The sequence below is a fragment of the Castanea sativa genome, chromosome 4 (assembly GCF_040712315.1).
Source record: "Castanea sativa cultivar Marrone di Chiusa Pesio chromosome 4, ASM4071231v1".
Classification (NCBI taxonomy): Eukaryota; Viridiplantae; Streptophyta; class Magnoliopsida; order Fagales; family Fagaceae; genus Castanea; species Castanea sativa.
The window spans coordinates 32,610,469-32,740,846 of NC_134016.1; the positions used below are offsets into that span (position 1 = coordinate 32,610,469).

General features: G+C 37.2%; 3 protein-coding genes and 3 pseudogenes across 3 annotated transcripts; 4 read left to right on the forward strand and 2 right to left on the reverse strand.

Moving 5' to 3' along the window:
- The first annotated feature begins 25,568 nt into the window (after positions 1-25,568).
- On the forward strand, positions 25,569-36,354 carry LOC142630955 (agmatine deiminase). Its single transcript, XM_075805013.1, has 10 exons — positions 25,569-25,856; positions 27,447-27,560; positions 27,657-27,746; positions 27,852-27,936; positions 28,447-28,502; positions 28,627-28,705; positions 30,783-30,917; positions 32,407-32,639; positions 34,172-34,330; positions 35,970-36,354. Exons 1-10 carry the CDS (start codon positions 25,770-25,772, stop codon positions 36,057-36,059), a joined length of 1,128 nt encoding a protein of 375 aa, XP_075661128.1. The 5' UTR covers positions 25,569-25,769; the 3' UTR covers positions 36,060-36,354.
- Positions 36,355-39,820: 3,466 nt separating this feature from the next.
- Positions 39,821-96,538, forward strand: LOC142630916 (TMV resistance protein N-like; annotated as a pseudogene).
- LOC142632735 (uncharacterized) lies at positions 50,796-51,170 on the reverse strand. The gene has a single exon (XM_075807084.1). It carries the CDS (start codon positions 51,168-51,170, stop codon positions 50,796-50,798), a length of 375 nt encoding a protein of 124 aa, XP_075663199.1.
- Positions 54,267-55,654, reverse strand: LOC142630805 (trans-resveratrol di-O-methyltransferase-like; annotated as a pseudogene).
- On the forward strand, positions 83,898-88,005 carry LOC142633100 (TMV resistance protein N-like; annotated as a pseudogene).
- A 6,832-nt stretch (positions 96,539-103,370) lies between the features above and the next one.
- LOC142631639 (uncharacterized) lies at positions 103,371-109,723 on the forward strand. The gene is made up of 6 exons (XM_075805855.1): positions 103,371-103,820; positions 104,999-105,141; positions 106,416-106,559; positions 106,991-107,176; positions 107,504-107,628; positions 109,068-109,723. Exons 1-6 carry the CDS (start codon positions 103,601-103,603, stop codon positions 109,291-109,293), a joined length of 1,044 nt encoding a protein of 347 aa, XP_075661970.1. The 5' UTR covers positions 103,371-103,600; the 3' UTR covers positions 109,294-109,723.
- Positions 109,724-130,378: the final 20,655 nt, after the last annotated feature.

Consider the following 130,378-nt stretch of genomic DNA (forward strand, 5'->3'; position numbering starts at 1 on the left):
TGCTCGGCGCACTTCGGCCATGTCCCTAATTTCCCCACTTTCAACTGAACGAGCACGTCCCTTGCCTTTGTCCAGCTTCTGCTGCTGAGCTTGCTGAGGCTGCTGTCTTGGCTTCTTCTGTTTTTCGCCACCAGCCTCCTCGGCCTCCCCCTTTCTTTTCTTCTTGGGCTCCTCAACCGGAGGTTTAGGATCGGCTGGAGGTGGAGGTGGTGGCAAGGACAGAGGAACTTGGGTCCCTCCTGCTCTTTTTTGGGCGACTTTCTCGCCTCTCTTGGTCAAAAGGCCTTGGAGCACATCCATATCCTCCTCCTCGGAATCGTCGTCGGGATGGGCAACTATTAAGCCTGCAACTCCAGAGGCCTCGGCGGGCTCTTCTTCCTCGTCAGAGAGCACGACAAACTGGTTTCCTCGGGGTCTTTCGACGTCCTCGAGCTGAAACCGGTCTATCTCGTCGTCCAACGTGTGCGAAGAGGATACTTGCTCCTCCGGAACAGCAGTTGCTTGAGAGTGCGTCGAGAGAGGGATCGCTGCGATGGGTCACGTGTATAGGATGTTGTTGAGGTCATCGGGGATGTCGTGGTCGGCAAGAAAGTGCGGCCTTGCTACGTTTATTCTCTTGCGCCTCCTATTCCCCGCGATAATTGCGTTCTCTATCTCCTGGAAATCCGAGGATATTGGGTCGTACCCTAGTATTAGGTGAGCCGCTCTAAGTTGCAGGTCTTCACTCACGAACACTTCTGAGCGCAGTACGCGGTTTAGGTCAGCAACGTTGCAGTGGCTCAGATGGGGGCACACGAGTTGTTTTTCTGCAAGAAAGAATACCAAAGAAGCCAAGTATGGTCAGATCTGCAATGCATATGAGAAATCGAAATGCACAATGTGTAAAAGGAAATAAATATTAGAAGATTTTGAGATTAAAGTTCGGGGTAGAGAAATTAACTCCTAAAAGAGCCACACCTGGGTCTCCCCATACGACTGGGCAGTGAGGGCCGTCGTGCTAGTTGCCTGAGGCGATGAGGTAGTCGTCATTCATGCCTTTATTGGACTTGGGCAGACAAGAAATTAACCTAACTACACTAGACCGTGATTTAGTGTAATAACCTACTTTTGTAAGTTTGTGGCACTCATACATGAAGACAACATCATGCCAAGTGAGGTTCAAGCCCATCTGCTCATTTAGAGCGTTGACACTTCCTAAGACCCTAAATACATTGGGTGCGCACTGGTCTGGGCACAACCTGTGGTTGCGAAGGTATTCCCTAGTTACGCTTCTCATAGGGAGGGTCATCCCACCTTCTATAAAGGCAATCATGGAGATAATGACCTCTCCCGTCTTCCTAGAATGACCTACGGCTTCTGCCGGACAGTATTTCAAACCCACGTCACTGGGAATATGGTATTTAGCCCTAAAGCCTTGCATCCCAGCGGCGGTATCAACTAAACACTTAAATCTACCCATCTAAGAGAAAGGAAAGGGCAAGCTTTAAGGAGGAATGTGGTTAAGAAGGAAGCCGAGGACAGAATCCGAGAAAAAAAAAAGTAGAGAAAGTAAGGACTTACGAGTTTGTAGTTATACGAGTTTCCACGGGTTTCTGGAGAGAAAATATGATGACTGATGCTCTGATGTGATAGAATTCTGAAGAAATGAATGAAGGCACAGATTTTCAGGCGTTATGACGTGCGGGAGGCGGCCTCGAAATTGGATGCGTCCCGCCCAAATTTTCAGGAGGTGACAAGGACCGTTGGATATTCATCTCACCGTTGAACGTGGAGACAGGGTGTAACTTGCGGTCATAAATGCGCGCGTTCTGAAAATCGAAGCGCCAAACGGTATTTTCTAGGAATGAAACGACACCCACACGTATGGTGATGTACGAAACGTGTGAAGGGAGCTCTGGTCGGATCAAAACCCTAATTTTCTCCTCGGATGAGGAAAAATAAAGTTTTGAGGGGCTATTGTGGGGACTAAAAGGACCTAAGTAAGTATTTGGGCCTTGGGGTTTATTAATGAGCACTAGTTTGTTTTGGACTAAAAGCCCTCTAGAATTGCAGGTCGGCCCATGAGTCGAGAGTCCGAGAATTCGTCCGAGGACGAATCTCTCCTCGGACAGACCCACGATGACCCTGGGATTTGCCAAAAATATCAAGGCAGAATTCTGGAAAAACCGTTGGTTAAGAGGGGGATTTAAGCACCCTCCGAACGCAACGGTGTGAGAGAAATATCTCAGAAAAAGGCTGCCCCTCCACATTAAAGACCCTGCACCTACCTCTCTGGCCGCATTAATGGGAAAATGACCCCTGAATAGTAGAAGTCAGCCTTCTTGCTATCATTTGAAGACTTCCAGAAGGTGGTGGATGGGACATGTGTCTAATAGGGTGAGTGGCTTTACACGTGGATGAAGAGGGCAGAAGAAGAAGTATTTAAGGAGGAAAGAGAGTAAAGAAAAGGGGTGGTGAGACAAATATTAAGAACTGTAACCTTTGAGAGAAGAAAGAGAAATAATATATAAGTTGTCCTCGGCTTACGTCCGAGTAGGTTCATTTTGCCCCGTTTGTCTATTATTTGCAAATACTGTAATATTTTAGCCTGTTCATCAAGTTTCGAATATCACTAAATTAGATTGCGAGCCCACACTCTACAAATTTTATTGTTTAAGGTTCATTGGGCCTGAGCCCACGTGTGTTTTTGGGTCCAGGCGTAATTGTGCACTTACAGTTTCATTATTTGCACCACGTATTTTACAATTATTTGCTATATTCTTTCTTTCTTCTCTCTGCCATACCTACAACCTTGCAGATAATTTTTTTTTCTTTTATCAAATTGAATAGATTATGTGTATTTGTTGCCTTTTTATTATATATAACATGATTTTGTGAATCCCAGCCACACTGTCTACGGTAAAGTTTCTAATATGACCTTTTTTTTTTTTTATTGATTTATTAGAAAACTACGACTGTCGTTTTGATGTAGTGAGATTCAATTTGTAGAGGGTTGTCACGTCAAGGAAACTGTGATTTTAGAATGGTTATGTAGGTTTTATTCTCTTGGTGTTTTTTTTCTTCCCCTTTTTGCTTTTTGCTTTCTTATTAGATGAAAAAGAGAGCTATTTCCATGAGTCTGTAGAAGTTACGTAACAAAAGTTCTTTCATTTTTGGGTTTATTATTATTATATTATTTTTTAGAATTAGATGCGACAATTTTATATTAATTAGAGAAAAAAATTGCTAGATTTATGTTGTTTTGTAATCTAATAATCTATATCATATTATATTATATATAATAAAAGTTTAAATTTTTAGATTTAAAAAATAAATATATACATATTTTTTGGATAAATATGACAAATCAAGTAATGAAATAAAGTAGTATATAGCAATATAGCAAGCAATATATTTGTATTTTTTAATTTTTTATTACATGATTATTTGTTGTTGACATCAATATTTTTGTAAGTGCACAATTTGTACCCGGACTCAAACGAGTGATAGGCTCAGGCCCAAAGAGCCTTATACAATGAAATTTGTAGAGTATGGGTTTGAAACCTAGGTTAGGGATATTGGAAAGTTGATAAACATGCTAGAATGTCGCAATCCACACAAATAATAGATGAATATGATAAAAAACTCTCCTCGGACGTAAGCCGAGGACCACTTGTATAACTTTTTAGTTTCCAAAAGAGATCCCCCTCTTCTTTCCTCTCTCGTCTTCTTATATCCTTCTTTTATTTCCCTATTTCATCCACGTGTAACACAAATTTTCCTCCTAGATACTTGTGCCATCCACCACCTTCTTAAAATTTTCAAATAATAGCTGGAATGCTGAATACTACTGTTTAGAGGTCATTTCTCCATTAATGTGGCCAGGGAGGTAGATGCAGGGCCTTTAATATGGTGGTAGCAGCTTTTTCCTCAGATATTTCTCACACGTTCATGCTTCTAACAGGTGCTTGGATCACACCTTTACCCAAAAGATCTTCCAGAATTCTGTCTTTAAACCCTTTAGCAAGTCCCTTGGCCTTTACTGGGCCTATCCGAGGAAATACTCCTCCTCGGACAACTCCTTGGCCCCTTGTAGCGCGGACTGACCTGTGGGCCTCGAAGACTCTGACTGAACGGACTTATACCAACAAACCAGGCCCAAGGCCCAAACGTGCATTTAAGCATTTTTACACCCACAATAGCCCCTCAAAACTTCATTTTTCCCCCCATTCGAGGAGAGAAATGGAGTTTTGAACCAACAGCACACCCTCCACACACTTTGCAAATTGCCACACGTGTAGGGGTCCTTTCGTTCCTTTAAAACCGCCTCTGACGCTTCGAAACTTGGAACACTCGCATTAATGACTGCAAGTTACGTCTTGTTCCCCATGTTCAACGGTGAGATACGCATCTAACGGTCCCGGTTCGTTCTAAAAAATTGGGCGGGATAATTCTGATTTGAGGCCGCCTCCCACACGCCAAAACGCCTAGGAAACCGTATCTCCATCCATCCTTTCAGAAATCAATCAAATCTAAGAGTTAATCACAATCTTTTCTCTCAAGAAGCTCGTGAAGAATCGCCTAATTATTTCCCGTAAGTTTTCAACTTCCTTTACTCATTTCTTCTCGGCTTCTGTCCTCGGCCACCATCTAGACCCGTCCCCTTTTCTAAACTTTCATTCTCACTTCCACCAAATGGGTAGATTTAAGTGTTTTCTAGATACTGACGCCGGTATGGAGGGTTTTCGGGCTAAATATCAAATTCCCCAAGACGTATACTGAAGATATTGCCTAGTAAAAGCCATAGGTAATGCTAGGAGAGAGGGAGAAGTTATCATCCCCATCATCGCCTTCCTAAAAGGTGGGATGACCCTCCCCATGAAAAACGTAACCAGCGAATACCAACGTAACCAGCGAATACCTACGCAACCATAGGTTATGCACAGATCAGTGCACGCCAAATGTATTTAGAGTCTTAGGTTGTGTCGATGCTTTAAACGAGCAAATGGGTCTAAACCTCACATGGCACGACGTTGTTTACATGTACGAGTGCCATAAGCTTAAAAGCATATGATACTACCTCAAATCCAGATCTAACATTGTTAGGCTCATATTCTGCCTTCCCAAATCCAACAAATGCATGAAAGACGACTACTTTATTACCTCGGGAAACTGGTCTGACGGCCCTCACTGCCCTGTTGAATGGGGAGACCCAAGTGTGACTCCATAGGAGTTAGATTCCCTAACCCATGACTTAGTCCCATTATCTTTTCCCCCCTTTTTTTTTTGTTACATTGCATATTATTTCACCTTTCTTTGATATTTATTGCTGATTTAATCATGTTCGTCTCCTCGGATATTTTTCATAGATAAACAACACGTATGGCCGCACCTAAGTCTTTGCAGTGTTGCAGACCTCAATTGGGTTCTCCGATCTGAAGTCTTTGTTAACGAAGACCTACAAGTGAGAGCAGCCCACCTGATATTAGGATATGATCCTTTTGTTAGGATTAATGCCCTTAAATCCTATTGTATGATGTTATGTATGACATTATGTATGACATGATCTGAAGTCTTTGTTAACGAAGACCTACAAGTGAGAGCAGCCCACCTGATATTAGGATATGATCCTTTTGTTAAGATTAGTGCCCTTAAATCCTATTGTATGATGTTATGTATGACATTATGTATGACATTATGTATGACTTAATATTGTGTTTGATAAAGTTATTTTATTATTATCTAAAATAATGGTAACATGAATATGGGACATTATCATATAGTCCATGAGATGCATTGTATGTGATTTATGTGAAAAGTTACAGAAGATGTAAATCGCAAGTTTTTTGTAAACTCAGAATTTATAGTTCGTAGTCGGTGATGAAATTGGGCATTTCATCTGCGAAGACTATAACATGTCAACTAAGATGATTTGTCTTGATTATGGAAGTGGAAACTTCTAGTTGATATGTTGATATGTTTTAAGAGTTAAAACATATTGAACAGGACGGCTGTGAGATTTATTATTCTTCTAACGACTGTCAAATGAATAATAAATCTCACGACTTCTATTTGCATGAACTCTTAATCCTGAGAGAATAATGGACTTGATCATGAAATGTAGGTTGCTTTGATATATCAGGAGTGAGATCTGAAGTGACGGTCAAAACCTCAGTATGTTGGGCAGCCACATTTAGTGTTGATGGAACATATATTCTCAAGATGGAATTCATAGTCTCTTGATAGAGATATAAAATATTCCCTTGAGATAAGTTTAATGGTTTCAGTTATTCAGAGAGTTAGGCCTAACCACTTTAGTAAGAAATTACTAAAGTATATATTTATGAAATTGGATTTCATAAATATATAATGAATAATTTTAAAGAATTAAACCGGGTACTCAAGGATAAGATGTAGTAATTTACAAAGTGGCAGTCTACATTTATGACTTTGTGTTACTACGAATATTTTATGAAGGGGTTACGTGTATAATAAAGTATTGGGATATAATTTATTAATAAGGCCTAGAGTGCAATTATATTTATATAGTGGTATTAAATATAATTAATGGTAACTTTGGACTTGTCAAGAGTTGACGGAAAAGCCCAAGGCCCATTGGAGCTAGTGTCTTATTGGTCCCTTTTGGTCCCACTCCAAGCCACACACTAAAGCCCAATTGGAAAGGCCCAATAGGCCAGCCCAATTAGATAATCAGTTAGTTAATAAGGGAGAAACATACAGAATTTTTATAAAAGAGAAAGAAAAGAAATAAGAAACGGTGTGTGAGAGAGTGTGAGACACTTTCATTCTCCCTTGAAAACTGATTGAGAGACTACACATCTTGGGCGTAAAGTGGAATTGGAGTGAAGATTAAAAGTGTTTCCAAGTGCTTCTAATCTTTGTTTTGAATTTCTCCACACTAAGGTACGCTATCGTGTTCTTAAATTCTGAAATTTACATAGTGCACGTTATCAATCATGAATGAAATAGATCCTTGTTTGTTGCTTCCGCTATGTGTTTTGTATGAGATACAAAACCAGAATTTTTCCTTCACCTTTATCAGGCGACTTTCAAGAGATTGACATCGTGATCACCGCAAGAGACAAACGACGCAGAAGGATAGACGTTTCACGACGAGGCTTCCTTTCTGACCACGAACTCCTAGACGACCCCTCCATCATTCTATACTCTCGCCCCATCGGAGAAATTCCTCTCTCGGCACATTCCCAAACAACAGCCGTCCGAGAAGAACCTGCGTCCTCGCAACAATCACTGGACGAGGAGATTGACCAGTTTCGCCTTGAAGAAGCTGAAAGACCTCGAGAGGATCAATTCGTCATCCTCTCGAACGAAGAGCACGTGCCCGCAGAAGCTTCGGGCATAAAAGGTTTAATAATTGCACAGCCCGACTCTAACTCCGAAGAAGACGACATGTCCACTCTAAGGAAGCTGATGTCAAAGAGGGGCTCGAAAGCCTTTAAAAAGGACGCGGGTGAGTCACAGATCCCTCCCCTTCTGCCACCACCCCTTCCTCCCTCCGATCCTAAGATTCCCATTCTGGAGCCTAAGAAGAAGAGGAAAAATGAGGCCGAGGAGGCAGATATGGAGAGACAGAAGAAGCTAAAACAGCAACGACAACAACAACAACAACAACAACAACAACAACAACAACAACAACAGAAAGCTGGCAAAGGTAAGGGACGTGCCTCTTCAGTGGAAAGTGGGGACAACTAGGACCTGACCGAGGTACGCCGTGCACCGGCCAACTGGTCTCCCGAATTGAAGCTAGATGGGGCCCCCATCTCTTGCCAATCCAGCATTAGGGCGTTCCAGCAAGGACACGCTCATCACTTGGCTGAGGCTTTGGAACGACCTCTTCTTTTGCCAAAGGACATGGACGCCCTGGACAAGATGAATCAACCACATCTTTTTCTCTCACTCAAAAGGGACTTGGCTTTGGTGAGTGTCTCGTGTTTACCCCCACCTTACTGCTTTCATTACACTTTAACGAAAAAATCGTTCTCATGTACTTTGAATTTGCTTTAACAATAATGCATTTATTTTAATATTTTAACGCATGCCATTCAAGAAGTCTTTGTTGCCGAAAAGTGGGTGGAAGACTCTCGGAAGAAAGCTGCAGCTGAACTTGAGGTCAGGCAGGAGATCGAGAAGTCCCTAGGCCAAGCTCTTGCGAAGAACGAGAACCTAACCAAGCAGCTAGCAGAGCAGAAGAGGGAGAGGGACGGTGCTAAGGCTAGCCTAAAAACGGTGAAAACCCAGGTGGAGGGGCAACGCAAGCTTCTGCGTCAGAAGGACGAGGACTTGTCCAAAGCCCAGTAAGAAAACTCTGACCTGAAGAAGGAGCTTGCTAGGATGAGGGAAGAGGCTTGTACCTTCAAGGAAATCATGGAGGCCGCGAAGAAGGCTGCTTACAAAGAATCAACTGACAGAGGAGTTCGTTGAGCTATACCGGGAGTACTGCCAACAAGTGTGGTCGGAAGCTCTAAATGTGGCAGGGATTCCCATAACTTCTGAGTTGAGGAAGCCTGAGAACATTTGGCTTCCTCAGGACATCCAAGTGCTCAAAGAGCTACCTCCTATCGCACCTACCCCCGAGACAGTGCCTTCAATGCATCCATCCATGATTCCAGAGTCCATTCCAACTCCTAAAGAACCTGCGGGTTCTGACAAAGAGAAGGAACAAGGCGACGGAGCCAAGAAACCTACGAGCCAGGATGCCGAGCCCAATGTTCCTCCACCAGTGGCAAGAGACAAAGGGAAACAAGTCTAGATCTCGTTCGAAGCAGAGCTGAAACAAACAGAGGAGGAAAGCAAAGCAAAAGGGGCTGCTAGCACTTCCAAGCAGGACCCCCTACCAAGGCTTAAGGCTCAGGCCATGGCCACTTAGGACCCCTTTTTCCTTTTTGTGATGCGTTTTTTTTTTCTTTTATTTTTTTTATTAGGACTTTCATTTTAACTTTTTTATTTCAAAATTTTATCTCCAATGTAGAGGGTCCGAGAACCCGACATAACTAAGGTTCTGTTTAACAATCAATAGGATATCAATTTTCACAAGGTATGTGATCCGAGGACCATGCATAACCAAGTTTCTGTTTGATATTTAGAAATAGTGAATTGAAGTGTTAATTTCTCCAAAGTAGAAGGTCTGAGGACTCGACATAACTAAGGTTCTGTTTAACAATCAATAAGATATCAATTTCCACAAGGTATGTGGTCCGAGGACCATGCATGACCAAGTTTCTGTTTGATATTTAGAAATAGTGAATTGAATTGTTAATTTTTCCAAAGTAGAAGGTCTGAGGACCCGACATAACTAAGGTTCAGTTTAACAATCAATAGGATATCAATTTCCACAAGGTATGTGGTCCGAGGATCATGCATGAACAAGTTTCTGTTTGATATTTAGAAATAGTGAATTGAAGTGTTAATTTTCCCAAAGTGGAAGGTCTGAGGACTCGATATAACTAAGGTTCTGTTTAACAATCAATAGGATATCAATTTACACAAGGTATGTGATCCAAAGATCATGCATAACCAAGTTTCTGTTTGATATTTAGAAATAGTGAATTGAAGTGTTAATTTCCCCAAAGTAGAAGGGTCGAGGACCCGACATAATTAAGATTCTGTTTAACAATCAATAAGATATCAATTTCTACAAGGTATGTGATCCGAGGACCATGCATAACCAAGTTTCTGTTTGATATTTAGAAATAGTGAATTGAAGTGTTAATTTCTCCAAAGTAGAAGGTCTGAGGACCCGACATAACTAAGGTTCTGTTTAACAATCAATAAGATATCAATTTCCACAAGGTATGTGGTCCGAGGACCATGCATGACCAAGTTTCTGTTTGACATTTAGCAATAGCGAATTGAAATGTTAATTTTCTCAAAATAGAAGGTCCGAGGACCCGACATAACTAAGGTTCTGTTTAACAATCAATAGGATATCAATTTCTACAAGGTATGTGATCCAAGGACCATGCATAACCAAGTTTCAGTTTGATATATAGCGATAAGTAAATCGAACTGTATAATGATAATTTGAACAACGAACGACAAAAATGCTTTTTATTAATAATAATACCTTCGTAGGTTGTTTACATTCCAAGAGCGTTGTACAATTTTTTCATCTAGATCAGCTAAGCGATATAACCCTATGCCCGCTACAGAAATGATCCGATATGGTCCTTCCCAATTTGGTGCTAGCTTTCCCCATGCTGGATTTTCAAAAGTACCCATGACTTTCCTAAACACCAAATCCCTAGGCGCTAGTGGCCTTAGCTTCACATGAGCATCATATCCTCGTTTGAGCTTCTGCTGATAATAAGCCATTTGGACCATGGCGGCCTCTCGCCGTTCCTCAACCAGATCCAGGCTTCTTTCCAGGAGGCCATCGTTATTTCCCGGGTTGAAAGAACTCATCCTTAATGTGGGAAACCCAGATTCCAAATGTATTACCGCCTCGATCCCGTAGGTCATGGAGAATGGTGTTTCTCTCGTGGATCTTCGCGGCGTAGTCCGATATGTCCACAAAACGTGTGACAATTCCTCTACCCATCTACCCTTTGCGTCATCCAGCCTCTTCTTAAGTCCACTGACTATAACTTTGTTAACGGCCTCGGCCTGCCCATTTCCCTGAGGATAAGCGGGAGTGGAGTATCTATTTATGATGCCCAAGTCATTACAATATTTCCTGGAAGCTTTACTATCAAATTGCACGCCATTATCTGAAATAAGTGTGTGAGGTACCCCAAATCTAGTGATAATGTTCTTCCAGATAAATTTCTTGGAGTGCACATCTCTAATATTTGATAAAGGCTCAACTTCGACCCACTTGGTGAAGTAATCAGTTCCCACGAGTAGCCACCTTTTGTTTTCCACAGCCCTCGAAAAAGGTTCAACTATATCCAGTCCCCATTGAGCGAATGGCCAAGGATTAGACAAAGGATTAAGGACACCACCAGGCTGATGAATATTGGGGGCAAACCTCTAGCATTGGTCACATTTTCTTGTGTAGTACTGAGCCTCTCTTTGTATATTAGGCCACCAATATTCCTGAGTCAGAGCTCTATGGGCTAAGGATCTCCCCCAATATGGCTTCCACAAATTTCCTCATGCAGTTCTTCCAAAAGTGCCTCCGTCGCTTCAGGATGTACACACAACAGGTATGGTCCGGAAAAGGAGTGTTTATACAACTTCTGATCCTCAAACAACCAGAATCGAGGCGCCTTTCGACGAATTTTATCTGCTTCAGACTTCTCCTCGGGCAGAACATCGCTTTTTAGAAAAGAGACCACGGGGTCCATCCAGCTAGGTTCGGGCCTTATCAGATGGACATGGACGACACTTGTGGTGGTTAAAGTTGGTTTTAACAAGTCTTCGACGAGGATAATCCTGGGCAAACACTAAGCCGAGGATGTCGCCAAAGTGGCCAACGAGTCCGCATGCGTGTTTCCACTTCTAGAAACATGCGAAAGGATGAAAGAATCAAACTCGGATTGTAAACATTTGACCTGGGTCAGGTACTCTTGCATTCTTGGATCCCTAGCCTCCATGGTCCCCGTCACTTGGCCCACAACTAATTGAGAATGCAAGAACATATGAACTGCCTTTCCCCCCATTCTCCGTACCATATCCATACCGACTAAGACAGCTTTGTACTCAGCCTCGTTATTAGTGGCCGAGAATGCTAATCTCAATGATTTCTCAAAGGTAATTCTCTCAGGGAATACCAAAACAAGTCCAACTCCAGATCCCCTCTGGTTTGCTGCCCTATCAACATACGCTTTCCAAATTGGAGGCCCTTTACCTGTGATCATGCCAACTGATTTTTCATCCATGTGCGATTCCTTCGCAGTTTCTTCTAACGATGGTTCGGCGAATTCTGCCACCAAATCAGCGAGAACCTGGCCCTTCACCGAGGTGCGCGGCATATATTTGATATCGAAAGCTCCCAGAATAGTTCCCCACTTGGCTACCCTCCCCGAGTAATCAGCACTTCGCAATACTGACTTGAGAGGCAGTTGAGTCAAAACCACGACGGTGTGGGATTGAAAGTAGTGAGGAAGCTTTCGTGTAGCATGGACTACGGCAAGAATTGCCTTCTCCAAAGGTAAATAACACACCTCAGCTTCATTCAAAGATTTGCTGACATAATAAACCGGTCTTTGTACCCCACCGTCGTCCCTTATCAGAACCAGGCTAACGGCATGGATATCTATAGCTAGGTATGCAAACAGGATTTTATCGACCTCCGGCCGAGACATGATGGGTGGCCGGGAAAGATATTCCTTAAGTTATTGAAAAGCTAAAGCGCACTCCTCGGACCATTGGAATCCTTTCCATTTATTTAACAGTTGGAAAAAGGGTCTACACCTATCAGCGAACCGAGAGATAAATCTGCTAAGAGCAGCAGTCATCCCGGTCAATTTTTGAACTTCCTTCAGATTCCGAGGTGGTTGCAAGCCCTAAATAGCTCTGACCTGTGCCGGATTTATCTCTATTCCTCTATGAGTCACCATGTAGCCTAGGAACTTTCCAGAGCCCACCCCAAAAGAACACTTTGAGGTGTTAAGGCACAGCTTGTACTTCCTAAGTGTTTGAAAGGTGTCGTCCAAATCTTTTACATGTATAGGTACTGCCTTACTCTTCACTACCATATCATCCACATATACCTCAACGGTCTTCCCAAGCTGCGATTCGAACATTCTGGTTATCATCCTTTGGTAAGTAGCTCCTGCATTTTTCAAACCGAATGGCATCACTTTATAGTGATAATTCCCCGTAAGAGTAATTAAGGCAGTTTTCTCCTGATCACCCAATGCCAATGGTATTTGGTGATAACCCTGGAAGGCATCTAAAAAACTCATCCGAGGATGCCCAACCGTAGCATCCACTAGCTGATCGATGCGAGGCATCGGGAACGAGTCTTTTGGGCAAGCTTTGTTCAGGTCTGTGAAGTCCACACATACTCTCCACTTTCCGCTCTTCTTTTTTACTACGACAGTGTGCACCAACCTTTCTGGGTAGAAAATTTCTTTAATAGCCCTAGCCCTTTTGAGCTTGAGCACTTCTTCCTTGACAACCTTGGCATGTTCTTTCGAAGAACGCCGAGGTGGTTGCCTCCTGGAAATAACGGCAGGGTTGACGTTCAAATGATGGCAAATGAAACTTGGGTCAACCCCTGGAGCCTCATAGGGATCCCAGGCAAAAACATCGATATTGTTTTTCAAAAACATCACCAATTCCATCTTCTCTTGGTGTGGTAATCGTATCCCAACTTGAAAGAACCTTTTGGAGTCATCATTTATGAGAAACATTTCCAAATCTTCACACGTGGCCTCCTCTACTGTCACCGCACCGGGCGCATCTAGAGTTGTTAATTGCTATAAGTCTGCCACAGCTGAGGCCAAGGATTCTGATTCGGCTTGATACAGTACTGTGGCTGATATGCATTGCCTTGCTACTGATTGGCTACCAAGAATTTCTTCAATCAATCCACCCGAGGAAAATTTCACTTTAACATGTAAAGTCGAGGAGACAGCACCTAAAGCATGCAGCCAAGGCCTGGCAACGATGGCCGTGTATGGAGAATATAAGTCAACCACAATGAAATCTACATTGACCTTCTCCGAGCCCGACTGTACGGGCAATCAAATTTGTCCCTTTGGCATGATAGTCTTCCCTTCAAAGCTTATCAACGGCGAATCATAGGGAGTGAGATCCTCCAGCCCTAACTTAAGCCCATTGAATAAGTCAGGGTACATAATATCCGCACCGCTACCCTGATCGACCATCACCCTCTTGACGTCATAATTCCCTATCCTCAATGTGACCACTAGGGCATCGTTGTGTGGTTGAATAGTCCCAACCTTATCTTCATCAGAGAATCCCAAAATAGGCGTACTCCCTTTGATCCTCTTCGGCCTCGAGCCAGACTCCTCGGCCTGGGAATGTGACACCGCTATCACCCTTGTGGGACAGGAATCGGTCCTGCCAGGTGCAGCGAAGATGACATTAATCGTTCCCAAGGGCGGCCGAGATGAGTTGTTCTTCTGATTATTTGAACCTGAATGATTTCCTTGTCCGTTGGGTTGATACAGGTGCTGCTTCAATTTTTCCTCGCTAACAAGCTGCTCTAAATGGTTCCAAAGGGTCCGATAATCCTTGGTAGTATGACCCACATCCTGATGATACTAGCAAAAGAGGTTCTAATTCCGTTTCGCAAGGTCCCCTGCCATCTTACTGGGCCATTTGAAGTAGGGTTCCTTACGAACTTTCTCCAGCAATTGGTGCACTGGTTCTCGGAATACGGTATTAACTACTTGAGGAGTGGCTAAACCAGATTGCCCAGAGAAATCTCTCCTCGGCTTATTGTTATGGTACCTGTCGGACTTGAAATCCCTTCTCTCGTGCGGGATAACCTTCGCCTTACCCTTACCTTGTTGTTGATCTTCCTCAACCCTTTTGTACTCGTTGATGCGATCCATGAGGCGACATACACTTCGCATGGGCTTTTTGGTCAGAGATTTCCTTAAATCGTGATCAGTTGGGAGGCCCACTTTGAAAGTGTTAATCGCCACTTCGTCAAAATCTCCGTCGATTTCATTAAACATTTCCAAGTATCTGTCAGAATACGCTTTCAAAGTCTCACCCTCCTTCATGGCCATGGATAACAATGAGTCCAAAGGCCGAGGGACTCTGCTGCATGTAATGAATCGAGACGCGAATGGCCTAGTGAGTTCCATGAAAGAATCGACAGACCCCGACTTTAGTCTGTTAAACCATCTCATAGCAACAGGTCCTAGGCTAGAAGGAAAGACTTTGCACATCAAGGTTTCGTTCTGAGAATGTATCGCCATCCTATGATTAAAATGGCTCATGTGTTTGACTGGGTCTGTCCTGCCATTGAAGGTGGGCTGAGTGAACCGTCTTGGGAGCCTTCCCTTCTCGATCCTATGTGAGAAGGGTGACTTGGAGAGTTGGTGCAACGCTCGGCTCATAGCATCGTTCCCCAAGGCCCTGGAGGGAAACCTCTTATGCTTACGACTTGGAGGCTCATCCTTCTCGTAAGAGAAGGTTTCGCTAGGGGGAGTCCTGGACTTTGGACTGTAACTGCTTCCCTGGGACCCCCCACAGAGGAAGGATTGGATGGAGGTGAAGCCCGCCTTCGTCTGACACGACGTAGCTTTTTCTTGAGGTGGTCAATCTCCCTTTACATGGCCTTGGCATCATCCTCATGGGTGGCCCTGCTTCCACCACGCGAATGGCTTGCATCAGGGTATACTGTATGCACGCTTCCTTCTCGATCCCTCCGACGCTCAAGACGCTCAAAATGATCTTCGCGCTGGGACCCCTGAGACTCTGCATGATGCGAATCTCAGCCTGCCATGATGTTCCAATTCCTTCAACACTAGATTTCCAACAGACGGCGCCGATTGTAAGTGCACAATTTGTACCCGGACCCAAACAAGTGATGGGCTCAGGCCCAAAGAGCCTTATACAATGAAATTTGTAGAGTATGAATTTGAAACCTAGGTTAAGGATATTGGAAAGTTGATAAACAGGCTAGAAGGCCGCAATCCACGCAAATAATAGATGAATATGATAAAAAACTCTCCTCGGATGTAAGCCGAGGACCACTTATATAATCTTTCTTTTTCTAAGTAAAAGATTACAATTTTTTAGTTTCCAAAAGAGATCCCCCTCTTCTTTCCTCTCTCGTCTTCTTATATCCTTCTTCTGTTTCCCTATTTCATCCACGTGTAACACAGATTTTCCTCTTAGATACTTGTCCCATCCACCACCTTCTTAAAATTTTCAAATAATAGCTGGAAGGCTGAATACTATTGTTTAGAGGTCATTTCTCCATTAATGCGGCCAGGGAGGTAGATGCAGGGTCTTTAATGCGGTGGAAGTAGCTTTTTCCTCAGATATTTCTCACACTTTCACACTTCTAACGGGTGCTTGGATCACGCCTTTACCCAAAAGATCTTCCAGAATTCTGTCTCTAAACCCTTTAGCAAGTCCCCTGACCTTTATAGGGCCTGTCCGAGGAGATACTCCTCCTCGAACAACTCCTCGGCCCCTTGTAGCGCGGACTGACCTGTGGGCCTCGAAGACTCTGACTGAACGGACTTATACCAACAAACCAGGACCAAGGCCCAAACGTGCATTTAAGCATTTTTACCCCCCACAATTTTATAATTGATTTAATTTGTAATGGCTTTTGTTTGGTGCTTTGTTCCATGTAATCTATATTCATTGAAATTGGATACGAGAGAATCCATCTGTCCAAATTTCTATGTAAGTTTATCTTTACTTAACTCCGTTTTTTATTTTTTTTTATTTTTTATGTTCAAAAATTTGGATATTTTTGCATTAATGAATTGAGGTTTTGGCTTAATTTTGTTTTCAACCGTTTAAATTATTGAACTCATTATTTTTTCATGTGTAATATTAATATCTGTGTTTTTTTTTATGAAAAAAAAAAGTGTTCTTAAAGGCTAAAACACAATACAATTACAAACATTACTTTAAGTTAGAGTGTTCTATTTATTTATTAGTAAGTTAGAATGTTACATTAAGTTAAGAGTATTATATTTTTATTTATTAATTTAGAATGTTACATATGGATACATATGTTGGTTTAGCGTTGATATAATTTATAACCATTTGAATGAAATCAACACTAAAACAAATAATTTAAATATCAAAATAAGAAATAAAAACTAAATTTCTTTTAAGTGTAGAAGTAAAATTTATTTTTTAATCTTAAATTTTGAATTAATTATTTTTTCATTTTATTTGTTATTAAAGTTAATTATATTATAAAATAAAAAAGAGTGCAGGAACCTAGTAAACTATTTTTTTATTTGAAAAATATAATAGTAAGTCTTTAACTCTTTATTCGTCCGGGAATCTAGTCAATTTGTGAAGAACTCGTAGAGTACATCACACACACACACACACACACACATATATATATATATATATATATAACAGAGGTAGAATGTCATAAACAAACAAATAGAACCAAAACATGATTAAAAAACAAGGTAGTATGTCCTTTTTTTTTCTTTTTGGTTGAGAAACACAAGGTAGAATGTCAGAAACAAAAGAATAGAAACAAAACATGATACAGAAACTAGCACATGCACCAATATAATATATATATAAACTAGCACAGGAAGAAACATGTATACGTTCCAAAATAGAGACACAGAGTCACATATTGGACCCCACCACTCCATTTCAGTGTGTTTAGTCTATTTTCTCTGGAATCCTATAAAATTATATTGACGGGGTTTGGATAGCGCGTCTACGTTTTGTGTTGCGTTTGTAGTCTTTTTTTATTTATTTATTCCCCAGCCCCAGAAGTTGACCAAGTCTTCCGTGAACAGTGCACTAGTGCACTGTTCACGGACCCACAAATTTCACTTTTTAGCAACTTTTTTATTAAAAATGAGTTCCGCAGTACTATTCACATATTTTAAAATTATTTTGCTACAGTGTTTTCAGTTTTCAGTTTTCAGCAATAAGTTCTATCCAAACACACCCTAATTGTTTACGGTTCAAAGTAAATTTATCACCAGGAGTGTAATTTGAAATGAATTATTACTTTGAATGGCGTAATTTCTGAGTAATTATTAGATATTTTTAAAATACAGTGATATAGTACTTATTTTTCTCATATTCATTTTAAATTCTACTAATTAAATTTATGTTGAGATTTACTGTGAATGTGAGAAGAGAAAGTAGAGTGGCTTGAGGCCGAGGCTTAGGCCTAAGGCTTTCACTACAAAAGAATTCTACTCCTTAAGAAAAAATACATTGTCTTCCATCGTAAAAGGTCCAAAATTTTATAAAATTATAATTTTCTTTAAATAGTTGTGTTCCTTTTATTTATGAGTGATGTTAGGAATGCCACAAATTTTACTATAGGTTTACTCTAGAATATGTTACCAATCATAAAATATAATTCAAATATTCATTAATAATTATTTAAATTGCAAGTTTTTATAGTTTAAAATTATGCAAAAAATATAAGTTTATATATCATATAGTAAATAATATCTGATTGACAGACAAGTGTATTAAGAACATAAATAATATGCAATTTAACTATTAGATTTTCAAAATATGTAATTGTAAGAGGCAAAATTTTAAGCCAATTATAAAATGCCACATCGGAATTTAGTGGCAAATTTTGAATTAATGTCATTAAATTAATTAAATTAGATGATGACATGTGTTATCTAAATTGACATCACATTGGCATATCAAAATTTGCCAACTGTCATTTGGCCCACAAGATAAAGATAAATTTTCTACCAGCACTTTTAGAGACAAATGGCGTCTTTCATTTTTATGAACAATGTTCTAGCAATCCATTATAATGAGGAGTTTATTCAGAGCATATGGAATATGTTTTGCTCAAAATCTTCTAAGTTCACATAGTGTACGAATCATCCTACAAGGATGAAAAATAGTCCACATAGTGGATGGATAATCCAATAAGGATAAAAATATACAAAGTTCACATAGTGGACGGATCATCCTACAAGGATGAAAAATATAGTCCACATAATGGACGGATAATCCAATAAAGATAAAAATATAAAAAGTCCACATAGTGGACGGATCCAAAAGGATGAAAAATATAGTCCACATAGTGGACGGATAATCCAATAAGGATAAAAATATACAAAGTCCACATAGTGGACGGATCCAAAAGGATGAAAAATATAGTCCACATAGTGGACAGATAATCCAATAAGGATAAAAATATACAAAGTCCACATAGTGGACGGATCATCCTACAAGGATGAAAAATATAGTCCACATAGTGGACGGATAATCCAATAAGGATAAAAATATACAAAGTCCATATAGTGGACGGATCATCCTACAAGGATGAAAAATATAGTCCACATAGTGGACGGATAATCCACTAAGGATAAAAATATACTGTCCACATATTGGACGGATCCAAAAGGTTGAAAAATGTGGTCCACATAGTGGACGGATAATCCAAGGAGGATAGAAATATATAGTCCACATAGTGGACGAATCATCCAAAAGGATAAAAATATACTAAGTCCAAATAGCGAACAGATCATCCTCTCAAGGATGAAATATATAAGTCAAATTGTGAGATGGACGGACCTCACAGGTAAAAGATGACTTAATCGCATATAATTCACAATTGGACGGACCCCTGCGACATGATTAGATTATCTATTGTACGAGCAATAAATTAAAAAATGCACGACGGATAAAAACAAGTGAATAAGCTAGTTAAATCCTACAAGAGGAATTATGTCCACAAACAAATTACGACGGTTACATTTTGTCCTTGACATTCAAAAAAAAAAAAACACTACTACTAATGATGCTCGGGGGGAGTGCTTTCAAGTTTCTGGTTATCATCTGGTTGATCTTGAGCAGGAGTCTGGCCTTCGTCCACAAGAGGAGCAGTGACAGCAAACACATCTTCTGTACTCTTTGAATGGACGGAATGAGCTAGTGTCTGCCCTTGGGCGTCTATGGAGACATGGGACACGTCCAGATCAGGATATGAGGCCTTGACTTGACGGAGGGCATCATCAAATCCGTCAGCAAAGGAGCTCCCAAGCTCTGCTAAAAGAAGGTCGGAGTCATGATACTCCCGTATCGCCTCTTCTTTGGCATCGCGAAGCTGATTCCTGGCGTCCGTCACCTCCTTTTCTTTATCCTTCAGAATTTGTGTCAACTGCTTCATCTACCTCTCTAGCTCTCTTCTGACCTGCTCCGAACAGTTGAGTTTTCCCTCCATATTGATCTTCCAAGCCTTCAGATCATGAAGCTCGTCCTCCAACAGCTTATTCTTCTTCTTGAGATAGTCCAAAGTTGTCTCATGATTCAGACAACGACCCATTAGCCCCTTCATCATCAACATGGCCTGAAAACAAAGTCAAAATGAATATGATATAAATGACGGATAAGGAAGGACATGTTCAAGGCTGAGGACGGGTTTAAAATACTTGAGCAATGGTAAAAAGGCCCGTCTCTCCCATCGCCTCTGTAGCGTGGTTGCCGAGGTCCTCATAATCGTCAACAGTAATGATAGACGAGAGTTTTTCTAAGGCATATTCAGAATCTTCTTGCAAGAGGACGGGTGGTTTCTCACCAGTAGGAGCTGGACCTTTCATCAAACCTTTACCCTTTCCATGCCCCATGGGAGTGACCGTTCTTTTGGTCTCGGCTTCCAGCGCTACGACGGGCTCAGGAGTTGTCTTCTGCTTCTTTTGTTGACGGTCCATCTTCTCCGGTTGCTTCCGTTTGGACGGAACGGATGAACCCGTCCCCTTAACTTGTTGACCGGCCTCCTGTTTCTTCTTTGCTGCTTACTGCTTGATGAAGGCTCTTCTTTTGGCAGCGTCCATTTCTGCAAAGAAAAGACGGATGTGCAGCATTAGAAAAGAATGAGTAAAAGAAACTGAAAGCGTTTAATGACGGGCTTACGTTTGCGAACTCTATTATCGTAACGATGGGCGGCTGAAGTTGGTTCGGGGCCTTCACAATACTAGTGGAGTGTGTCGAGGGTGACTAATTTTGCCCACGTCCTTTCTTCGAGCTTCGTCTTATTAAAAATCCTCTCCAAGAAGCTCCACTGCTCCAAAGTAACTTGCAGACGGTCTCGAGCTGCAAAAGAAGATGTTTTGAGTAACTTACAAAAAATAAAAGTAAGATTTGAACACACGGGAACTAAAAACAAGTGCATACCCGACGGAGGCATTATGCCCCATGTTGTGTCGACGGGCATATATGTGTTATCCCCTGGACGACTCATCCATTCGTCCCCTTCCATGAAAAAATATCTACTCTTCCAGTCCCTATTAGAGTTAGGTGTATCATGAACGAGCCTCAACAACGGGCTCCTAGCTACGAAACTATACATACCCTTTGACTTTATGATCTCAGTGGGACGGTAATAGTGAAAAAATTCTTCCACTGTCAGCCTTCGTGCACCGTCTGACATGGCCTCATACAAGACCTCCACGCCTACGAAAACCCTCCAGGCGTTTGGGGAGATTTGTGTGACGGATAAACCAAGATACTGAAGTAGTCGACGGTGGAGAGAGCTTAGAGGAAATCTGAGCCCTGCCTTTAGCGTTTGCTCATAAATCCCAACACCGTTAACACCCTTATAGTAACATTTCTCGGATTTATGGGGGAGACGGAGACGGACGTTGTCAGGAATTTGGTACTTGGCCCTAATTGTTTTGAAATGAGATTCTTTGACTGTAGACCTAAAATCGTTGACCGTCCACAGGGGTAGCATTACGAACTCCCTAAGGCCATCAAGACCAATTACAGATTGAACAGGGGGATCGACGCCGTCTAGGCCATCACTTGAAGCCTCCTCTAAACTATTCGACTCTAAACCTTCGTCATCTAAGGAAGGAGAAGTAGCGGACAGATTCCTTTCTTCACTTGAAGTGTCAGGGTCTTTTTGACTTGACGGGAATCCTTCATCGTAGCTCGTCCCGTCGTGGACAAACGAATGATTACTCGACGCATTAGACATTACCTACATATAACGGTAAAACCTAAAACACTGACGAATCTACAGAAAGTGCGTGGTTAAAAGAAAGAAAGAAAGAGAAAGTTCAGAAGTACATACCGGATTGAAATCAAGCAATATAAGCTGACAGAGAGATTAGCAGGACAGTACAAGTGCGCAAAGTAAACGACGGTGACGCTCCGATTGCAAAATTTCTATAAGAAGGTGAGAATGAAGAAAGAGAAGGCAAGCTTTTATAGAGCAAATGGCACAGAATACGAAGGGATGCCTCGCTTAGGGTGAACAGCTAATAAATGAAGGCCGCGTGTCCTTTGTCACAAATAATCCTAGCCCGTCTGTCTCGATAGGTTGCCATGAGAAAGGAAGACTGTCATTCCATGAGTCCGTCTAATTTGTAGCGATGGACTCAAGGAGTGAGGGGGCAACTGAAGAGGATAAAGTAGGAGACGGATCTCTCTTCGTGAAGCATGATGGTATGGTATTATCATGTGGATGGGCGACGGGTCAATGTTACAAGGATACGTAGTGGACGGTTGTAACATTGGGCCTCCGTTGGTATAGATTAGGCTTCAAGGATTCCTAACCGGAATCAACTTGCATCTCGCGATAAGTCTGATATGGTTTTGCTTGATCTCCACACAAACGTGAATATAGGGAGTTCTTGCGTTATACGTTTGACCATAATCAAAAGACTCCTATTAGAAAAAAAAACTCTATAAGGTATGTAAGATCAAGGAAGTGTTATCCTAAAAGGAAAGGGTTTCCTGGCCAAGGCATGGATGATAACCCTACACCAATATAAATACCCCAAAACCCTCGTAAATTAAGGTACGCATAATTAACTCAACTCTGGCACTTTAGGGTTGTGAAAAACTCTAACTTGACCTTCGGAGGGTTTTTGGCTGGCACCACACCGGTGCTCTCTGTTAGGTCTTCTCTTTTCGTTTTGCAAGTGTTGTTTCGATTCGGGAGTCCGTGCAGCTTACTGGTGATTTTTTTGGCATCATCAAAAGGTAAGTGCAAAATATATGCAAAAGCAAGCCATTTTCTCTTGATTCAGTTTGGAATTTATAACAGGCTTCTTTACTTTTTCTAACTTGATAATCGAAGAATCTTTGACCAACACCACGCTAGTATTCATCTCTTCATTTTTTTTCTTAGCTCTCAGACCTTTCATACATTAAACGACATTTACAAGACTTTCCCAAAACTATTCCACATGTGACAAGCCTCAAAAAAAATTAACCATGTCGGCATAATGTATGGCCTTTGAAACATTAAACACTATTTGCAAAAGTTTCCCGAAAACTGTTCCACATGTGACCAGCTAGCCTCAATTTAACTAACTAACAAAAGTTGTGCTCAAATCAATCTAATAATTTCCATGAAAAGCTTTAATTCACAGGTGAAAGAGAAACCAAAACAATTTTTTGAATCCAAAAAACAAAATTATTAAATAGTATATATGGTTCAATTTGTTTCATAATCATTCTTATACTTTAAAAATATACTCATTTTAATCGTTATATTTTTATTTTTTAGAATTTATTTAAAATGTCCTTATCATATTATAAAAAGAAAAAGTTTTTTTCTCATGAGTTCTAGTTAATTCAATCGATAAAATATATTTTCATCAAATAAGAGATTGCGCTCATTAGGAGTGGACGTTATAGATTGAAACTCTCTAAAAAAAAATCAGTTTATTAAAGTACATTTGATACATTAACATCTTCCATTCATTAGATAATGGTAAGACATATTTTGAAATATTTTAAAATACAAGATCAATTTTGAAATGAAGCTCAATAGTTGAGGATCATATATACAATTTCTCTCTTAAAAAAAACTCCCAAAAAGACGGTACATGACTTTTAGACAATTTTTTATGGAAATAAAAGATGTGTTGGTGATGATCTTTGTAAAAATAATGTTAATCCCTAGGAAGCACAGGTGCATATTTTGTAGGATCGAGTTTGGGTGCAGGTGCGGTGCGGTGACTCGACAATTTTGAAAAAGTAAAGTGCGGGCGTAGCGAGATACGTTTATTAATAACTAAATTATTAAATATATAATAACTAAATAAGAAATCAACTTAAGTCTCAACATTACAACTTATATAAAAAATTAAAAAATAATTTTACAAAATAGGATAATAGAGACATTCAGACAAATTGAGGGATAGATATGGAATGAGCATGTAAGAAAGAGATGGAGAGCGAGAAGCAAAAGCAAAATACCTTTGCCGGTGAGCTTAGTTTAGTGAGCTTGAGGAGAGATGGAGGGAGTTTGATTGGATGAGCCGTGGGTTAGAGAGAGAGAAGGGAGACGAAGACAGAGAATAGAGAGAACTAGAGTCAAACGGTGCGTTTTGTTGTGTTTTTTTAATAAATTTTTTAAAAACACTTATTTCAACCCGAATCGGACCGATTCGGGGCTATTTTGGACTGAATCAGAAATGGGGGAAAAAAAGAGAGGAAAGAATCACAATGGGTGCGCATGCAGCAGCATCGACGACCGCACAACACGTTCGTACGTGTCGGGTGCGGGTGCGTCGCCCCTAGAGGTGCACCCGTGCTTCCCAGGTTAATCCAGTCAAGCTCAGTCATCCCAATAAACTGTAAAGAATAAAAGAAAAAAACAGTGAGTAAAAAACAAGGCTGATATAAAGGGTTCGTTTGGATACAGTTGAAAACTGAAAACTGAAAACACTATAGAAAAATAATTTTTAAATGTGTAAATAGTACCGTGGGACCCATTTTTAATTAAAAAATTGCTAAAAGTACGTGAACAATGCGTGCACTGTGCGTGAACAGTGTGCACACTGTGCATGCACAGTGACTTGTCCCCTAAGAGCAGAAACGGACAGCAAAAAAAAAAAAAAAAAAAAACGCTGAACGCTAGAAGCGTCCAGCGCTATCCAAACCAACCTATAGTACAAAACTTATAGAAAGAATTTTAGTTAGTGTTGCTTAGGTTTTTTTCTTAAAATTCTGTCATGTAATTATTTTAATTTAAAAAGTATACTTTTATCTATGAAAAAAAGTCACATGACAGAATCTCAAGAGAAGAATTTAGAGAACAACACCTAAGTACTGTACTTTAAGTCTTCCTCAATTATACATACTAGCCTCATCACATGCGCGTGCGATGAGGCTTTTTTTTAGGGGAGATACTACGTTCACAATATTTTTACAACATTTTCACAACAAATCATAGGTGGTTAGTTGTTATTGGTTCAAATTTAAATCTAACACGAAGATTACTTTTTTGTCCCAATAATAACAACCAGTAGCAACCTGCCACTTAGAATTTGTTGTAAAAATACTGTGAAAATATTGTGGACATATCATTCCTCTTTTTTTAGTGGTTCTTTTTGTAGAAAAAAAAACTGTATTTAATTATTTTATACATATAATTTTTATTTTAAAAATCTAATTTATAAGTGAATAAATCAATTTAAAAATTAATAGTAGAGTGGTCATATTTTTTAGGTAATGTTTTAGTGGGAGTAAGAGTTGAAATTTTACTGGATTGTCCTTTAATTTTGTCTCTACTTAAACATAAGACTGTATGAGCATTTGAACTAAAAAATAAAGAATCTAAATAGAGAAAGCCCCTTAAATAATAGTATAGATATATTTGATAGAGGTAGAATGGCATAAACAAACAAATAGAACCAAAACATGATTAAAAAACAAGGTAGTATGTCTTTTTTTTTTTTTTTTTTTTGTGGAGAAACACAAGGTAGAATGTCAGAAACAAAAGAATAGAATCAAAACATGATACAAAAACTAGCATATTGCAACATATATATATATATATATATATATATATATATATATATATATATATATATATAAACTAGCACAGGAAGACACATGTATGCATTCCAAAATAGAGACACAGAGTCACATACTGGACCCCATTACTTCATTCATTGTGCTTAGTCTATTGTCTCTGGAATCCAATAAATATATAGGATAAGATTTAGGTGTAGTTTGTAGGTGCGGTTCCTAAGGTTTATCTCTTAAAATTCAGACTTCAAAGTTCCCAACTTTCACTCCGTCCAACCATTTCATTTCTTGCCTACTTTTTTTCAATTTAAAGCCAATTCTCACACTGTCAGTCACACACACACACACATTTCACTCTCTATCCAATCCTGTTTATCTTTTCAGTTTAGCCAATCACACACAATTAGATGGATTTAGAAGGACCTCCTGCTAGCCATGGATTCCACATGCCTGCTGAGTGGGAACCCCATTCACAGTGTTGGATGGGTTGGCCTGTAAGTACATCTATATTCATTTTTCCAAGTTTACATGACATTATTTTGTTATTCAGGTTGATGGGTCATGAAATTTTACCGACTTTTTCTTAATAATAATATAAAAAAAACTGTTCTTTGCCAGATACATAATCTATCTTAATGGTAAAGCAGATGTATTAGTGGTGCCTCAACAACGTTTGTGACAATTTTGGATGTGTAGTGATACTGTGTTTTGGAATTGAGATTTTATTGGAATGCCATTCTTGTGTTCGATCATTTTTCTTTTGTATAATGTTAATTATCGAATTGGTTTTCTACTTGGATTGTGTGGAGGTATGTGTTTTATAAATATTTATGAATTGAAGATTAAAAATCATTTTGTTACATTATGTGCTTGCAATGTGCCAATGAATTGTGGCTCAAATGGTACTTCCTTGTCCTTTAAGGAGTGGAGGGTAAGGTTGTGGGTTCAATATCCACAGGGTGTCTGTAACTTAGCAATAACAAATCTTATGTGCCTGGAATGTGGTATCGTTTTTATTTGTAAGTTACACATGCACCCTATGAGTCATATTATGTGCTTGCAATGTGGTATTTTGAACAATTGACGTTTCTGGGAAACTGTAGGCTTTGTGTACATTTGGTGACATTAAGAGACTACATCTACAGTTGATGAGACTAAGTGACCATATGCTTTTGTACCATCACAAAAAATCAAAAAGCCCCTATTTTTTTTTTGTTTCTTAAAGAAACTAAAATTTGGAGCTTGTTGGCTTTGCCAAGCGGATTAGAATACTTTTCAAATTAATTTAAATGAATTTGATACCTTCCATAAACAAAGATATCACAACTTTGTTCCAGTTCCTTTTACATGATGAATAGATTAAGCCACCACCAAATCTGCCCATGTTTTTCCAACAGATTGAACAGCGCTTCCAGTTGTAATTATTGAACTCTGCACTACAGAAGTACAATTCTCTTTTTGATATGTAAATACAAGATGACAACTCATATACTATGGGATTGAACCAGTGACCTCACCCTTCACCCCTTATTTTTTAGAATACAAGATGCTATATGGTCCAAATACCATTAGCTGAAAGATTTGCTGACCTCCAAAATCCACTTTTGAAGTGGTATACTTGTAATAGCACTATGCTAAAACCCACAAATCTGGGAAATGGGACCTTAAATCTTTTCTTTGTGACTTCTCATTGATAAGTTTTACTTTCTCAAAATTGCAGAGTGATATATAAATCTCAAAGTGCTGAATTACTCCCCCCCAACCCCTCTTTCCTCTTCTCATTTGGAATTTTTATTTCAAAAAGCTATCCTACTCTCAATACTCATATATCCCTAATAATTTTCATTTTAGTAATCATTGTTGGATATTACAGCTGTGTTACATGTGTTGTTTGGTTGCACTGCACGTATTCCTGGCTAGTCTCACTGTTAATCCTCCTACCTCTCTGAGCACTAAACTATATATATCTATCTAAACTTTATATCTCCTGATTCTATGTGCAAAATCATAGATTGTACCATGGCATTCTATCTATCATTCGTGCATAATCTGTTATGATGGTCAAGCTTTATTTTGAGTGACAGGAGCGCCCAGATAACTGGAGAGACAATGCGGTTCATGCCCAACGTGTATATGCCAAGGTAGCATCTGCAATCTCAAGGTTTGAGCCAGTAACTGTCTGCGCAAGTGCTGCTCAGGTTGGTCAAATTTATAAGAGATGAAGATTTAGTCTCATAATTTGTTTTGATAATGTTCTAAACCAAGTTTGGAATGTGGCATTATTACATGCTTAGTGGACCAATGCACGAAGTCAGCTACCGAAAAATGTAAGGGTAATTGAGATGAGTATAAATGACGCATGGTTTCGTGATACTGGACCTACTGTGAGCTTTCCTCTTCTACTCATTTTGACATGTGGAGTAGTATTATCATCAGTTTGATATTTAATTTGACCCTGGAAATGGTGTTTTGTGTTTTTATTATAATAGTTTGTTGTAAGGAAGAGTGCATCATGTTCTGGTGCCTCAGAGCATAAGGTTGCTGGCATTGATTGGAATTTTAACAGTTGGGGAGGTAAGTTTTAGAATGGTAAAATCTCATATCTATCATAGATATAGTGTTTGCTTTCATATCTTAATTTAAAAAAGAAAAAGAAAAAGAAAAAGGGTTCAACATTTTGCCAGACATATCATGCTTTATGGGTACGATAATCTCTGAAATTTAATTTTCTGTTAAGTTCATAGAATGGGTAATGGTTTGTTAACATACTGTATGCAACACCAGAGTAATTTGATGCTCCTCTACTGTAAAAAGGTAAAAAAGGAAAATGGCTGATCTACATCAGTAATTTGAGGAACTTAATCAGGGATCAAATTTGAGCGAATGATAAGCTTGTTCATGAGTGGTTCTTTGGTAATCTTAAAAGGAAATTATCTCCTGCACTTCGTTTTTTGTCTTTTTTATAAAAATGGACATCAAACCCCCAAGTTAGTGACTCTAGCTGTAGTAGTTAATTTTTTATGATGTCTATGATCTTGTGTGCTGGGTGCCTTCTCTAACTAAAGTTACTCTTAAAATTTCTAGGTGTTGATGATGGTTGCTACCAAGATTGGAGTCTTGACCTCCTTGTTGCTAGGAAGGTTACTGTAGCTCAATAGATCATAGCCTTCTTAAAAAAAAAAAAAAATTATGTGATGTCTTCCCGTAGTTTTCCCAGGACAATTTCTATATATAGTTACTAATATTCTTATCATTTTCTGTTAGATTTTGGTGACTGAGAGGCTTCCTAGGTTTCCACAGTCTCTTATTCTTGAAGGCGGAAGCATCCATGTTGATGGAGAAGGTAACAATTTATGTACTGATTGCTTTGTATTTTCAGAGTACTTCTTGTGCTTCTTTTGAGATATTATAAAACAAATGGCTTTGAAATGCTAATAAATTGACGCCTTATTGTCCATGTTGACCAAGTAGTTGGCAAGTTGCCTCATTGTACTGTTTTACTTAAGAGGACATTGCCAGATGGATTATATATACATGCATATTTTATTTTATATTAGGATGACTGTATTAAACTCTTAGAAATATTTTGGAAATGTCGCCTAATGTAAATGTACCAGTGCACTGAAATGTACCAGTGCACTGAAATGGTGTGGCTCTTTTTTTGACAAGTAAGAAAGATGTATATTCTAAAAGTTGCTTTATGCAAAAAGACACAAAGCAAGCTGAGGTTACAGAAACAAAAAGAAAAACAAAACAAAGAATGAAATTAATTACAAAGAAGAAGAGAACTAAAGAACAAAGGGAGAGAATCACTAGATGTGAGTCCCCAAGCCCTAGACCAGTAAAAAAGAGAATTGCTAAACGAAGCAAGCAACTGGTCATCAGATCTGTCCAAGTCCTCAAAAGTCCGATGATTACACTCCGTCCAAATATACCTTATCAAATGCAACGGAGCTAAATTCCAACTATGTGATGAATGCTTCTCCAACCAATTCCACCAACCAAATAGAAAATCTATAACTGAGGGACTTGGTTTCTTTTATGCTATATGGATTTCATTAGAGCTTTATCAATTAAAAGTGATATAATTCTCACTTGATTAATAGAGTTACTGATTATGCTGATGGCTATTGCAACTTCAAGATGACCTACTTAGGTTTAGAAGGTTAGATACTGGACTCATTTTTGGTATATAGCTAGTTACATGTAACTTATTTACAAAAAAGAAGCAAAATTAATGTCTAAAGCTTCTGACATGATTTTTTTACCCCATTTAGGAACTTACGGCACTGCTGCCTATTCATTTAAAGAAATCTGTAACTGCAGACATTACTTTCTTTTACTTGATAATTGTTTTCAAGAAATTAGTTTGCTTTAGAAGCATTCTCACCTGAATCTGTCTTTAATTTTTGAGATGGTGCCTACTTATCCATTTGTAATTATTGTAAGAATCTGAATCGTAGTTCAGGTTCAAGTTGGTTCAGGGAGGGCGACCAGACTTCCAAACTAGTCAGTCTTTCAGAACTTTTTTCTTCCATTTTTTAACCCATATTAGTTTTGGCCTGTTTACTTTACCTATATAAAAAATATAAAGTAATTTACCAAACTAGAGAATTTTTTTGTCTTCCAACTTTTTGATTTTACCATTCAATGCTTGGCACCCCTTCTTCCTCTAATTCTTTCAACATATTCAATTTTGAAAGAACCCATTGTTAAGTGCGAAACTCCTAAAATATATATATATATATTTTTTTTCTGATTCTAGAATGAGCATGCAATATAAAAGGAGTTACACATTCTTTGGAAATTAAGGGATCGCATTTGAAGCATGGGTGAAAGATGCACTTGATTTCAGTTTGTTACATGCATTTATGGTCCCACATATGTATAATTTGCTGGGTTAAATCAGACAACTCTTGCTAATTTTAAGCCAGAGATTATTCTAAAATTAGTCAATCACCTCTAGCTAAAATTGTATCTCCTCCCTTTGTAATAGTAAGTTGAAGGGTGATGTCATGATTTTAAACCCATTGGGTGATAAGTAATTACCAATGAAAAATGACTCAAAAAGGAGAATGTACTTACTTACAACCCAAGTTGTAGAATAGAAGATTTAAATTTTGAATTTATTGGGATAATTTTTCATTATATTAATATTGTTCAAGGGCTTGCATGTTGATTTTATTTTCGACACTCGTTCTTTCTCAAACTCTTTTCTCCAGAAGGTTAGCAAAGAATGTATCATTGATTTAGGTATCAAGGAATGACTCACTGTGCACTTCATGCAGTAAAATTTCCGATCCAGTTCTATTTCCCCCTCCTCTCTTACAAAAATTTTCATCGACATACTGAATACTTCTTCTCTCTGCCAATTAAATGGTCTCATTTTGTATTAATTCTGCATTTTTTCCGTCTTTCAGGGACTTGCCTTACTACAGAGGAGTGCCTTTTGAATAAAAACCGCAACCCGCATTTGAATAAGGAGCAAATAGAGAATAAACTTAAGGCATATCTTGGAGTCAGGAAGGTTATCTGGTTGCCTCTTGGATTATATGGTATGCAATATTATGTGACTTAATTATATAGCTTAAAGTTCTTTTTGTATTGACGAACTTCTTTGCTCTTGATGCATGTTCTCTCTTTTTTTTTGATGAGTAGAAAAATTAATTAAAAAAGGGCTACTTCATGCAACATGGCATAAAGTAGCCCAAAGAATTACAAATAAATACAAAAAAATTATATAAAATGAGATAGAGACTCAATAAACGTAGGAACAGAATCTCTGTTCGTTAGTCCCCAAGCTCTAGACCAATCAAACAAAGTCCCAACAAAATGAGCTAGAAACTGGTCCCTTGTACTCTCCATATCCTCAAGCGTTCTCCTGTACTGTTCTCACCAAAGAATCCACATCAAACAAAGTGGAACCAAATTGTTTCTTCCTCACTGTCATCCGTTTCTTTCAGTTTCTTAGTAACAATGGGTGACGGTACTCTGCCTAAATAGTACACATAGGTAATAAATAAGAGAATACTAAAGATTCGAGCCATAGAATTTCTCCTGAATGTTCAACAAACTTTTTCCCAACCAATTCCTCCAATCAAACAAAAGATCTTTCACAAAAAAATGCTCTTAATGCTTGTTCTCTTTTTGAAGGTTTTAACCTATTAGGGGTGTGAGGGCTTGATTGAGAATATTTTGGTAGGAGATTACTTGCCAAGGCTTTGTAGGAAAGGAGCCTTGGACAAGGATTTTTAGGATGGGCGAGTGTCATGAAAGAGTTTTTATTTTATAATCCGCCTCTAGAAGCAATCAGTAAGGTAATAAGATGAACAGCCAAAGGGGCACCTATTTGCATCTGAAATGCAGTACTATCTGACCCTCCCTTGCTGCTCGTCATAGTAAGTTAGTGAGCAATCCCAAGAAAGCTAGCTACCAAGTATTTCATATTCCCATCATCACTAACTTAAACTGACGAATGAGAATGGAAAAAATGTCCAAGCCCCTCTACATGGCCTTTTATCTTATTATCATGTTTACAAGATTGTGCGTCTTCTGCAATATTGGGTGCATGCTTTACGCGGCATCCATTGTCATTCAGTTTTTGGATTTTATTGCTCTCTTAAGCTTTATATTTAACCTCTTGGGAGGATATGGTGTACCCTCCTATGTATTTGTTTCAATAGTTATGGTGAGATGGTAGTGGTGATAGTGATGAGGTTAGTAAGGTTTGCCTAGCTACTTACTTACATGGAGGGGTACCATTTAAAACACGTATGCTGGTGGAATCAGAAAGAGGATTTTGGTCCCCCATATCTCTCCATCGATTTATAACTCCACCCTCTTATCCAAAAAAACATAGTTTTCTAGTTTGAGAATATTGAAAAGGTTTTTTCTATCCAGCAAATTCCTGTGTTAATTTTCTCATTCAAGCCCACCTTTCTAGAAATATGTTTGCACCTGCAGCAAATATTCAAACACAGATAGGATTTGGTTTGGTTACCTTTTCTATGTTTCTTGAAATTGAATTTACATAATGTTAAACAGGTGATGACGATACTAATGGTCATATCGACAACATGTGCTGTTTTGTAAAGCCTGGTGTGGTTCTGTTGTCCTGGACCGATGATGAGAAGGATCCTCAGTATGAAAGATCTGTAAAAGCTTTGTCTGTTCTTTCCAATGCTACTGATGCCATTGGTAGGAAATTACAAGTAATTAAACTACATGTACCAGGGCCACTTTATATGACGGACGAAGAGGCTGCTGGAGTAGTTCAGGTAAAATTTAACAGGCCCAGAATCTTCCCTCTTTTTTTTTGGGGGGCCTGCAGGGGGGGGGGGATGGGTAACTTAAAATCTGAAAATGGCATTCCCATGGTTCTTTTATTTGAAACTTAAATGGTTGAGGTTCATTCTTATATTTGCATGAATTGAACTCACTTTTGCTCACTTTTGCTCATCTTTCTTGAGATTAAATCTCTCCTCCTCCACTCTTTGTTTGATTGGTGTTCTGTTTTTTGTTCTTTTTCATGTTCTAATCTTTTTGTTATGCTTGATCATTGTGATTTACGATCTTGATGTTCTCCTATCCATGTACACTCCCGGTGTACTTGGGTCTTTTTGATTAACGATATTTCGTTACTTATTAAAAAACAAAGAATTCTTTACTAGTTAAGGAGATCCACCATTGTTAATATATAAGATTACCTTTATAAAAAATACATGCTAAAATGTTTAAAAGAAGTTGTCTCTTTCTTTGTTGTGGAAGCTTTTAGGTAAAAATTGAAAAGACGAAAAAATTGAAGTAAATTTTTTTCTTCTTCTTAATTGTTGAGTTACATATGCACCTAGTGAACCCACAACCTCACCCTTCATAATACTTTTCTAGGGAAGGAGGTGTCATTTGAATTAGATCTCATTAAATGAACTGAATGCAGTGTTCTTAAGAAGAAGGCAAAAAGGCTGATGATTTGAATCAGCTTCTTAGCTATCTCAGAATAGATATTGTATTTAAAGCAATGTGCCTATTACTTTCCTTCCAATTGTTTTAAAAGGAAGCAAAGTGATATACATATTGGATAAGGAAAGTGGTACATATATGAGAAGATTCTTCCCTTTTTCTTTGCAATGGTCTTTGACCAAATGGCATCTCCTGCCCCCTCGACTAATGATTGAAGCTGGGTCACAGGTTCAATTCCTTATGGGCAAGTGATTTGTATTACCTATAAAAAAAAGTTCCTTTTCTAGCCTAGATTTTCGAGGATCTTCTTTGTTTGTCACCTTGTTGTGATCGAAAACAAAATTCAAAGAAAGAAATTAGTCCACGCTGCTTGGGTGCTGTTGTGTGGCATTGTTTATCTGTAACAACGGCCAGTTATCTTTTAAAAGTTTGGCATTGTTATCAACATTGTACACACAATTTTTAGTTGTCAATGCTCCAGTAACAGGAAATTTCAAACTGCATTCCAACGACCACTTTTCACTAGCACAAAACTGTAGTAAAATATGTCACCAGCTTTTCCTTTTAGCCTCACTGCCCTGAATTTAGCTAAATACCAATCCCAGATTTAAGTGACAACTGGACGATGAATAAATGTTGTTTTACTCCATTCTCACATATGCATTATTCAAGAGAAGTAAGTTACTGGAAGATGGTCCACTGTGGCTTCTGGTCTGGAGATTTGATGCATATATCTCTTTTTGTCCTACTGTCAATGTAGTTCTTTTAATTAAGCCCCCTTAAAGAATGCCTGAGAGTTCAATATCTTGTAGTTCCCTGTTCTCTCTGATCATGAATGTTCCCGCAACAGGATGGTGAGGCTAAACCAAGACTTCCGGGTACAAGACTTGCTGCTTCATACGTGAACTTCTACACTGCCAATGGAGCAATCATCTTACCACAATTTGGGGACCAAAAGTGGGATGATGAAGCTTTTCGTGTTGTATCTCTAGCCTTTCCAGATCATGAAGTAAGCAGTTCAATTTACATATACAATCCCTATTCATAAATTCATAGAGGGGTGTGATAGCAGGTTGTGCAGATAAATTGTTAAATATATTCTAATTGGCTCATTTACGTGTTAACTAAAACTCTTATCTTGTAGATGATGTTTTTCAAAAATTGATTTAGATTCTAACTCTTTTTATATTGCTTTTATGAGATTTTTGAATAATAATAGTGAAAATAATTATAGGGATAAACTATAATAAGGCATGCCCCATCATGTTTGATTAGGTAACACCCATTTTTATACATATTTGTGAATTTCTGTAACGATTTAGGCTATTTAATAGATTAAGGACATGAGGGAAAATGAGGGAGACCTATCAATCTTAATGGGGATGCAGCCTCTCATAGTTTATCCTGTAGCAACAGCTTCACAAGTTACATAACGTGAAAATTTATGGAAACAAGAAGATTTTATAAGGAACTGGAGATGTCTTTCAACTTTTAAGATTAACAGGATATAATACCTTCAGGATGAAATTCTTTATAATTAAGTACGTTAGTCTGAAATTTAAAGTTGTTTAAACTTTTTACCACTTAAGAGTTTGGTGTAATGACTTAGGGTATGTTTGGATGCTGCTTATTTTGCTGAAAATTGAAAATACTGTAGTAAATTAATTTTTAGATGTGAGTAGTGTCGTGGGACCCATTTTTAATGAAAGTTTTGTTGAAAAAAGAGGTTTGTGGGTCTCATGAACAGTGCATGAGACCCAATGGAAAAGCCACCACAGCCACAGAAACGTGCTTCTAAAAAAAAAAAAAAAAAAAAGGAAACGCAGACGCAGGCCTTTTCATCAGTACCCAAACGGGTACTTATTCTGTGATGTTTATAACCTATAATCATGTGAGGACATTAATCTGATTCAAAGATGAATCCCTATATTGTAAGCCTTAAATATATAAACTATACACCAATGCTTTCTGTAGCCTAAATGGTTAGTGGTCATGTACCCACTCTCAAGGACAAAAGTGTGAGGCTTGGTACTGATCATGATGGTGTTGATATTTAGGAATATATAAGATATGAAAAACCTGACAAGCATGTGACCATCTCCTGTAGAATGACTATGAATATGATATTACTATGTGCAGTATTGTTTCTCATGCTAGTAGAGATTACTTGCAATGATCAATTTAAAAAATGGGTCCTTGCACTGGCAGTTCGGGAAGGGAGGTGTCGTTTTTGGTTTGGGGGCATATTCAAGCACAATATGTCTCTCACAATGTAGTCGTACTACAAAATCATAGTGGAGCATTCGTGGATTAGCAATCACTGTTCAAAAGGAAATATTAATAATAGTAAAATGCTTGAGGTTTTCCTTTCCTTAACTGAGATCCTATAAGTGGTACAACTCAGCTAGGCCTTAATCCCAGCTAAATTGTGGTCGGTGTCATGGATCTCCTTTTAAATGTTTGAGACAGCTCACAGTTTATCCCTTTCTGCCATTTTGTTGAATATTACATTGGTACTCTTCATAATCTGCATGTCTAATATCCTAGTAGTGATATAATAATATATGCATGGCCTTTTAAATTGAATTGATGTTTATTTTTGTTGAATGTTGGTACTGAACAAACCTTTATCATATTTGGTGTCTCAGGTGGTACGAATTGAAGGTGCGAGAGAGATTGTTTTGGGGGGTGGAAACATACATTGCATTACTCAACAACAACCAGCCATTCCAGTCTGAATTGTGAATCAGCACTGATTACTAATGAGTTATGAGCATTGGCATGGATTTATTAGTGTTTGTATTACACTAGCTAAATGATAAACACATTTATTTGTATAACTTTCATTTGCTTTGTGGTGTTTGGGGATTATTCTGCATTGAGATACCAATCTGCAATTTGCTTGTTCATGATCCAAAAAGACATTGAGCTGCATCAGGTTCTGTAATGTTATCCATTTTGTCTTTGGAAACAGAGGGGGCAATAATGACAAGGTTTGCAGGAACTCCTTCCCTCGCATGGGTTAATAGAAAATCTGTCTTTTGCATAGTGTGAAATGTAATAAAGGCTAATCATAAGTTGTATCCATAAAGGGTTGTTTGGCAAACCCGAAAGTTTGAGTCTTTTGATATACTTCGCAATTGTTAATGATTGCTTGATGAGGCACTTCCAAAAGTTGAACATCTCATAGTATAAAGTTGCACTACTAAAACGTGGAAATCTGTATAGAGCACACATTATTCCCAAATCATCCTTTGACAAAAACATTAACAATCTATGATATAAATTCAATCTATTTTAAAAAAAATTAAGAATTCTCTCAACTAACAAGCAAAATGCAGATTGGTATCTCAATGCATACTAGAAGTTATTACAACTAGAGTCTAGGCTGGGTAATCTAAAAAACAGATTATTGCATACCAGTTGGTTCTAGCAAAAGTGGCCAAAACTTAGGTGGTTGGATTTGTTTTTGTTTTTGTTTATTTTTACTTTGTATTTGTCTTTGTTTTTGTTTTTGTTTTTATTTTTGTTTTTTTTTTTAAAGGCCAAAAATGCACCAAATCCACTATTAAGGATCCGTAGCCAACCTTAAAAATTTGGAACTAAAGCTTTGTTGTTATTAATTTGTTTTTCCTTGGAGATACAAAGATGTGGTAGACAGCAAGCAACATGCACGCCTACACTTACGGTTGGGCTATAGGTGATGCCATTGATGGCTTATCGGTCATATGATTATCGAGTCAAATTGAATGATTGATAATGTAGGTAGTTTAGGTTTAGTATACTGTTTACTATAGGTAGTGTAATTGTTTTTATTTGGCAGAGGTTTAATTTACCCGAGCTAAATTTAACCGGGTTGGGTTAAGAATCACGATTACCTAGTTTTATTTTACATGGTTGGTTAAGAATTTGCCACATCAATAGTTTATAAAAATGCTGTAAAATAACTTGTGTTTGTAGCATTACTCAGTTTTTTTTTCACACAAAGGTGATGGCATTGCCTAAGCACAATAACAAATACTACAAAAATTAAGAAATTCTTCTGTTAGAACAGTATCCAGGAGCTTTGTTTCAACTTTCAAGAGATTTTTGAGCTTTACAACAACCAATTGCTGCAATTCTCCATATCCGTAAGTTCTTACTCTTCTTGCATGCATTTATGTCTTTTGTTCTCTCATTTCACTCCCTCCTTGAAAAAGGGAAAAAAAAAAATGCATATCAAATTGTTTTTTCTTCTTCCTTACTCCTATTTTCCTTTTAATTTTTTTCTTCAGTTTTAATTGATACCTAATCTATTGGAGATGCTTTTATATGGTTAATTCCTTACAATTTTGGTGAGAAAAATTACAATTTATATTCCAAATTACACTTTAAACCCTAAACTTTCAGAATGCACGGTTAATACCCTAAACTATATGTTACAATTATAACCAATAACAACTTAACACCTAGGATTTGTTGTGTAAAATATTGTGAAAGTAGCGCTGTGGGGGCTAAAAGGACCTAAGTAAGTATTTGGGCCTCGGGCTTTGTTGATGGACGCTAGTTTGTTTTAGACTAAAAGCCTCTTAGAACTGTAACTCGGCCCATGAGTCGAGAGTCCGAGGATTCGTCCGAGGTCGAATATCTCCTCGGACAGACCCACGATGACCCTGAGATTCGCCAAAAAGATCAAGGCAGAGTTACGGAAAAACCGTTGGTTAAGAGGGGGATTTAAGCACCCTCCAGACGCAACGGTATGAGGAAAATATCTTATAAAAAGGCTGCTACCTCTACATTAAAGACTCTGCACCTACCTCCTTGGCCGCATTAATGGGGGAGTGACCCCTGAATAGTAGAAGTCAGCCTTCTTGCTATAATTTAAAGACTTCCAGAGGGTGGTGGATGGGACAGGTGGCTAATAGGGTGATTTGTGTGACATGTGGACAAAGAGGGAAGAAGAAGAAGTATTTAAGGAGGAAAGAGGGCAAAGAAAGAGGGGGAGAAATATTAAGAACTGTGGTCTTTGAGAAAAGAAAAAGACAAATAATATATAATTTGTCCTCAGCTCACGTCCGAGGAAGTTTGTTTTTCCCCGTTTGTCTTTTATTTGCAAACACTGTAATATTTTAGTCTGTTAATCAAGTTTCGAATATCACTAAACTAGATTGCGAGCCCACACTCTACAAATTTCATTGTTTAAGGCTCATTGGGCCTGAGTCCATGTGTGTTTTTGGGTCCAGGCGCAATTGTGCACTTACAAGCGCTTTTAAAAAAAAAAAGCAATACACAAAAAAATTCACAATATTTTTCACAATAGTTGAGTTGGCAAACTTACCACCATCAATCTAGCTACCACAAAAAGTTTTGTCAAAGTTTTTTTTTTTTTTTTTTTTTGTCTATAGACTTTCTAAAAAGAAATCTATTTGATTCATGTTAATTAGTAAAAATTTTGATTCAAAACAAGATAATAGAGTTTAAGTATTATTTAATTTTTTAAGTCATATTTAAATAGATAAAGAGTCTTAATTTTAGTTTTCTCGTTTTGTCCCTAAATATATTAAGCCGCCCCTCCCTACGCATGTACAGGTGATGATAACCAATGCCAAATCCTAAATATAACAAGCAATTAGTAGAATTAGTAGAAACGATAGTTGTTTATGATTCTGCTTTCTTGAAAACATGAAAAGCCCACCAACACCAACATCAAGCAATTTTCTGTTCCTTTCTCTCTTCTGTTTTTTCCCTTTTTCGTTTAATTTTGTTTACCGTAAAATTCAATAAGTAAGAACTAAGAAGGTGAAAAAAAGAAGAAAACTGAACGGTGAGTTTCAATTCAAGGTTCTGAGCAACGTAACCAGTGGTAGAGGATTCACATAGGAGCAAGTGCTAAGCAAGCTCACCAGTGAACTTACTAAAACCCTATAGGCATATCTCATGGTACAGCAAATCCTTTTGCAAAGTCATTAATTTTTTATTACATGTACGAAAGAAATCTACTGAATTTTAAGATTAAATTTTCAATATTTAGATATGTTAAACCGTGTAGAAATAGTTACTGAAAACGTCAAAAAACAAATTTCCAATAAGTTCTTCAGCCAGAAGTTATGTACAAAGAAAAATAGTTGGTATGTTCAATGTTCTAATTAAAGAATAATATGGTTGTCAGGTTCATTGTAGTTTCTCTCATTAATATATTCTTTTTATTTTTTATATATAGTTGAATTGTGTCATCGTTTTCCCACTTGCACCCTTATTTGTTTAAATTTTTAACAATCGAGTTGTTGACCTCACTGCAAAACGAGGATGTGAATTCTTGCATGTAACTTTCTCAGTTTCTCTCTTTGATTCCAATGCCCTTTTTATTTTAACGAGCATTACCTAATATGCACTGAATCTGGCTTTGAAATGAATTAAAGAATTGGAAACAGACGCTGGTTTTAGCAATGAGGAAACTTCCTAGAACTTACCTAAACTGTCTAACATGAACAGAAACTGGTCCACACTTGATTTAAAGTTAGTAACCATTACTTTCCACAGCTTCTCTATATCATACACTCTGTGTCACAATTGACCGTCTCTGATCTCTATTATTTTCCCTTTTCTCAAACTGAGCACACACAAAGTTATTTTTTGCGACGAATCGTTTAAGCCTTTTCATTTCGTCGACCTTGACAACGTGATTCACACCCTCAAGGTTCTCTCTCTTCTCTTATGCAAATGCTTTCTTTGTCTGAATTCAGAATTCTATGTTTTTCTTTATATATTAAATTTATATTTGATTTGAATGATGAGAAAGTAGAGGGAAAGGGGTGGAACATAAAATTTGTTTATCAGGTTTTTCTGTGTGTTTTCTTATTGTTTTATATCTGAATTTCTCCTCTTGTAGTGATCGTCAAATAAATAAATTATATTTTTTTTAATACTACGGATGAAACCAGAAATCTAGTTTATGGGGGCCAAGGCATAAGCCCAAAAAAAAAAAAAAAAAAACTAAAATGAAGACTAAATAAACTATGAAAAATAGAATTAATATACAATCAATATTAACGAGACTTTAATTAAAAAAAAAATACAACTTATTTGCTTTCTAAATTAAATTTGATGTTCTTATTTTAAATAATGAAATATTCTATGATTTGATTTTGCAATAATTTTCCTTTCAATGTAGAAAGTCAATAGCCTTTTAGAAAGAAATATCTTCATTTTTATTTCAAAGCCTAATATTGACAATATTTATCATTGAAAATGTTCGTGTAGTAGTTGTAGTAAAAGTAAAAAGAGTAAATATAGCACATAGCACTAATTAGTTACCAGGAACTTACTCTTGCTTCTCTTATCTTTTCTTAATGGAGGAGTAAATCGCATACATATAGGCTATAGCACTAATTAGGTTCATCCATGTACCACGCCTAAAGAAACCAAAAAAGCAAAGTCAAGAGTAAATGTAATTAAGAAGTCAGTCGTAGTAAGGGTAAAAGTATCCTGGAGCGTTGTTTCATAGTAGGAAACAATACTTTTTTTTGTTTGGTATAAATTAAATGAGGAAGTTACTTATAGAGAAAGGGTTGATTTTTTAATTGAAGACTTGATTTTTTATTTTTGCTTTTTATAATCTTTATTGTAGTTCAAGATTTGGCAATATATTTCAATGGCTTCCTCATCATTTTCTTCCTCAACATCAAGTTGGAAATATGATGTCTTTCTTAGTTTTAGAGGTGAGGATACTCGCAATACTTTTACGGATCATCTATATGATGCTTTGAAAAAGAAGGGCATTATTACCTTTAAAGATGTGGAAAAACTTGAGACAGGAAAGTCTATTTCATCAGAGCTCTTTAAAGCAATAGAAGATTCGAGGATTGCATTGGTCATTCTCTCAAAAAACTATGCATCTTCTACATGGTGTTTGGATGAACTTGGAAAGATTGTTGACTGCATGAAAGAGAAGGGAATGACAGTTCTGCCAGTTTTTTATGATGTGGATCCATCTGATGTTCGAAAACAATTAAAAACTTTTGAAAAAGCTTTTGTTGCACATGAAGAAAGAATTAAGGAAAATGTGGAGAAGGTTGAAATGTGGAAAAATGCTTTGACAAAAGTGGCCAATCTTAAAGGGTGGCATTTATTGAATAGGTAATCCAATTTCACATATTTCTTTCTTTTAAATATTCAACTCTTCTTATCTTTAATCTTGTTTTGAGGCTTAAGAAAACCTACATACATCTTCATGATTCTTTCAATTTTTCCTTTAGCCAATTATTTTTTTTTTCCAATTGAAAGAATAGAACATTGGAGTTCTACTTATTTTCTTTTGTGTGGCTTATTTATTGTTGGTTTAAACTCACCACGTAACGTTCTCTCTCCATTGCAGGCCTGAGTCAAAAATCATCCAAAACATTGTGGAAGACATATGGCATAAATTGAGTTATGCATTCTCTGAATGTAATGAAGGCAAAGTTGGAATAATTTCTCGAGGTGAGAAATTGGTGTCACTTTTGTCTATAGGGTCAATGATGTTCGCATTATAGGGCTTTGGGGGATGGGTGGACTTGGTAAAACAACTCTTGCTAGAGTTGTTTTTCGCATGGTTTCTAAGAAGTTTGAAAGTTGTTGTTTTCTCTCCAATGTTAGGGAAGAATATGAAAAAAGTGGTTTAGTTCCACTCCAACAACTACTTATTCTTAAACTTTTGGATGAAAGCATGAATATACACGATGTTGATGAAGGAGTTTTCACAATCAAGAATAGGTTACGTCATAAAAGAATTCTTCTCGTTCTTGATGATGTAAATCAATTAGAGCAATTAGACAACTTAGTTGGGAATCACATTTGGTTTGGGTTAGGTAGTAGAATAATCATAACAACAAGGGATAGGCATTTACTACAATTAGCAGATGACATATATGATGTTGAGGGATTGGATGATAATGAAGCTCTTTATCTTTTGAGTTTGAAAGCTTTTAAAACAAATCATCCTCCCAAAGATTTTTTAGAGTTGTCCAAAGAATTTGTGCATTATGCCAAAGGACTTCCTTTAGCTATTGAAACTTTGGGTTTCTTTTTGTTTAATAGAGGTGTCGATATATGGAAAGGTACATTGAAAAGGCTTAAAGAATTTCCTGAAAGTGCAATTCTTCAAAAGCTTAAAATAGGTTATGATGGACTGCAAGAAATAGAGCAAAAAATATTTCTATATGTTGCATGTTTTTTTAATCATGAGGAAAAAAATAGTGTAGTACAAACACTACATTATCTTGGCCTTTACCTTGATGTTGGCTTAAGGGTTCTTGTTGATAAATCTCTCATAAAAATGAATGACTCTGAAGTGTGTGTGCATGATTTACTACAAGAAATGTTGCCAAGAAATAGTTCGTGAAGAGTGCCGTGAAGATCCTGGAAAGCGTAGCATTCTATGGTCATTTGAGGACATTAATAATGTACTAAAAAACAATACGGTAAGTGGTTATTTAGAAAGCTTGTGCATATAGCCTATCATATTATTCAAACTAGTTCAACTTATAGTAGCATTGACAATCATACATTTTGCAATTTAGTAATCCCTTTTGTTCATGTTTATTAGGGAATAGAAGCAATTCAAGGCATGGCCTTAAAGTTGCCTAGATTGAAAGAGGCAAATTGGAATCCTGAATCATTTTCAAAGATGCGTCATCTTAAATTGCTTAGAATTGATAATGTTCACCTTTTACATGATCCCAAACATCTGCCGGATAGCTTAAGAGTTCTTATTTGGAGTGGGTACTCTTCAAAATCTTTGCCATCAAGTCTCCATCTAACGGTAATATAGCCACCCTTAAACAATTTTATTTTTATTTTGCATTCAACTTTAAGGTTTATAAATGCTAATTGTTTTATGTTTCTTTTTTGGGGGGTTTTAACAGAATTTTGATAGCTTGAAATTTATCCAATTGATCAGGTCTCCAAACCTTATTAAAACCCCTAATTTTAACAAAATTCCAGTTCTTGAGAAATTGGTTCTTCAAGATTGTATAAATCTACGTGGGGTGCACCCATCAATTGGAGTTCATAAAAAGTTAATTCATCTTTGTATAAAAGGTTGTAGAAACCTCAAAAGTCTTCCAACCAAGCTTGAAATGGAGTCTCTTGAGACTCTTATTCTTTCTGGATGTTCAAAAATTAAAAAAATTCCAGAATTTGGGGAAAACATGCAGCATGTGTTGAAGCTTTACTTGGATGAAATTGCTATTACTAAACTACCCACATCAATTAGGTATTTGACTGGCCTTGCTGTATTGAATATAAGAGATTGCAAAAGTCTCACATGTCTACCAAGCACCATTTTTAATTTGAAGTTACTTAAAGAAATGAATATTTCTGGATACTCAAAACTTGAGGGACTGCCTGAGATATTGGGGAACGCTGAAAGTGTAGAGAAGTTAGATGTGAGTGGAACTGCTATAAAAGAGGCGCCTTCTTCCAATGGTCTCTTAAAAAATCTTATGCTATCTTTCCATGAATGTAAATCTAGATCTTGGTATGATCTCCTCCCTTTTTATTCAAGGCCAAAAATTCCAAATCTTGTGGGATTTTCCTCTCTATCGAGTTTGTGTTCTTTGGCCAAATTGAAGCTAAGTGACTGCAATCTCAGGGCAATTCCAAATGATATTGGTTGCTTATTCTCTTTAGAAGCAATAGATCTGAACGGAAATAGTTTTGTTTGCCTTCCTGACAGCATTAGTAAACTATCTAATTTGCGAAGATTGGATTTGATTAATTGCATGAGTCTTCGATCATTGCCAAAGCTTCCATTAAGTATTGTAATAATTTGGGGATATGGTTGTACCTCACTGGAAACAGTACCAGATCTACTAAAACCTAATTCTTTATGTGAGGTAGAGCTTTTTCTTGCAAATTGCAGTAAACTGGTTGACAATCAAGGTTTCATTGACATGTTTTTTGCAGTAATAAGAAAGCAACTTCAGGTATCTCTCTCTCTCTCTCTCTCTCTCTCTCTCTCTTTGTGTTATAAACAACATGCTTTGTATATTTTAGGGACTCTCTCTTGACGGTAGATTTGACTATCCTAGTTACAATTGGAGATATGACATGGTTATTCCTGGAAGTGTAATTCCAAAGTGGTTTAGGTATCAAATTATGGGGGTTGAAGTGAATATAAAAGAACCTTCTTCTCATTTGTTTACTAATGAGTGGATGGGGATTGCTGTTTGCGTTGTATATTGTTCTTTTCCACCTCACCAAATCCAGGGCTACAGTTCACTGTCCTGTCAGTTGATAGTGAATGGAAATAAATTGAATGCTACTCCAACCATTGGACAAGAAGTTAATTCATCAGATCATATGTGGCTACTTTATTTGCATAATCAATACTGCAAGGAATCGGAGAAGGACATAAAACTACTGAAGAAATGTGAAGCAAATGAATTCAGCCAGGTTGGCATTAAAATTAAAAACTATCCACGCACGATAGTCAAGAAATACGGGTTCCGTATGGTATACAAGAAAGACATAGAAGATCTAAACCAAACTATGGCTCAGAGTAGCAACACCAGCATCATTCCTTATGAGGACTTGGGTGTTCTCCACCATAATTCTGACAATTCGATGGTGGTAGGAGATGGTAACATAGCAAAACGAACCCGTGACGATTATGATGGGGCTGGACCTAGTGGAGAAGGAAGCTTTAATGATATACCAAACCCAAAAAGGATTGAAAGGCTCCCAGAATTTAAACCCATGGTAACTCTTGATTATCCAGAATCAAGTGAGTAGGAATGTCTTGAGGAGTTTAGTGATTGAAGGGTTCAAATACCTTGTAAGTCAATGAATCGAAATTACTTACTATATTTTCTCTTGATTACCGGTATGTCATTGTCTTTTTTTAATCTTTAGTTTTTTTAATTGCTGCACTATATTTTTTCCTAAAGTTACTCGTTTAATGCAAAAACAAAGATTTTAAAACATAGTGTTATAAAGTAAACAATGATTATGGTATTTTTGGTTCAGTTTTTTTGTGTTGGTTGCCCTCTTGATGTTGGATTATTGGACTTGTTCATGAGGAGAAACTCTCATCACCAAAAGACAGGAAGACAAGTGCAGTCCATTGTATGCTTCTGATTTTCGCTTGCTCTAATAGATTACACGGTAAAATCTGAACTTTTGTTGCCTATAAATAGTTCATTATTTAAAAAAATTTCAAAATGCAAAAACAATATATGCATGCCACTGAAAACATTATAATCGGAATTAATTGTTATGTCATTACAGATTATATATGTGAAGTCATGTATAAATCACAATCAAAATGATTAGTCTAGCTAGATGTAGCATCCATCAAGCTTCCTCGTTGAAGGTTTTCTACAGTTGTGTACTTATTAACCTTTAACGAAAGAAAATGCTCTTTTTCTGATAAAGAGACTGGCTGATTTTTCCATTCTTGTATATACCCTCTTTTATATTTTTTTGGTTGCCCTGAAATTTTCATTGTTACAATGAAAAAACAATCATAGAAGTTATTAAAATGATTTATATTAGCATGTTTGAGGACATTATATTGTAATTCGCACAATGCAACAAACTCTACAATCAAGTCACAGTTAGTGAATGTTCAAAATTTCAAACATCAAGAGTTTAATTATAACTTACTTTTTATGAGGAATTAATGTGGATATGTAAAATTTACTTAATGACCAAATCATTCAACTGAGTTCTTCATATGTTCAAATAACGTCAACATTTTTCATAATTGATTGATCCATAGGTCAACTGAAAAAGGGATTTGCATTAGCATAAGTTATGTTTTTGGTAATTTGCTTAAGCTTTCATATTAGGAACCTAAGGTTGTACCTTTAGGTAAATATATTGCTAGATTTTAGACATGCCGTAATGGTTCCGTGATTTATCATAATTGAATGTGGAATAGTAAGTAGAACTAAATGGCCATAGCCATGTGCTACTTTTATTCTGCAATGTAAGAAAATTATCATTCACATCACTATCCTCTGTAATGCTTGTGTTGAAGCAATGGTGAGACCTTATTTCAATCCCACTTAAAAGTAACATCTTTTTATCTGACTTTTGTTTCTAGGTTATGTATATATAAGACTAATGATTTAAAACTCTTTCATTATGAAGCGGCTGTTTAATTATGTAAGTGTTTACCATAAGACTTTTGTGCTTTTTCCCCTTAATGTAGTTGACAGTTTTTCAACCTTTTAAAACTTTTACTCTGAATCAAATTATTGACTAAAAGTTGTCCATACCCATTTCATATTGTTACCAGGCAAAAGCTGAAACAAACCAAATGACCTATCTCTAACTTAATTAAGTTAGACCTTGTTAGAGAGACTCAACTAGAATTAGAATTAAAGGAAAAAAGTAGACAGTAGAAACCTAGCCATACATCAAACTTATTATATAACATCGGAGGAAAATTTTCCTTAACAATGCTCAGACTGGGGAAGGCAAGCAATTGTGTAGACGAGGTTGAAAAATGAGGATGGTAGCTTGCTTAGATTTGTAAGCCCTCCTGTTCTACTCGCCCTTATTGTTGTATTACATCTTTAATTTAAGTTTTCTCAAATTCTTCCCATTGGGTTTTGTTGTTTACTGTGAAAGTGTTTTAGGGTTTGATAAGTTAACCCTAACATATAGAATATTATTTATATATAAAGTAAATGATATTACTGTTTTGCCCCTATTACTCATAACACTCCCCCTCAAGCTGGAGAGTATATATATCATACAATCCTAGCTTGTTACATAATAAACCCAAACGAGTCTTACATAAGGCTTTAGTAAACATATCAGCAATTTGGACTCTTGTAAAAACATGTGGAGTAGCAATTACACCATCTTCTACTTTCTCCCGAGTAATATGACAATCTACTTCAATATGCTTGGTTCGCTCTTGGAACATGGGATTGGAGGCAATGTGAATTGTTGCTTGATTATCACAATGCATAGTCATAAGTAGCTTCACAACGAATCTTAATTCCTCAAGTAAATGCTTAATCCACATAAGCTCACATGATGTGTGTGCCATGGCTTTATACTCAGCCTCTGCACTAGACCTAGCAACAACAGTTTATTTCTTACTTCTCCAAGTAATCAGATTTCCTCCCAGAAAAGTGCGATACCCAATAGTGGATTTTCTATCTGATGGTGATCCAGCCCAATTAGCATCAGTGTAGGCTTCTACCCGTAGGTGACCATTAGCTTTATACAAAAGACCACGGCCTAGATGTGCTTTAAGATACCTCACAATTCAAATAACTGCCTCCCAATGTGGAAGGCGAGGATCTTTCATAAACTGGCTCAAAACACTAACTGCAAATGATATATCTAGGTGAGTAATTGTGAGATAATTTAGTTTACGAACCAAACAACGATATCTCCCAGGATTAGATAACAGCTCCCCCTGATTTTCATACAATTTGACATTAGGATCCATAGGAGTCTCCACTGATTTAGATACTAACAAGCCAGTTTCTTCCAAAATATCCAACACATACTTCCTCTGTGATAAACTGATGCTTTCTTTAGATCGTGCTACCTTAATACCCAAGAAATAACGAAGTTTACCCAGATCCTTAGTTCGAAAGGAGTTTTGGAGGTATCTTTTCAAATCATCAATACCCTGCTTGTCATCTCCAGTTATTATAATATCATCAACATATACTATAAACAAATTCTTTCCTCTATCAGAGGTATGAGAAAACACAGAGTGATTAGAGTGGCAACGACGCAATCTAAACTTTAACACTACCTCATTGAATTTACCAAACCAAGCTCTAGGAGATTGTTTAAGACCATAGATAGCCTTATACAACCTACACACTTTTCCAGACACCCCCTAAGCAACAAACCCAGGCGGTTGCTCCATATACACCTCTTCCTTCAAAATTGCCATTCAAGAAGGCATTTTTAACATTTAATTGAAATAATGGCCAACACAAATTAGCAACCAAGGAGTTCAAAATCCGAACAGAAGAAATTTTAGCAACAGGTGAGAATGTCTCGGCATAGTCAATACCGTATGTTTGGGTATAGCCTTTGGCAACCAAGCGAGCCTTCAAATGCTTAATAGAACCATTAGGAAAATACTTCATAGTATACACTTAACGACAACCAACAATAGTTTTCGTTGGAGGGCGAGTAACTAAAGACCATGTAGCATATTCAGACAGGGCAGGCATTTCTGCCTCCATAGCAGATTCCCAACCAGAGATGGACAAAGCCTCCTGGACAAACTTAGGAACAACAGTAGAATTCAAGGATGTGGTAAAGGCATGAAGAGATGGAGACAAGTGGCCATACAAGAAAAACTGAGAGATAGGGTGAGAGGTACAAGAATGCTTACCTTTGCACAAAGCAATTGGAAGAGAGGCAGGATCAGGAGTCGGATCACTAGGCGGGGTAGAAGTCTCTGTTGGAGGTTTCTGCCGACGACAATATACCTGGAGTGGTTTCTAAGGAGATTCAATAAGAGACGCAGGTGGTAGGAGAGGAAGACAAGGAGGAGAACTGTCACTATAAACCAAAGGAGAGAAATAGGTCTGAGATTCATCAAATGTGACATCAGCACTAATGAAATGACGCCCAAGAGTAGGTGAGTAACATCGGTATCCTTTCTGAGTACGAGAATACCCAAGAAAAACACATTTAATGGATCTAGGATCAAGTTTGCCACTCTTTGGACCTAAGATATGAACATAGCACACACAACCAAAGATCTTTTGAGGCACAGGAAACAAAGGTGCATCAGGAGAGAGCACAGTATAGGGGATCTGACCACTTAGAACAGTGGAAGGCATATGATTAATTAGGTGATAGGCGTGAGAACAGTATCACTCCAATATTATTTGGGAACACGTATATGAAACTTTAAGGCATGAGTGACCTCTAACAAATGACGCATTTTGTGTTTAGCAACACCATTTTGTTGTGGAGTATGGAGGCATGAAGATTGGTGAATGATACCATGATCATCAAAAAATTGAGACAAAGATGAATGAAAATATTCATGAGCATTATCTGACCAAAAAATACGAAGTGAAGCATTAAACTGAGTCTTTATTTCCATATAAAATAATTTGAAAATTGAGTACAATTCAGACCGTTCTTTCATAAGATAAAGATAGGTGACTCTAGAATAATCATCAACAAAAATGACAAAATATCTAAATCCCAACAATGAGGGAGTGTTTATTGGACCCCAAATATTAGAATGAACTAAATAAAAATGACTACTAACACGACTCTCACGCCTAGAGGCAAAAGGCACCCTATGGTGTTTACCCAACTGACATGCTTCACATTGTAAAGACTCAATTTGGCGACATGACGGAACTAATGACTTCAAATTCTTGAGAGATGGATGACCAAGGCGACAATGACGCTGAAGAGGCGAGATAGACAAATGAGAAGCCACTAAATGGGAAGAACCACATCGATCCAAGTAATAAAGTCCATTGGCTTCACGCCCTCCACCAATAATCTTCCCCGTCTTGAGATCCTGAAAGATACAATGAGTGGATAAAAAATGGCAGCACAATTCAAAATTTTAGTAAGCTTACTAATTGACAAAAGGTTAAAAGGAAAATCAGGAATATATAAGATAGAAGAGAGAGAAAGATTAGGACTGAGATTGGCAGTGCCCAAACCAGAAACTGTAGTGGCTGAGCCATTTGCCAATGTAACATTGGGAAGACTACTAGATTGCTCAAGGTCAAAGAGTGAACCTGAGGTACCTGTCATATGATCAGTAGCACCTGAGTCAATGACCCAAGGGTCCTGAGTGGCAAGACAATTAGCGGAAGTACCTTGTTGAGCCAAAGTAGCAGTAGAATCAGACCCAACAAAGTTGGAATGCAGAGACAAGAGGCGATTGTACTCTTCCTCAGGAATAGAGACTACTCTGGATGTTGGTGGAAGTGACTGTGAAGGCGGTTCTTGAACTTGAAAACTAGCTTGGTGAGCCGAGGGTTTACCATACAACTCCCAACAAAAGTCTACTGTATGATTTTCACCATGACAATAAGTGCACTTACAAAGATCACATCCTTTACCACGACCCCCTTGTTCACTACCACAGCCCTCTTGGTCACGACCTCCATGGCCTTGACCCCCACGACCTCGACCTCCACGACCACCTCTGTTACTCCCCATATAAGTAGTAAAGGCGGATTTATCACCAGAAGGTAATGCATCAGTATTGGAGGAAGAGAAAGGGTCAGTACTCGAATAAGATAATATGGCCTGTCGAAGTCTACCAAAAACTTCACTCAAAGAAGGGAGATTTGGACTAGCTAAAATTTGTGATTTTACTGGATTCAAACTTTTAGGCAATCCAGAGAGGAAGTGAGCAACATGCATAGAATCTCGTTGTTTCTTCATAATTTTAACATCAGAGGAGATAGGTTGATAAATATTGAGTTCTTCACATACACCCTTAAAGTTGTTATAATAGTCTTCCAAAGACATATCACTCAAACTCAAGGAGAAATAATTTTGATGAAGATCATAATCCGCTTCAAATTGTTAACACTAGAGTAAAGTTCTTTGGCTTGTTCCCAAACAAGTTTAGCAGTTGGTAAGAAAACCAAACTACAATTGATCTTAGACTCCATGCTATTCCACAAACAACTCCTAATTTGTGCATCTTCGGCTCTCCAATCAGCAAATTTAGGGTCTGTAGGTGCAGGAGGTTCCTTAATCACGTAATCAAACTTCTTTCTACCAAGAAGAAAGACTTCAACTTCCTGTGCCCATTGAGCATAATTACTACCATTTAGACGAATGGAGGTAATTGACAACGTATCAGGAAATAAGAAATAATTAGGAGGCTGAGCATTGTCTTTGGACTCCATAATAGCAATTTGAAGAACAAACTAACGCTAAAGAAATATGTAAACTGAATTAAAACAAACTCCAACCAACAACCAATATACTTCAACCAATCAGCCACGCCAACAGCAGCTCATCTATCAAAGAATCAACACCAAACTATTCCAAAAAAAAAAACAAGGCAGCAACAGATCCATACCAACACCAAAAAAAAAATGCCCAATCCACCACTAAACATCAACCTAAGGCTGCTTGAACAAATAATCAGAGAACGTATTGAAGAAGAGAAGAAAAAATCAGACCATGGTTGAAACCCTTAATTGAAAACTCTGGCAGCGGCGCTAGGGTGTAGGAGCGGCGGCACGAGGACCGGCGAGTAAGCTAGGATGGGTCGCCGAAGGAGGGCGAGTAAAACCCTGCCTCTCTTGTGGTTAGGTGATGTCGATTTGGTGTCGCGAGACCGGAGAGAGGGTCACCGGCACTGGACAACTCCTTCAGCCACTAAATCGAGATCGTTGGAGGTCTCTATTAAGGTCGTTGGAGCTAGCGAGTAAGGTTATGGTTGCCGGCGACAACAATATTGGTGGGTGGTGGTCGGAGGGTTAATGGCAGCGGCGGGTTGGTGGCTCTGATACCATGTTGTTTACTGTGAAAGTGTTTTAGGGTTTGATAAGTCAACCCTAACACATAAAATATTATTTATATATAAAGTACATGATATTACTGTTTTGCTCCTATTACTCATAACAGGTTTGTTATTTTAGCTGAACGTATTAAATTTCACAATGGAATGGTGCGAAATTTTGATAATCATTGTCATTCATTTTTGAAAATTTTAAATTTTTTATATAATATTTTGGGACTCCCCTAGGGAAGTCAAATCCGCATCTTTTAATAGGTAAAGTTACACTTTGTCTTGGAAACAGGACTAGATTAGGAAGTGATACTCCCCTGAGGTGGATGCTTAATTTTTTATCAGCCCCTATCTCAAGGTGAGGAGCTACTGATAATCTGAGATGGCCTCAATGGCTCAATGTACCACATGGTCGATTTAAAGCCAAAATGAAGCTATTATAAAAAGTAGGGGGAACTCAGGTAAGGGATTCTTAATGGAGGGTCATAGCTCTTAGAGACAGCTGTGGGGGATTAAAGCTTCCTTTGAGGTTAATAATTTTTGTGTGGAAGTTTTGGCATGAGGACTTGTTAAAACAGAATAGTGAAATGAAACATAGTGAGTGATAGTAAGTGCGTCTTAAGCAATAAAGAATGGGAAAACTAGGATCATTTATTCCTAGAGTGCACTCTTCTTCAGGCTGTATTGCTTGGATTAGATTTGAGCCTTAGAACTAAATTCATTTCTCCTTGCTCTTTGAAGCAGTGGTTGGCTCAATGGATGGATGATCCAAAATTTTAAAAACAGGAATATTTGATGTTCTCTAGATGGATGTTTAAGGGTACAAAACGGTCTGCTTAAGAAGTGCTAATGCTTTGCTTTGCATGTATGCAGAAATCTCTAATGCACAACAAGCAGATCAGAGAAACTACAGGAAAGTACCTAGGCAAGAGAGTCCAGTTGTGGAGGGCTGTAGGTGTGGCTGACTATTGAGGGACACTAACAGGGATGGAGGGTGGTTTTGGTTATGTAACTACGTCATGCACTTGCAGGCTGTTGCTCTTCCATATGCAACCAAATGGCATGCAGCTAGATCAGATGCCCAGCTATATAACTTGGCTTTTGCAGCTTGTTTCGATAATTTCTAGAGTGGAGAACCTCTTTTGAGAAAGAAGGTTCCCTGGAACCTTTCTATGCTGATTGAAGACCTCAAGTACATAAAATTTGGAGAATGCTGGTAGTTATATATGCTGTTCATAAGAGAGTCACTGCAGATGTTGGGGCCTTGGCTACTCTTGTTTCAAAGTCTTACAAACATTTTTTGACTCTACTACTAGCCAAATATTATGACATTATTGTATCTGAAAATGAAGAAGTTATCTGCTTATCTTTACACCTTTATGGACTAATTTATGCCTTTGTCACATGTCTCCATGCAATCATTAAAAAGTGACAAATCCTTTTCCACTAAAATTTATTAGCTAGGTTTTTCTTTTCTTTTATTTGGTTTTCCTCTCTTGCTGTCTTCTTTTCAGACATTTAGGAGTCTAGTAGAATATATATAATGTCAAGTTTGAATTGAATTGGGTGCTATCACTTGAATTTTCTCATCAGCCTGTAATATTAATAGCATTGCTCTTTAATTATGCATGTCTTTACTAAATGACTTATGTGCTTTTGACATGCTTATAAGGCCTGTTTCTAACTCTCTGGCTTATTTGGTAGAAACCAAGTGGGCAGGTCTGTTATTGATCTACCGACACAACTTTAAGTGAGAACACTGAGCTTTGGAACCAGTTGTGTAGGTTATAATTACCTTCTAAGATGATCGTCTTTGTTTGATGCGTGAGCTTTTTGTTAGTGTTTGGCTATATTTTTAACATTAGATTAGCTAAGACTAGTTTAGCCAGTCTGATGCAAATGCAAACTCCAGTGCTATTGTAGTACCTCATACTCAAATATAATTGCTTTAAGCGCTTTTCTGCCACAGAAAGTAACTCTTGCTATCTATATTACTTTTCTCTATTATCCAATTTCAACTACTCATTATATTATTTTGCTAAGAGAAAATACAACAGCAGCAGCCAACAGATGACTCATTGGCAAGAGTACTAGACTCGTCTACACCAAGAACCAAGTTCAAGCACCGACCTATTAAGACACTAGCACTACAAATATTCCAAGTTTCCAACCACAAAAAATCCCAACACCTGGATTTAAATCCCCCTTCCCCCATTTGTAATTTTTACAAACAAACTTATTACATTAACCAAGAAACACCCACGATCTTAAGACAATGGATTCTTTTACATTTATGTTAAAGCTGAAAATGAAATTTTCCATTGAGTAATACAAAAGGACAGAGTTGCTAATTTTCTTGCAAGTGCCGCCCTTTATTCTCACATCTTCCCTGATCATTTTGATAATCTACCCTAAATTTTTATTTGACCTTCATGGATTCTTGCATTCTTTTAAAGCCATAAGATAATTAATACTTGTTTATCAGTTAAGGATAAACCTCAATAAGGGACTTTATGCCAAATGATGATGAGATTTTGTAGTGGCTAAAGCCAGCCTCAAAGAATAGATTTTCCCATTCCTTTTTGTTTCTCTCTTTCCCATTGGCATGAGCCATAATCAGTATATCAAAGAGGAGCTTTGCTCTGGTACTATCGTGTTCATCCTCCTCATTTATCACCGCATCTATAATAATTATCTTCCCTTTCTTACTTGTGCTTGTAATAGCCTCTTTGCACCTCTTCAGTATGTTGAACACATTCATCATCATTCCAATCATGCAAAATCCACTGCCAAATTATTAACCAACTCAATTAGGATTGAGAATATGATATCTTTAGCTTCTTATAATGCAACTAACTCCAAAATAATGTCAATTTACTTTTGAATTGGGGCAAGGGTGACACTGTAATATTTTTTTCTTTCACTTATGGGAGTTGGCAAAATTCTTAAGATTTGTGTTAACCTTTATCAATCTATCTATCTATTTCCTACCTATAGACATGTTTAAAGTGTTTTTTTAAAGGATATTATTATTATATACGTGTTAAATTACCAATTCTCTCAAAAGATTAAATTGTTAAGAAGTTATGATTTTAATCACTTAATCATAATTCTAATACCCCCATCACAAGTGAGTATAAACTCCCCTTAATAAATGTGGCCCGACATGCTAGATTTTTAATATTTTTAAATGAGAGGTAGAGTAAAGTTAGGGATCGAACTTAAGATCTTTTCCTCTAAACTTAATTTTTTAACCATAATTCTAATAGCAACATCTAAGCAAACATAGAAGAGACAATTGTTTCTACCAATATTAATGATCAAAACAAATAGAAGTATGCAACTTAAAAAACACAACCTAATTCCAAACTAAAATCGTTGATCTTTAAAGCAAAAATATTATGTTACACACATTCATCAAAATGGCATTTGCAGAAGTGATAGATTGAAACATATCCCCACTAACATACTTCAAATTTTCACCATCTGGCAAGTTGGCAACGACATGTGGGAGGTCAAGCACTGTACATTTTGGGTCTGTTTGGAATTCGCTTATTTTGCTGAAATTGAAAACTTTTTGCTGAAAGTACTGTAGATAAAGGTAAAAATTAGCTGAAATAATATAATTAGACCCATGAATAGTACCAAAAAATGTAGTGAGACCCATAAATAGTAGCAAAAATAAGTTGAATACTAAAATAAATTGGCAACTTTCATCAATGCCAAACGCACACTTCATGTGAGGCAATGCTTTAGAAATTATCCTTGCCACTATCCTAGTACCACCTCCAACATCAACCAATGAATCCAAACTCTCAAAAATGGGCTTGTAGTCCTTAATGATCAAGTTCGTAAATTGGAATCACTGGCCATTATCTTTTTGAGAGAGTTTCAACCTATGACGTCCACTCTTAATAATAGCTCTTTATGAACAGATCAAGACACCAATCAGTTTTTAGTATAGGCAGGGATTGAATCCCAAATCTCTTATTCAACCATTAGAGACTTTACCACTTGAGCTAATTGGAACCCACGCTGGCCATTATCCATATCTATATCTATATATACATATATTTAAAAATTAAGACGTAGAATTTAATGTTACTATAATCCTGTTGAGTCACCTCATCAACCAATTCATACTTTTAAAAGAGAAAAAATTCCTTTATGATTTTTCTATTTTATTTTATATAAAATAATTAAATATAGTTCATGGAGAAACCTGTTAATGCACTCCATTACTATTCAACATGTTACAATTCATTCATTTTAAATGCAAATATTTGACTATTCAGCTACCCAAATTGATTTCAACTTTTCATTTTTTTTTTATTTTTAATTTCAAGTAATTGTTAAAATTGAATAATTCGTTATCATTTTAGTGGATATATGTACATGTTTGACTATTCATTAGATGCAAATGTTTAACTATATTCAGCTATCCATATTGATTTCAACTTTTCGTTTTCTTCTTTCTAATTTCAAGTAATAGTTAAAATTGAACATTTAAACTTTTCATCCCCCTATTCTAAAAAAAAAACTCTCCTATTCCTCCAACCTTTCCCCTCTCTCTTTGCCACTTTATCTCCCTACTACTCTTTACTTTACCGTTAAACTTTCTTCATCATTTCATCTTTCTTATTTATTAACTCTTCTTCTCCCCCATCTTATTTTGTATGAATTTGATATCATTTATTCCATTCAATCCATATTTTTTCCACACAAAAACTGTGAGTACTCTCTCTCTCTCTCTCTCTCTCTCTCTTGTTTGATTTTTGTTCTTTCTTATAACTGTAATTTAGGTTGATGGTTTTTTTATTTAATTTTTTTGTGTTGTCTTTTTTACATTTCCCATCACAAATCACTCTTATAGCTTTGGTTGAATTTTGGTTTGGGTTAATATGTAGTTTTTTTTTTAAATAGAAATTTGAATTTATATCAAAACAAAATATACATGGCTACGAATTTGAATGTGCCTACCAATGGACTTCCACTTAACAGAGATGTATTCACATTGTTTTTAGCTTCATATACTTCTTTGGTAATGTGAATTTGAGAAAGACAAAAGGGTGAGCAAAGGATGTATGATATTTCATAATTCCCTATGTCTTGAAGAAAGTGGAGGGCCTATTAGTTTTCCTTCTACTGGAATTTTGTATAGAAAGCCTTTTGCTATAAGTTCCTTGACTTTTTGTTATTTTATAATGAAATGAGACTGAAAGTTTTCCTCTGCTTGACTAAACAACTAGAGATAGATATACTAATACTTTCAGAGAAGGCTGATATGGCTCTTAAAAAGTACAAGATGCATATGGTTGTGGCAAATGAGCTTTTAACTCACAAAGATGAGGTTGTAGTTGTTACAAGCAATGAAAAGATATCAGTTCGCCGTTACAAGACTCAGGTTGGTGATGTTGTGGAGAATCCCCTTATTAGACTTATTGTGGAGAGACATTCAGCTTATGTTAAGAAGCCAGATCTATGATATCTAAGCCTAAAATATCATCAAATGTTTGATATAACAGACATTTACCAAATTGCTCTATGGTAGCGGGTCCTTATGATAATCATTTGGATTATCTGGTAGGTTGACTTTCCTTTGGGCAAAAAATAAAAAAGAAATAAAAAGCATAATTTGATTTCAATCAAAATGCTTATAAAATAACCTCTAGGGGGGGGGGGGGGAGATTATAGTGAAATTGTAATTGCTCTATAGTCTATAATATGACAAAAAGTGAATAAAGTTGTTTTATTTGTAGAGTATCTAAAAAGTCAAAAAATTTTAAGTGTAGTAATTTTGTATTGTTGCATCCCATGTGTTTGGTAAAATTTCTTTTAGAAATCTTATGTGTTTTTCTCAAATCTATTTGTTATTTGTTATTTTGGTTATTTTATTACAAATAATTTGCATCTCCACCATCAAATTTTTAGTTAATTTGAACTTTCTTAGTAAGCTTTTACTTTGCTTAGTTGATCATCTTTACTGAAAATGCCAAAAAGAGAATAAGATAAAATATAATTTACTTTAGAGCATCATTATGCTATAAATGTTTTTATGTATAGATACTTAAGGAACTTTTTCTTTTTGCATTTTATTTTATTTTTATATTTCCACTTTGTGATATATGATTCATTGATAATGATCTATTGCATAGTTATCTTTATATACTTTTTCACTTGGTTTCAATTATTAGGAAGAAAGAGATGTGGATCTATGTTTTGGAGAAAAATATATCTATAAGAGTTGAATTGCATACATCTGTATAGTAATAAACAAAGTATACATAGTTACAACTTGGTCTAATAGTTCTCATCACACTATCAATTAAAAAAAAAAAATTATTGCATTGTGTTTTCATACATATAATACCTGATTACAAAATACTTCTAATTTAAAACATAGTTTCAAATAACACATATTGAATTTTTAAAAATATACAATATAATATATTAATTCAATAATTATTCAATAAAAAATAGTCATGTCATATTTTCCCGCGCATCACGCGGGTCTACGACTAGTCTCTCTATATATATAAAACCAAAACCTTTGAAGCTCTCATAATTTTCCACGTTAGCACAGTATTTAAATAAAATTATCATTTTATTTAAATAAAAATATTATTTTCTATTTAAATTTAACTAGGAGTGAAACTCTATCTCTCTAATAAATCCAACTTAAACTCAAACTCATCATTATCATTTTTTTAAAATAAAATTATTTTTGTTTAATCAAAACTTAACAAGGAGTGAAACTCTATCTCTCTAACAAGTCCAACTTAAACTCAAATTCAAACGTTGATAATCTATATAAAAACAAAAATTATGATAGGATTCAAAAAAAAAAAAAAGACTAACGTTGAAAAAAAAGAGACTCACGTTGATAATCGTGGGTTTGGTTTTTGAGTTGAAATTTCAACTAATTATTTTTTTTATATTGTACATGGCAGATAAAACATCTCTATTTTTTTTTAGAAAAATAAAAAATGTAACCCATGTCTTCCAGCCTAGGGAACAATAAATTTTTATTTGGTATGTTTTATAAAAATTTGTTGAATTTGGTTTGGTTCTGAAGTAGAATTTGGGGATTCTATAAATTTTGAAGTTTTAAGTCTTGGGGTTTTTGATATTTGCATATCAGTAGGTCAATCTTAATTCATCACCTTAAATATTTTTTATTTAGGTTTATGTGATTTTTTGTTTCTTATTAAAAGCTATATATTTGGTTGATTAATTATTTATTTAGATTAATTTCAATTATTTTTTTTTTCAGAATCAATAGTTATATTTAGTCACAGGTCTGCGACTAGTTATATCTAAAAACTGAAGTGTAGTATTTATTGTTACTGTACTCTAGTTGAACCACATCAGCACCCAAGTTCTTACTTCGATTAGGGGAAAAATTCTCATTTCTAGGTCAAAAAGTATAAGGAATATACTTAGTCAACGTTTTATGTATTTTAGTTTAATAGTTACATTAACATTATAAATTGTTTATTATACAAAATTGCATAATTATAATAGACAACACAATTGTCAACAACATAACAGTTTTGGGTATTAAGGTTTGTTGGACTTATGTTGTGTTTGCTACGATAGAAAATGTATCTTGCGTTTTCCTATGTTTGGTATTACAAAAAATGCAAGTTGACCGAAAATGTCACATACTCAACAAATTACCTCAAATAAAATTCACACCGCAAATGTTTTTTAGCTCATTTTCAAGGTTACAACAAAACACATGAAAATGGATGATTTTTTTGAAAAATATTTCCATAAAATGAGTAATTTTCCAGATTACATGTTCCGGTGAGCCAAATAGAGTGTTAGTGCTATTTTTTTCTCCCTTAATCTAATTTCTTTCTGTGATACTGTTCACGATACTACTCATGTGCACTGATCACAAACTTTTATGTATATTCCATTTTTTTTCCCTTCTCTTTCAACGGCAAAATAAAATATTTTCTGTTTTGACCATAATCCTTCAACTAAAAAGTTTTAAACCCAAAATTCACAAATCTTCCTAATGTTACCTCGCCGCAAGCATATGTATATATATAGACAAGTGCTATAATTTGTCAAATGCTAGATGGAGTCTCCACATTGTATTACAAAGTCCTTTTCAAAAACAATAGTAAAGCCCGTTGTTTTCTTTTAAAAGTGTGGCATTTATTGTTATCATTAAAATACACACACTATTTAGTTGTACACTCACTATTAGTTAATTGCAATTCTCAAATTGCATCACTGGGATCATGTTTCCCTAACACAATATTGTGGTAAAATGCCATGGATTTTTTTTTTTTTTTTAAGCCTCACTGCCCCGAATTTAGGTAATACCAATCCCAAATGTAAGTGACAAATGAACAATGAATATGATGGTGTTTTACTCCCACACTCTCTTAGGGTCCGTTTGGTTGGAGGAGTGGAAAAGTGAGAGGATGGAAAATTGTAGGAGGATAGAAAATATTTGGTTTTCCCTCTTGTGTGTTTGGTTGGAGGGGTGGAAAAGTGAGAGGGTGAAAAACTCTTTTGTTTGGTAGGAGAGAAAAAGAGAAGAATGGAAAATGTAATATATAAATTGACTATTATACCATTGTTACATAATGTAGGGTCATTGGGCCCAGGAATATATGTGGGGTGGCCCAAGAGTATTCTTCGGGCTAGAAGCCTAGTCCGAGGACACTAAATGGTCTGAGGGTGTATGAATGTTAACTCATAAGAAAATACTAGGTAAATAAGAGATAATGTCTGAATAAATATGTCCAAGGAAGATTGTGTCATCGGCTATGTGAAGCCGAGGTAGGAGAAGGGTTGGTTAATATCCACAGGCTATGTTTTAGAAATTTCTATAGGTTAGGGTAGACACAGTACATGTGGAGGATAAGAAGAAAGGCAGTGGAATATCTCAGATAAAGCTGTTACCATCGCCCCTGCATTGTATGCTCTGCAACTGATATTCTGGCCTCATTAATGGGGAAGTGAGACCTGAGCATCATGGTGGAACTTGGCTCCTAGCTCCACAAACTTCAGGGAAGGTGGATGGGATAAGTATCTAAACGAATAATCTAACCGTGACATGGAAGATGAAGAGGAAGGAAAGGAGGGAGTATAAAAGAAAGAGGGGACCTTAAGCAAAGGGGGAGAAAGAAAAGGACACGGTAGACCTCACGATCCATAATTGTAATCTATCTTGGGAAGCAGTAATATAAGTTATCCTCGGCTTATGTCCGAGGAGAAGATTTCTTTCGTATTCATATAAACAGTTCTTCATGTGTGCCACTGTGATCAAAGCCCATCATTCTTTGTTACTTAAATATCATTAGAACCTAGATTTCAAGCCCACTCTCTCTATAAATTTCATTGTAAAAAGGCCTCTCAGGCCCATCCCCTTCTAATTGTGGGTCCGGGCTCGAATTATGTCCTTACAATTGGCGCCGTCTGTGGAAATTATTGTGTTTTAGGAGGTTTGGCATTATGGTAGGCTCAGGTGCACACCATATGGAGTTTGTGGGGTCTTAGCATGAGGATCACTCCTTGCATCTTGAGCACGAAAAAGACCGAGAAGGGAGTGTACACACAACACGCACCAGCAGGAGTAGGAGTCATTCACGAGGGGGAAACAGAGTTCCTCATGAGGAAAATACAAAAGCCATGCAGAAGGAAATTGACAACCTGAAAAGGAAGTTGCGTCGCGAAAGGCGAAGGCGAACTCCTTCTTTCTCTGATCCCTTCTCTGAGGGCTCTAGGGATGACAATTACAGGTCGAGGTCAAGGACTCCCCCGGATGAATCTTTCTTTTACGAGGATGGCAACCTGCATAGGCGGAAGGGTAAAAATTCTTCTTCCAGGGGCCTGGGAAACGATGCTATGGGTAGGGCATTACATCAAATCTCCAGGTCACCCTTCACGCGCAAGTTAGAAGAAGGGAGGCTCCCTCGACACTTCACACAACCAGCCTTTACCATTTATAATGGCCGAACAGATCCTGTGGAGCATGTGAGTCATTTCAGTCAAAGGATGGCGGTACATTCTAAGAATGAAACTTTGATATGTAAGATCTTCCCCTCCAGCCTAGGACCTATGGCGATGAGGTGGTTTGATGGCTTGAGGGCAGGCTCTATCAATTCTTTCAAGGAACTTACTAGGGTATTTGGCTCTCGTTTCATCACATGCAGTAGGGTTCCTTGGCCTTTGGATTCATTATTGTCCATGGCCATGAGAGAAGGAGAAACCTTGAGAACATATTCAGACAGGTACTGGGAGATGTTCAATGAGATTAACGGGGACTTGATGATGTGGCGATAAGGACCTTCAAGGTCGGCCTACCTACGGAGCACGACTTGAGGAAATCTTTGACCAAAAAACCTGTCAGAAGCGTGCGTTGGCTCATGGATCGCATCGATGAATACAAAAGGGTTGAGGAAGATCAGCAGCAAGGAAAGGGAAAGGCGAAGGTTATCCCTCAAGAGAGGAGGGATTTCAGGTCGGACAGATACAACAATAACAGGCTTGGGAGAGATTTTTCCAGGCAAGCTGGTCCTACCGCCCCACAGGTGGTCAACACCGTTTTTAAGGAACCAGTGCAACAACTGTTAGAGAAAATCAGGCATGAGTCATACTTCAAGTGGCCTAATAAGATGGCAAGGGACCCCTTGAGACACAACCAAAACCTCCATTGTCATTAACACCAGGAGAGGGGTCATACCACTGAGGATTGTCAGACTCTGTGGAACCATTTGGAGTAATTGGTTAAAGAGGAAAGGTTAAAGCAATTCTTGTATCGGCCTAATGGGCTAGGAAACCACTCAGGAGCGGCGAACCAGAGTAGCACTTCATCAAGGCCTCCTCTGGGTACGATTAATGTTATTTTTGCTGCACTTGGAAGAACTGGTTCACATCCTTTTAGGGTGATGTCTGTGGCTCGGACACTGGCCGAGGAATCTAGGGATCAGTTGAAGAGGATTAAAACGAATATCCTACTAGTTTTAGGTTTCTTAGAAGAGGACAAGATCGGGACTATCCAACCACATGATGATGCTTTGGTTGTTACCATGAGGATAGGGGACTACGATGTGAGGAGGGTGATGGTTGATCAGGGTAGTGGTGTAGATATCATGTACCTTGACCTGTTTAAAGGGTTAAACTTAAAGCTTGGAGATCTTACAGCTTATGATTCACCCTTAAAAAGTTTTGAGGGAAAAATTGTCGTACCAAAGGGGCAAATTAGGTTGCCTGTGCAACCAGGCTCAGAAGTGGTAAACGTGGATTTCACTGTGGTAGACGCTAATTCTCCCTACACGGCCATTGTGGCAAGACCTTGGTTGCATGCTCTAGGTGCCGTTTCCTCAAGCTTGCATGTCAAGATCAAATTTCCATCTGGGGATCAGGTAGAGGAACTGCTTGGAAGTCAATTTGTGGCTTAACAGTGCATGATGGCTGCAATTCTGCATCAACCTGAGCTGGAGTCCTCGGCCTCGGCTAACGGAAGGTCATAGCAATCAAAGTCTTTGGCCATAAATAGGGTACCATCGGTAGAAGAACCTGTATGTGAGGAACTAGAGAAGGTTCTTATAGACGACGACCCTGAGAAAGTCTTTCAGGTGGGAGTTCAATTGCCACATGATGAGAAAGCGGAGCTGGTTATGTTTATGAAGAAAAATGTGGATGTATTTGCATGGAATGCTTACGAAGCCCCTAGGGTTGATCCGAGTTTCATTTTTCATCATTTGAATGTCAATCCAGCTGTAGTACCGAAGAGGCAACCACCTCGGTGCTCCTTTAAAGTGTATTTCGAGGCTGTCAAAGAAGAGGTGCTTAAACTTAAAAAGACGGGTGATATCAAAGAAGTATTTTATCCTGAATGGTTAGCTCATACAGTAGTAGTAAAAAAGAAAAAAAAGGGAAGTGGAGAGTATGCGTGGACTTCACAGATTTAAACAAAGCTTGTCCTAAAGATTCTTTCCCAATGCCTCGGATAGATCAATTGGTGGATGCTACTGTTGGGCATCCTCGGATGAGTTTTTTGGATACTTTCCAAGGTTATCATCAAATACCTTTAACTTTGGAGGACCAAGAGAGGACTGCATTTGTGACTTCTACGGGTAATTAACATTATAAGGTAATGCCTTTTGGTTTGAAGAACGCTGGGGCTACTTATCAAAGGATGATGACAAGGATGTTTGGGCCACAGCTGGGAAAGACTATCGAAGTATATGTGGACGAAATGGTGGTGAAAAGCAAAGCAATTTCCACACATAAGGAAGATCTTAATGATACTTTTCAGACGCTAAGGAGGTACAAGTTACGACTTAATGCCTCTAAATGTTCTTTTGGTGTTGGATCAGGTAAAGTTTTAGGTTACATGGTGACTCACCGGGGGATCGAGGTTAACCCAGCTCAGGTCAAGGCAATTAACAATTTACACCCACTTCGGAATCCCAAGGAAGTTTAGAGGTTGACAGGGATGACATTTGCCCTTAACCGGTTTATTTCTCGGTCCGAGGACAGGTGTAGGCCTTCTTTTAGTTGTTGAATAAGTGAAAGGGATTTGAATGGACCGAAGAGTGTGTTTTGGCTTTTCAACAGCTTAAGGAGTATCTCTCACGACCACCCATTATGTCTCGACCAGAGATTGATGAGGTTTTGTTCGCATATATTGCGGTGGCTAATCATGCAGTTAGGCTGGTTCTTAAACGGGACAATAATAATGTACAGAGGCCAGTTTATTACTTGAGCAAGTCTTTGCATGAGGCCGATGTGCATTATTTATCTTTGGAAAAAGCCATCCTGACAGTGGTGCACGCTACGCACAGGCTTCCCCACTACTTCCAGTCTCATACAGTTATTGTCCTAACTCAACTCCCTCTTAAGTCTATACTTCAGAGTGCAGACTACACGGGAAGGATTGCCAAGTGGGGTACTATCCTAGGGGCTTTTGATATCAAATATATGCCTCGCACCTCTATAAAGGGACAAGTCATTGCGAATCTGGTGGCGGAGTTTGCTGAACCCTAGTTAGAAGAGTATGTTAAGGGATCAAGCATGGATGAAAAATCAGTTGGCATGATCTCGTGCAAAGAACCTTCGTTATGGAAAGTGTATGTTGATGAAGTAGCAAATCAAAGAAGATCTAGTGTGGGGCTAGTTTTGGTGTCCCCTGATGGAATTATTTTTGAGAAATCCCTGAGATTGGGGTTCTCGGCCACCAATAATGAGGCAGAATATGAAGCTCTACTTGTCGGAATGAACATGGTTCATAGAATGGGGGAAAAGTGGTGCAAATGTTTTCGGATTCACAATTGGTAGTAGGCCAAGTGGAAGGGAAGTTAGAGGCAAGAGATCCAAGAATGCAAGGATACCTAACTCAGGTCAGGTATATACAATCCAAATTTGAGTCTTTTTTCTTATTACATATATCCAAGTGTGGGAATACCTATGCTGACTCTTTAGCCACACTCGCGACATCTTTGGCGCAAAGCCTACCTTGGGTCATCCTTGTTGAAGATCTATGAAAACCCACTGGGATGAGTAGTGACGCCATCCGAATTCATCAAATTAGGGTGGGGCCTAGTTGGATGGATCCAATAGTGACATTCCTCAAAGATGATATCTTGCCCAAAGAAAGGTCCGAGGCAGATAAGGTATGCATGAAAGCACCTCGGTTCTGGCTGTCCGAGGACCAGAAATTATATAAGCGCTCTTTTTCAGGACCATATTTGCTATGTATACACCCAAAAGCAACGAAGTTACTTTTAGAAGAGTTGCATGAAGGAATTTTCGGAAGCCACACTGGAGGAAGGTCTTTAGCTTATAGAGCTCTTACTCAGGGATATTGGTGTCCCAATATGTAGAGAGAAGCATAGGATTATGTGAAGAAATGTGACCAATATCCTAACATACATCAACCAGGGGGTGTTCTTAATCCTCTGTCTAGTCTTGGCCTTTTGCTCAATGGAGCTTGGACATTGTTGGGCATTTCCCAAAGGCAGCAGGGAATAGGAGGTGGCTACTCGTTGGAACGAATTATTTCACCAAATGGGTTGAAGTTGAGCCATTATCAAATATCAGAGACGTGGAAGCGAAGAAGTTTGTATGGAAGAACATTGTCACAAGGTTTGGAATCCCTCATACTCTCACTTTAGATAACGGTCTATAATTTGATAGTAAGGCCTTTAGAAGATACTGTTGTGATCTAGGCATCACGAACAAATATTCTACTCCAGCTTATCCTCAAGGGAATGGACAGGCCGAAGCAGTCAATAAAGTGATAGTCAATGGTCTCAAGAAAAGGCTAGATGATGCTAAGGGAAGATGGGTGGAAGAATTACCACATGTTTTGTGGACGTATCGAACTACACTTCGAAGATCCATTGGAGAGACACCTTTTTCTATGACTTATGGGGCCGAGGCTGTAATACCTCTAGAAACTGGGTTTCCAACACTAAGGACAAGCTCTTTTACTCCAAGCGGGAATGATAATTTACTAGAAAAAAGCCTAGACCTAGTTGAAGAACGGCGAGAGAATGCCATGGTTCAGCTATCTTATTATCAACACAAGCTCAAACAGGGGTATGATTCTCATGTAAAACTACGGCCACTTGCACCTGGAGACTTGGTATTGAGAAAAGTTTTGGGTACTACAAATAACCCAGCATGGGGAAAATTGGGGCCTAACTGGGAAGGACCTTGTCGTATTACCTCAATCGCGGGCATAGGGGCTTATAATCTTGAGGATCTAGATGAATATGTTGTACAACGCCCATGGAATGTAAATAACATACGAAGGTATTATTATTAAATGAAAGGAACTTCTGCCATTTTTTATTTCCATTGACATTGTATTGCATTGATTATCGTCATTTCTTCTAAGTATCAAACTGAAACTTGGTTATGCCTGGCTCCTCGGACCATATACCTCGTTTAAATTGATATTTTAGTAAGTGTTGAACAGAACCTTGGTTATGTCTGATCCTCGAATCATCTACTTTAGGGAAATTAACACTTCAGTTCATTTTTCTAAGTATCAAACTGAAGTTTGGTCATGTCTGGATCCTTAAACCACATACCTCGTTTAAATTGATATTTTACTAAGTGTTGAACAGAACCTTAGTTATGTCTAGTCCTCAGATCATCTACTTTGGGAAAATTAACACTTCAATTCATTTTTCTACGTATCAAACTGAAACTTGGTTATGCCTGGCTCCTCGGATCACATACCTCGTCTAAACTGATATTTTTCTACGTATCAAACTGAAACTTGGTTATGCCTGGCTCCTCAGACCACATACCTCATCTAAATTCATATTTTTTTAAGTGTTGAACAGAACCTTGGTTATGTCTGGTCCTCGGATCATCTACTTTGGGGAAATCAACACTTCAGTTCATTTTTCTACGTATCAAATTGAAACTTGGTTATGCCTGGCCCCTCGGACCACATACCTCGTCTAAATTGATATTTTTCTACGTATTAAACTAAAACTTGGTTATGCCTGGATTCTCAGACCACATACCTCGTTTAAATTGATATTTTATTAAGTGTTGAACAGAACCTTGGTTATGTCTGATCTTCAGATCATCTACTTTGGGGAAATTAACACTTCTGTTCATTTTTCTAAGTATTAAACTGAAACTTGGTCATGCCTAGCTCCTCGGACTACACACTTCGTGTAAATTGATATTTTACTAAATGTTGGACAAAAACCTTGGTCATGTCTGGTCCTTGGATCATCAACTTTAGGGAAATTAACACTTCTTGTTAGCTGTGCACCTCATATATGTTGATATTCTATTGGGCATTGGTTAAAATTTAATTGTGATTGATCATCAGCCTGTTTATGTTTAAACTTGAATCCAGGCCAAAGTTTGCGCTTCTACTTGCAAAACTTGGAGACTCCCAGATATAGCGATAAATGGATAGAAGCCCATGAACATCACTTAATGCATTTGCAAGTATATTGAACATATTTCCTAAATCATTCCAGATTGCTTCCTTAGAATTGTTAGTTAAATTATGAAAGTAAACAGCCTATTGTTCTAAGTGTGGTAAACAAACATCAGGAACCATGAACAAGATAACCAAACAAGCATCAAATAAAAGAAATAAACTTGCTTTTTTCATTGATTCGAAATTTGTTTGGAAGTACAATTACTTGCAAGTCGTCAAAATTACAAAGGATAAAGGTAAAAAGGAGAACAGGAAAGGAGAGAGCTATCATGGGTTTAGCTTTATCTTTAAGGGGCCTTTGGGATCTTTTGGAAGCTGAGGTTGGACCGAGGAGTCAGTAGCTATCCCTTTGTCTTTCGGATCTTCCCTCAAGGTTATTGGAATTGTAGCTAGGACAAGCTCCATTGTCTGGTCACTCTGTTTGTCCTTGGAAAATTCCTTGGGGTCATTGGGAGGCTGTGTATCCTTAGATGCCGCCCCTTCTGTTAGTTCAGCATGCTTGGAAGATTGATTTTCAGTGGAGACAGGATCTTCAGCTACCTCACTTTGTTTGTCCTCTGCTCCTTGCATGTCAGCACGATCCTTGATTTGGGGAGGGACAGAGGCTCAAATGGCTGGGGGGAAGTAGACATTCTTTGCCTTCCAAAGGTTGGAAGAAGCGTCAACCCCAGCTCGGGAAAGTGCCTCATTCTATACTTGGAGGCAGTAATGCCTACATACCTCAGGGACTTGAGACTTGAAAGTTTCTGTGGTCTCTGTCACGTCGACCTCATAACCTTCTTGTTCAGCTCGGTCCTTTGCCTTCTCAGCCTCCTCTTTTGCTTGGATGGCCTCTTCTTTAGCCTTGATGGCCTCCTCCTTTGCCCTCTCCGACTCCTTCAAATCATTCTTAAGACCTTCAATCAGCTTTTTTGCAGCAGCAAAGTTCTCGTCGGCTTGCCTAAGCTGTAGTCTTTGGTCCTCGGCCTGCTTTTCGGTTGTTTTTAGAGCAGCATCCAAAATGGACTTCTCACTCTCTGCTTTGGTCAGATTATCTGAGATCTCTTTTAGTTTCTTCTTCTGTAGGTCAAGGATCCTTTGGGTGTTGTCACGTCTTAATTCTTTAGCCTTGAGGGACTTGTACGTGCTAATAACAATCTCCTCTGCCCTGTGAGCAGACTGAACAGCCTATGCGTAGAAGACAACAAAGTTATAAAACAAAGTTAAAACTTTTCAAGTGTAATGAAAATGGAGGTAAACGAGACTTGGATGAGATCCTTACCATAGCAAGTTCCTTCTTCAAGGTTATGAAGACATTCTGATCTCTCATTCTTCTGAGCTCACCCATGTCCTCGGGTAATAGTAAGGCTTGCTCCAGTGCATCTGCTACACAGGCAGCTGTCCTTGCATCAGAGTTCCTAATGGTTACGTCAGTAGTGACCGCGTGGTCGTCCACGGTCATCTCGAGAGCCCAGATTGGGGCATGTACGGCTGCATGGGACTCGGTCCGTCTATCTGACCTCGTCTGCACTATGCAGGGTAGCTTTCCCCCTTTTTCGGGCTTAAGTTCCTTGGGAAGAGAGTCTTTCCCTCCTTCAATCGCGTCTTTTCCTTTCAGCTGATCCCTTTTTCTTTTATGGTCAGCTTGGTTAGTGCGTTGAGATTGGGTAGAAGGAGGAGGAGGAGGAGGGATCTTGGATTCAAGGACTTTCTCAACGCCTTTATCTTTGACTTTGGGTTGAGGTACCTTAGGAAGCTCTTGGGTCCCCACTTAAGCTTCCAGTACATCTTTAAGACTTGGCTTTGGCTTGCGTTGGATGCCCATGATATCAGGTTGTTGGGTGGTGCTTGGTAGGACTGAGGAGGATGCGCCGAGGACAACAACTTGATCTTCAGGGGAATGAGGTTGATTAAAAACCTCGAACTCGTCCTCAGAATCAGATACTTCAACAATCTCTTCTTCTTCCTTTATACTAGGTTGAGAAGAGGTTGCTTCGCCAGATGTGTGTTGAGTTGGAAGAGGGACTAAAGGAATACTGTCTGGTATGGGTTGAGGGGGTTGTTCGGGATGTGTGATAAATGTGCCTTGAGGAATGGGAGTTCCCTTAGGTAGCAGAAAACCTTCGACGACAATGCTTATCCGGTGTAGACGCGGGTCCTTGGCTCTAATCACGCACTTCGGCGCTTGGAAAGCTTTGGAGATGGGATCGTAGCCGAGGATTAAATGAGCCGCTCGGAGTTGGCCGTCTGAGTGTACAAAAACTTCAGCCTGCAGTATTCTGTCTAATCTTGTGAAATCGACAAGATGAGGATGGCGATCCGCTGCATGTGGGTCTGCGAAATTGTTGAGAAGAAAAAAAAATAGAATAAATAAACGTTTTATATAAATATAGGTTTAAAAAGAATGGTTCTGAATAGTTCAACCGGATCCAGAATTTCACCTGGTGTCCCCTCCCTTGTCGGATAGGGAAGGCCGTCGTGCCAATCCCCTGATATGATTAGGAAGTCATTTTTCAGACCCTTGTTGGATTTGGGGAGGCATTGAATTAACCTAACCTCTGGATATCTAGATTTTAGATAATATCCACCTTGTTTCTTTAAGTAATGAAGGTTATACCCAGTTCACATCGTGATGGGTGAGTCCTAGGTTCATCTTTTCATTCAAGGCATCTATGGAACCCAGAATCCTAAACATGTTTGGGGCGCATTGGGTAGGGGCTAATCTAAATGCCCTAAGATAATCCCTGGTAACGGCCCCCATTGGGATTTTCATCCCTCCTTCTATGAATGCTATCATTGGGATTACTACCTCTCCCATTTCCTTTTTCTCATACCACTCCCCTTCCGAACAGTATTTGATAGATACCGTTGGTGGAATTCTGTACCTAGCCTTAAATTGTTCTATTTTTTCGTTTGAATCTACTAGCGATGCAAATCTGCCCATGTTTAAGAGCGAGGTATGGGCATGAGGGAAGGAATAAGAAATTATATGAGCTGAGGAAAAGTAAACACCGGAGAGAGAAAAAGAGAAATAATGAAAGATGGAGTTTGGGAAACTAACTTTAAGAATGACAGAGTCACCTCGGCCTAGTTCTTGGTAAAATGTAAGGGCGTGTGTAGATTGCAAAAAATTGGCAGAGACGCTGAATGAGTGTTGTAATGTGTGAAATGGTTTGAATTGTTGGTTTTTATACCAGTGGAAATCGTAATGGCATGAAACTTCCCACCTATGTCTCTATGTCATCCTCAACTGTTGGATACGCATCATGTTGCTAGGTGTGGGGGACAGAAAGACATCAGAATTTAATTTGAGGACGCTTCGCATACCGATACGTCAGGAATGTGCTAGGGGTAGTTCAAGAGTCATCATCCCTGTCAGCGAAGATGTATGGTGTACACAAGCTAAACAGTGATAGGTGTCGAGATCCTCCTTTCCTCCCGAAGTAACGAAATGAGAATTTTGAGTGGCTATTGTAGGGTCATTGGGCCCGGAATATATGTGGGGTGACCCACGAGTATTCTTCGGGCTAGAAGCCCAGTTCGAGGACACTAAATAGTCTGAGAGTGTATGAATGTTAACTCATAAGAAAATACTAGGTAAAGAAGAGATAATGTCTGAATAAATATGTCCAAGGAAGATTGTGTCCTCGGCTATGTGAAGCCGAGGTAGGAGAAGGGTTGGTTAATATCCACATGCTATGTTCTAGAAATTCCTATAGGTTAGGGTAGACACGGTACACGTGGAGGATAAGAAGAAGGGCGGTGGAATATCTAAGATAAAGCTGTTACCACCGCCCCCGCATTGAATGCTCTGAAACTGATATTCTGGTCGCATTAATGGGGAAGTGAGACCGGAGCATCATGGTGGAACTTGGCTCCTATCTCCACAGACTTTAGGGGAGGTGGATGAGACAAGTATCTAAACGAGCAATCTAACCGTGACATGGAGGATGAAGAGGAAGGAAATGAGGGAGTATAAAAGAAAGAGGGGACCTTAAGCAAAGGGGGAGAAAGAAAAGGACACGGTAGACCTCACGATCCATACTTGTAATCTATCTTGGGAAGCAGTAATATAAGTTATCCTCGGCTTATGTTCGAGAAGAAGATTTCTTTCGTATTCATATAAACAGTTCTTCATGTGTGCCACTGTGATCAAGCCCATCATTCTTTGTTACCTAAACATCATTAGAACCTAGATTTCAAACCCACTCTCTCTACAAATTTCATTGTAAAAAGACCTCTTAGGCCCATCCCCTTCTAATTGTGGGTCCAGGCTCGAATTGTGTCCTTACACATAATATGTAAGAAATAGATTTATTTATACTCATTAAATAATATAAAATTTATCACATTATACATATAAATTTATATTATTATAATGTAAAAATTACAATAGTGTACGTATAGAATGTATAATGAGGACAAGAAACAATAGAATGTATCAACTTGATCAGGCCACATTGAAAAAGAAAAAAAGAAAAAAAAAAAAAGAGAAGAGAACCTGAACGTTGGTGTGCTGTGAAGGTAAGGATGAGAAGAGGCAAAAGTGATAAGGATGAGAATAGAAAGTCATTAGGTCATGAATGAGGGGTAGGTGAGGGTATTTGTGTAAAAGTGCTTTCATAGCACTTTTCTCTCCACATTTTCCTCCCGATTTGGGAGGATTAAAAAAGTGGGCCTAGGGGAGAAAACTTTCTCCCCTGTTTTCCACCCTATTTTTCTCTTCCTATTTTCCATCCCCCTGTTTTCACCCCAACTAAACAAATCTTTAATTTGGATCTTTTGTGTTAGTGTTATTGAAGATCTTTCAATTAAGCCCTCTTTAAGAATGTTTGAGAGTTCAAAATCTTGTCGTGCTTATCTTGAATGTTCCTGTAAAGTACTTCTACACTGCCAATGGAGTAATCATCGTAACACAATTTGGGGACCAAAAGTGGGATGATGATGAAATTGCTCGTGTTGTGTCTCTGGCCTTTCCTGATCATGAAGCAAACAAATTAAATTCACATAAACAATCCTTATTCATAAATTTGTAAGGGGTGTGATACCAGATTGTGCAGATAAACTGTTAAATACATTCTGGTTGAATAATTGACATGTTAACTAAAACTCTTATCTTGTAGCAGATGGTTTTTTTAATTTTTTTTTTTAATTTTTAAATTTGACTTAGATTGTAACTTTTTTTCATTTCACTTTTATGAGATATTGAGATAATAATAGTAAACTAATTATATGGATAACCTATAATAGGGCACTGTCCCCATTTGTGAATTTTTGTAACAATTTAGTCTATATAAATAGATCAAGGACATCTTATAAAGAGGGAACAGAACTAAATTTATAAATTAAAAATTCTTCTTTTTATCAAAAAATGCTACTTTTTTTTTATTTTATTTTTTATTTTTAGTTTACACATACTAGACTTTAATAATAATATATAATTATGATTCAAATATAAGTAAAGAAGTAAACCATTTTATACTCCACTACTTTAAACAGAAGTTGGATTCTATCTACCATTCTAGTTTGCTGATTTATTTGAATGATTAAATCCATAAAATATCTTGTTATCAAGTGTGAAAGACCTTGATGGGTGTGTGCAGCCTCATCATGGATAGTAGTTTGAGGATGTATTTGAACGAATTGGTCATCGAGTGTGAAAATGAAGAACTTTGGGCACTGCGTGATGGAATAAATATGTAAATTGAATTAAATCTCCCAGCTCTGGAAATAGAGTTGGATGTTGGATGCTAAGCTTGTAGTGGACCTGCTGATGAAAGCTGATGGGAACTTGAACCGCAATGATGTTATTGTCACAAGAAAATTCCGAGGTTCAAAATCTCACATTGCTTTAGAGAAGCTAACAAGTGTATTGATGCGCTTGTTAAAAGAGGAACTTTACTTTCTCGAGATTTTGTTATTTTTTATTCCCCCTAGCAGATTTCTTTTTGTTGCTTAGGCTAGACTCTGCTGGGACCTTGTATGAGCATGTTTGCTCTTCTGTTTCTGTTGTTTAGTCGATGAAGTTTCCTTTCCTACCAAAGAAAAAAGTGTGGAAACGAATGAATTACGTGAAACTTGATGGGCTGCTGCCACATCTTAGTTTAGCCCACAGCACAGGTAGATGAATTACATGAAACTGAAAATTTATGGAAACAAGAAGTTTTTCTAAGGGAATAGAGATCTTTTTCAACTTTGGAGCATGGCAAGAAATATTACCTTCAGGTTGAAATTCTCTAAAACTAAGTACAATAGTCTGAAATTTCAAATGGTGAATGCCTTATTATGTGATTTTTGTAACCTATAATTATGTGTGGACATTAATTAATCTGATTTAATGCCAAATCCCTAAATCCTGTTGCTAATTGTAAGGGTCATGTACCCACTCTTAAAGAAAAATGTTTGAGGGTTGGTGAAGAAATTCTTAATAACAATAATGTATTGATGAAGCAAGAATGAGAAACAAATATCAGCAACAGTTGAAGAAAGATTGTAATAAAAAATCTTGAAGAGAGAAAGTTCGAGAAAGTGAGGGAAAGAAAGAGAGAGAATTGAGAGAGTAAATTTGTATTAACAAACTGATATCTCTTGCATAATTACAAATGAGCTTCATGCTCTGTTTTTATAGTACACATTATGCGGATCTAAACCCAGAAAATCAGGGATTACAGTTCAGCAACTCTAACTGAATTTCGCGCCTTGCCAACGACTCTTTGAACTTAGCAATACGGCACCGTTTCACACACTCATAACTTCAAGTTCAGTCATTTAACTAAACGATGCGTTTTGTCAACAACCACCTTTAATGAAACGGTGCGTTGATGCGTTTACTATTGCAATGGCAAAACATTGTCGCTTTGATTGTCCTTTATCTTCAACCTCTGCTTCTTCTTCCTCAGAGGTCTAAGACTACTACCATCTTCAACAGTTGGTACTTGGTACTGTTCATGATGGTGATGACTAATGATATTTTGGAATACATATATAAGAAAAAAAAAAAATTGACAAGCATATGATCTTTATCATATGCTTGTCAGAGGATAGAAGTTGGTCATGCTTGGCTCCTCGGACCACATGCCTTGTATAAATTGATATTTTATTAAGTGTTGAACAGAACCTTAGTTATGTCTGGTCCTCGGATCATTAACTTTGGGAAACTAACACTTCAGTTCATTATTCTAAATATCAAACTGAAACTTGGTCATACCTGGCTCCTCGGACCACATGCATTATATAAATTGATATTCTATTAAGTGTTGAACAGAACCTTAGTTATGTCTGGTCATCGGATCATCTACTTTGGGAAAATTAACACTTCAATTCTTTTTTCTAAGTATCAAACTGAAATTTGGTCATGTCTGGTTCCTCGGACCACATGCCTTGTATAAATTGATATTTTATTAAATATTGGTTAGAATCTTAATTATGTCTGATCCTCGGACAATCTATTCTTGGATCAACCTGTATCTAACGTGGATTTAGGCACAATTTTGCCATTCTAAATCACATATCTTGAAGACTCCCAAAATAGTGATGAATAGATAGAAGTTCATGAGCATCACTTAAAGCATTTGCAAGTATATTAAACATATTTGTTGTCTGGATCATGCCTGATTACTTCATTAGAATTATTAACTGATATGAAAAGTGAAATGGGTTATCGTTCTATTGTGACATATAGACTTTTCAATTACAAGATGGTTTTTATAGATTTGGTTGACTGGAATTCATCAAAAAAGAATTATCATTTATGCAGAGGATAAATTTAGGCGTATGTCATTGTCTTATATAATAAGCATCAGAGGTGATAAAAACAAATATAATAATAATAATAATAATAATAATAATAATAATAATAATAATAATAATAATAAGTCTCAAACGCATAAAAGGAACAAGTTGATATCTTCATTGATTTAAAGTTCTTACAAAGTACAACTTGCTTGCAAATGCACCAAATAAAAAGAAAAGAAAGAGCTGAAGGGACGAGGGTCAATCAAGGCTTCAGTTTTAACTTCAGGTTGCCCTTAGGGTCTTTTGGAAGCTGGATTGGAGTCGAGAAGTCAGAAGCAATCCCTTTGCCTTTCGAATCTTCCTTTATGGTTATTGGAATTGTTGCCAAGACAAGTTCCAGTGTCTCGTTAGACCCCTTTTCCTTGGAAGATTCTTTAGAAGAATTAGGAGGCTGGGTATCATCATGTGCCACTCCTTCTAATGGTTCAATATGTTCTTTAGTGGCCTCAGATTGCGCAACCTCCTTGGGCTAACCTTCAATGGAGGCAGAGCCTTCGGCTGTGTTACCTTGTTTGACATCTGTTCCTTGGATGACAACATTATCCTTGGTACTGGGTGGGGCAGAGGTTAGAATGGCTGGAGGGTAGTAAACATTTTCTGTCCTCCAGAGGGCAGAGAAGGCATCAATCCCAGCTCAGGTAAGTGCCTCATTCCACACTTGGAGGAAGTAATGCCTACACACCTCCGAGACTTGTGATCTAAAGTTTTCTGTAGTCTCCGCTACTCCGACCTCGTACCCTTCTTGCTCTGCTTGGTCTTTTGCTTTTTTAGCCTCCTCTTTGGCTCTTACAACTTCTTCCTTAGCTTTGTTGGCCTCCTCCTTAGCTTTCTCAGAGTCCTTTAGGTTTTTCTTTAAGGCCTCTATTTGTTTCTTCGCCGTTGCGTTTTCCTTGTCAGCCTGGCGAAGTTGCAAACATTGGGTCTCAGCCTGTTTCTCGGTCGTTTTTAACTCTGCATCAGCACTCTTCCATTCATTTTCTATCTTGGTCAATTGGGAAGTGACCTCTTGCAGCTTTTTGTCCGTTATCTCAAGGGTTTTTTGGGTGTTGCTACGCCTTGCCTCCTCATTCTTCAGGGTTTTGTAGGTGATAATGACGATCTCTTCAACCCTATGGGCAGATTGAACAGCCTATACACAGTATTACAGTGAGGCAAAAAAAAAAAAGTATAGTCAAAACAAAAATTTAAATGTAACAGAAAAAGAAATAAACAACGGTTAAATGGGATTCTTACCATGGCGAGCTCCTTCTTTAATGTCATAAAGACATTTTGATCCCTCATCTGCCTGAGCTCAAACATGTCCTCGGGCAATAAGAGAGCTTGCTCCAGCGCGTCTGCTACGCAGGCAACTGTTCCTGCGTCAAAATTCCTGATGGATGCATCGGCGGTAACCGGCGGTAACCGCATGATCATCCATGGTCATTGGGGGAGCCCAAATTGGGGCAGATACAGGTGCATGAGTCTCGGTCCGTCTTTCTGACCTCGTCTGCATTGTAAGAGCCTGTTTTCCTCCTTTTTCGGGCTCCACATCCTTGGGAAGGAGGTCTTTCCCTCCCTCAATCACATCATTCCCCTTATGCTGATCCCTCTTTCTCTTGTAATCAGCTTGGTTGACGCGTTGGGGTTGGGTAGGTGGACGAGGAGGGAGTTTGACCTGAGAAGATTTCTCTAGGCCTTTATCCTTTGTCTGGGGAAGTTTGGTTTGAGCTACCTTCTGGAGCTCTTGATTCCCCACCTAGGCTTCCATTACATCTTTAAGGCTCTGCTTGGGCTTGCGCTGAATTCCCATTGTGTCAGGGTTGTGGGCGTCTTCTTGTGGATGACTTGGAAAGGATGTGCTAAGGTCACCAGTTTAACCCTCAAGAGAAAAAGGTTGGTTGAAGACTTCAAATTTGTCCTCGAAATTTGAAACTTCAACAATCTCTTCTTCTTCCTTTATGTTGGGTTAAGAAGAGGTTGCTTCATCGGTTATGTGTTGAGTTAGAAGAGGGATGAGGGGAATACCGTTTGGTATGAGTTGTATGGGTTGCGTGACGAGGGTGCCTTGAGGAATGGGGGCGCCCTCAGGTAAGAGAAAGCCCTCGGCAGCAACACTTATCCGATGTATACGTGGATCTTTCGCTCTGATTACACACTTCGGTGCCTAAGAAGCTGAGGATCAAATGCGCCGCTCGGAGTTGGTTATCTATGTGTACGAATACTTCGGCCTTCAATATTTCGTCTAATTTTTCGTGATTAACAAGGTCGAAGTGACGAGTGACTGCATGTGGGTCTACAAAATCATCGAGAAAAACAAGGTTAAGTCAAGTAAATGGTTTTTTTATATAAACCTAAGTTTAAAAGATAAAACGGTCATGAGGAGTTTATTTGAAGCTAGAACTTCACCTGGTTCCCCTTCTCTCGTCGGATAGGGGACGCCATCGTGCCATTCTCCCGACACGATCAAAAAATATTTTTTCAAACCATTATTGGAGTTGGGGAGACATTGGATCGGCCTAACTTCAAGAAACCTAGATTTTAGGTAATATCCTTGCCCCTTTAATTTGTGAAGATTATAAATCCAGTTCACATCATGATGGGTAAGTCCTAGACCCATCTTTCGTTTAGTGCATCTATGGAACCCAAAATCCTAAACATATTTAGGGCGCACTAGGTGGGAGATAATTTAAAGGCCCTAAGGTAGTCCTTCATAACTGTCCCCATTGGGATTTTCATCCCTCCTTCTATGAAGGCAATCATCGGGATTACTACCTCTCCCTCTCACATTTTCAAGTGTCATTCCCCTTCGTTACAGTATGTAAGGGACACCCCTGGTGGAATCCTATACTTAGCCTTAAATTGTTATATCTTCTCATCAGAATCTACTAAAGAGACGAATCTACCCATCTTAGGTGAGGGTCAAAAGTGTTGACGAATAGATAAAAGGAAGGAGAGCCGATGTGAAAGAAATATAGAAAAGAGAAGAATATGTAAAAAGGTAATGAGTGAGGAAGTTTAGGAAGACTTACTTTAAGAAGAAACGACCACCTCAGACTAAATCTTGGGAACTGTGAGGGAACGTGTAGATCGAGAAAATTCGCAGGTTTGTTGTATGGATTGTAGAAGTGAGGAGGATGGTTTGAATTGTTGATATTTATATCAGCAAGAATTATGAAGCGGGAAAGTTCCCGCCTATGTTCCTATGTAATCCTCGACCATTGAATATGCATCATGTGGTTGAAAATGGGGGACAAGAAGCCGTTAGAATTTAATTAGGGGATGCTCCGCATACTGAAACGTCGGGAACATGCAGTGGGCAGTTCAAGGGATGTCATCATTGTTAGGGAAGAGGTGTGGCAAGTACAGATTAACGGGGACAGATGTCGAGATCCTCTTTCCTCCCGAGGTAGCAGAAATGAGAATCTCAAAGGGCTATTGTAGGGTCAATGGGCCCAAGAATATGTGTTGGGTTGGCCCAAGAGTATTTGTTGGGGCTAAAGGCCCAATCTGAGGACATTGAATGACAATGGGCCCAAGCTAAGAAGAAGGACAATGAAAATATCTAAGATAAAGCTGTTACTACTGCCACCGCATTGAATGCACTGCAACTGCTTCTCTAGCCGCATTAATAGAGAAGTGATGCCTGAGCATTAGAGTTCAGCCTTATAGCTGCCTTCAAAGACTTCAGGGGAGGTGAATGGGACAGGTATGAAAAATCAGAAATCTAATTCATACGTGGAAGAGAGTGAGAAGAAGGTGGATGATATAAAAGGGAAGGGGGACGCTCAGAAGGAGAGGGGAGAAAAAAACATAGAAAACATATTGTACACATCATCATCCATAGTTGTAATCTATCTTTGAAAGGGATAATACAATTCATCCTCGGCTTGTATCCGAGGACAAAACAGTTCCTTGTGTGAGACGCTGTAATCAAGCCTATCCTTTTTGTTATCTAACATCACTAGAACCCAGATTTCAAGCTCACTCTCTACAAATTTCATTGTATTGGGCTTTTTGGGCCTATCCCCTTCTCATTGTTGGGTTTGGGTGCAAATTGTGACCTTACACTAGTAATAGTATTTCTAACAATTATAGAAAAAAAAAATGCTTGAACTGGATCTCTTTGGAGTGACTTCAATTTCTTGATACCCTTTGTTAGTATTTTATTGTGATAAGTGGATAATTTAGACAGACAATTCCACAGACAGTGGACAGTCACGCATTGAAACATTCAAATTAAAAAGTTATTACAAAGCTAAAAGGATAATATAAAACATAAAAGGACAATGACAAGAAAATTTGTATTATTATACTCAAGTAACTTATTTACTTCTAGGCTTCATAATTAGATGAAGATTTAAAAAGAGGGGATATATTTTGGTTGGGTTCGTGGCACTACCCAATCTCAAAACTAATGCTGATCGAAATTTATTCCATGGTGATTGGTGAATTTCAGTGATAGAGATATCATTTCTAGGGAAGGAGGTGTCATTTGTATCAAATTGTTTTTTCTTCTTCCTTACTCTGTTTTCCTTTTAACTTTTTTTTTCTTCAGTTTTAATTGATACCTAATCTTGGAAACGCTTTTATACGGTTAATTCCTTACAGTTTTGGTGAGAAAATGCATAATCTATACTCAAAATTACATTTTACGCGCTAAACTTTCAGAATGTACGGTTAGTACCCTAAACTATAACACATGTTATACTTTACACCCATCATCTATTTTGCTATTATCTTGGATGGAAAATCAAAGTTATAGCTTTTGGCCTTGAGTCTCTATCAACTCATTAGTGTTGAACTATCAGCCTTTAAAAGAATAAAATTGTGCCATTAACATAAATTATAGCTTTTGGTGCAGTGGCAAGCGCTTGGTTCTAACAATTGGTAATAGCTGCACAAAGTGACAGCTCCACTAGATATGCAATTGATGTGGTCGCATAAGGTCCCAATTAGAAAAAGGCTCCAAATTTTAATTTTCTTAAGTTCAAATATTAGCCAATAAATAAAATAATATTTTTTTATCAAATAAAAAACAAGAAAAAAAGAGAGAGAGAAATGCTACATTCATAATGTTTTTTACAGCAAATCTTAAGTAGCATGTTGTTATAGACTGTTATTGATAGTAAAAAAATAATTTTAGTGGTAGGTTTAAATTATAACCAATAATAACTTAACACCTATGATTTGTTGTGAAAATTATTGTAAAAGTAGCACTTCTAAAAAAAAATAAAACGCAAAAAAATTCACAACATTTTTTCATAATAGTTGAGTTGGCAAACTTACTACCATCAATCCATCACATCAACAAATGTGAAAAGCTTTGTCAAATTTTTGTGTTTATAGACTTTCTAAAAGAAAAATATATGTGGCTCATGTTCATTACTAAAAATTTTTTATTTAAAACAAGATAATAGAGTTTAAGTATTATTCAACTTTTTTTTAAATAGATAAAGGGTCTTAATTTCAATTTTCTCCTTAAGCTTCTAAATACATGAAGTCCCCTTAGTTGCGCATGTACAGGTGTTGATAACCAATGCCAAATGAGTTAAGTATAAAAATTTCCAATAAATTTCTTCACCTAGACGAAATTACACACAGAAAATAGTAGGCAAGTTCAATGTTTTAATTAAAGAATAATCAGGTTGTCAGGTTGATGAAGGACTTTGCTCCCAGCTGTCATTGTAGTCTCTCTCATGATTATATTCCTTTATTTTATTTTATATAGTTGAATTGTGTCATTGTTTTCCCACTTGCACCCTTGTTTGTTTAAACGAGGATGTGAATTCTTGCAGCAGGTAGCTCTATCAGTCTCTGTCTCTCTCTCTTTGATTACAATGCCCATTCTTTTTTATTTTTTTTTTAACAAGCATTTACATAATATGCACTAAATCTGGCTTTGAAATGAATTAACAAATTGGAATCAGAAGTTGGCTTTAGCAAAAATGGCCAAAACTTACGTGGTTTGTTTTGTTTTTTGCTTTGTCATGTCGCTGCCGTTGATGGCTTACCAGTCATATGGTTATCGGGTCAATTGTGTTTTGGTTTAGTTTGCCGTTTATTTTTTTTTTTAGGAGTAATGGTGAATTGTGTTTATCATGTGAGGTTAATTTGGCTGGGCGCCAGGGGGTCATTTTCGGTAATTTGTTATTAATGGGAATTCGTGGGACTTAACAAAAAGGAATATTCCATTAATAAAAAGATACCGTTAATTTAACAGATAAAGTAACATATATTAAGAGGACTTCATCATTTTGATATGGGAAATGATATATTTATTACATTTTTACAATATTTTTATAACAAATTCTAAGTGGTATGTTGTTACTGGTTGTTATTGTTAGGACAAAAAAGTAATTTTCATGTTAAGTTTAAATTTGAACCAATAACAATTAATCACCTGTGATTTGTTGTGAAAATATTGTGGAAGTAGCATTTTTTTTTTTTGATAAAAGAGAAAAATCGTTTGTCTTCTAGTGGACTAAAGAGTCACTGAGGAAACTTCGTACAACTTTCCTAAACTCACTATCATGAACAGAAACTGGTCCACACTTCATTTAAAGTTAGGCTGCGTTTGGTTCGACAGAAAATAAGTTTCAAAAAACGTTTTACGCGTTTACGTGTGTTTGACAACAACTGAAATCTTGGTCAAACAGAAAATCACTAACATTGATCGTAAAATACTCCCTCCCCAGACTGAAAATCATTTCCGTTTCTATTTTACCTTCAAATAGAGTTTTCCGTTGGAAAACAGAGAAGGAGAGGGAGAGAGCAACGACCCACACCAGAAAAGAGAGAGAGAGAGAGCTAGAGGGAGATTGCCGAATCGATCAAATCACGCCGGTGAAGTCAAGATCGTCGTCCTCAACCCAAAGGCCCGCCGTCGAGCTCGCTTCGGGCGAGATCAACGAGCGATCTCACGCCGGCGAGATCAGTGACCCACCGATCTCTCTCTTCCTCCTCCCTGTCTCACCTCCCTCTCTCAGTTTGACCAAATGATTTGGCCATGGTGTTGTTTTGATTTTTGTTTGTTTAGAAGTTGATGGATTGTAATTTTCTATTATAAAATTTGTTTGGAATGTGAGAAAATGGTTGAAAAAATGTGAGAAATCAGTAAAAAATTTGCATTTTCAGAATGTTACCAAACACTTGAAAATATTTTCTGAAGTATTTTTTAAAATGCCACCAAACACCTAAAAATATTTTCCTTTCCCGAAAATATTTTCATCTGAAATTATTTTACACTTGAAAAATATTTTACACCCAAACAAATGCAGCTTTAGTCACCATTACTTTCCACAGCTTCTCTATATCATACACTCTGTGTCACACTTGACTCTCTGATTTATTTTCTCTTTTCTCAAGCTGAGCACACACATAAAGGTTTTTTTTTTTTTTTTTTTTTGCGCGACCAATCGTTTAAGCCTCATCGACCTTGACAATGTGATTCACACCCTCAAGGTTCTCTCTTCTCTTATGCAATGTTTTCTTTGTCTGAATTCAGGATTCTCTGTTTTTCTTTATATATTAAAATTTATATTTAATTTGAATGATGAGAAAGTAGAGGGAAAGGGGAGGAACATAAAATTTGTTTATCAGGTTTTTTTTGTGTGTTTTCTTATTGTTTTATATCTGAATTTCTCCTCTTGTAGTGATCGTCAAATAAATAAATTAAATTTTCGTTTAATACTACGGACGAAACCAGAAATCTAGTTTATGGGGGCCAAGGCATAAGCCAAAAAAAGAAAAGAAAAAAGAAGCTTAAATGAAGACTAAATAAACTATGAAAAATAGAATTAATATACAATCAATATTAACAAGATTTTAATTATAAAAAAAATACAAGTTATTTGCTTTCTAAATTGAATTTGATGTTCTTTTAAATAATGAAATATTCTATGATTTGATTTTGCAATAATTTTCCTTTCAATGTAGAAAGTCAATAGCCTTTTAGAAAAAAAATATCTTCCTTTTTATTTCAAAGCCTAATATTGACAATATTTATTATTGAAAATGTTCGTGTAGTAGTTGTAGTAAAAGTAAAAAGAGAAAATATAGCACATAGCACTAATTAGTTACCAGGAACATACTCTCTCTTCTCTTATCTTTTCTTAATGGTGGAGTAAATCGCATGCATATAGGCTATAGCACTAATTAGGTTCATCCATGCACCACGCCTAAAGAAACCAAAAAAGCAAAGTCAAGAGTAAATGTATTTAAGAAGTTAGTCGTAGTAAGGGTAAAAGTATACTGGAGCGTTGTTTCATAGTAAGAAACAATACTTTTTTTTGTTTGGTATAAATTAAAATGAGGAAGTTACTTATAGAGAAAGGGTTGATTTTTTAATTGAAGACTTAATTTTTTATTTTTGCTTTTTATAATCTTTATTGTAGTTCAAGATTTGGCAATATATTTCAAATGGCTTCCTCCTCATCATTTTCTTCCTCAACATCAAATTAGAAATACAATGTCTTTCTTAGTTTTAGAGGTGAGGAAACTCGCAATACTTTTACGGATCATCTATATGATGCTTTGAAAAAGAAGGGCATTATTATCTTTAGAGACAAGGAAAAACTTGAGACGGGAAAGTCTATTTCATCAGAGCTCTTTAAAGCAATAGAAGATTCGAGGATTGCATTGGTCATTCTCTCAAAAAACTATGCATCTTTTACATGGTGCTTGGTTGAACTTGGAAAGATCGTTGACTGCATGAAAGAGAAGGGAATGACAGTTTTGCCAGTTTTTTATGATGTGGATCCATTTGATGTACGAAAACAATTAAAAACTTTTGAAATAACTTTTGTTGCACATGAAGAAAGATTTAAGGAAAATATGGAGAAGGTTGAAATGTGGAAAACTGCTTTGACAGAAGTGGCTAATCTTAAAGGGTGGCATTTAGTGAATAGGTAATCCCATTTGACATATTTCTTTCTTTAAATATTCAACTCTTCTTATCTTTAATCTTGTTTGGTGGCTTAAGCAAACCTACATGCATCTTCATGATTCTTTCAATTTTTCCTTTAGCCAATTAATTTTTAATTTTTTTTTTATCCAATTGAAAGAATGGAACACTGGATTTCTACTTATTTTCTTTGTGTGGCTTATTTATTGGTGGTTTAAACTCACCACATAAAGTTCTCTCTCCATTGCAGGCTTGAGTCAAAAATCATTCAAAACATTGTGGAAGACATATGGCATAAATTGAGTTATGCATTCTCTGAATGTAATGAAGGCAAAGTTGGAATAATTTTTCGAGGAGAGAAATTGGTGTCACTTTTGTCTATAGGGTCAAATGATGTTTGCATTATAGGGCTTTGGGGGATGGGTGGAATTGGGAAAACAACTCTTGCTAGAGTTGTTTTTCGCATGGTTTCTGAGAAGTTTGAAAGTTGTTGTTTTCTATCCAATGTTAGGGAAGAATCTGAAAAAAGTGGTTTAGTTCCACTCCAACAACTACTTATTCTTAAACTTTTGGATGAAAGCATGAATATACACGATGTTGATGAAGGAGTTTTCACAATCAAGAATAGGTTACGTCATAAAAGAATTCTTCTCGTTCTTGATGATGTAAATCAATTAGAGCAATTAGACAACTTAGTTGGAATCACATTTGGTTTGGGTTAGGTAGTAGAATAATCATAACAACAAGGGATAGGCATTTACTACAATTAGCAGATGACATATATGATGTTGAGGGATTGGATGATAATGAAGCTCTTTATCTTTTGAGTTTGAAAGCTTTTAAAACAGATCATCCTCCCAAAGATTTTCTAGAGTTGTCCAAAGATGTTGTGCATTATGCCAAAGGACTTCCTTTAGCTATTGAAACTTTGGGTTCCTTTTTGTTCAATAGAGGGGTCGATATATGGAAAAGTACATTAAATAGGCTTAAAGAATTTCCTGAAAGTGCAATTCTTCAAAAGCTTAAAATAGGTTTTGATGGACTACAAGAAACAGAGCAAAAAATATTCTTATATATTGCATGTTTTTTTAATCACGAGGAAAAAGATAGTGTAGTAAAAACACTAGATCATCTTGGCCTTTACCCTGATGTTGGATTAAGGGTTCTTGTTGATAAATCTCTCATAAAAATGAATGACTTGGAAGTGTGTATGCATGGTTTGCTACAAGAAATGTGCCAAGAAATAGTTCGTGAAGAATGCCGTGAAGATCCTGGAAAGCGTAGCATGCTATGGTCGTTTGAGGACATTAATAATGTACTAAATAACAATATGGTAAGAGGTTATTTAGAAAGTTTTTGCATATATTCTATCATATTATTCAAACTAGTTCAACTTATAGTAGCATTGGCAATCATACATTTTGCAATTAAGTAATCCCTTTTGCTCATGATTATTAGGGAACAGAAGCAATTCAAGGCATGGCCTTAAAGTTGCTTGAATTGAAAGAGGCAAATTGGAATCCTGAATCCTTTTCAAAGATGCGTCATCTAAAATTGCTTATAATTGATAACGTTCACCTTTTACATGATCCCAAACATCTACCAGATAGTTTAAGAGTTTTTATTTGGAATGGGTACCCTTCAAAATCTTTGCCATCAAGTCTCCATCTAAAGGTAATATAGCCACCCTTAAAAAATTATATTTTTATTTTGCATTCAACGGTAAGGTTTTATAAATGCTAATTGCTTTATGTTTCTTTTTGGGGCTTTTAACAGACTTTTGAGAGATTGAAATCACTCCAATTGATCAAGTTTCAAAAAATTATTGAAACCCCTGACTTTCACAAACTCCCAATTCTTGAGAAATTGGTTCTTGAAGATTGTTTAAATTTACCTAGGGTGCACCCATCTATTGGAGTTCATAAAAAGTTAATTCATCTTTGTATAAAAGGCTGTAGAAACCTCAGAAGTCTTCCAACCAAGCTTGAAATGGAGTCTCTTGAGACTCTTATTCTTTCTGGATGCTCAAAAATTAAAAAGATTCCAGAATTGGGAGAAAACATGCGGCGTGTATTGAAACTTTACTTAGATGGAATTGCTATTACTAAACTACCCACATCAATTGGGCATTTGACCGGCCTTTCTTTATTGAATATAAAAGATTGCAAAAGTCTCACGTGTCTACCAAGCACCCTTTTTAATTTGAAGTTGCTTAAAAAAATGAATATTTCTGGATGCTCAAAACTTGAGGGACTGCCTGAGATATTGGGGAATGCTGAAAGTGTAGAGGAGTTAGATGTGAGTGGAACTACTATAAAAGAGATGCCTTCTTCCAATGGTCTCTTAAAAAATCTTTTGCTATCTCTTCGTGGATGTAAATCTAGATCTTGGTATGATCTCCTCCCTTTTCATTCAAGGCCAAAAAGTCCAAATTCCTTGGGATTGTCCTCTCTATCGGGTTTGTGTTCTTTGACCAACTTGAATCTAAATGACTGCAATCTTAGGGCAATCCCAAATGATATTGGTTGCTTATTCTCTTTAGAAGCAATAGATCTGAACGGAAATAGTTTTGTTTGCCTTCCTGACAGCATTAGTAGACTATGTAAGTTGAGAAGATTGGATTTGGATAATTGCATGAGTCTTCGATCATTGCCAAAGCTTCCAGTAAGTATCGTATATGTTTGGGGATATGGTTGTGCCTCACTGGAAATGGTACCAGATCTACTAAAACCTAATTCTTTATGTGAGGTAGAGCTTTATCTCTCAAATTGCAGTAAACTGGCTGACAATCAAGGTTTCATTGACATGTTTTTTGCAGTAATAAGAAAGCAACTTCAAGTGTGTGTGTGTGTTACAAACAGCCTGCTTTGTATGTTTTAGGGACTCTCTCTTCACAGTAGCATTGACAAGCCTGATTTCAATTGGAGATATGACATGGTTATTCCTGGAAGTGGAATTCCGAAGTGGTTCAGGCATCAAAGTATGGGGGCTGAAGTGAATATAAAAGAACCTTCTTCTCATTTGTTTACTAATGAGTGGATGGGGATTGCTGTTTGCGTTGTATATTGTTCTTTTCCACCTCACCAAATCCAGGGACGCTGTTCACTGTCCTGTCAGTTGATAGTGAATGGAAATAAATTGAATGCTACTCCAATTGTACCACATGTTGGTTCATCAGATCATATGTGGCTACTTTATTTGCATAATCAATACTGTCAAGAATCGGAGAAGGACATAAAACTACTGAAGAAATGTGAAGCAAATGAATTCAGCCAGGTTGGCATTAAAATTAAAAACTATCCAAACACGGAGGTCAAGAAATGCGGGTTCCGTATGGTATACAAGAAAGACATAGAAGATCTAAACCAAACTATGGCTCAGAGTAGCAACATCAGCATCATTCCTTATGAAGACTTGGGTGTTCTCCATCATAATTCGGACATTTCAATGGTGGTAGGAGAAGGTTACATAGCAAAGCGAACTCGTGACGATTTTGATGGGGTTGGACCTAGTGGAGAAGGAGGCTCTAATGATATGCCAAACCCAAAAAGGATTGAAAGGCTCCCAGAATTTAAAACCCATGGTAACTCTGATCGTGCAGAGTCAAGTGAGTAGGAATGTGCTGAGGAGTTTAGCGATTGAAGGGTTCAAATACTTTGTAAGTCAATGAATCAAAATTAATTACTATATTTTCTATTGATTACCAGTATATCATTGTCTTTTTTTAATCTTTAGTTTTGTCAGTTGCTACACAATCTTTTTTCCTTGAAGGTACTCATTTAATGCAAAGACAAAGATTTTAAAACAGTGTTATAAATAAACAATGATTATGGTATTTTTGGTTTAGTTTTTTGTGTTGGTTGCCCTCTTGATGTTGGATTATTGGACTTGTTCATGAGGAGAAACTCTCATCACCAAAAGACAGGAAGACAAGTGCAGTCCATTGTATGCTTCTGATTTTCGCTTGCTCTAATAGATTACACGGTAAAATCTGAACTTTTGTTGCCTATAAATAGTTCATTATTTAAAAAAATTTCAAAATGCAAAAACAATATATGCATGCCACTGAAAACATTATAATCGGAATTAATTGTTATGTCATTACAGATTATATATGTGAAGTCATGTATAAATCACAATCAAAATGATTAGTCTAGCTAGATGAAGCATCCATCAAGCTTTGTCGTTGAACGTTTTGGTTGTGTATTGAGTAACCTTTAACCAAAGAAAAAGCTCCTTTTTCCGATAAAGAGACCGGCCGATTTTTCTATGGTCTTCATGTGGCCATTGTTGTCTGCAAACATCTGGGTCGGCTGGTACTATGTCTGGGAAGATTCCTTGATTGAGAGATTCTGCCATTGTGAGGGAATAGTGACAAGATATCCAAGACACATCCACATGTGTATGAAGAGTACCATCAGCATTAGTCACCCAATGTATATCTGGAGGGTGGAGGATTCCTTCTGCTTGAACATTATTTTTGGAATTTAGTTTGGCTACTATGCATGCAGAAGTAATTTTTCTACCAAAACAGGGGTGATCTATCTTGGGATACTTGAACCATTGGCCATCATGAGCATCATTTTTCAAAATTTCAGACCAGAATTTGTGAAAATATTTATTTTCACGAGGGAAAATGTATGAGTAAAATTCTAGTTATAAATGGAGGCACAAGTAGTACTTATTGAGTAAGTACCACATGTAGAGATAGTGTACCACAGTCCAATTTGTTAGCCAAAAGCAAATGGAGTTTTCCATGGTTGCTCAATGTCTGGGAAAATGGCAAGGAAATGACGTTGGTGTTCTTTGAGGTAATCATGGAGGACTCTAATGATTCTTTTGGATCTGGCTTAAAGGGTCAAAGTCTTTATTTGGTCTTTTATTTCTGGAGGAAGTGTTTCTATCATCTTAAGGATATCATTAGGGGCTGTAGTAGAAGGGCCTGAGGATGAGGATGGATCTGTTATTGGATATACACATAAAGGTGGAGGAATTATTGTGGTATGAAGGACTGGAGGCTTTCTAGAAAGGTAATCAGTGATAAGGTTATCTGTGCCTTTGATGTGTTTGACTTGGAAAGACCATTGTGAAAACCAATTGGACCATCTGAGTAACTGAGGATGTGAGAGCATTTTTCTTTTGAATTGGAGCATTTTAGGAAAAGAGGACATGAGAATCTTCATCAGGCGGCCCAACCAATCTAGTCCAACACTCATTTCTTCATCAAAAAACAAAATGGTGAAGTTGAAGTTAGATTTTTAGCAGCCACACCAAAAAAAGAAGAAGTAACAGTCTTTCCAACTCAGATGGCTATGATCCAGCCCGTCTCATATGAAGGTCTTGAAGGCCTTCAAATCAAAGCATTTCGAGAAGATGGAAAACCTTGCTATGAAGGAAAATCATCCTTTAGCCATATATGGTGGGATGCTTGTGACTGTACTGATTGTCAAGAAGAAGAAGTCGTTGAAGAAAAGCAGAAAATACGAAAGAAAAAGTCTTTCCAGCAGCTTCTTAAAGAAAGACATGAAGCAGGAGATCCAAAAGTTGACCTCCTTGGAGAACCCTCTGGAAAGTTTGATTACTATGTCCTCTATCCCAGAACTAGAAAGCAAAAAACTCCATCCATTTCCCTATGTAGAGAAAGTCATGATCAAAACCAACAAAACCAGAAACCACTACTAATTCCATATTACCAGAAAGTCCTCCCCCAAATACCAAAATGTCAACCCAAGTGTCCCAGTCAAACCCATACACAAAAGACCTTACCCTGTTATACGTTTGACCATGCTTCACCCTCCTATTCACAAAATTTTCCTCATCTTGAAAGTTTTGACCATCCACAAGCTAATGTCAAACACGTTTGGAAAATCAAAAACCCTGTTGGAACCAATCTAGATGGAACCAAAAAACAAGTCTCCTTAGCTGAAGTAGCTCTAAATTGGCAGGCAGAAAATGTTGTTGCACAAAACCAGGTCCTTTCAAAGATTCTTGTTAATCAACAAAAGATGACTGAAGCAGTAACTCATACATTCTCATCTTCAAATTCTCTTATTGAAGATTTGAAGGAAAAAATACAGTCAGTTGAACAAGAATTGGAAACAATTGCCTCTACAGTAAAAGATTTTTCTGTCTCCTTTCCCCTCATTGGGCAAAAAGAAAAAAGAAAGAAAACAATTGTTGATGCAACTCCAGTCTATGGAGAATTCACAAAAGATGGCTATCCAAACTCTTCCAATGCAAGTCTACATGTCTTATCAACCTCGTCAATCATTGTATAAAGATATGTCCATACCTTTAACCTCACCATTCTCCCCTTACCAAAACCTCCAACCACTAACCATGACGCATCCTGCTCATAATCCTTTTAAACCAAGTGGAAATTTTCCATGCATACTAAGCCCAACACCACTCCAACTAGAACCTCAAACCAAACCACAAAATGAATCTCCTCTCATCAAAAAGGACAAAGAGCCATTATACCAACCACCAGATCCAACTATTGGTGCTTCTTCGAGACCCCCAGATATGAACATATTGGCCATAAACTCTGATCCCCCAAACCCGATTTCATCATTTCTTAAAACTTTAACTCTTCAAGAATCAACCGAACCTTTTGTTCTCCCAGTCATTGATGACATCGATCTAGACTTGTCTGGCCTTAAATTAGACGAAGTATTTATGACAGATCCAAAGGTAGAAGAAGAAGAAGAAGAAGAAGATGTCCTTCATCCTAAACAACGTTCACCACCACCACCAATATTTCCTCCACCACCTTTCATCCCTGATCACCACACAAGATTAACCTACTCATCAACCACAGATTCAAAGCACTTGTTTACCATTGATAACAGTCCTCCTCCAAAATGGCATGATGAGATTTTTAACATGTATTCATGGTGTACAGCTGAACTCCAAACCCCAAATAATACTGTTGCACAGATTATTGCCAAGTTTGTCGCAAGATTTACAGGAAGATTGAGACAATGGTGGATTAATCTTGGAGAATATAGGCAAAGACAAGCAGCACAGTGCAACACTCTAGAAGATTTTTTCACAATCATTCATAATGAATTCCTTGGTTCACTGGCCAATTACACTGAAGTAGCAAGAGAAGAATTCTTACTGATGAAATGTTGCTCTTTTGAAAGAAAAGATCTGGAAAAACATTTTGACCGAATGTCAAGCAGGTACTACTCCTTTAATGGAGTGGATGATGTCAATTCTAAGCACACTTTCCTTAACTCTTTCCCAGAACCATTAGGTGATGAAACCCTCCGCATGATGAACCTCCAAAAAATCACCCTGCAACAAGCCTCCTTAGGAGAAATTTATCAGCATGTGCTCATTATTCTTGAAAAACTCTGCAATCAAAGAAAATTTCTTTCAGAAATTGACAAGGTCCATAGCAAGCTTAAAGACAATTGCAAATAGAAAGATTTGCAGATTAAGTGCTATGACAAAAATTGTGCTTGTCCAACCAAGAAAAGAGATCATTTCAAAAAGTACAATTGGAAGAAGAAACATCCTCAACAGAAGAAGAAGTTTTTCAAAAAAAAGAAATGGAAGTTCCTCAGAAGAAAGCAGTTCAGAGGAAAAACTTCAAAAGTTTGTTTTGTATGTAAAAGGCCCGGTCATTTTGCCAAAAATTGTCCAAAAAGAGAAAAAGCAGCAAAGCTTTTAGAGCAAGCCCAAATTCATGCAGATGACACCCCATTTTCAGATGTTGAATCACTCTTCTCACTGGATGATGATTACTCTCCCCAAGCCTTGGCAGTCATGGCTTATTCTACCTCAGAAGATGAGTCAGACAATACTGATGATTCAGACCCAGAAATCCAAACCATATCCATATTGCAGCCTCTTATAGCCCCACTAACTGGCCCCACACCAATAGCTCAGGTTCACATTCTCCTTGATAATTATTCCAGACCTATTCCGGTAGTAGCCTTGTTTGATACAAGAGTAGCAACAACAATTCTCCATCCTAAGATATTACCCGAAAATTTTTGGTTACCCCATCATCAGATGTTCAGAGCAGCCAAAGGAGAAGCATTTCTGATTACCTAGAAAAATAAGCCCATTCGCATTAGAATTTTTCCAACCCTTACCATTAGACACCAAGTCCTTGGATTCCCACTCACAGGCATAGACCTTCTCATAGGATTTGTTCTCCTTCATCAGATACCTAGTCTCCAATGGTCATCAAAAGGACTTTTGCATAAACAACACCTTATCACTTGGACCTAGGTACCTCATTTGTTCTCAATAAATCCCTTTGACTCTTTGAGATACCAGATTATCAATGAATGTTGTGCGACCACTCACTCTGAATTCCTCCTTAAAAATCCAAATCCTTTGTGGAGAAATCCATCTTTTTTCATAACTCTTCCGTTCAAAAAGAATGAAGACGTTAACCCCACAAAAGCTAGTCATAGAGGAATGAACCCAGAACATTTGTCCTTGGCTAAGCAGGAGTTATCCACCCTTCTTTCAGAAAACCTCATTGAACCCACAACTTCTCCATGAGCGTGTGAAGCTTTCTATGTTAATAAGCATGCTGAACAAGTCCGAGGAAAGCTTAGATTGATAATTAATTACCAAGATCTTAATCATTTCCTTGTCGATGACAAGTTCCCTTTGCCAAACAAAAGTGCCATTTTCCAACATCTTTCCCATGCCAAAGTGTTTTCAAAGTTTGATTTCAAAGCATGATTCTGGCAATTAGGAATCCATCCAGAAGAAAGATACAAGACAGCATTTTGCATCCCAGACCACCATTATCAATGGACTGTAATGCCTTTTGGTCTTAAAAATGCTCCATCTCAATTCCAAAAAGCAATGGTAACGCTGTTCCAACCGCTTTTGTCAAATGCATTGATCTATGTAGATAATATTCTCCTATTCTCAAAAGATGCAGCATCCCATGAACAATTGCTTACTGAATTCTACAATTTAGTAAAAACTCAAGGGATAATGCTTTCAGAAAAGAAAATGGTTATAGGAGTATCTTCTATTGACTTCTTGGGCGTAAACATTTCAGATGGAAAGTACACTTTGCAGCCTCACATAGCAGTTTCTCTTAGTGAATTTCCAGATACGCTCACTAGCACCAAACAGATCCAGCAGTTTCTTGGAATTGTTAACTACATGTCAGATTTCATCCCAAAAATCTCCAGACACAGGGATTGTTTGTCTAAATTGTTGAAAAAATCTCCCTCAGAATGGAATCCAGTTCATACAAAAGCAGTCCAACAATTGAAAAAATTAGCAAGAAAACTTCCCCCTTTGCAGATTCCGGGAACAAGTAAACGAGTTCTACAGACAGATGCAAGTGATGAGTATTGGGCAGCAGCTCTCTTTGAAGAAATTGATGGTAAAAGAAATATTTTTGAATATAAATGTGGTGCATTCAAGCCTTCAGAGCTTCATTACCATTCTACTTTCAAAGAAATTCTGGCAATCAAACATGGAATTGAAAAGTTCTAGTTTCACCTCCTTGGCCACAACTTTCTTGTAGAAATGGACATGTCCTCTTTTCCTAAAATGCTCCAATTCAAAAGAAAAATGCTCCCACATCCTCAGTTACTCAGATGGTCCAATTGGTTTTCACAATGGTCTTTCCAAGTCAAACACATCAAAGGCACAGATAACCTTATCACTGATTACCTTTCTAGAAAGCCTCCAGTCCTTCATACCACAATAATTCCTCCACCTTTATGTGTATACCCAATAACAGATCCATCCTCATCCTCATCCTCAGGCCCTTCTACTGCAGCCCCTAATGATAGCCTTAAGATGATAGAAACACTTCTTCCAGAAATAAAAGACCAAATAAAGACATTGACCCTTCAAGCCAGATCCAAAAGAATCATTAGAGTCCTCCATGATTACCTCAAAGAACACCAACGTCATTTCCTTGCCATTTTCCCAGACATTGAGCAACCGTAGAAAACTCCATTTGCATTTTGGCTAACAAATTGGACTGTGGTACACTACCTCTACATGTGGTACTTACTCAATGAAAACTACTTGTGCCTCCATTTCAAACCAAAATTTTACTCATACATTTTCCCTCGTGAAAATAAATATTTTCACAAATTCTAATCTGAAATTTTGAAAATGATGCTCATGATGGCCAATGGTTCAAGTACCCCAAGATAGATCACCCCCGTTTTGGTAGCAAAATTACTTCTGCATGCATAGTAGCCAAACTAAATTCCAAAAATAATGTTCAAGTAGAAGGAATCCTCCACCCTCCAGATATACATTGGGTGACTAATACTGATGGTATTCTTCACACACATGTGGACGTGTCTTGGATATCTTGTCACTATTCCCTCACAATGGCAGAATCTCTCAATCAGGGAATCTTCCCAGACATAGTACCAGCCGACCCAGATGTTTGCAGACAGCAATGGCCACATGAAGACCATTGGAAGATGCCTAATCCTTTATTTGGCTATGATGACACTTATTATCATAATCATGATCTAGATGCAGATGTTGATGAAGAATGGTTTCAAGGTAGAGATGGGTGGGATGACTAAAGATAGATAAATGGATATATATAAATATATGTTGTAAAAAATAAAAAATAATAAAAAAATAAAAAGGTGTCAGCAGCCACTTTGTTGACTTTTCCACCAAGCCAATTATGTGACCTTCCTTCCTTTCCCTACAATTATTTTGCCGTATCTCTTGCTTTAAGATCACAACTACCACTATTACGTGATGATCTTCTCATTTTTCCACAACATAATTTTCTCTTGTCAGCAGCATATCCGGAAGCGAATATCTACTGCATTGGCATCCTTACATCCAGAAGACAATTGTCACTCCAGTTCTAGGACCCCCACTTTCTTGGACAAATGTCAAGAACAAGTCGGCCCTTACAACTCAAAGATTATCTTCTGAATGTAAATTTTTTGTAAATTATTGCCTATAAATAGGCTTTTTGTGTCCTTAGTTCGGCAGAGTTAGAGAGAGTTAGCAAGAAAAAGAAAACATTATGTAATATTTCCCAGTTTATGTCTTCCAGTCCTGTAAGAAGCTTGTTCAATCTAATAATATCCCTCAGTTTATTGTATCTTGTTCTATGTTCTATTTCATGCTTTCATGTTATTTTCTATAGTATCTTAGTAATATATGCCATCAATAATCTTCCATAATCTTCTTACACTCCCATTGTCAGTTTGTCCTTGTCTTATACTAGTGTCCTCCTCTTTTACTCCTATAATGGAGGGTGAAGCATGGTCAAACATATAACAAGGTAAGGTCTTTTGTGTATGGGTTATATTGGTGGTGGTGGTGAAAGTTGTTTGGGTTGACATTTTGGTATTTGGGGGAGGACTTTCAATCTTTGAAAGGACCTGGAATGTTAAACTGGTCAAACTTGCTCTTTGAAGCAGTGGTTGGCTCAATGGATGGAGGATCCAAAATTTTAAAAACAGGAATATTTGATGTTCTCTAGATTGATGTTTAAGGGTACAAAACAGTTTCTTAAGAAGTGCAAATGCTTTTTTTTGCAGGTATGCAGAAGTCTCTAATACACAACAGGCAGATCAGAGTAACTACAGGAAAGTACCAAGGCAAGAGAGAGTCCAGTTGTGGAGGGCTGTAGGTGTGGCTGACTATTGAGGGACACTAACAGGGATGGAGGGTGGTTTTGGTTATGTAACTACGTCATGCACTTGCAGGCTGTTGTTCTTCCATATGCAACCAAATGGCATGCAGCTAGATCAGATGCCCAGCTATATAACTTGGCTTTTGCAGACTTGTTTCGATAATTTCTAGAGTGGAGAACCTCTTTTGAGAAAGAAGGTTCCCTGGAACCTTTCTATGCTGATTGAAGACCTCAAGTACATAAAATTTGGAGAATGCTGGTAGTTATATATGCTGTTCAAGTCACTGCAGATGTTGGGGCCTTGGCTACTCTTGTTTCAAATTAAGTCTTATAAACATTTTTTTACTCTACTACTAGCCAAATCTTATGACATTTTTGTATCAAAAAATGAAGAAGTTATCGACTTATCTTTACACCTTTATGGACTAATTTATGCCTTTGTCACATGTCTCCATGCAATCATTAAAAAGTGACAAATCCTTTTCCACTAAAATTTATTAGTTAGGTTTTTCTTTTCTTTTATTTTTTTTTCCTCTCTTGTCGACTTCTTTTCAGACATTTAGGAGTCTAGTAGAACATATATAATGTCAAGTTTGAATGGAAATGGGTGCTATTACTTGAATTTTCTCATCAGCCTGTAATATTAATAGCATTGCTCTTTAATTATGCATGTCTTTACCAAATGACTTATGTGCTTTTGACATGCGTATAAAGTCTGTTTCTAACTCTCTGGCTTATTTGGTAGAAACCAAGGGGGCAGGTCTGTTATTGATCTACTAACACAACCTTAAGTGAGGTGAGCTTTGGAACCGGTTGTGTAAGTTAAAATTACCTTCTAAGATGATCTTCTTTGTTTGATGCTTGAGATTTTTGTGAGTGTTTGGCTATATTTTTAACATTAGATTAGCTAAGACTAGTTTAGCCAGTCTGATGCAAATGCAAACTCCAGTGCTATTGTAGTACCTCATACTCAATATAATTGCTTTAAGCGCTTTTCTGCCACAAAGAAAGTAACTCTTGCTATCTATATTACTTTTCTCTATTATCCAATTTCAACTACTCATTATTTTAATTTTATTGGCTAAGAGAAAATACAACAGCAGCAGCCAACAGATGACTCATTGACATGAGTACTAGACTCGCCTACACCAAGAACCCAAGTTCAAGCACGGACCTATTAAGACGCTACACATATTCCAAGTTTCCAACCACACAAAAAACCCCCAACACCTGGATTTAAATCCCCCTTCCCCCATTTGTAATTTTTACAAACCTCAATAAGGGACTTTATGCCAAATGATGACGGAATTTTGTTGTGGCTAAAGCCAGCCTCAAAGAATAGATTTTCCCATTCCTTTTTGTTTCTCCCTTTCCCATTAGCATGAGCCATAATCAGTATATCAAAGAGGAGCTTTGTTGTGGTACTATCGTGTTCATCCTCCTCTTGATTTATCACTGCATCTATAATAATTACCTTCCCTTTCTTACCTTGGCATGTAATAGCCTCTTTGCATCTCTTCAATATGTTGATGCATTCATCATCGTTCCAATCATGCAAAATCCACTGCCAAATAATTTAACAACTCAATTAGAATTGAGAACATGATATCATGCAAAATCCACTGCCAAATAATTTAACAACTCAAAATAATGTTAATTTACCTTTGAATTGGGGCAAGGGTGACACTGTAATATTTGTTCTTTCACTTATGGAAGTTGGCAAAATTCTTAAGATTAGTATATATTCTCTCCTTTATCAATTGATGCATCTATTCCTATCTATAGACATGTTGCAAACAATTGTGGTCAAAAGTGCTTTTCTAAAAGATATTATTATTATATATGTGTTAAAAAACTGATTCTCCTAAAAGTTTAAATTCTTAAGAAGTTGTAAATTTGATCATAATTCTAATAGTCTCATTACGAGTGGGTATAAACTCCTCTAAATAAGGGTGGGTTTGTTTCTGCTGCAGGGGACAAAATGCACTGTGTGCGTACTGTGCACGTACTGTTCACGCACTTTTTAACAATTTTTTTTTATTAAAAATGAGTTCTGTAGTACTATTCACACATTTAAAAATTATTTTGCTACAGTATTTTCAGTTTTCAGTTTTCAGCTTTATTAAAACGGACTCTAAGTGTTGCTCAACATGCTAGATTTTTAACATTTTTAAATGGGAGGTAGAGTAAAGTTAGGGATAGAACTTTAGATCTTCTACTCTGAACTTAATCACTTAACCATAATTTTAACATCAACATCTAAGCAAACATGAAAGAGACATAATTGTTTCTACCAATATTAATGATCAAAACAAAAAGCTCATAAGATTGGAATCGCTGGCCATTATCTTTTGAGAGAGTTTCAATCTATAACGCCTGCTCTTGATGATAACTCTTTATCATTAGACCAAGACACTAATTTTTTTTTTGTTTTTTGTGTAGGCTGGGATTGAACCTCAAATCTCTTATTCAACTATCAAAGACTTTACCATTTGAGCTAATTAAAACTCACACTAGCCATTATTCATATTCATATATATCTAAAAGTTGAAGTGTAATATTTATTATTGTTGTGCTTAAGTTAAGTCACACTAGCACCCAAGTTCTTTCTTCCATTAGGGGGGAAAAAAAATTCTCATTTCTAGGTGAAAAAGTATAAGGAATATACTTAGTCAACGTTTTATGTATTTTAATTTAATAGTTACATTAACATTATAAATTGTTTATTATACAAAATTGCATAACTATAATAGACAACACAACTGTCAACAACATAACAATTTTGGGTATTGAGGTTTGTTGGCCTTATGCTGTGTTTGCTACGATAGAAAATGTATCTTGGGTTATAGTACTCAAACAAGTTATAGTACTTAAACAAGTTAGTGTTGATCTGTAAAGTACTTAGTGTTTTGGGTTTTGGGTATTAAGGTTTATTGGCCTTATGCTGTGTTTGCTATGATAGAAAATGTATCTTGCATTTTCCTATGTTTGGTACGGCAAAAAATGCAAGTTGACCGGAAATGTCACATACTCAAATAAAATTCACACCGCAAATGTTTTTTTAGTTGATTTTCAAAATTATAACAAAATACATGAAAATAAATGATTTTTTGGAAAAATATTTCCATAAATGGAGTCATTTTTCAAATTACATGTTACGATGAGCCAAATAGAGTGTTAGTGCTATTTTTTTCGCCCTTTATCTTATGTCTTTCTGTGATACTTTTCACAATACTACTCATGTGCACTGATCACAATTTTGTTATGTATATTCCTTTTTTTTCCTTCTCTTTCAACGGCAAAATAAAATATTTTCTGTTTTTGACCATAATCCTTCAACTAAAAAGTTTTAAACCCAAAATTCACAGATCTTCCTAATGTTACCTCACCACAAGTGCTCTAATTTGTCAAATGTTAGATGGAGTCTCCACATTGTATTACAAAGTCCTGTTTCAAAAACAATAGTAAAGCCCGTTGTTTTCTTTTAAAAGTGTGGCATTTATTGTTATCATTAAAATACACACACTATTTAGTTGTACACTCACTATTAGTTAATTGCAATTCTCAAATTGCATCACTGGGATCATGTTTCCCTAGCACAAAACTGTGGTAAAATGCCATGGACTTTTTTTTAAATTTTTTTTTAAGCTTCACTGCCCCGAATTTAGGTAACACCAATCCCAAATGTAAGTGACAAATGGACAATGAATAAGACGGTGTTTTACTCCCACACTCTTAATTTGGATCTTTTGTGCTAGTGTTATTGAAGATCTTTCAATTAAGCCCTCTTTAAGAATGCTTGAGACTTGAGAGTTCAAAATCTTGTCGTGCTAATCTTGAATGTTCCTGTAAACTTCTACACTGCCAATGGAGTAATCATCTTAATTACCACAATTTGGGGACCAAAAGTGGGATGAATAGATGATGAAGCTGCTCGTGTTGTATACTCATATCTCTAGCCTTTGCTAATCATGAAGTCAGCAAAAAAATTAAATTCACATATACAATCCTAATTTATAAATTTGTGGAGGGGTGTGATACCAGTTTGTGCAGATAAACTGTTAAATATATTCTGGTTGAATAATTGACATGTCAACTAAAACTCTTATCTTGTAGCTGATTTAAAAAAAAAAAAAAAAAAAAAAATAAATGACTTAGATTGTAACTTTTTTGATATATCGAAATAATAATAGTGAAACTAATTATATGGATAACCTATAATAGGGCACCGCCCCATCATGTTTGATAAGGCCTCACAGATTTTTATACATATTTGTGAATTTTTTTTAACAATTTAGTCTATATAATAGATCAAGGACATCTTATAAAGAGGGAACAGAACTAAATTTATAAATTAAAAATTCTTCTTTTTATCACAAAATGCTCCTTATTTTTTTGTTTTACACATACTAGACTATAATAGTAATATATAATTATGATTCAAATATAAGTAAAGAAGTAAATCATTTTATACTGCACTACTTTGAGCCAAGTTCTGTAATGTTTAAACATTTTGCCTTTGGAAACATAGGGAATTTTCGAACAGAAGAATTTTCTTTCCCCAATCAATGGCAATAAGTATGCCATACAATGATGTTAAAGTTTCCATGAATTTCTTTCCTCGCATAGTTTAATCTGAAATATGTCTTCTGCAAAGTGTGAAATGTAATACTTTGTTATAAAGGCTAATTATAAGTTCATCAAGGGTTGTTTGGGAAACCCAAAAGTTTTGAGCCGTTTGATTTTGATATACTTTGCAATTGCTAATGATTGCATGAAAAGGAACTCCCAAGTTCCTTTTCTAGCTTAATACTAGTTCCTTCTTGGTTTAAAAGCAAAAGGTTTAACCACACTTCTTAAGGCGATTTGGTACTTCCCCTAGCACAAAGTGCTTGGGATCTTGGGGCAGGGGTTTAAGCTGTGGACAACATTGCTAGTTATAGTATTTCTGACAATTAGAGGAAAAAAAATGCTTGAAGTGGACCTCTTTGGAGTGACTTCAATTTCTTGACACCCCTTTCTCAAAAAAAAAATTCTTGACACCCTTTGGAGGTATTTTATTGTGGAAAACTAGATTACTTTTTTTTTTTTTTTAGGAACAAGTAGTAGATTAATTAGACTGATAATTCCCACAGTCACGCAAAGTAATATTCAAATTAAAAAGTTATTACAAAATAGATATACAAAGCTAAAAGGATAATATAAACAAATAAAAGGAAAATGACAAGAAAAATTGTATTATTTAAGTAATAATTTATTTTACTCAGTAACTTATTTACTTCTGAGGCTTCATAAATAGATGAAAATTTTAAAAGAAGGGATTGGTTGGGTTTGTGGCACTACTTGATCTCAAAACAAATGTTGATCGAAATTTATTCCATGCTGATTGGTGAATTTCATTGATAGAAATATTCGGATGTAAACTATCGTTCATGTGAAAAATCAAACACAACAATTAAATACAGACAAAAAGGATAGTGTTTGTTACAGACACTATGTTACACATAATTACACACTTATTTTTTGAACTAAAACTATGAATTGATGACACAATTTTATCTTTAACTCACAATCTCAGTACAAAAAATGGGTGTGTAATATAAATTGTCTTCAACTTACCGTTTGAGTTTAAAAAATAAGTGGCTTAGAGTGTAACAATTTTTATTCATAACGTAATAATGTCTAGGTGGAGTAGTTAACATTATTCCTTCCCCCAATGCCGGGGTCTACTTTTGTAGCAACTTATGAGACTTATTTGCATCAAATTCTGAGATTCAAAACCGTATATACCTAAATCGGAAACTTTCATTGAATAGAAAAACCACATGGCACATACATGAAATAACCAAAAATGAGTGTACACTGATTTTATTGATTTGCTTAAAGTCCTAGGCAACTCTTCACTGAAAATAAAATAAAATTTCCAATTGAAGAATTTTTCTTTGACAACATTGCTATTCGCACTCCACAATAATTCCACCGTGTGATGCGAGTCGATCGAGCCACTCGATAGATCATAGATCAACTCGACTTGAAGATCAACACTATTATAAAAAAAATTATTTATTTTATATGTATTTTTAATGATAATTTATAAAAATAAAATTAATGGGACAAGATTTCAGTGGGGCTAAAATACAATTTAATCTATTAGAAGTTCATACAAGTTGTTACATAGAAGAGTTTCATTTTGGAGTTGCTTTTTATATATGAATTTTACTAACGTGTGTTCTTAGGGCACACAATAATATACTATTTTTGAAACAAATTTTATCAGGAATTGAAAAAATTTTGACAGTTTTTTCAATTCTCAATAAAATTTTTCCAAAAACCAGATTTGTTATACACTAGACCCTTTATATATATATATATATATATATATATATATATATATATATATATATATATATAAACTTGATGTATCTATTTTTGTTTGCATTCAATAGGAGGAGATCTTATTCCACGAAAATAACATAAAATTATGTTACAAAATATTTAATGTGTGTGTGTGTATATATATATATATATATAAAGGTTTAATAGATTATTATTTTTATTTAATTTTTTGATATATTTTGCTCGGTTCCTTCAATTTTTTTTTTACTCCACCATTGTTTTTGAAGAAGATGAAAAGGCTCCAATGTAGGTTAAAAACTCTATAAAAAAACGTAACATAATTTGCTCGAACTTGACTAATTTATTAAACAAAACTAGAAAGTAAAATAAGTTAATTTTAGGGATGACAATGGAGAGAGTATGGGGCAGTTTTCTCTTCCCCCTCTCCACTTCATCTTTGAGTCAGGTTCCCATCTTGCCACATTAAAAGTTTATTTTAAATACATTGAATTTAAACTAATAAAACATTATAAAAACAAGTTCAAACATTATAAAACTTACTCAGAACACAACAATATAACAATTAAAAAATATAAGCCGTTTAAATTTTAATACATAAAATATAAGTTCAATAATACAACATAAAAAAAAATCATAAATTTAAGATTTGAGGGCTAAAAGCACACATATATATTCCTTATTAAAAAACTCATAAAGAATATTTTTTAATGGACTAAATATAAACAAGTAGGATGTGAGGAAAAATGTTAACCCCAATCATTTAAATTGTCATCCCTAAAATAATTTATTAAAAAGAGATCATAATATATATTTTAATTATATCAACAGGTCAACTCAGGCCCCATACATACGAGAAGTTATTACATGTAGTGTGGGATCCACCCTTGTAAGAGAGAAGAAACATACATATGCTGCATGTAGAAATTTTTCCATACATACATGTTAGTAAGTTACAACTTACAACTAGGAGTGCATCTATAAAAAAAAATGGAGTGAGACAAGCAAAACAGGTGTATGGTTGAGATTGGACCAGAGAGATCTTGTAAGAAGAGACAGAGAGACCCCGTACATACATTAAAGGAAACAAAAAAAAAAAAGAAAAAAAGAAAAAAAAAGAAGCATAAATAAGAGAATTCACTCTCTCATGAGCCATTGACATGAAATCAGGTCTTCAAAATTCTTGCCTGGAAACCTGATTTCATTTCATTTCTTCAGAAGAAAGAATTAAAAAAAGAGAAGATGGGGTGCTCATTTTCTGGGCTGAATGCGCTATACGACGCCGTTAATGGAGGAGGGGACGTGTGGATCAATGACAACCGGTTCAGGGTCGTGAGGCAACTCGGCGAGGGTGGGTTCTCCTACGTTTTCTTGGTCAAGGAGGTGCTCGCTGACTCTGCTTCTGCCTCTGGTGGTGGGTCTGGTTTGGCTAAGAAAGTCAAGGACCCTTCTCATCTCGCTGGTTCGATCCCTCTCTTCTCTAACCCTGTTTCAATTTTTTTCTGGGATTTTTGTGATCTGGGTCATTTTGGTGTCAATCTGAAATTGTTGTATTTTGTTATTATAAGCTTAGAAATGGTTTTGTTTTGGGATTTTGTGATCTGGGTCATCTGGTTTTGAATCTGAATTCCACTAGTTTTGAGTGTCTGAGCTTCAAAGTGATTAAATTTGATAATTTGGGCGAATCTCAATTCTCAAAATGGTGGCTTTATTGGTGTTTTTGTACTGTGATCTGATACTGTGATATGGGAATTCTGTTGCAACTATTGCATCTCTCTATGATGTCAGATCTTAAAATGTGGCAGCCTTGGATTCTTATTTTTTCTAATTTTCTGGGTGATGTTGTTGTTGTTCTTTATCTTCTCCTTTCTTTTTTTTCTTATATCTGCTTTTGGGATTTGATCATCCGTGTATGCAACTACATTTTCTGAACTTTATAGGCCTTGATGTTCGAATGAAAATGAGCTTATTAATTTCTGGGTGTTTTGTTTTCAATCTATTGATATGTGAATGCATACATATTCAATTGTGCATTGTTGATTTTGAAAAGTGGGGTTTTTGTAATAATCTCACATTGAATTCGTTAATCGTTATATCCTTTTTTAATTTATTGTATTGGTGGAGTGAGCAGCTATTCTTTGGTGATAACTTGATATTATATTATCAACTGATGTGAATGCTCTTAGTGTTTATGTGTATATGTATTTTTATATTTATCACACACACTCATTCAATGCCTATGTTTACTTGAAATTAAAAGTTACTGTTTGGCTCATATATGCAACACTATTCATTCTAAATAAAGAAATTGATTACTTTACTTTAACTTAGTTGATTCAAGCAAGATTTAAAAATTGTTTGAATAGTTTAGATTTATAAAGAATATGATTATCATACATAAAAAAGGTATGACCCCGTTGAATTTTATAGGGCACCGCTGCATCATTGTTTTGCCCTCTATATATGAAGAACTATGATGGGGTGTTGCACTAGTAATTAATAATCTTGATTGGCCCTCACCATTCTTTTACTATATATACATTACATATGTTCTGTTTTTGTTTCTTTTTATTTTTCCAGTTGATTGATGGGGAAGGGGATGAAATCTTGATTTTGATCAGAATTTGGTTTATTGTCCAGATGATGGCACCTACGCTATGAAAAAAGTTCTGATTCAGAATACTGAACAGTTGGAGTTGGTGAGGGAGGAGATCCGTGTTTCCTCACTGTTCAGTCATCCCAATCTGCTTCCACTTCTTGATCATGCTATCATTTCTGTTAAGGTAATCAGTCATAGTGATCATTCCTATCTAATTTACAATTATTAATCATATATTCTTCTTAATATAAAATTTGACACGTACACACAGAATTGTTACATGACTGTTGCTTTGTTTGGACTACTTTAGTATAAAACTGATGGTATAAAACTGATGGTATAAAACCATAGTTTTGGCTCTGACTTTGGTTGCTGAGCCACAAGAAGTTGGAACATTTCATTTAAATATGAGGAATTGTGGTAAACATGTTGGCAGTTATTACTTATTATTGTTGGGGTTGCAATGTTGAGTAACTTTTTAATCCACATTGGCAGGGATTCTCACAGGTTGCTTGGATAATCAATTTTTTATTTTATTATTATTATTATTTATTTTAACAAAATAGTTCCCTAGATTATGGGCTGTACCAGTTATTTGTTCCACAGCAGCTTGTTCTTCACATAATTTATTATATAATGATTCCTGCTAAGTGTTATGTGATTTAAATATAAAATAAGAGTTATCCTGCCTTTAATTGATAGGTAATGATCATGCTTCAGTATGTTCTAATAGATATCATGCTAGTCCTCTGTTTTTAGGATGTCATGATTAGTATCGTAAGACATCATTGTACACAACTCTTACATATCATGGAACTTCTTTTTCTCTTAAAAAAAAATAGGGTTTGGCTTACCTCGAGTACTTTTTAAAAAGGAATCTCCTTTTGTTTTAACGAGAAACTACCATATCATCCACTAACTAAATAATAGGTGGGGTTTAAAACCCACTACCACTTGTCATTGTATATTTAAAATAAAAGAACATGTTCAGTTAAAAAAGTACTAGAGGTAAGCTAAACCCAAAAAAATATTAGTTACACTTGCACGTAGTGAGTTTTAAACCCATGACTTAACCCTCCACCCCTTCTTGTGGTATGAGAAATTGCCATTTGAACCAGAGTTTATTGGCACATATTGTGGAAGTTTTTTCTCATAAAAAATGTGGATAGTGCTTTAATCAATTGCAAGTTGCAGTCAATCCAGCATGTTTGGAAGATTAACTTAACCTAAAGAGGGCTGTCTTTCTCATCTTTGGATCTATATTTATCTAAGTAGTGTTTACCTGCTTCACTGAGAAATTACATGTCTTTTCCTAATTTCTTTGTTGTGACTTGGGAGAGAGAGAGAGGGGGGGGGGATGTTCCATTGTCCAATAATCTTCATATGTAATTCAATTTCTTTTACGAAATAGTTTTTATATGGTTTAGTATTTATTCAAACATATTATTTTATTGGTAGCCTACACCAGGAGGATCTCGGAACCATGAAGCGTACTTGTTATTTCCTGTTCATTTGGATGGAACTTTACTGGACAATGCAAATGCCATGAAAGCCAAAAAGGAGTTCTTTTCTACCTCAGATGTTCTACATATATTTCGACAGGTGAATGGAATAACCAATTTTTTTCCTACTTCAGTTGATGCTGCAGGTTTAATTTCTGAGCTTAGGATAATTTGTTTTTCTTGGGACTTTTCCTTGGAGAAGAAAATTAATATATTATCATGCTATTGTCTTGATCTTCTGTCAACACATTCTTTAACATCAAACTGGCAATCATTGAAACCAATTGATTAATTTCTATTTGAGAGTCACATTTAATTTTTTTCTGCTCAAGGTAGATATGTTGTTAGAATATGGATGTCCATGGTTTACTCTTCTTTTGTTAAAGATTCTATCTGGGAGGCATTTATAATTTTATTTTTTCTCCTTTTAGTTTATAATGGCTGTGTTTTTGGATATATTTATATTACAAATTGGTTTGAAATTGCTTAAATCCATCACAAGTGTTTTAACAAAGAAATTCATTTTCACAGCTTTGTGCAGGCCTCAAGCATATGCATAATCTTGATCCTCCTTATGCACATAATGACATCAAACCTGGTAATGTTGTTCTAACTCATAGAAAAGGACAACCACCTCTTGCCATATTAATGGACTTTGGTAGTGCTCGACCTGCGAGGAGGCAAATTCGCTCTCGTTCAGAGGCACTACAGTTGCAGGTGCTTGGTTTGCCACATTCTTCTTTCCTTTTCAATATTTGTGATGTTCTTCCTTTAAGCAGCTGATTTCTATCAGTGTGCTTATAAATTTATATCATATCATTAAGACAGACATTTTAACTGTATTTAAATCCTTTATTCTTGATTCCAAATTTTTTAAATGTTGATTGCATTTTCTACGTCCTTGTTATGATGCTGCCAGCCTCTTGTCTCTACCTTTGCCATTTTGATCAAGATTTCCTAGTTTAAATGAGAACACTTTTCATCTCAAGCAACTGAATGGATCCTCTATTATGCTGATGGCCATTTATATTGCTTCTTTTGTAGGAATGGGCATCTGACCATTGTTCAGCTCCTTTCCGAGCACCTGAGTTATGGGATTGCCCAAGCCATGCAGATATTGATGAGAGAACTGACATTTGGTCATTAGGATGCACTTTGTATGCAATAATGTGAGCACTATTCCTTATCTTTTGCTATGATTACTACAGTTCTGGCATTGAGCAACCTTTTTATTGTATCTTGTGTTAAGTAACAGGAACTTCTATGGATTAAACTATTTGAGCAACTATTCAATTGAACAGAATGTGCATACATATCGTATATATATAGATAGACAAAAATATACAGTCATACATACATATCCATTCAAGCTATTTAGGCAGCTCAAAGGCTGAAACGTTTGGGTGAATGTTCTAATAGCTTGACCTGATATTGTGCATCAGATTTCTAAAAGAAATGACCTGATGTCTGTCCAAAGAATTATTACCTTAAAACACTAAATAAATTTATACTAATACTACTGGCTAACAATAACATCATTCACTTGAAAAATATATTTATGAAACTTACCATAATAAAAACCATCTAATGAAAAGTTTAATTGTCTTGAAACCTTTTTCATCTTTGCATGATATTTTGTGAGGATTGGTGTTTTATATACCTCTTTACGACTGTCATGTTATACATGTTGGAAGTCTATGAGCATCTACAGAGAGCCTGCCTTTAATCACTGCAGAATTTGTAATAGAGGTATATGCATTACATATTCAATTGAACATATGTACGTGCATGTGCTAGGAAAATGTATAATAGAAGTATATGCATATACATATTCACTTGAACATACGTACATGCATGTGCTAGGAAAATGTAGTAAAACACACATAACTGCCAAGTGCTTTGTAGCTCAACTAGCTCCTTCTAATGTTTCTAATGGAGACATCTCAAGTTCAAATCTCCCCACTCTCAATTATCGAATTATCAAAAAACACACATAACTATGCTTGCTTGAAGATACCTGGGAGCTGTGTGAGCATGAAAAATGTAGTTTGCTTATTTGACAAATGAGCATGCTTGCAAATGCTAATACACGTGTATTTTCTTTATAGACAGAGTTGCACATCTTTTATACACACATCAATGCATCTGTGATTCTGTATATAAGCACATTATGTATGTGAATTGCTACTGAACACTAGTGAAGCAATACTGTGTTTTATGCAGTAATTGGAAATTTTGGGTTGAGATTATTATTTTAGCCTTTTTTTTTTTAACTTTATTTTCTTATATCGAAATGATTTGATTTGGTGGCATGCAAGGTAGGAATGCTTTTGAAGATATTAAAAAAATAGTAATTTTTTTTTCTCCTCTCTTTAAATATTCTGTGCATGTGCTATGTATTTTGTGTGTGCACGTGTTTTCAGGTGACATGATTCTAGTCTAAAGCCTATATATCTGCATTCAAATGCTATGGAAAAACTGTGGAACAATTCTTTTGGTTTCATGAATTACTCTAATGGCTTTTCTTGTTTTTCTTAATATAATTATAAGCATCATCATCTTGAGAAAATGGATTATTCCACCCATTACTTATGACTAATTATTATAGGTACGGTTTATCTCCATTTGAATATGCACTTGGAGAATCTGGTGGAAGCCTACAGTTGGCCATTGTAAATGCACAGGTAAAGTGGCCAACTGGTCCTAAGCCTAAGTATCCAGATGCACTTCACCAGTTTGTCACATGGATGCTTCAGCCCCAGGCTGCAGTCCGCCCTCATATAGATGATATTGTAATTCATGTTGACAAGTTGATTGCAAAGTTCTCTAACTGAGAATATCAGAATGAGAACAGGGGAGTGTGATGCATCGATTGACCATGTACATGTCAGCAGGTTGGCTTATTAATGTTGGTTGTCGTCCATTTTTTTTTTCCTTCTAAGTGATATATTATAGTGAAATTACCACCCCCCCCAAAAAAAAAGATATATGGCAACGAAAGAAATAGTGTTCCCTGTCCAATGGTACACAGATTACCTTTTTGAAGTAGTTTGGCAGTTGTGCATTGGTTTAATTTTTTTGTTTTTCCTGTCAGAACTTTTTAGATATTATTGCTTAGTAAACGCTCAATTATTTGTGATCTCCTCAAGCTATTTAGGTTTCTTGTTACAAAAATTTACAAAGTTAGGATTTGGTTAAGCTCGTGAATTATTTCATTGTGATGTACATCAAGTTTAAATAAATCTATTGTTGTTATTCATGTAATGGAGCATCTTAGCATTTGTGCAAGGCCTCTTGTTGAAAATTGCTGAATAATATTATGCCTGCTCGTGGTTCTAAGATCTAATCATCTCAGGATGTGCCTTGTCTTTGGCAATTGAGATGTGGAATTTGTGGTATGGAATCTTAGGACATGCTTGAGTTTTGGTTTGGGGGTGTTGAATTTGTGCAATGCAGTCAATGGATCCATCTTTAGATGGGATCATGGGAATGGCATTTATTGGAGACTAACTTCAATTGTTTGATTGTTATAAAAACCTCAATGAATTCAATTTCAAGAAATTCTAAGGACACACCAAAATCTGACAACATTTTCACACCACTATCATTTTGAGTTGTGGTTACTGGTTAGTGCTGGTATAGTCTTTTTTATTTTTTATTATTCCATTTCATTTTATTTTCTTGTGACGTGGAAAACTCTTCAATTCCTTCCTACAGTAATATTTCATTGTCCTAACCTAACACATAGCTACAAGCCGTAGGCTTGGTGTTCACGTTTAGAATGGCTAGACTCTAACGAGGTAGTCTTAGCCTACCTTCTCTACTTAATTTCACCCATAAGAATGATGAGTTCTAAATTATCCCGACAGACCTAGGGGGTTATATTAACCTTTAGATTGTCCACCAGAGTGATTGCGTTGAATAAGAATAAATAAATACCGTTGGTTCCCTAAGGATATTTGCGATAACGAAAGTTCCATTAGGACATTTGAAATGACATCGTAAGATTTCCAAGATTATAATAATGCTGTTTGGATACAAATGCAAAGCTTAAAATCTGCTTTCCTATTCTTATATCAGGATGCATCTAATTTAGGAGAATACCACCCTTAGTGAACTTTAGGGGCTATTTTCTATTTATTTTATTTTCACAAACAATTTTGTTAAATAGCTTCATTTGAAAATCGAGTCTCTAAGGACCCGTTTGATTGGAAGAGTGAAAAAGTGGAAAGATGGAAAATTAGTGGAATGTTAGAAAAAATTTAGCTACCCCTCGTGTGTGTTTGGTTGAAGGGTGGAAAAGTGGGAAGATGGAAACTTTTTTGTTTGGTTGAAGAGAAACTAAGTGGATACAAAATGTGGCAATTGTTCAGCAAAAAGGTGGAAACATGGCAGTTTGAGAAGCATTAAAAAGCTAGGGCAGTTTGGGCATTATGTAGCAATAGGCATTTCCATGCCTGTTTTCTCTCCAATTTGGAAAGATGAATTTTTTATGAGCTAAGGTAGAAAATGTTTGGGCCTCACCAAAAAATTTCTTCCCCATCTTTCCTTACCAAACAACACTCCTATTTTCCTTCCTTTAGAGTCTATTTGGTTAGAATGGTGCAAAATTGGGAGGATAAAAAATGAGAAAGGGATAGAAAAAAGAGAAAATAGAAAAAATTTAGTTTTCTCTCATATATATTTGGTTAGAATGATAGAAAAATGAAGAGATGAAAAACTTATTTATTTAGTTGAAAAGAAAAATGAGAAGATGAAAATTGAAGTTGACATAAACTTACAGCTATGCCCTTACTAAATAAAACAAAATGTAACAAATTTTTTTATTAAAAAATTGTGTACGAATTGTACATCATTTATACATTAAACAAATAAAAGACAAGAAATTCAAGAACCCCAATTTTTTTAATAAAGAAAAAAAAAACTCAACTAACTATTTGAGAAAAGAAACATTCTGCACATGATAAAAGAAAAGAAAAATTGCGTCAAAAGAAGAAAGAAAAGAAAAAGTAAAAAACCGAAGAAAGGATAAGCACAAAAGAAAAGGCAAAGATAAGCACAAAAGAAAAAAAAAAAAATTGAAGAAATGATCAAACAACAGCAAAACTGAAGAAAGAAACCGAATGACCAAAGAAACATAGAAGAAAAGGACAGAAAAGCTTTGAACATTAGTCTGGGCAATTTCATCCACAATATTTACAGACATTTTTATCTATGTTTTGGCTCTAAATTGGAATGATTAAATTTTGGTGAGCTCGGAAAGAAAACTGCAGGGCCCTCCACTTTTCCTCCCTCTCTTCCCTCCCAACCACATACACCAATTACCCATTTTCTCTCATATTTTCTCTCTTATATCTTCTATTTGCCTTGTTTTCTACCCAACCAAACACACCTTTGTTTTTCATCCACTCTATTCCACCTTCAACCAAACATACCATGTAACCCTGAGAGTCGGGTTTCATGGAGAAAAATCTGGGTTAAGATTTTTTATTTTTATATTATTTTAAAGTTTCTAGCTAGTGGAACCCGAGTTCCAAATAAGACTACTTAGCAAAATAGTTTCGTTTGAGTTTACTTAACAAAATTGTTTGTGAAAATAAAAGTAAATAGTAAAAAAGTGCTGAACTTTAAATAAGAGGATATCTTTAATATAGTGCTCCAATACTGCTTAACTTAAGAAATAAAATTTTTAAGGATGTGGCACTGCAAAACCTAGAAAATGATATGTTGGAAAGCCACATGATATGGCCATGATTGCACTTTCTCATGTGCTGACACAATCTACGTGTGTTAGTTTATTCTCCCCCCCCCCTATACACTTTGCTGCGTCTATGGCTCAGCTCTTCATCTAAACCATCCTGAAAAATGTTTCATTTTTTTCCTTTTTTTTTTCTTCTTCTTCTTCTTCTTTATTACTAACATTTCTTTCTTCCAAAATGTAAGTATTTTAAAAATTTTGCTTTGAATCAACCATGGTAAACTATAGTGCTTGAATTTCTGACATCAATTCTACTATCAAAAATGTAACATGTAATTGGAATATACTTTAAGTTTGTGGGTGATGAACTTTTCTACTTTAAGAGTTGGTGATGAACTTTTGTCCTTTACAAGTTTTATCCAAACTGGTACACAAATTTTTTTTTTTGGAGGAAGAAACTGGTACACAATTGAATAAGATTTGTTGTAGTTCCTTAATTTTATTTTTCACTAAGCATACCTTGTGCCATGTATTGGGAAAAAGTCAACATAATATAATACTCTTTAGGTTGCATCAATTAGCTCAAATAGTAAAATCTCTTTTATATATATAAAAGCTGGAACGTAACATTTATTATTGATACGCTTCTGTTGAGCCATATCAGCGACCACATAAACTTATTTTGTACCGCTTTTTTTCTCTTTTAAACTTTTTTTATCCTCCCTATTCTTTAAAAATTAAATAAATAAATAAAAAACCTCTTACTTTCTCTGTTAGTTCACATTTACTAGTACACTTCCTCCAACAATTCCCCTCCCTTTTTGCTTCTTTATCTCCCCACTACTCTCCACTTTACGGTTACACTTCCTTCATCATTTTTTCTTTCTTATATTTTGACTCTTTTTCTCCTCATTTCATTTTTGTATAAATTCAATATCATTTCTCTCATTCAATTCATATTTTTCCTGCGAAAAAACTTTGAGTACTCTCTCTTTTTCTAGATTTTTGTTCTTTCTTAAACTTTGATTAAGGTTGATGGTTTTTTTTTTAATATGTGTTATGGTATTGTGTTTTTTAAATTTCCCATCACAAAGTCCTCTCTTTCTTTTATAGCCTTGAATTTTGGTTTGGGTTAATAATTAATCTTTTTGGAAATAAGAATTTGAGCTTATATAAAAACACAATCTACATGGCTATAAATTTGAATATGCCTGCTATTTGTTTGAGTAATAAATTATTATAAAGTCTATCTTTTATTCCTTTGATTTCATTTTAATTTTGGTTAATATAAACTGTAATTTTGTGACAAGTTTTTATTTTATTGATAACTCCTTATTTTTTAAGAGATGAAAATTTTGAATAATAAATTTGAAACTTATATAAGTTTAGTTGTATATTAGGCAAATATAACACACTACAACAGAAGTTAGAAGAATATATGATTCACCTTAAAAAAAATTAATCAAAATACAAAAAATGATATTATATGTAAGGGCACAATTCTAGCCCGGACCCACAATCAAAAGGGAATGGGCCTAGAAAGCCTTTTTACAATAAAATTTGTAGAGAGTGGGCTAGAAATCTAGGCTCTAATGATGTTTAAGTAACAAAGAATGATGGACTTTGGTCACAATGGCAATCACAAGGAATTGTTTATGTGAATACGAATGAAAAATGTTCCTCGGACACAATCCGAGGATAATTTATATTACTGCTTCCCAATATAGATTACAATTGTGGATCTTTAGGTTTACAATGTACTTCTTCTTTTATTCCTCCCCAAAATCTCCCCCTCTCTAACGAATGTCCCTTCTTCCTTTTATACTCCCTCCTTTTTCCTTTTTTCATCCTCCACCTCATGGTTTAGACCGCTGATTTAGATATTTGTCCCATCCACATTCCCTGATGTCTTTGGAGATAGGGATCAAGTTTCAAACCTGATGTTCAGGTCTCCCTTCTCCATTAATGCGACCAGAATATTAATTGTAAAGCCTTTAATGCGGGGGCAGTGGTAGCAGCTTTATCTTAGATATTCCACCGCCCTTCTTCTTATCCTCCACATGTACCGTGTCTTCCCTAACCAATAGGAATTTCTAGAACATAGCCTATAGATATCAAACAACCCTTCTCCTACCTCGACTTTACCTAGCCGAGGACACAATCTTCCTCGGACATATTTATCCAGACATTATCACTTCTTTACCTAATATTTTCTTTATGAGTTAACATTCATACACCCTCGGATCACTTGATGTCCTCGGATTGGACCTTTAGCCCAAAAGATATTCTTGGGCCATCCTACATAGATTATTGGGCCCAATGACCCTACAATAGCCTCTCGAGATTCTTATTTCTCTATTTCGGGATGAAAGGAGGATCTCGACATCTGTCACCTTTTGGCTTGTGGACATTTGCAATCTTGCTGACAAGGATGATGATTTTTGAACTGCCCACCGCATGTTCCCGACGTTTCGGCATGTGAAGCATCCCTAAATTAAATTCTAGCGTCTTTATGTCCCCCACATTCAGTGATGTGACACGCATCCAACGGTTGAGGATTGCCTTTGGGTAGAGGCGGGAATTCTCCCACTTCATAATTCCCAATGACATATAGATACTAATTTTTCAAACCTTCTCACACATTACAATGCTCGTACAACGTATCTGCCACACTTTGCAATCTACACGTGCTTTCTCACTTTACCAAATATCTGGCCGAGGTGACTTTGTCATTTTTTGTTAAAGTAAGTTCTCCCAGACTCTCTCCCTTTCTTATCAGCTTTTTTGTTTTTCTCCCTTCTTTTTTCTTGTATTCCTTTATCCTCGGCTCATCTATTTTCTTAGTTCTTCTAACATACCCACACCCTGTTTCCCAAAAATGGGTAGATTTGCATCCCTAGTGGATTCAAATGAAAAAATAGAACAATTTAAGGCTAAGTACCGAATTCCCTCGGGGGGTATCTGTTACGTACTGTACAGAAGAGGAGTATTTCGTAAAAATAAAAACGGAAGAGGTAGTAATCTCGATGATTGCATTCATCGAAGGAGGGATGAAAATTCCCATGGGGACTGTTACCAGGGATTATCTTAGGGCTTTTAGACTAGCTCCTACCTAGTGTGCCCCAAATGTGTTTAGGATTCTAGGTTCCATAGATGCCCTAAATGAGAAGATGAACCTAGGACTCACTCATCATGATGTGAACTGGGTTTATAACCTCCACTACCTAACGAAAAAAGAAGAATATTACTTAAAATCTAGGCATCCAGTAGTTAGATTAATTCAATGCCTCCCTGAATCCAATAAGGGTCTAAAAAATGACTTCCTGATCATATCAGGGGATTGGCATGACGGCGTGCCCTGTCCGACAAGGGAGGGGACACCAAGTGAAGCTTCGCATCTATCTAAACCCCTTAAAACCATCCCTCTTACCTTTTTTTTATTTATTCTTAACTCGTTTTTCTTTCTTTTGGCCAATTTTACAGACCCACACGCAGCGGATTGTCATCCTCTCCTAGTTGATTTTGGGAGACAAATAAGAATTTTACAAGCCGAAGTCTTTGTGCATACAGACGGCCAACTACGAGCGGCTCATTTAATCCTCGGTTATGATCCCATTTCCAAAGCTTTTTAGGCGCCGAAGTGTGTGATCAAAGCCAAGGACCCATGTCTTCCCTGGATAAGTGTTGCCGTTGAAGGTTTTCTCCTACCTGAGGGAGCTTCTATTCCTCAAAGTACCTTGGTTACCCAATCCATACAACCCCAACAACCCATACCAGACGGCATACCTCTAACTCCTCTTCCAACTAAATACACATCAGGCGAGGCAACCTCTTCTCAACCCAATATAAAGGAAGAAGAAGAGATTGTTGAAGTATCTGACTCCGAGGACGAGTATGAGGTTTTCAATCGACCTCAATCCCCTGAAGACCAAACTGCTGTTCTCGGCACATCCTCCTCTATCCCACAAGACATCACACAACAATCCAACAACATAGGTATCCAACGCAAATCAAAGCCGAGTCTTAGGGACGTACTGGAAGCTCAAGTGGGGTCCCAAGAGCTTCCTAAAGTACCCCAACCCAAGGCCAAAGATAAAGAAGCCAAAAAAATTCCTGAATCTAGGCTCCTTCCTCCTCCTCCTCTTATCCAATCTCAGCGTACCAACCAAGCTGATCACAAAATAAAGAGGGATCAGCAGAAAGGGAAAGAGGTGATAGAGGGAGGGAAAGACTCCCTTCCCAAAGAGCTTGAGCCTGAGAAAGGAGGAAAACAAGCCTGTACAGTGCAGACGAGGTCAGATAAACGGACCGAGCCCTCTGCGGCTGTACAGGCTCTAATCTGGGCGCCTGAGATGACCATGGACGACCATGCAGTCACCTCCGACGCATCCATCAAGAACTCCGATGAGGGAATAGCCGTCTGCGTAGCAGACGCACTAGAGCAAACACTACTGTTACCCAAGGATATGGGTGAGCTCAGAAGGATGAGAGATTAAAATGTCTTCATGACTTTGAAGAAGGAACTTGCTCTGGTAAGGATTTTTCCCAAGCTTCGTTTACCTCCATTTCTATTATACTTTAGAAATTCTAATTTTGCCTTATTACTTTGATCTTTCCTTCACACAGGCCATTCAGTCTGCTCACAAGGCAGAGGAGATTGTCATCAGTACTTATAAATCCTTCAAGGCTGAAGAATTAAGGCGCATCAACGCCTAGAAGATCTTTGACCTACAAGAGAATAAACTAAAAGAGGTCACGGCTAAATTGGGCAAAGTAGAGAGCGAGAGGTCCTGCTTGGATGTTGCATTAAAAACAGCCGAGAAGCAGGCCAAAGACCAAAGACTGCAGCTTAGGCAAGCCGATTAGAATTTTACTGCCGCCAAGAAGTTGATTGAAGATCTTAAGAGAGATTTAAAGGAGGCTGAGAAGGCAAGGGATGTAGCTGAGCAAGAGGGTTACAAGGTTGGCGTGCCTGAGACCACTGAAAATTTTAAAGCTCAAGTCCTTGAGGTGTGTAGGCATTACTGCCTTTAGGTATGGAATGAGGCACTTTTCGAGCTGGGATTAATGCTTCTTCTACCCTTTGGAAGGCAAAGAATGTTTACTTTCCCCTAGCCATTCGAGCTCCTGCCTAAATCAAGGATGGTGCCGTCATTCAAGGAGCAAAGGACAAACAAAGTGAAGTAGCTGAAGATCCTGCCTTTGCTGAAAGTCAGCTCCTAAAGCAAGCTGATCTAACAGAAGGAAAGACACTAGAGGATACACAGCACTCAAGTGAGCCCAAAGAATCTTCCAAGGACAAGCAGGGTGACCAAAAAATTCCAATAACTTTGAAGGAAGATCCAAAAGGCAAAGGGATAGCTGCTGACTCCTCGGCACAACCTCAGCTTCCACAAGATCCCAAAGGCCCTTTGAAGATAAAGCTGAAGCAATGACTGCTCTCCTTTTCTCTCCAGCCTTTCCCTTTATCTCCACCTAATGTAATTTTGACAACTCGCAAGTATTTTGTAATTCCAAAGAAATTTGAATTTAATGAAAACACAAGTTCTATCTCTTTTGTTTGATGTTTTTGTTTTTGTTTTACCTTGATCATATTACTTCAAGCTTGTTTGCTAGATTTAGAACAGTAATCTATTTACCTTCATAAATTAACTAACAATTCTAAGGCAGCAATTTGGACTGAATTAGGCAATAAACATGTTCAATATACCTGCAAATGCATTAAGTGATGCTTATGGATTTTCATCCATTTATCACTATCTCTGGGAGACTTCAAGATATACGGACAAAAATGGCACATTTAGGCTTGCATCTATGTTAATAATAAACAGACTCAGGAACAAACATAGTTAAATTTCAACAATTGCTCAATAGTACGTCTAAGTACCTAGGACAAATGGATAATAGAAAGTGTTAATTTCCCTTGAAAGAATGGTCCGAGGACCAAAACGTCATTAGGCTCTATTCAACACTTAGTAAGATATCTATTTAGACGAGGCATGTGGTTCGAGGATCCAAGCATGACCAAGTTTCAATTTGATACTTTAGAAAAATTAATTAAAGTGTTAATTTCTCCAAAGTAGATGATCCGAGGACCAGACATAACTATGGTTCTGTTCAACACTTAATAAAATATCAATTTAGACGAGGTATGTGGTCCGAGGATCCAGGCATGACCAAGTTTCAGTTTGATACTTTAGAAAAATGAACTAAAGTGTTAATTTCCCCAAAGTAGATGATCCGAGGACTAGACATAACTAAGGTTCTGTTCAATACTTAATAAATTATCAATTTAGACGAGGTATGTGGTCCGAGGATCCAGGCATGACCAAGTTTCAGTTTGATACTTTAGAAAAATGAACTAAAGTATTAATTTCCCCAAAGTAGATGATCCTCGGACCAGATATAACTAAGGTTCTGTTCAACACTTAATAAAATATCAATTTAGATGAGGTATGTGGTCCGAGGATCCAAGTATGACCAAGTTTTAGTTTGATACTTTAGAAAAATGAATTAAAGTGTTAATATCCCCAAAGTAAATGATCCGAGGACCAGACATAACTAAAGTTCTATTCAACACTTAATAAAATATCAATTTAGACGAGGTATGTGGTCCGAAGATCCAAGCATGACCAAGTTTCAGTTTGATACTTTAGAAAAATGAACTAAAGTGTTAATTTTCCCAAAGTAGATGATCCGAGGACTAGACATAACTAAGGTTCTGTTCAATACTTAATAAATTATCAATTTAGATGAGGTATCTGGTCCGAGGATCCAAGCATGACCAAGTTTCAGTTTGATACTTAATAAAAATATGATAGTCAACGCAATACAGTGTCACTAGAAATAAAAATAGCCGAAGTGCCTTTTATTTAATAATAGAACCTTCGTAGGTTATTTACATTCTAGGGGCGTTGTACAACATATTCATCTAGATCTTTAAGATTATAAGCTCCTATACCCGCGACTAAGGTAATACGATAAGGTCCTTCCCAGTTGGGCCATAGTTTTCCCCATGCTGGGTTCTTTGTAGTACCCAAAACTTTCCTCAGTACCAAGTCTCCAGGTGCAAGAGGCCGTAGCTTTACATGAGAATTATACCCCTGCTTGAGTTTGTGTTGATAATAAGCTAGCTAAACCATGACATTCTCTCATCATTCTTCAACTAAGTCTAGACTTCTCTCCAATAGATTATCATTGCTGCTTGGAGTGAAGGAGCTTGTCCTTAGTGTTGGGAACCTAGTCTCTAGAGGTATTACAGCCTCGACTCCATAAGTCATGGAGAAGGGTGTTTCTCCTGTGAACCTTCGTGGTGTAGTTTGATATGTCCATAAGACGTGTGGCAGTTCTTCCACCCATCTTCCCTTAGCATCATCTAACCTTTTCTTTAATCCATTGACAATCACTTTATTGACCGCCTTGGCTTGCCCATTCCTTTGAGGATAAGCTGGAGTGGAATATATATTCGTGATTCCTAGATCATAACAGTATCTTCTAAAGGCCTTACTATCAAATTGTAGACCGTTATCTAAAATGAGAGTATGAGGGATTCCAAACTTGGTGACAATGTTCTTCCATACAAATTTTTTTGCTTCCATGTCTCTGATATTTGATAATGGCTTAGCTTCAACCCATTTGGTGAAATAATCTGTTCCAACGAGTAGCCACCTCCTATTCCCTGCTGCTTTTGGGAAAGGCCCAACAATGTCCAAGCCTCATTGAGCAAAAGGCCAAGGACTAGACAGAGGATTAAGAACACCCCCTAGTTGATGTATGTTAGGAGCGAATCTTTGACATTGGTCACATTTTTTTCGCATAATCCTGTGCTTCTCTTTGCATATTGGGCCACCAATATCCCTGAGTAAGAGCTCTATGAGCTAAAGACCTTCCTCTAGTGTGGCTTCTGCAAATTTCTTCATGCAACTCTTCTAAAAGTAACTCCGTTGCTTCTAGGTGTATACATAGCAAATATGGTCCTGAAAAAGAGCGCTTATATAATTTCTGGTCCTCGGACAGCCAGAACTGAGGTGCTTTCCTACATACCTTATCTGCTTTAGACCTTTCTTTGGGCAAGATATCATCTTTGAGGAATGTCACAATTGGGTCCATCCAACTAGGCCCCATCCTAATTTGATGAATTTGGATGGCGTCATTACTTGTCCCAGTGGGTTTCCACAGATCTTCAACAAGGATCACTCGAGGTAGGCTTTGCGTCAAGGATGTTCCGAGTGTGGCCAAAAAATCAGCATGGGTATTCCCACACCTGGATACATGTAATAAAGAAAAAGACTCAAATTTGGATTGTATATACCTAACCTAGGTTAGGTATCCTTGCATTCTTGAATCTCTTGCCTCTAACTTCCCTTTCATTTGGCCTACCACCAATTGTGAATCCGAGAACATTTGTACCATCTTTCCTCCCATTTTATGAACCATGTTCATTCCGGCGAGGAGAGCTTCATATTCTACCTCATTGTTGGTGGCTGAGAACCTCAATCTCAAGGATTTCTCGAAAGTAATTCCCTTAGGGGATACCAAAACTAGCCCCACACCAGATCCTTTTTGATTTGCTGCTCCATCAACATTCACCCTCCATAACGGAGGCTCTTTGCATGAAATCATGCCAACTGATTTTTCATCCATGCTTGATCCCTCAATATACTCTTTTAACGAGGGCTCAGCAAACTCCGCCACCAGATCCGCAATGACTTGTCCCTTTATAGAGGTGTGAGACATATATTTGATATTAAAAGCCCCTAGGATAGTACCCCACTTGGCAATCCTTCCTGTGTAGTCTGCACTCCGAAGTATAGACTTAAGAGAGAGTTGAGTTAGGACAACAATTATATGAGACTGGAAGTAGTGGGGAAGCCTACGTGTAGCTTGTACCACTGCCAGGATTGCTTTCTCTAACGGTAAATAATTCACCTTGGCCTCATTTAAAGACTTGCCCTTGTAATAAACTGGCCTTTGTACGTTATCATTGTAGGGGCACGATTTTCAGACCAAGCCCAAAATGTAAAGGATCTTGACCCAGTGAACCCAGTACAATAAATTTGTAGAGAGTGGGTCAAAGAGCTAGGCTTTAGTGCATGAATAACAGTTAATATGGTTTTGGATGATGAGCCAACAAGAATTGAACCTGGTTTGTGCGAAAAAGTTTGTCCTCAGCACAGTCCGAGGAGCTCTGTTCTAGTATATATTGGATGACAATGATTACAGGAGTTGTTGAGATTGCTACAGTGTTTTCTCTTCTCCTTTTTCCATCCCCTTTTCATGAAGGGCCTCTCTCATTATGTAGTTCCTTTTGGATGATCTTAATCCTACACTTGTTGATCTTTTGATCCACCACTTGAGTGTTTGTCCCATCAGACACCCTTTCTGGCCTTCTGTAAGTTGTGGTTGCCGAGGTAGCACTGTTCAGGGGTCTTTTCCACATAAATGCAGTCAGAAAGTTAGTTGTAGGGCATTCGATGCGATATAGCAGCTTTCCCTTAAATATTTTTGAGTCCTTATCCCTTTTGTATGTTCATGATGCTCGTCCCTATCATTAGAACTTCTTGGAAGGTCACTTTGATCATTAGGATCTATACCCGATCTGCGTTTAGCTTATCCGAGGAGATATTCCTCCTCGGATTCGAACTACTCACAATCTCAGCCAAAGCCCCACGTTCTCGGCCGAAACCCAAGACCCCACAATAGCCCCTTAAAACTCCGGTTTTTTCCTCTCATCCGAGGAAAAAAGTTGGGTTTTGAATTCTTAAGAGTTAATTCTGCTTTAATCCTTTGAGTTACACACGGGGGAATGTCGTTTCACGCGCCCCATATTTGTACTGTAAATTGCTCCTTTCAAAGCTACCAATCTGAGGATTTGGTTATAATCTTGGGCCTGTCTTGACACTTAGTGAGAAACAAATAGATATCATGGAATGTTAATTCCCCAAAGTATGTGGTAAAAGGAGTCATGCATAACTAAGGTTCCGTTTGAACACTTTGAAAGTTGTCATGGAGTGTTAACTTTCCCACATTATCTGATTCGAGGACCGAGGCATAATCGAGTTATAGTTTAAACACATGAAGAGAGATGTCATAGAGTGTTAACTTTCCCACATCATTTGGTCTGAGGATCGAGGCATGATTAAGTTATAGTTTAAACACTTTGGGAGTTGTTATGGAGTGTTAACTTCCCACATCATCTGGTCCGAGGACCGAGGCATGATTGAGTTATAGTTTAAACACTTTGAAAGTTGTCAAGGAGTGTTAACTTTCCCATATCATCTGGTCCGAGGACCGAGGCATGATTGAGTTTTAGTTTAAACACTTGAAGAGAGATGTCATGGAGTGTTTAACTTTCCCACATCATTTGGTCCAAGGACTGAGGCATGATTGAGTTATAGTTTAAACACTTTGAGAGTTGTTATAAAGTGTTAACTTTCCCACATCATCTGGTCCGAGGACCGAGGCATGATCGAGTTATAGTTTAAACACTTGAAGAAAGATGTTATGGAGTGTTTAACTTTCCCACATCATTTGGTCTGAGGACCGAGGCATGATTGAGTTATAGTTTAAACACTTTGAGAGTTGTTATGGAGTGTTAACTTTCCCACATCATTTGGTCCGAGGACCGAGGCATGATCGAGTTATAGTTTAAACACTTGAAGAGAGATTTCATGGAGTGTTTAACTTTCCCACATCATTTGGTCCAAGGACCGAGGCATGATTGAGTTATAGTTTAAACACTTTGAAAGTTGTTATAGAGTGTTAACTTTCCTACATCATCTGGTTCGAGGACCGAGGCATGATTGAGTTATAGTTTAAACACTTTGAAAGTTGTCAAGGAGTGTTAATTTTCCCACATCATCTAGTTCGAGGACCGAGGCATGATTGAGTTATAGTTTAAACACTTGAAGAGAGATGTCATGGAGTGTTTAACTTTCCCACATCATTTGGTCCAAGGACCGAGGCATGATTGAGTTATAGTTTAAACACTTTGAGAGTTGTTATGAAGTGTTAACTTTTCCACATCATCTGGTCCGAGGACCGAGGCATGATCGAGTTATAGTTTAAACACTTGAAGAGAGATGTCATGGAGTGTTTAACTTTCCCACATCATTTGGTTCGAGGACCGAGGCATGATTGAGTTATAGTTTAAACAATTTGAGAGTTATTATGGAGTGTTAACTTTTCCACATCATCTGGTCCAAGGACCGAGGCATGATCGAGTTATAGTTTAAACACTTGAAGAGAGATGTCATGGAGTGTTAACTTTCCCACATCATCTGGTCTGAGGACTGAGGCATGATTGAGTTATAGTTTAAACACTTTGAAAGAGAGATGTCATGGAGTGTTAACTTTCCCACATCATCTGGTCTGAGGACCGAGGCATGATCGAGTTATAGTTTAAACACTTGAAGAGAGATGTCATGGAGTGTTTAACTTTCCCATATCATTTGGTCCGAGGACCGAGGCATGATTGAGTTATAGTTTAAACACTTTGAGAGTTGTTATGGAGTGTTAACTTTCCCACATCATCTGGTCCGAGGACCGACGCATGATTGAGTTATAGTTTAAACACTTCCAAAGTTGCCAGTGTGTGTTAATTTCCCCAAAGTAGGAGGTCTGAGGACCCGACATAGCTAAGGTTCTGTTTAACCACTTCTAAAGATGCCAGTGTGTGTTAATTTCTCAAAAGTAAGAGGTTCGAGGACCTGACATAGCTAAGGTTCTATTTAACCACTTCTAAAGATGTCAGTGTGTATTAATTTTTTCAAAGCAGGAGGTCCGAGGACCCAGTATAGCTAAGGTTCTGTTTAACCACTTCTAAAGATGCCAGTGTGTGTTAATTTTCCCAAAGCAGGAGGTCCGAGGACCCGGCATAGCTTAGGTTCTGTTTAACCACTTTTAAAGATACCAGTGTGTGTTAATTTCCCCAAAGCAAGAGGTTTGAGGACCCGGCATAGCTAAGGTTCTGTTTAACCACTTCAATAGATTAGAAGATATCAATATATACCTTCAAGAACTAGCCCCGCCACAGAGCCCCTTTGAATTACTCATGTGTTGCTGCCACTTCCTCTAATGGAGGTTCAGCGAACTCGGCCACCAGATTCGCGAGGACCTGGCCCTTAACAGAGGTATGAGGCATGTACTTGATCTCAGAAGCTCCATTTAGCAATCGTCCCCGTATAATTCGCACTTCGTAGTATAGACCTGAGCGTAAGCTAAGTTAGGACAACAACTATGTGTGCCTCATATAGTGACTTGCTTACATAGTAAACTGGCCACCATAATGGCTTTCCTTAGGGACTCTTGCTGATGGGAGCTTGATCCTACCATATTTAACCATTGCACTCACTATCACACAAGCTCTTCCCACAGACGACACCAATTGTAAGGACACGATTTTCAGACCAAGCCCAAAATGTAAGGGATCTTGACCCAATGAATCCAGTACAATAAATTTGTAAAGAATGGGTCAAAGAGCTAGGCTTTAGTGTATGGATAACAGTTAATATGGTTTTGGATGATGAGTCAACAAGAATTGAACCCTGTTTGTCCGAGAAAGTTTGTCCTCGGCACAGTTCGAGGAGCTCTGTTCTAGTATATATTAGATGACAATGGTTACAGGAGTTGTTGGAATTGCTACAGTGTTTTCTCTTCTCCTTTTTCCATTCCCTTTTCATGAAGGGTCTCTCTCATTATGTAGTTCCTTTTGGATAATCTTAAGTTGATCTTTTGAGCCACCACTTGAGTGCTTGTCCCATCAGACACCCTTTCTAGTCTTCTGTGAGTTGTGGTTGCCGATGTAGCACTGTTCAGGAGTCTTTTTCACATAAATGTGGTCAGAAAGTTAGCTGCAGGGCATTCAATGCGGTGTAGCAGCTTTCCCTTAGATATTTTTCAGTCCTTATCCCTCTTATACGTTCATGATGCTCGTCCTTATCATTAGAACTTCCTGGAAGGTCACTTTGATCATTAGGATCTATACCCGATCTGTGTTTAGCTTATCTGAGGAGATATTCCTCTTTGGATTCGGACTACTCACGATCTCAGTCGAACCCTAAGACCCCACAATCATCATCCTATATAAGAACCAGACTAACTGCATCAATATATGTGAACAAAACTTCATCAATTTTTGGTTGAGACATAACAAGTGGTCGTGAGAGATACTCCTTAAGCTGTTGAAAAGCCAATGCACACTCCTCAGTCCATTCAAATCCCTTCCACTTATTCAACAACTAAAAGAAAGGCCCACACCTGTCCGCGGACCAAGAAATAAATCGGTTGAGGGCAATAGTCATTCCTGTCAGCCTCTGAACCTCTTTAGGATTTCGAGGTGGTTGTAAGTTGTTAATGGCCTTGACCTGGGCCGGATTAACTTCAATTCCCCGGTGAGTTACCATATAGCCTAGAAATTTGCCCGACCCCACACTAAAAGAACACTTAGAGGCATTGAGTCGCAATTTGTACTTTCTCAGTGTTTGAAAAGTGTTGCTTAGATATTCCAGATGCGTGGAGACCGCTTTACTCTTTACCACCATGTCGTCCACATATACTTTGATAGTTTTTCCCAGCTGTGGCTCAAACATCCTAGTCATCATCCTTTGATAAGTAGCCCCTGCGTTTTTCAAACCGAAGGGCATTACCTTATAATGATAATTTCCTGTGGGAGTGACAAATGCAGTCCTCTCTTGGTCCTCTACAGCTAAAGGTATTTGGTGATAACTTTGGAAAGTATCCAAAAAACTCATCCGAGGATGCCCAACAGTAGCATCCACCAACTGATCTATCAGAGGCATTGGGAAAGAATCTTTAGGACAAGCTTTGTTCAAGTCTGTGAAGTTCACACACACTCTCCACTTCCCATTTTTCTTTTTTACCACCACTGTATGAGCTAACCATTCAGGATAAAAAGCTTCTTTGATAACACCCGCCTTCTTAAGTTTGAGTAACTCTTCCTTAACAGCCTCGGAATGCTCTTTGGAGGAGCGTTGAGGTGGTTGCCTCCTCGGTACTACAGCTGGATTGACATTTAAATGATGACAAATAAAACTCGGATCAACCCTAGGGCCTTCGTAAGCATTCCATATGAATACATCCACATTTTTCTTCAAAAACATAACCAACTCTGCTTTCTCCTCCTGTGGCAATTGAACTCCCACCTGAAAGAATTTTTCAGGGTTGTCGTCTATAAGAACCTTTTCTAGTTCCTCATATGCAGGTTCTTCTACCAATGGTACCCTAGTTGTGGCCAGAGACTTTGATTGCTACGACTTTTCGTTAGCTAAGGCCGAGGACTCCGGTTCAGGCTGAAGCAGAATTGCAGCCGTGACATAGATTGACTTCCAAGCAGTTCCACCACCTGATCCTTAGAAGGAAATTTAACCTTGATATGCAAGGTTGAGGAAACGGCACCCAAAACATGCAACCAAGGTCTTGCCATAATAGCCGTATAGGGAGAATAGGCGTCTACCACAATGAAATCTACGTTTACCATTTCTGAGTCTGATTGCATAGGTAGCCTAATTTGCCCCTTTGGTATGACAACCTTTCCCTCAAAGCTTATTAAGGGTGAGTCATAAGCTGTAAGATCTTCAAGCTTTAAGTTTAACCCTTTAAATAGGTCAGGGTACATGATATCTGCACCACTCCTCTAATCAACCATCACCCTCCTCACATCGTATTCCCCTATCCTTAGGGTAACAACTAAGGCATCATCATATGGTTGGATAGTCCCGATTTTGTCCTCTTCCAAGAAACCCAAAACTGGTAGGATATTCGCCTTAATCCTCTTCGGCTGATCTCTAGACTCCTCGGCCAGGGTCCGAGCTACAAACATCATTCTGGAAGGATTTGAGCTAGTCCTTCTAAGTGCAGCGAAAATAACATTGATTGTACCCAGAGGAGGCCTTGATGAAGTGCTACTATGGTTCGCCGCCCTTGAGTGGTTTCCTTACCCATTAGGCTGATACAAAAATTGTTTTAACTTTCCCTCTTTAACTAACTGCTCCAAATGGTTCCATAGAGTCCGACAATCCTCAGTGGTATGACCCCTCTCCTGGTGATAATGGCAATGGAGGTTTTGGTTGTGTCTCAAAGGGTCCTCTGCCATCTTATTGGGCCATTTGAAGTATGACTCATGCCTTATTTTCTCCAACAGCTGTTGCACTGGTTCCTTAAAAATGGTATTGACCACCTATGGGGCGATAGGACTAGTTTGTCAGGAAAAATCTCTCCCAGGCCTGTTACTATTGTATCTATCTGACCTGAAACCCCTCCTCTCCTGAGGGATAACCTTTGCCTTTCCCTTTCCTTGCTGCTGATCTTCCTCAACCCTTTTGTACTTATCGATGCGATCCATGAGCCGACGCATGCTCCTGACAGGTTTTTTGGTCAAAGATTTCCTCAAGTCATGCTCCATAGGTAGGCCGACCTTGAAGGTCCTTATCGCTACATCATCAAAGTCCCCGTCAATCTCATTGAACATCTCCGAGTACCTGACTGCATACGTTCTTAGGGTTTCTCCTTCCCTCATGGCCATGGACAATAATGAATCCAAAGGTTGGGGAACCCTACGGCATGTGATAAAACGAGAGCCAAATGCCATAGTAAGTTCCTTGAAAGAATTGATAGAGCCTACCCTCGAGCCATCAAACCACCTCATCGCCATAGATCCCAGGCTGGAGGGGAATATCTTGCATATCAAAGTTTCATTCTTAGAATGTACCGCCATCCTTTGACTAAAATGACTCACATGCTCCATAGGATCGACCATTATAAATGGTAAAGGCTGGTTGTGTAAAGCGTTGAGGGAGCCTCCCCTCTTCCAATTGGTGCGTGAAGGGTGACTTGGAGATTTGATGTAATGCCCTACCCATAGCATCGTTTCCCAAGCCCTTGGAAGAAGAATTTTTACCCTTCTGCCCATGCAGGTTGTCATCATCGTAAAAGAAAGATTCATTCGGGGGAGTCCTTGACCTCAGCCTGTAATTATCATCCTCGGAGCCCTCAGAGGAGGGATTAAAGAAAGAAGGAGTTCACCTTCGCCTTTCACGACGAAACTTCCTTTTCAGGTTGTCAATTTCCTTCTGCATGGTTTTTGTATCTTCCTTGTGAGGAACTCTGCTTCCCCCTCGTGAATGGCTCCTACACCTGCTGGTGCATATTGTGTGTACACTCCCTTCACGGTCTTCTTCGTGCTCAAGATGCAAGGAGTGATCCCTATGCTGAGACTCCACAGACTCCGTATGGTGTGGACCTAAGCCTACCATCATGCCAAACTTCTTAGAATACAAGAATTCCCACAGACAGCGCTAATTGTAAGGGCACAATTTTAGCCCGGACCCACAATTAGAAGGGAATGAGCCTAGAAAGCCTTTTTACAATAAAATTTGTAGAGAGTGGGCTAGAAATCTAGGTTCTAATGATGTTTAAGTAACAGAGAATGATGGGTTTTGGTCACAATGGCAATCACAAGGAATTGTTTATGTGAATACGAATAAAAACTGCTCCTTGGACACAATCCGAGAATAATTTATATTACTGCTTCCCAATATTGATTACAATTGTGGATCTTTAGGTTTACAATATACTTCTTCTTTTCTTCCTCCCCAAAATCCCCCCCTCTCTAACGAAGGTCCCTTCTTCCTTTTATACTCCCTCATTTTTCCCTTTTTCATCCTCCACCTCATGGTTTAGACCGCTGATTTAGATACTTGTCCCATCCACATTCTCTGATGTCTTTGGAGATAGGATCAAGTTTCAAAACTGATGTTCAGGTCTCCCTTCCCCATTAATGCGGCCAAAATATCAATTGCAGAGCCTTCAATGCGGGGGCGGTGCTAGCAGCTTTATCTTAGATATTCCACCGCCCTTCTTCTTATTCTCCACATGTACCATGTCTTCCCTAACCTATAGGAATTTCTAGAATATAGCCTGTGGATATCAAACAACCCTTCTCCTACCTCAGCTTCACCTAGCCGAGGACACAATCTTCCTCGGACATATTTATTCAGACATTATCACTTCTTTACCTAGTATTTTCTTTATGAGTTAACATTCATACACCCTCGGATCACTTGATGTCCTCGGATTAGGCCTTTAGTCCAAAAGATATTCTTGGGCCATCCTACATAAATTCTTGGGCCCAATGACCCTACAATATATTTTTAGAGATAAAAAAAATACTTGTAGAAATTAAAAAAAGAAGAAGATAATACTTGAAATAATTTTTACGTTTTATAAATGACACTCCATTACATAATATTTATATATTCCCACACATTGTGTGGTATGCGACTAGTATATAATAATAGGTAAAACTGAGAGAAACTTAAATTAGATATCCAAATTAGAGTTCTAATTTTGTGCCATGTGTCCTAAATTATGTATTCTTAAAGAGTTTTATTTCTTAATTTTAGAATCAAATGTGGGACCACATCATAAATATTTATCCAAATAAGTTATTAAGTACAAAAACTAAAGAGTCTAGAATAAATGAATCGTAAAAAAAAAAAAGTACTTCTTAATAATAATAAAAATGGACAATTTACATTTTATACCTAATAATATCCTTACAAAATTTTTTAAAGAGTTAACAAAATATAAAAAAGACTATCAATAGTATTTAAATTATATATATATATATATATAGAAATTATAATTTACATCTTATTGTATATCTTTAAGTGTATCCATGTATATACATAGAGTTACAAACTAGTATATGTTAATAGGAAAAACTTATAGAATTTCAAATTAGAGTTCGATTTTGCGCCATGTGTACTAAATTATTTATTTGTAAGACCACATCATAAATATTCATCCAAATGAGTTATTGAGTTCAAAAACCAAAGAGTTTAGAACAAATGAATTGTAAAAAAAAAAATGCTTCACAATAACAAAAATTAAGAAGTAACAAAAAAAGAAAAAGAAAAAGATATGGACAATTTACATTTTATACCTGTAAGGACACAATTTGAGCCCGAACCCACAGTCAGAAGGGAATGGGCTTGAAAAGCCTTTTTACAATAAAATTTATAGAGAGTGGGCTTGAAATTTAGGTTTTAATTGTGTTTAGATAACAAAAATGATGGGTTTTGATCACAATGGTACATATAAAGAACTGTTTATATGAGTATGAAAGAAATCCTCTCCTCGGACACAAGCCGAGGATGACTTATATTACTTCTTCCCAAGATAGATTATAATTATGGATAGTG

Coding starts and splice junctions, on each gene's coding strand:
- LOC142630955 (XM_075805013.1), top strand. CDS start 25,770: ATGGATTTAGAAGGACCTCCTGCTAGCCATGGATTCCACATGCCTGCT. Junction 32,640..34,171: donor AGGCTGCTGGAGTAGTTCAG/GTAAAATTTAAC, acceptor TTCCCGCAACAG/GATGGTGAGGCTAAACCAAG. Junction 34,331..35,969: donor TAGCCTTTCCAGATCATGAA/GTAAGCAGTTCA, acceptor TTGGTGTCTCAG/GTGGTACGAATTGAAGGTGC.
- LOC142632735 (XM_075807084.1), bottom strand. CDS start 51,170: ATGGAGTCCAAAGACAATGCTCAGCCTCCTAATTATTTCTTATTTCCT.
- LOC142631639 (XM_075805855.1), top strand. CDS start 103,601: ATGGGGTGCTCATTTTCTGGGCTGAATGCGCTATACGACGCCGTTAAT. Junction 103,821..104,998: donor GGACCCTTCTCATCTCGCTG/GTTCGATCCCTC, acceptor TTTATTGTCCAG/ATGATGGCACCTACGCTATG. Junction 107,629..109,067: donor TGCACTTTGTATGCAATAAT/GTGAGCACTATT, acceptor TAATTATTATAG/GTACGGTTTATCTCCATTTG.